General features: G+C 41.3%; 14 protein-coding genes across 27 annotated transcripts in view; 5 read left to right on the top strand and 9 right to left on the bottom strand.

The window, feature by feature from the left end:
- apex1 (APEX nuclease (multifunctional DNA repair enzyme) 1) overlaps positions 1–2,747 on the top strand; it is a 3,321-nt gene extending 574 nt beyond the window's left edge. The window contains exons 2-5 of the mRNA XM_037760178.1: positions 773–904; positions 1,006–1,169; positions 1,262–1,454; positions 1,734–2,747. Of these exons, the coding sequence (XP_037616106.1) occupies positions 844–904; positions 1,006–1,169; positions 1,262–1,454; positions 1,734–2,248 (933 nt within the window). The 5' untranslated portion in view covers positions 773–843 and the 3' untranslated portion in view covers positions 2,249–2,747. The remainder of the gene's footprint in view (positions 1–772; positions 905–1,005; positions 1,170–1,261; positions 1,455–1,733) is intronic.
- Positions 2,748–3,932: 1,185 nt separating this feature from the next.
- On the bottom strand, positions 3,933–10,926 carry LOC119483185 (zinc finger protein 599-like). Of its 2 annotated transcripts, none has more exons than XM_037761295.1 (9): positions 10,636–10,926; positions 8,605–8,813; positions 8,376–8,468; positions 8,182–8,277; positions 7,777–7,887; positions 7,322–7,445; positions 6,106–7,231; positions 5,664–5,716; positions 3,933–5,486 (listed from the first exon to the last, which is right to left on the bottom strand). In XM_037761295.1, exons 1-9 carry the CDS (start codon positions 10,655–10,657, stop codon positions 4,219–4,221), a joined length of 3,102 nt encoding a protein of 1,033 aa, XP_037617223.1. In that variant the 5' UTR covers positions 10,658–10,926; the 3' UTR covers positions 3,933–4,218. The 2 variants fall into 2 exon arrangements, with proteins under 2 accessions (XP_037617223.1, XP_037617222.1); XM_037761294.1 differs by having other exon boundaries at positions 8,370–8,468; positions 10,636–10,925.
- A 4,041-nt stretch (positions 10,927–14,967) lies between these two features.
- Positions 14,968–19,403, bottom strand: LOC119482421 (NXPE family member 3-like). 2 transcript variants are annotated; one of them, XM_037759893.1, is made up of 6 exons: positions 19,061–19,403; positions 18,177–18,608; positions 16,982–17,274; positions 16,242–16,312; positions 15,708–15,917; positions 14,968–15,624 (listed from the first exon to the last, which is right to left on the bottom strand). In XM_037759893.1, the coding sequence occupies exons 1-6, from the start codon at positions 19,160–19,162 to the stop codon at positions 15,071–15,073; spliced, it is 1,662 nt and encodes a 553-aa protein (XP_037615821.1). In that variant the 5' UTR covers positions 19,163–19,403; the 3' UTR covers positions 14,968–15,070. The 2 variants fall into 2 exon arrangements, with proteins under 2 accessions (XP_037615821.1, XP_037615822.1); XM_037759894.1 differs by lacking the exon at positions 15,708–15,917.
- A 15,204-nt stretch (positions 19,404–34,607) lies between these two features.
- On the bottom strand, positions 34,608–39,137 carry LOC119482569 (NXPE family member 3-like). Of its 2 annotated transcripts, XM_037760221.1 has the most exons (6): positions 38,792–39,135; positions 37,908–38,339; positions 36,723–37,015; positions 35,957–36,027; positions 35,424–35,633; positions 34,613–35,340 (listed from the first exon to the last, which is right to left on the bottom strand). In XM_037760221.1, exons 1-6 carry the CDS (start codon positions 38,891–38,893, stop codon positions 34,787–34,789), a joined length of 1,662 nt encoding a protein of 553 aa, XP_037616149.1. In that variant the 5' UTR covers positions 38,894–39,135; the 3' UTR covers positions 34,613–34,786. The 2 variants fall into 2 exon arrangements, with proteins under 2 accessions (XP_037616150.1, XP_037616149.1); XM_037760222.1 differs by lacking the exon at positions 35,424–35,633 and having other exon boundaries at positions 34,608–35,340; positions 38,792–39,137.
- A 15,351-nt stretch (positions 39,138–54,488) lies between these two features.
- LOC119482566 (NXPE family member 3-like) lies at positions 54,489–58,962 on the bottom strand. Of its 2 annotated transcripts, XM_037760213.1 has the most exons (6): positions 58,618–58,962; positions 57,734–58,165; positions 56,549–56,841; positions 55,782–55,852; positions 55,249–55,458; positions 54,489–55,165 (listed from the first exon to the last, which is right to left on the bottom strand). In XM_037760213.1, the coding sequence occupies exons 1-6, from the start codon at positions 58,717–58,719 to the stop codon at positions 54,612–54,614; spliced, it is 1,662 nt and encodes a 553-aa protein (XP_037616141.1). In that variant the 5' UTR covers positions 58,720–58,962; the 3' UTR covers positions 54,489–54,611. The 2 variants fall into 2 exon arrangements, with proteins under 2 accessions (XP_037616141.1, XP_037616142.1); XM_037760214.1 differs by lacking the exon at positions 55,249–55,458.
- Positions 58,963–65,531: 6,569 nt separating this feature from the next.
- LOC119482572 (NXPE family member 3-like) lies at positions 65,532–84,172 on the bottom strand. 2 transcript variants are annotated; one of them, XM_037760229.1, is made up of 8 exons: positions 84,038–84,172; positions 83,700–83,868; positions 82,976–83,407; positions 82,263–82,558; positions 81,855–81,925; positions 81,348–81,554; positions 80,960–81,264; positions 65,532–65,664 (listed from the first exon to the last, which is right to left on the bottom strand). In XM_037760229.1, exons 3-8 carry the CDS (start codon positions 83,348–83,350, stop codon positions 65,647–65,649), a joined length of 1,272 nt encoding a protein of 423 aa, XP_037616157.1. In that variant the 5' UTR covers positions 83,351–83,407; positions 83,700–83,868; positions 84,038–84,172; the 3' UTR covers positions 65,532–65,646. The 2 variants fall into 2 exon arrangements, with proteins under 2 accessions (XP_037616157.1, XP_037616156.1); XM_037760228.1 differs by having other exon boundaries at positions 82,958–83,407; positions 84,038–84,170.
- Positions 74,274–108,514, bottom strand: LOC119482567 (NXPE family member 3-like). Of its 6 annotated transcripts, none has more exons than XM_037760217.1 (7): positions 108,365–108,513; positions 78,402–78,552; positions 77,518–77,949; positions 76,333–76,625; positions 75,567–75,637; positions 75,034–75,243; positions 74,274–74,950 (listed from the first exon to the last, which is right to left on the bottom strand). In XM_037760217.1, exons 2-7 carry the CDS (start codon positions 78,501–78,503, stop codon positions 74,397–74,399), a joined length of 1,662 nt encoding a protein of 553 aa, XP_037616145.1. In that variant the 5' UTR covers positions 78,504–78,552; positions 108,365–108,513; the 3' UTR covers positions 74,274–74,396. The 6 variants fall into 6 exon arrangements, with proteins under 6 accessions (XP_037616145.1, XP_037616143.1, XP_037616144.1 ...); XM_037760215.1 differs by lacking the exon at positions 108,365–108,513 and adding an exon at positions 78,790–79,353; XM_037760216.1 differs by lacking the exon at positions 108,365–108,513 and adding an exon at positions 79,196–79,301.
- Positions 84,853–90,913, top strand: LOC119482574 (angiopoietin-related protein 5-like). The gene is made up of 7 exons (XM_037760231.1): positions 84,853–85,001; positions 85,193–85,267; positions 85,449–85,476; positions 85,583–85,674; positions 86,842–86,959; positions 87,514–87,699; positions 89,811–90,913. The coding sequence occupies exons 2-7, from the start codon at positions 85,199–85,201 to the stop codon at positions 90,107–90,109; spliced, it is 792 nt and encodes a 263-aa protein (XP_037616159.1). The 5' UTR covers positions 84,853–85,001; positions 85,193–85,198; the 3' UTR covers positions 90,110–90,913.
- LOC119482575 (NXPE family member 3-like) lies at positions 95,012–112,747 on the top strand. The gene is given in 6 exon segments (XM_037760232.1): positions 95,012–95,294; positions 95,296–95,430; positions 96,044–96,339; positions 111,500–111,570; positions 111,861–112,067; positions 112,151–112,747. Coding segments are annotated over 6 exon segments (1,509 nt in total). The 5' UTR covers positions 95,012–95,042; the 3' UTR covers positions 112,699–112,747.
- On the top strand, positions 97,236–98,689 carry LOC119482573 (NXPE family member 3-like). The gene is made up of 3 exons (XM_037760230.1): positions 97,236–97,347; positions 97,690–97,893; positions 97,978–98,689. Exons 1-3 carry the CDS (start codon positions 97,287–97,289, stop codon positions 98,529–98,531), a joined length of 819 nt encoding a protein of 272 aa, XP_037616158.1. The 5' UTR covers positions 97,236–97,286; the 3' UTR covers positions 98,532–98,689.
- Positions 101,003–105,567, bottom strand: LOC119482565 (NXPE family member 3-like). The gene is made up of 6 exons (XM_037760212.1): positions 105,454–105,567; positions 103,691–104,128; positions 102,791–103,083; positions 102,219–102,289; positions 101,692–101,895; positions 101,003–101,608 (listed from the first exon to the last, which is right to left on the bottom strand). The coding sequence occupies exons 1-6, from the start codon at positions 105,565–105,567 to the stop codon at positions 101,055–101,057; spliced, it is 1,674 nt and encodes a 557-aa protein (XP_037616140.1). The 3' UTR covers positions 101,003–101,054.
- A 7-nt stretch (positions 112,748–112,754) lies between the features above and the next one.
- Positions 112,755–119,998, bottom strand: selenoo2 (selenoprotein O2). Of its 2 annotated transcripts, XM_037760210.1 has the most exons (10): positions 119,303–119,998; positions 118,463–118,666; positions 118,205–118,376; positions 117,942–118,072; positions 116,406–116,683; positions 116,157–116,290; positions 115,039–115,070; positions 114,738–114,923; positions 114,415–114,571; positions 114,021–114,182 (listed from the first exon to the last, which is right to left on the bottom strand). In XM_037760210.1, the coding sequence occupies exons 1-10, from the start codon at positions 119,734–119,736 to the stop codon at positions 114,021–114,023; spliced, it is 1,890 nt and encodes a 629-aa protein (XP_037616138.1). In that variant the 5' UTR covers positions 119,737–119,998. The 2 variants fall into 2 exon arrangements, with proteins under 2 accessions (XP_037616137.1, XP_037616138.1); XM_037760209.1 differs by lacking the exon at positions 115,039–115,070 and having other exon boundaries at positions 112,755–114,182; positions 116,128–116,290; positions 119,303–119,996.
- A 4,151-nt stretch (positions 119,999–124,149) lies between these two features.
- On the top strand, positions 124,150–130,661 carry LOC119482570 (NXPE family member 3-like). 3 transcript variants are annotated; one of them, XM_037760223.1, is made up of 7 exons: positions 124,150–124,282; positions 126,527–126,677; positions 127,130–127,561; positions 128,171–128,463; positions 128,965–129,035; positions 129,359–129,562; positions 129,646–130,661. In XM_037760223.1, the coding sequence occupies exons 2-7, from the start codon at positions 126,576–126,578 to the stop codon at positions 130,197–130,199; spliced, it is 1,656 nt and encodes a 551-aa protein (XP_037616151.1). In that variant the 5' UTR covers positions 124,150–124,282; positions 126,527–126,575; the 3' UTR covers positions 130,200–130,661. The 3 variants fall into 3 exon arrangements, with proteins under 3 accessions (XP_037616151.1, XP_037616153.1, XP_037616154.1); XM_037760225.1 differs by lacking the exon at positions 124,150–124,282 and adding an exon at positions 125,206–125,260; XM_037760226.1 differs by lacking the exon at positions 124,150–124,282 and adding an exon at positions 126,048–126,207.
- Positions 130,662–132,670: 2,009 nt separating this feature from the next.
- LOC119482571 (NXPE family member 3-like) lies at positions 132,671–135,802 on the bottom strand. Its single transcript, XM_037760227.1, has 5 exons — positions 135,242–135,802; positions 134,404–134,699; positions 133,901–133,971; positions 133,363–133,566; positions 132,671–133,276 (listed from the first exon to the last, which is right to left on the bottom strand). The coding sequence occupies exons 1-5, from the start codon at positions 135,686–135,688 to the stop codon at positions 132,723–132,725; spliced, it is 1,572 nt and encodes a 523-aa protein (XP_037616155.1). The 5' UTR covers positions 135,689–135,802; the 3' UTR covers positions 132,671–132,722.
- Between the last annotated feature and the right edge of the window lie 3,654 nt (positions 135,803–139,456).

Here is a 139,456-nt window from a genome sequence, read left to right as displayed (position 1 = left end):
TATGTCATTTTGTAACATGAAAATATTCATAACATATTTCTTACATGAAGAGAGGCATCTAAACATCAGATAGACCGATACTGGTGCTGATATGCATCTACATGAGTGTTGATGGTACACATTGTACACATTATCAGATTTGCCTATTTGAAGATACTCAAGCTTGAATAAAGTAATTGGACACACAACTGCAGAGACTTTCCACCAGTTCCACAATCAGTCATGTTAGAATAAAAACTGACCGATATATCGGCCGATATTGGCTTATTGCTGAGAAGTATTATTGCATATATTGGCTGATAAATTAGGGATGCACCGATATCGGGTGATACTGACTCAAATAGCTGGATTTGACTTCCCGTTTAAGTTTTGACCAATTTGTTGCTGCATTAAAACTGTAATTCCTGTTAATTTTGAAGATTTTTACCAAGTTGCTGGTGTACGATTTATTATTTTAATAATAAATAATTAAATTAATTTAAATCTGTGTATTTATTTGTTGTTACATTTTGTTTTACAAAGTTAGTAAAGCAATGTTTAAGTCAAGTCTGATGTTGGGTTACGCATAAAAGAATGATCCCAGTCACTTCCAAAAAAAAAAATGCTCATCACAAATTCCCAGAACCAAATTGCTTGTTTTGTTTTGCAAAAAAACAATTAAGCTTTAATTGGCCATTGCTGGCCTTCATGGCACATTTGAGAAGCACTGTAAAACTCTTGCATATTGTTGTAGCATCTGACACTTAAATTGCTCTTCTGTTTTTTTCCCCAGCGGCGCGTGTGCTGTTGTGTGTGCGTGTTGTGTGTCTGCGAAGTGTGTTTGCAGTTAGAGCGAATTCCAGTATGAAGAGAGGCAAGGCGGCAGAGGATGCGGCTGGAGATGGGGAGAATGACACCGGCAACGGTACTGCAGCGGGCACGAATACATACATACATACCGTTCTCTCTACATACATTTTCCTAACGTGATCTATCATGACCCTGTATGTTTCTTTCACCTCACAGCTTCTGCAAAGAAAACAAAGAAGACTAAGGAACCAGAGGCCCCGATATTGTACGATGATCCTCCCGACAAAATGACCAGCAAAGATGGACGTGACGCCAACATGAAGATCACCTCCTGGAACGTGGACGGCCTGAGGGCCTGGGTGAAAAAGAAGGGCCTGGATGTGAGTTTGCAGTGAACAAAAGCAACACAAATGATTTGCCAATTAAGTTTTGAGACTGGTTTTAACGGTAAACGCTCGTGTTCTTCCCCCAGTGGGTGCGTGAGGAGGCTCCAGATGTTTTGTGCCTGCAGGAGACAAAGTGTGCAGAGAAATCCCTCCCCGCTGACATCACCTCAATGCCTGAGTACCCTCACAAGTACTGGGCCAATTCAAAGGAAAAGGAGGGTTACAGTGGTGTGGCCATGCTCTGCAAGACTGAACCCATCAAAGTTACCTATGGCATTGGTGAGTGGTGTCTTCTAATGAAACATTTAACACTGGACCTGTATAGCAGACCTCAATCATTGGTCTATATATATATTCCACAGAGGTGTACAAAACATTCACTTTGTACACACCAACATTTTTAAAATGATGAATTCACAATGATAATTTTTTCACGAAAACTTTTATTCTGCATTTTTCTAAAAGCTCTGTGGATGTTTTATTTTTTTTAAATATTCGTCCACATAAAAATGCTCTCAATACAGCCTTTAGCTGAACCTCCTCTTCCAATCCCCCCAGGTAAAGAAGAGCATGACAAGGAGGGCCGCGTCATCACTGCCGAGTTCGCCAACTTCTTCCTGGTGACCACCTACGTGCCAAACTCCGGCCGAGGCCTCGTGCGCCTCGATTACCGCAAAACCTGGGACGTGGACTTCCGGGCGTACCTCAGCGAGCTGGACATGCAGAAGCCCCTGGTGCTGTGCGGCGACCTCAACGTCGCGCACCAGGAGGTCGACCTGAAGAACCCCAAGGGGAACAAGAAAAACGCCGGCTTCACCGCGGAGGAGCGCGAGGGCTTCAGCCAGCTGCTGGAGTCCGGCTTCACCGACAGCTTCCGCGAGCTCTACCCGGAGCAGACCAACGCCTACACCTTCTGGACCTACATGATGAACGCCCGCGGGAAGAACGTGGGCTGGAGGCTCGACTACTTCGTGGTGTCATCCAGCCTGCTGCCGGGCCTGTGCGACAGCAAGATCCGCAACAAGGCTTTGGGAAGCGACCACTGCCCCATCACTCTGCACCTAGCTGTGTAGGTCACTGTCTGAGCAGGGCGTTACATAGCCCTCACTGTTTTCTTAGTACTTCCAACTATTTCAGTAGGATCAGCAGTGGCTTAGTTGTCTTTTAACTTTTTCAGTTTCTCAACTTTCATAAAATTACCCCACAGCACAATTCATAATGTCTTTTCATACAATTGAAGTTTGTCAGTAAATCCCAGTGATGTTCACCTCTTCCCTCTCAGCTATTCTTTAACACTAAAATACCCAAAAGATGTCTAAGCTCAACAATGCCCTGTGACTGGCTGTGGAACGGCGTCACAGTGTGGCTCCTGTCTGTACTACTGCTGACCTGAGACCAGCCTCAATGCCACAGAGCCTGCAGTATGTGTTACTGTCTGAAATTAAACTACTGCTGTTAAAAAAAAAAACTTGTTCTAGCACAAAATAATGTTTTAAGCCTCTTTTCCAAAGCAGTGTTACATTTTTTTTTCTGTCGTAAAACATGCCCAAAATAAAGACTGGATTTATGTACCTTCTGCTGTTCATTATTTGAAGTCACATCACAATGCATCTGATCTGACAAACACATTTCCTCTGCTGAGTGTGCTTTAATCGCAACACAACCTGGAAGTCAAATGCATTCAGTATAATGGAAAACATGTACTTATTCTTGCTGAAACAATGTTCTATACTAGATCCAGTTCACTGCAATTGCATAGGAGATAAATCACAATCCACCTACAGTTGTTTTTGTCCCATTCTAAACTAATCTATAATTTCATACCATTTCCAAAATCTCCAGATCAATAAGTTAAAGGGATAGTTTGGGTGTTTTGAAGTGTGGCCGCATGAGGTACTTATCCACAGTCGGTGTGTTACCAACAGTAGATGACGGTCGGCACGGCCCCAGTTTGGAGAATCAGACAGGAGTTACCGCATAGAAGCAATGTACTGCTGTGGACAGAGGCATCTGCAAGACGTATTTAACCACCAAAAAGAATCAATATCAGGTTAAGTGTACGCTGAATTTAGAATATTTTTCACCGGTTTACCTTGCCGTCAGACAACTATACAGTCTATGTTTCCAACAGGAAACTGAAGCCGTTATCTGTGCTCTCACCAAAGCCGCCAGACTCCGTTGAAAAAAAACTGTAATTTTATCTCGCAGGACACGAGAGTTGCTGGTCTACTGCTGCCTCGATTGGTTAGTTTGTTTGTGTTATTGTGTGACTTTGGTTAGTTCAAATTCACCCAAGTCACACAATAGCACAAACAAACTAACTGATCAAGGCAGCGTGTTTTGCGAGGTAAAATTACATGTTTTTTTTCAATTGAGTCTGGTGGCTTTGGCGAGGGCACATAGATGCAACAGGTTCAGTTCAGTTTTATTGCAATTAATCGCATAATTGTCCATAGATAATCCCACATTTTTTTATCTGTTCAAAACGTACCTTAAGGGAGATTTGTCAAGTATTTAATACTCTTATCAACATGGGAGTGGGCAAATATGCTGCTTTATGCAAATGTGTGTATATATTTAGTATTGTAAATCAATTAACAACACAAAACAATGACAAATATTGTCCAGAAACTCCTCACAGGTACTTCATTTAGCATAAAAAATATGCTCAAATCATAACATGGCAAACCCCCACATTCTGTGAGGTAAAATTACATGTTTTTTCAATGAAGTCTGGTGGCTTTGGCAAGAGCATAAATAGATAATACGGCTCCAGTTCCCCATCAGAAGGGGCTCTCTAATGGCGAGGTAAAGTGGTGAACATTTTCTAAATATAACGTACACTTAAACTGATATTGATTTTTTTTAGGTGAGCCTTTTTAGGTGGTTAAATACATGTTGCTGCTGCCCCGGTACTCCTGTCTGTTTCTCCAAACTGGGGGCGTGCCGACCGTTATCTACTGTAGGTAATAAACTGACTATGAATAAGTACCTCATACAACCCCGCTTCAAAACACCCAAACCATCCCTTTTAAAGTCTTGACTATTTCAACTTCATGATATGTGTCCGTTGATGCATTTTGAGATTATACGACTGCCTGAATCCCTTCCCACATTCTACACAGAGGTAGGGTTTTTCCCCTGAATGTGTTCGCTGGTGTCTCTTCAGGCGATTGGCACTAAGGAAGCTCTTGTCGCAGTCGGTGCAGGAGTACGGCCGGACTCCGGTGTGGTAGCGCAGGTGGATGGTCAGGTAGCAAGACTGGGTGAATTTCTTGCCGCAGTGCGGGCACTGGAAGGGCTTGTGGCCCGTGTGGAAACGCTCGTGCTTCAACAGCTCGGCGTGGGAAAAGAAGCCTTTCCCGCAGTCGGAGCAGAGGAACGGCCTCTCGCCCGAGTGAGTCAGCTCGTGTCTGATCAGAGTTGCCTTGTAGACGAAACTCTTGTCGCACTGCGAGCAGCTGAAAACGTTCTCCCTGGTGTGGCAGCGCTCGTGCTTCTTCATGTTACGCTCCCTCTTGAAGCTCTTGCCGCAGAAGGAACACATGAAGGGCATCTCCTCTGAGTGGATCTTCATGTGGCTCAGCAAACCCCCCTTGTAGAGGAACCCCTTGCCGCACTGCGTGCACGTGTGCGGCCGCTCCTTTTGATGGATGCGCTGATGTGCGGTGAGAGCGGCCCGGTAGGCGAAGCTCTTTCCGCAGTTGCAGGTGTGCGCTCGTTCTTCTTGGTGAGTCTGGAGGTGCCTGTTGAGGTAGCTGATGCAGCTGAAGACCAGGTCACAGCGAGGGCATTTGTAAGAATGCTCCAACTTGTCAGCGTCCTCGCCGTGGGTCTTCAGGTGTCTCACCAGCGCGGACTTCCAGGCGAACGCCCGGCCGCACTCCGAACACAGGTACTCGCCGTTCTCCATGTGAGTGCTCTTGTGCTCCCTCTGAGCCACCAGGGACTTGAAGAACTCGCCGCAGATCAGGCACTCGTACTTGCGCCCGGACTTGTGCGTCTGCTTGTGCCTCTCCAGCGACTGCTTGAAGGAGAACCGCCGTCCGCACTGAGAACACAGGAAGGGCTGCTCGCCCGTGTGGATGCGCTGGTGGGCTTTCAGTAAGGATTGGAACTTGAAGCACTTCTCACAGTCTGGACAACTAAAACGTCCCTCTTCATCTGCGAGGGGCTGAAAGGACAGCTCGTCGTCCTCGGTCTCAACAGAGTGGACCTTGTCAATGTGCTGCTGGACCTGTGCTTCTTCTGAGTGGTGGAAGGAGCACTTGGGACAGGAGAAAGCAGCGGATGAGCCATCTGGGACAGAAACTTATGGAAAACAAAAAAACACATTAGGGACTGGAGAAAGAAATTAACATTATGCTAAGAAATGGTAAAATGATGTGCTTGCATTTTGGACTTTTATGTTTGTAAGGATATTCAGTAACCCCTGCAAATTACAGGTTGGAAATTAACCCACAACTGTATATCTAAAAGTGAACTCACTCTCATCACCGTCCTTCGCTGAGACCACGGGCGACCCGTAAGAGTGCTCTGCACTGTTGAAGAGAAAGGAGAAATAAACATGAGGGGCTTGATCTGCCTGATGTCCCTCCACAGCCACCGTATATTCAAATAAACACAATATATTACATTATATATTTCTATCAAAGAATATGTATTGCTAAGAAGTGAAAGTCAATTGTGTGTTCCATTGCAACATCAGACATCTCTTTATACATCCATGGCTATGGACTCATTGGTGTTTTCAGTCCTAAATGAAAGCGCTGGCGCAGCGCCATGTAGCGGCTGTCGTCAAAAATAGCCCCAGAGTTTCGCCTCTTTGCTTCTATACTCTTTGTATCTTTGTGCTGAACCTGCCATAAAACCAAAAAGACAGAAACAGAAATCACTTGTGAGAAAAAGGATTGAGGAGAGATGCTTTTACCAATTGAAAGGCAGAGGCTTCAGCTCTGGAGGGTCGGCCTTGGGGATCTCCTTCCTTCTTTTCGTGGCCATGCGCTTCTGCAAATTTATCACCTGGATCTTCATGGTCGGTTTGCGTTTGCGCCCACTTGTGCGGACCTTCACCAGGGAAATTACTTCACCGTCGAGTTCAGGGGCCGTGCCTTCGGGCTCAGAGTTGGGAGGCTCACTGCTCTGAGCCTCTGCGTTCTCTGGATCATCATCATCATCATCATTATCATCTTCTGCCTGCACCTGGCAGTCGGGTTCAGGAGCCTCGCTGACATCACCTATAACAACCTCCTGCCCGTCCTTAGTGCTCTCTGTAGGCTTGTTTGGATTGTGATCATCATCAGTGTGAGTCTTTAGGTGCCTTGCGAGTGCCAGCTCCCAGTTAAATGTCTTGTCGCACTGACGACACGTGTAAACACCGTCCTCCATGTGTGTTTGCTTGTGCTCTGTGCGGGCTGACAGCGAGTGGAAGGTCTCCCGACAGATGACGCAGTTGTACTTGCGTCCAGTTTTGTGCGTGTGTCTGTGCCTGTCAAGGGACTGCCTGAAGGAAAAGCAGCGGCCGCAGTCGTTGCACCGGTGGGGGCGCTCGCCGGTGTGGATGACCCTGTGGGCGATTAGCGAAGAGGCAAACTTAAATTTCTTCTCGCAGTCGGGGCAGTCGTGAGGTCCCACGGAGATTTTTTGCTGGGAGGACGCCAAGTCGTCCTTGTTAACTTCTGTTTGACTGTTCGGCGAAACAGGTTTTTCTTGTGTTGCTTCTTCACCTGCTTCGCCCACTTCTTCTTCTTCTTCTATGGTTGTCTCCTCAGGAAGCACTACTAGCGAATCTTCAGCCACTGCGTCTGTTCCTTCAAAGCAGTTTTCTCCCATTACCATTTCGATGTCGGTGCTCGCATCTAATTCGACCTCTGCGTAATCCGTCACTGCGATTATTTCAACCGCTACGTCGTCCACGAATGATACCGCGTGCGTGTCATCGCCGAGGCCTTGCAGCGGATCCGATTGGCTGGGTTGTTCTGTAGGTTTTGCCGCTCCGCTGGGGGGAGCAGCAGAGAGGGAGGACAGGATGCTGTCGCCCATGCTCGACGGTGGAACTGCACAGAAAAGGACAAGAGTGATGCAAAAGTTATTGTCATTAGCTGCTAAGTCAAATACAATAGATGCGGTTATGGGAATTGACTTACCGTGCTGCTCTAAATGCCCGAGGTGTTTGTGATGCTGGAGCAAACTTTTCAGGTCTGTAGGCTCAGAGACTGAATGCACACAATCCTCCAACACGGAGCATTCACCTCCAAGCCAAGAAACAGTCTGTGAGAAAGGCATGAAAACACAAAGAACACCACATGCAATATAGTCAAATATTTCAACTTCATAAATAGGATACCAAGACATTAAATTTGTAGATTAAACACCTGTAAGACATGTCAAAGAGTATAGAAGCAAAGAGGTGACACTCTGGTGCTTTTTTGACAATGGCCGCTAGATGGCGACAGACATGAATGTATAAAGAGATGTGTGTAAACCAGAAGATCATTTTCTTTGAGGTAATCAGTATTAGTATAGCAGTAGCTATAGAATCAGTATGGTAGTTTAAGTTGTTCTTTGATTGTTAACTTTTTATCAAAATGACACCTCTCACCTGCTCGAGGTCAGGAACTGGCAACAGCTGAGCCAGCCGACAGAGGAACTCTGAAAACAGCATCTGCAAATCGCTGTCGTACTGAGGTCCATACTCAGCGGGGAAGACCTCCTTAGAAAGACAAAAAGAGACAATTTTACTGCATCGCCTCTACAAAACCAAAGTCAGGTATCTCTGCTATTTTTGCAGCTACTTAAAAATACCAATGTTGTCTTTTTTTTTATATTCTGCATGATTTTCTTTCCATTTCAAACGTGTTTCCAAGCAATTAATACCACCGGCCAGATTCCACAACCAACTGTGCAACTGACAGAACCCAGCTTCGTATAAATTATAATCTAATAACAGTAAGTAACATTTACAGCTGAATTTGGCTCCACAGAAGTGTAAGTGATACCGCCTCACCAAGAAAAAGTCTCGCCTCTCCTCGGGATCTTTGAGCAGAGTCTGGATCAACTCAAGAAAGTTGCTCACTACTTCCTCCTCTTGGGATTCTTTCATCTGCAATAAAGGCATAACAATGACACAAGTTCACTACTGGATAGCTTCCTAAGTGGTGTGTGAACCGATATCAACTAATCTCGACTCTAGACACTTACCAGGGTGGGGTGGCGCGGTTTAATCCGGTCCAAATGAGACAAGATGAAATCAGGTTCCACAGGCTGTTCACTTCGGCACAACTCCAGAATATACTGATGAGGAGAAAAACATAAACATTGCAACAAAATACTTCACAATACATTCACACATCATTAGCTGTATCTATAATTGCGTCCATCTTAAAAAAACATTAGACATTAGCATAGAAAGTCCTCCAGTGGTACCCACCCTGGCTCTTAATCCCAGGTTAAGTTGCGTCCTGTGCTTGTACATCAGCAGCTCTGGGACCGCATCCATCACCAAAGAGACAAACTCTGCCACTTTCCAGTAGTTCGCGACGTCTTGTTTCTTCACAACCTGCCACATGGAAGCTGCCATCAGCTGGAAAGGTGGGACCAGGAGGCGCAGCGACGCCAGAGGAACATGTGAGGGCTCACCTGAAGAATATAAAAAATAACTTAGACTGAAAGTGAATGCAGCTGAGCTATCTGTCCCATTTATCCTCATTCAACTAATCAAATTGGACTGTATGGTGGTGAGGAGTCAGACTGGGGCTGTTATTCAGAAGTAATTCTGGGATTAATTTGGTGAAATAATTGGTTTTAATTACACAATCAAGCGATGTATAATGACTCACAACAGTGAGACCTGACAGTAACCGACATTACTGTATTTCAGAGGCTGTAGCAGTTTCAGTTTTAGCGCTAGAGTGAAGTTACAGATATCATATGAAACTAGAAAACCTGAGGAATCCACTGGTACCATGTCATGCTAGCTTGTCGGGAAGGAGGCTTAATAATGCTACGAAATTTGGGAGGAAAAACTGTCAAGGCCATTTTCAAAGGGGTCCCTTGACCTCTGACCTCAAGATATGTGAATGTAAATGGGTTCTATGGGTACCCACGAGTCTCCCCTTTACAGACATGCCAACTTTATGATAATCACATGCAGTTTTTTGAATGCAATATAAATGTGTTATTTTCGCCGATACTAAAATGGTGTATTTGAATATTTCTGCATACTGGGGTCCACAAACAGTCTTGGAATTACATAAATTGACTGTAAAGCTGAGACTCTTATGGATCCAATGAGCTCAACTGTATTCATGTGTGATGATGTTAGTCCCGAGAGTAGCCATTTCATTGTAGTGAGACCATTTTTTAAACATTTGACCTCACTGTATAAAATGACCTGTGGTGACCTCTAGGATAATCACAGCCTCATGAAACTTTGCAGCCACAAACTAGAGACCCAGAGCATTCAGAGGATGGATGGCTTTCCTAGATAGATTGACAATAAGGGGGTTTCTGAGCAGTTTCCAGAACAGGAGTGCTCGTCATCCAATCATCATATTGCAGAAATCTCCAAATGTCAAAGTTTTTGATACCAAAAACAGCATGTCTTTTTCTATGGTGTTCCTCAAGGTCTTGGTGTCTTAATGTGGTATTTTGGAGGGATCATTGGTCTTTTTTTTTTTTTTTATGAATTCTCGAGTACAAAAAAAGTGTTAAATTTTGCACCAAATCTGTGTAACTTATAAGACATAATAGATAAGGGGAATGGACATCATATACTTCTATCATAATGTTCTAATCTCTGTACAGGACAGAGGGTGTCGTATCTTGTACAGATTGTAAAGCCCCCTGAGGCAAATTTGTGATTTGTGATTTTGGGCTATACAAATAAAATTGACTTGACTCTTACACACTTTTACAAGTTATTTTAATTAAATCATGTTTATTTCTGATTTATGACTAGAACAACTTGACACAGCTGCATCTCAAATGAATCTTCAGGTTCTCAGCTTTCAGATGATGTACACCACTTCTATGTGACATCTACTGCTGACCTGCTATCTCCCTCTAAAGACCCCCTGTAACCCCCTAAAAAAGACTAAAACAGGTTTTTCGCTAACTGTTGCAGGAACAACGATGTGTCTTGAATGCAACGTTGAACACTGAGTGCACGTTCAAAAACAACAACGTTGCACAAACACAGCTAGCTAGCTCTACTTTTGCACAGTTTTTACACACTGAACACTAATTCTTACAAGATATTATGAATGCAAAATGATTATTGATGCATAATAAAACACATTACTATCAGAAAGATGAGTCAACATGCTAGTTTACTAAGCTAACCTGGCTAAGAGGAGCTAAAAGCACTGCTAAAAGTCAACGTTAGCTGAACTATCAACAACTACAACTTTACACAAGAGTTTATACTTTTAATATCTCTCTGATTACAAACAAAACAAACCTTTGGAGACACTTGAGTCCATCTTTTCGCACTGGTGTTGCAAACCTGAGTAGCTGTTGTTGTTAGCTGTTGTTATCCAGCCACAGTTTACTAGTATTAGTAGTAACTGTAAGATAAAGATGGGACTGAAGGTAGATATAACACTGAACCTACTAACTTCTCTACTAAATAAGAGAGGCACTCTTATTAAAAGTATAATGCTAAATGTTGAAAACAAGCAGTTTCATGTTGGTGGAGTTGATTTGTTGTCAGAGAGCTCTTCTTCTTCTTCTCCATGTTTTTATTTTGCAGTAGGTCACGTGTCTTTGTTGTTGTTACTGCCACCTGCTGGAGAGTCTCCTCAAATGTGTGAAACAAAAATATGACAACATACATTTTAATTCATTTTCTATTTCTAAAAACAAAAAAATAAAATCACTAGAAGACAGAAACGAAATAACGCCCCGTTTTTTTTTTTTTTCATATTCTGCGACCTGAGGCACAGCGCCGTCCTCGTATGCGCTCTTATTTTGTAAATGGCAACTTCCGGTCGCAGAATATGAAAAACGGGGCGTTTTTTCATAATCTGTCTTCTAGTGATTTTATTTTTTGTTTTTAGAAATAGAAAATGAAAATAAACCCGTTTTTTAAATTTAGTTCATCACTTTTTGACCCAGATAAAGAAAAAACGTCTTTATTTCAATAATACTTTTTGTATTTTAAAGGGACTATTTGTAACTTTCAGAAATGCTTCTTACAGTTTTTCTCGATTGTTTACACACATTTTCTGAAAGCATGCCTCATACTCTCAGAACTCTACACACAAATCAAAAAACACACACACAATGGGCAAAACCCCTCAATTCTCCTGCAAAATGAAACTTTACATTCAAAACAATGTTATTTCTTCTCAAAATGGTATTTTGTTTTCAAATGACACACACAAACCATCATATGAATAGACATTTATAAGAACCAGTTGAACACTGATGTGCTCAATGTAAAACACTATGATGAATGGAAAACACTTCTTCTCCATTCATCATAATGACTTAGGCCTTTTTTTTGTTCAGTGTTACACTTACTACAGACAGTACATACATAAGTGTGTTGTAAAATATTTTAGAATATTGTTTTTATACTCAGAACACACAAATACACGGTAATAAATATATTTTATTTTCCCCACAAAAACAATGTACACAGTGTACATCCCAACCAACACAAAGTTGCACATACAGTGGTCTACATACAAAACAACAGAGGAATTTACTGTATACAGTTACAGTAAAAAAAAACGAAAAAAAAACTATGCTGCATCCTCTCTTCTGTTTCGGTCTGGCCACAGCACCTCATCCACATCACAAGCAATGTTTGCCCTTTTATGCTAAAGCTCTGATTGCTAATTGTAACACTGTGTGACAGGTGTTTGCCCATGTGATGAGTCAGTGTGCATAGTAGGGCAATTGACTTTAGAATTTTGAATGACAGTGTGTTCCTTGTGAAAACGAGATTTTCTTCATGAAAATTGTGCCAAATGCAGAGAATTGTGTGTAGTGTTTTGAAAAAAGTGTGTTTTAGAACTGCAATTTGAGTGTAAAGCAGGAATTGTGCTTGTAGTTTAGCAGAATTGGTTCAGGGGGTTGGTGCATGAGTTACATGTTGTGGTCATTGTGTGTCAAGTACCAGTATTTGTGTGTAAACAATTGAGAAAAACTGTAACAGCGACACCTGTGGCCGTGAAATCAACGAAAGTCAGCGTCGGGCTCGCACTTGCTCGCTCTAAATATACCTGAACGAGCATCGCTCAAAACAGTGAGGCGACACAAGTCAGCTAAAACCACAATATCACTCTATATTTCAGCTGCTTGGCAGTAATGTTAGCTGACCAGACGAAGGTCTCTCCATGAACATGATTTAGATCTGATCCTAGTGTTGGCTTTTCCTGCCTAAGTGCAGGCTGAGGCAGCGAGGCTCTGCAGCATGTCTCCAGGAGACACCGGCACCCGGTCGGTAACGAGAAGACAACGTAACTCTCTGCAGAGTCCCGTCACTTCACAAGACACAGAAAACCTCTGTTGGTCTGGAGGAGCTGCAGCATTTATTTCTGCACAAACGTCCCCTGTGCATTCACTAGATATTCTCAGAGCTAAACTAACTCTTCTGCAGTGTGTAGTGAACGCGCGTTCACGTCTAGAGGTGGAGCGAGCTGAGCTGTCTGAGTGAAGGCGAGCAGGCAGAGGAGGAGGGTACAGCGGCTACACGCGAACGCGCATATGTCAGCGCGCATGTGTGACGACCCGCTACATTTATGCGCATACAAAGTTACAAATAGTCCCTTTAAAGGTCCCATATTATGCTCATTTTCAGATTCATACTTGTATTTTGTGTTTCTACTAGAACATGTTTACATGTTGTAATGTTCAAAAAAAACTTTATTTTCCTCATACTGTCTTCCTGAATATGCCTGTATTTACCCTCTGTCTTGAAACGCTCCGTTTTAGCGCATTTTGACGGAATTGCAACAAAATTGCGTTGCTAGGCGACAGCTTGGGTCCATGTTTACTTCCTGTCAGCTGATGACATTCACATACACTGCAACAAGGAAATAAACTGGGACACATTTAGAATGTTTACATGTAGAATTATGTCAAGGGTCTAAATATTGTATATTTGTGACATCACAAATGTGCAGAAATCCTGACGTCTTGTTTCAAATGCAGAGTTTCTGAATACAGGCTCTGTGTATTTCCCTGTTGATTCAGTGTTTTGATACTTTTACAGTATTTATATAGGACTTAAGCCTGCTTTATAATAAAAAAAACATGTAAATCTCACGTTTTTATAATATGGGACCTTTAAAACGAAAATCAAATAACCACAAACTTTTTGTTTTTTAATATCAATTTGTAAAAGGAAAATCGAATGACCAAAAGATACACTGACCCCGTCACCTTCATTAATCCTCTGGGACCCACAATAGACCCTTTTTTTTAGGGGGTTACAGGGGGTCTTTAGGGGGAGATAGCAGGTCAGCAGTAGATGTCACATAGAAGTGGTGTACATCATCTAAAAGCTGGGAACATGAAGATTAATTTGAGATGCAGCGCAGCACAAGTTGTTCTAGTCATATATCAGAAATAAACATGAATTAATTAAAATAACTTGTAAAAGAGTCAAGTCAATTTTATTTGTATAGCCCAAAATTACAAATCACAAATTTGCCTCAGGGGGCTTTACAATCTGTACAAGATACGACACCCTCTGTCCTTTACAGAGCTTAGAACATTATGATAGAAGTATATGATTTCCATTCACCTTATCTATTATGTCTTATAAGTTACACAGATTTGGTGCTAAATTTAACCATTTTTTAGCACTCAAAAAAAAAAAAAAGATCAATAACCCCTCCAAAATACCACATTAAGACACCAAGACCTTGAGGAACACCATAGAAAAAGCCATGCTGTGATTTGGGATCAAAAACTTTTGACATTTGGAGATTTCTGCACCCTTATTGTCAATCTACCTAGAAAAGCCATCCATCCTCTGAATGCTCTAGGTCTCTAGTTTGTGACTGTAAAGTTTCATGAGGCTGTGATTATCCTAGAAGTCACCACAGATCATTTTATACAGTGAGGTCAAGTTTCAAAAAATGATCTCACTACAATGAAATGGCTACTATGGTAGGGTGACCATATTTTCAAACCCCCAAACTGGGACACTTAAGTGTACTGCACGTTCAGGCATGCGCTAATATGCACGCACCATCGGTGTTTTCATCAGGATGGCTTACTTGGCACACCTGTGGCGTATTTCAGCACGGAGTGGAATCAGAAAGAAGGTATTATTATAAGGGGGTGCATTAGAGGCTGTGAGAATCATGACTTATCACATTCACTACTTCACCCCCTTTAATCACAGAGCTATCCACCTCATGACGCAATGACAGTTTGGGAGTCCTGTAGAGAGTTTCCCTCAGAGGAAACGTATTGTTGTCTGGCCTTACGTACATTATTTTTCAACTTGTTACGTCTCAGGCTATTATAATTATAATTGTGGAGCTCAGACAACATTTTGGCCAGGATGGAGACACCGTCCGGGTGAAAGACGGATCACCGTATACTATGGGGACTAACATCATCACACATGAATACAATTGGACTCATTGGATCCACTAGAAACCCCATAATATGTTTCATAGACTGTCTTATTATGGACAGGGCTTCTGTATGGAAGTTTCATGGCAATGATACCTTTTTCGGAATCTGCTTACTGGGATTGTTGTGCTCACTCAACAATCCCTGATTAAAAATCGATTAGAAAAAATGTAGTCAGTCTAGTCAGTGCATGGGTTGCCTGAATGAAAAAAACAGGACTTGATAGAAACACAGAGGTAACAAGTAAACTCAGCATGTGCTTTAATCCCCACTCCCCCTCCCAAACAAACACACATCTAGCCACCCTTTTGAGGGCACATGTAGGACAAGAGAACATTAACCATATTCTTAATAATAGGAGGTGCTGGGTGGAGGTCGTGCGGCAGGTGGTGGGCCAGGGTCATCTCCCAGGCATCGATCAGATGAACATTCAGTCCTTTGAACACGGCTCTGAGCACCTTGTTACACTGCCACGAGTGCCAGTCGCTGTTGGTTAGAGAGATAGTAAGCGACAGAGCTTTGGGGTTCCCGGTTCGGATGACGACCAGCGTGCCTGGAGCCCTGTCCAGCAGCCGCACCACCGCCCTGCGGATGCTCTGCAGCCTCCGGATGTAGATCTCCATCGGGAAAGTGCCGAAGTGAGCCCAGATGCCAAAAACGACGACAGTGTTGGTGCCTCCAATTAAGCCATCTATTTCATTGGCAATGTACCGAAGCTGGCTGGCTGAGACGACGACAATACGGATAGGAGGGCCGTGGAAGCGGGACGTCAACAAGATGTTGTTTGCATAGTCCAAGGACATGTAAGGTCCAGCTTTCTCTGGGCTGTGCAGGTCAAACTCCTTCAGATCTAAAAGTATTACAGAGGGAACAGAATGAGCTTCAGTGGGAACAAAATCAAACTCTTCCCAGAAATCCCCGTGGATCAGTTACCTGGTAGAGCTGCGTTGAGGAATTCAAACAGCTGCCTGACGGTGGAGTCTCCATACATGTGGACCACCTTTCCTTTCAGACACTGAATCATGGCAGCAGTGTTGAATTGGAACTGTTGAACTGTGGTGCCACCTAGTGCTCGCCACACATCCTGGTAGTAAAAACCAGAAGGACCAGATGTCACACTGCTGCTCTGCACCTTTGGTTGAGCTGAGAGGAAGTTGAAGGATAAGGGTGGGTTATCCCATAAAAAGACCAAAACTAAGATATAAAGTGACTGTATGAACATCTTATGGACTATTCTTAGTCCTGAAAGACCAGATACACGGCTAACAGCTGGTGCCACGTTCATGAACTTTTAGCCTAGTGCTCCATGCTACCAGCGCTCTTCTCAAACTGGGCTGAATACATGTCTCTGCAGGAGAATGCCAGAAGAAATTAGTATGTTTTTTTTCAGCCTGTTTCACTTTCGTTGTCTGTAGCACATTCAGTTTTGAATTATTATCGTAGGCAGTAAGAAGAATCATGCTTTACCTTCCTTTTGTGGCAACACAGTGACACTGGCAGGTCCTGAAGACCGCATGTAGACTTTCAAGTTAACACCGCTGAAGAAAAGCACACACAATAAAATATCTCTTACAACATAAAGATAAGCAAGGAGGACAAACATTTGGAATCATTCAATGAAGTTAAAAACTAGAAAGATCGAACACTAAAATGGAAAACAATTGCTTGAAAGTTCATTCAACATTACACAAATCTTGACCTCTAAAAATCCATTTTTGTGAGTTAAAGCTGCACTAATTCATATTTTCACACATCAGACCGGTAATACGTCATCCAGACCACGCCCCCTTTTGGGGGAAAACAATCCCGTGTCCCTCATAGACAGTAAAACAAACCGGTAATAGTAATGTGTAATGTCCTAAAAAAGATATAATAGAGGAGCTTTATGGCTCCAAAAGTTAGCTACTGTTATGTTCCGTTTGTTGTGTCTATTTATGTCTATGTTAAGCGTCCTTGGGTTTCTTGAAAGGCGCTATATAAATTATTATTAATTAATTTACAATAAAAAATAAACAAATCACAGCAAATACTATCCAATGTCCTTAATGAAAGTCAACTGGTATGATTCAGACTGATTAGTTTGATCTGTATTATCTTTAAACATCTTTTTTTCAATCTTAATTGCCTGCAGTTACAAACTTCTGAAACTTCCCTCCCAATTATTTGAGGTCACACAAAATGCCAGTCCTGTCTCTCTGCTCCCTCACCTTTGAAAGAGCTTCTTCTCCTCGGCCTTGATGTTTTCTTTGTATGATCCCATGGCGTGGTTGACCCTGGCATCACAGCTCAGGCTCTTTGGCTTGTAGCAGAACCAAGGCTCGCCTGTACGGACGTCAGTGTAGTTGCACAGAGGCTGGGTTGGATGTAGGCAGACGTTACAGATGGAAGTTTCAGAGACTGAGCCTGAGCGGAAGAGGCTGTTGAAGTAAATCCTGTCGGGCTGTTCGCTGTTCAGCCTGTTCAGCACTGGGATAACCTCAACGGGGTGAACCAGCGTCACCTGATTGGATAGAGAACCAGAGTTTTCACAAAGCCTTTCCAAAACCAAAAACAAAAGAGGTAAAGTGCAACAAATGAATGTATTAAAGTGGTAGTAGGCAGAATATTTTTGGCATCATTGGGCAAAGATTCCATAACAACCTTTCAGCAAATTGTAATTCAATTGTATTCCGAGAGAAAACTAGACTTCTGCACCTCCTCATGGCTCTGTTTTCAGGCTTTAGAAATTCTAGCCCGTGACGGGAGACATTGGCCAATCACGGGTCATTTCACATTTCACAAACTCTGATCAAACGGTCAAACTAGGCAGCACTGATCAAATATGAATCAATATTCTGTTACTGTAATGCCTATTTCTCATGTAAAATGTTTTCAGAAACATCTTGTAGTGTACTGTTTAGCTGTAAAATGAGAAATTTTACTCCGGCTGGTGGGTGGTATTTTCCTCAATTGATCTCAACATGGTGGCCGGGTCACAAACTTTCATTAATAGTGGCTAGCAAACTGGGGAAACTCTCGCGAGTTTGTTAAGGTTAGGCATTGACCTCGAATGGCTAAAGTTAGGCATTGACCTCGAATGGGTAAAGTTAGACATTGATTTTTATTAGTTAAGGTTAGACATTGATGTTGAATAGTTAAGGTTAGGATAGGTCATCGGCAACAAGTCTCGCAAGAGTTTTTGCAAGTTTTTGCAAGTTTTTGCAGTTCTCAGATCAGATTTCTCAGTTTGCGGGTTCCTTTCTAGACATGACTGTTATCATTACAAACGGCATGTGCCGTGCGAGAAGTGAAAGTTAACAGGTATAGCAACAGTTTCTAAGGGGGGCGGGGCTTCGCGAACAATCAGAAGATTACAAACACCTACAGTACAATCACATTTAACATGATAGTTTTTAGCATTACCTCAACCTGCGCGCCTCCATCCCAGAGTAAAGAGAATACAGCAGAGTAACTCCCATTGAGATGATCCACCACTTGCCCAACCACACCTGCACCAATCTTCCGGTTGTGCAGCCTGGCGAGTAAGAAGTCCCCCCCAGACTTCCTGGGACGGCCCTTGAAGTCAGACATCTGTATCATAACCTCCAGCTGATCCCCTACGTGCCACTGTCCTCCTCCCCTCGCTGGGAGAATGGTGAAGTTGCTGTGAGCTGGATCGCTGGTCTGCTCCAAAGAAACAAGTGGAGTTTCAGGCCAAGCAATAGAGTCTAGTAGGAAGCGCTCCTCCAGAGCCTCCTCACGGGACAAAGGCTGGAAGGTGCAGAAGCTGCGATGCTTGTCAGGGTCAGTGAAAACTCTTGGGACGATGCTGATGGAGTTCACTTTATGTGGAAACTGGAGAAAGAGATGGTGACAAACATGCATCAGACAAACGCACTGAAAGCAAATTAACCAAATAAAGCAAAAGGGGCCAAGAAGGAAGATTTTTCCCATCCCAAAGCTCAAATTAACTTTGGGGGGGTTGATAAGAACTGTTGATCTGTTAGCTGCAGGAATTTCTACCTTTCTCAACTTCCCCTGTGGCCCTTACTCAATTGCACAAAATCAAATGGTCAAGGTTTTCAAAGTGTTGTTCACTGCTCTCTAGCTAGAGGAGCTGCTGCTGTCACCAGGTCAAGGTGCAGCATTGAGAGGGTAAATACCATTGAACTGCATTTATTTGCAATGAAAGAACATTACTGTTGCTGAGCCACATTGCATTTGAAAATATCCTGAAACCTGACTAATATTAAACATTTCCAACAGGGTCCACCCTTCAAGCAGACCCTCTAATACCAAGTTCTCACCTCCAGAACATCCATGTTACGTAGCACATAGATCAAGACAAAGACAGCCAGAAAGAGGAAGATGACTCCGTACTCCTTTCTTATACAAGCTCTGGCCTTCATGATAGTCTTTATCTATGGCTGCAGCAGGCTGTGACCACTTCCTCTTGTACTGGATTAAAGAAGAGAATTATTAAAAAATAAAAACAAAAAACATAGGGGTTACTTCTAAAAACTTGAAATTCCCTCTGTCACGCACCCTTTGCCATGTCATGTAAAGAAGTAAATTCAAATACATTTGGATTGTGCTGTCTTTGACAACCTGACACCACACGCTGCAAAGTCACCCTAACAACAAGTTGCACAAATATCTGTTTTCATTTTCATTACAGAAGCAGAGAAGGGATTTCCAGCACAATGTCACCTACTTCCAAGGTGCATGGAGATGGGAGTCTAAAGAAGTAAAACTCCAGCAACTCCAGTAGTATGCAGATCACCTGTATTGTTAGACCAACATGTTTCAGCTTGTGGCCTTCATCAGGGTCATCATACAATACACAAACCAATTTGAAAATATAAAAGACTACCAATCATATACATCCATTCATATATCAGCTAATGGGGCACACATAGATGGACTGGATAGATGGTCATGTGGCTTTCGGCCAATTACATTCCCAAACTGGCAGAGAGGTAAGGGGAGTGCCCAATAAAAGACATGGGTGATATCATATTTGGTCCTCATGCACTAGAGAGGTGCATTAAGAGACAGCACTCAGACTTGTGCAGAAGAGGTCTTAACCCAGTGGGCCTATTTAGTGTGGTATCCTTTGAAAACAAACAAAAAAACTATAAAAGCTAAGATTATGATTAAAAAATAAATGTTTAGATAATATTTAGGTTAGGGCTGTCAATCAATAAAAATATTTAATTGCGATTAATCGCATGAATGTCCATAGTTAATCACGATTAATCACATTTCTTCATCTGTTCAAAATGTACCTTAAAGGGAGATTTTTAGTCAAGTATTTAATACTCTTATCAACATGGGAGTTTGCAAATATGCTGCTTTATGCAAATGTATGTATATATTTATTATTGGAAATCAATTAACAACACAAAACAATGACAGATATTGTCCAGAAACCCTCACAGGTACTGCATTTAGCATAAAAAACACACACCAGTTGATTCCTTAGGTTTTCTAGTTTGATACCTGTATCGTCACTCTAGCTTTAAAACTGAGCCCACTCATACTCATAAAACACTGCTATATAACAAAAATAAAACAAGTCACTACTACAATCTGTCAACACCATTACCACCCAGCTTATCTATGTCACCGCCAAAATGAAAAGTATGAAGGAAACAATTCTGGACTTACAAAGACGCAGTATGAAGTAGTTTTCTAGTTTCACTTTCCATAAATGGACAGTTGTACCCGTGATAAGGATATAACCGCCTTGCTCTTCTAGATACCCCCCTCATATCTCTCTCTCTCTCTCTCTCTCTCTCTCTCTCTCTCGTACACCGCTACACACACACAAACACTCCTATGTAAACATTAAGGTTTAGACCATAACAACCCTTTCAATATGTCATCAGAACCTGGAATATCCGTGGAATTGGTACACAGCCAAAACAAATAAAAGTTCTGAATCATCTGGCCAAACTACAAGCAGATATATATATTTAATACAAGAAACACATCTCTCAGATTCAGACTACAATCAATTTAAATCATCACAATTCATTCACTTATTCTCAGCTCACTACAACACAAAACAACGAGGGGTATGTATCTTAATAAACAAAAAAAGTCTCATTTGTCCATAACACCACCATCACAGATCCTGAAGGACGTTTGATCGTCATAAACATATCAATCAACAATAGCCCAGTCAAAATCTGTAATGTTTATGGCCCAAATACAGATGACTCATCCTTTTTTCACAATTTCTTTTCAACCAATTCAATTATATCTAATCTATCTAATATTTCAGAATCAAAGATCCACTCCGTCGTTATTAGCGACCATACCCCCGTAACATTTACATGGAACAGAGTCCGTCTACATAAACCAGCCATCAGATGGCGCTTTAATACATCTCTCCTCAAAGACCCTCAGTTTGACAGTCTCATTAAAAAAAAGAGTGGGGATCCCTCCTAGAAATAAATGATTCCCCAAAGTCATCACCAACACTTCTATGGGAAACAGGAAAGGCAGTTTTAAGAGGCATAATCATTTCATTCAAAAAAAGAAAGAAATTTAATGCAAGCAACCCTACAGACAGCGTCAGCGTTAGGGGCGGGCCATGGGGGTCCAGGCACGTCCAAAAAGGTCACTGTGCCCCCTTAGCTGAATTCTCTCCTGACAAAAAACTAAACTGAAATAACAGCTAAGCTATTAGTAAAATTAAGTCATTCAGTTTGGTAATGGAAGAACTTAACACTGCAATGCAAAATAAAGCGCAAAACAGTGATAGTTTTGCATTTAGGAAACAACTAGGACATGTACTTGGGCTTGATTACATTGCTTTCTATTGGAGTGTCCTAACTGGCTGCGAGCAACACGGTGCTGCACAGCAACACGGCGCTGCACAGCAACACGGCGCTGCACAGCAACACGGCGCTGCACAGCAACACGGCGCTGCACAGCAACACGGCGCTGCACAGCAACACGGCGCTGCACAGCGCGACGTGACGTTTTGTCTGAACTTCTATCGGATACACGGTTCCTATTTTTTCCTGTCACTCATATTGAGAGGAACGGCTGATTAGTTTAGATAAAATGAGCCGAGAAAACCAGGTCAGTTGTCCTAGATGTAAATGAAAATATTAACTTGATTACTGACACTTTCAGCACAGGCATTGACGCTCACAGTTATATGTAATAAAGTTTACTAGTGAAACTTTATTATGAGCTACCTGTCAAAAAATATAACGGCCACCTCACTAATGGTTCAAATAAAACACGAACACACAGCGCAAAGAGACAACTATGGAAACTCTGGGAAATATGAACCGTCACTACAATATTTCAGTAAGAAGCCTCGTTTTGATCCGCTCCGTTTGCGTGTTTGTTTGTTTTTTTGTTTTTTTCAATCTAGCTCAATAGAAAAAAAATGAGAGAAAGTAGACCTACAAACCTGGTGCATTAAAGCACAATTAGGACCAAGAGAGTAAAAAGCATCCTGTGCTCCTCTCACATCTTACTTTTTCTACCTGTTTGGATTATTCTGTTCAGTATTGTGGAATAAAACAATGGACTAATGTTACACTACAGCGGGCTGAGCAGGGACAACAACTGGTGAGTGAAACATCCACATTTAGTCTTTATTAACTTAAATTATAGTTATTAAGAAATCATTCAGACTGTTAGATTAATGTGTTGGGTAACCCCCTGTTTACTTTATCTCAGCACCTACGTGTGTGCACATTTTGACCTTGGCACTAGCAAGACGCAGGGCGTGCCTGAGGAGTTATCTGTAGCCTCCAGTACCTCCTCATTTCAAAACAGAAATCAAAATAAGGTGGCAGCTGGCTGGAGAAGATCACTAGATAATGTGGTGGCAGTTTCTGTTAAAACAAGACACAAACCAACGTAACAACTTGTCTTTCAGTGAATTTAATAAAAAGGCATACATTAATAACTAAAGCATCTGCAGATGAACTCACGAGCACAGACACCTGTTGTGGACTGGATTTAACATATTCAGTGGACAGAGAGCGTCAGATGCTACGCGATGCAGCGCGATAGTCGGACGCTCGTATCCAGTTAGGATACGGTGTTAGTTTATAACTTGTTTTTGTGGACATAACAGCATGTGTATGCGTGCGTGCATGCGCGCCTGATCGCATAAGTGGCAGTATGTATACACCTCTCTGTCAGTTTATTTCTTTCATAAAACATCATAATACACTTAATAAAGGCTATATGAGGTGAAAAAAAATGCCCCCCCTGTCAAAGCTGATTGCCCGTCCGCCCCTAACACTCTGGCGCCGACCCTGCCTACAGAGGAAACCCAGAATGAATTAAGAAAGTATAAATTTCAAATAAATTAAATTACAAATAAGAAAACACAATTCCTGATCGACAGACTTCGACAAGAAAATTTCCACCGTAGCAATACATGTGGTAAATACTTGGCAAATCAAATTAAACGAAATAAAAAAAACAAAAACAACCATCTCCATCATTAAGGACTCAGCAGGGGAGCCCACAAATTCACCCGAAGAAATAAATAACATTTTCGTAATTTTTATCGCTTATCTTTATTCATTGGAAAAGGATCCAATTCAATAAGATATGAACTAATTTCTCAACAGCATTGACCTACCACAACTTAGTAAAGAACAAACCAACACACTGGACTCACCAATAACACCGGACGAACTTGCTTCCCTGTGTGAGTGAAAAATACCATGTCCCTTGGAATGTGTACGCAGCAACAAGTTATCATTTGTGTACTCAGATAAATCTGAATGTTCCGGGAGAGCACAGACTGTCCTAATGTGTAGTTACATTTCTTATCCCCCTCGCACCTGCACTCTGCTAAAACTATCACAAGTAACTCCCTTGTATGAATAGAAAATGCTTTCCCACACACAAGCACGGTGGTTAGGGCCACCAGGGGGGGAGGCTAAATCAAGGTTATAAAGAATGCTGTAGTGAGGGAGGTCTTTGTCTTTTACACTGACTTTGTCTGCTGTATGGACCCAAATGCATTTGCTGAATAAATTGAGTAATGCTTCTTAACTGAATGACCAGAGACTTTTTATTAAATCATTTCTCCATCATTCTGGGGGCTCGTCCGGGATCCTTAAATACCCGTTTCTCTTCACCAACAGAGACTCCTGACTGAAAGACCTAAATGAAAGAAGTAAATTCGACAGTTTGGATTATTTAGAGGCCAGTGAGAGTTGGTGGAGACACACAGGGTGACAGGATCTCGACTGAATACGGGCATAGGAGAAGACTCCTAGACAACTGAATCAGGTTGGTCAATTTTAGTTCTGAAACAATAGTGTAAAAGTCCCGGGGGATTTGTGATAATTGTTCTGGGGACAGTTTAATTTAACCAAAGGGTTAAAGTGTGACAGATCTTTGTGAAGTCCTGGGGGCTTGTAATAACTGTTCTGGGAATAATTTAATTTTAACCAGGGGTTAAAATGGGAAAGGGTGGAAGCAAGATGCCCGCTAAGGGACCCGCTTCTCAGATGGAAAATGTTTACAGGCCTTGGGTCCTTAAACATTTAAAACAATGGAATCAATGGGGATTCCCTGTTAATGGAAGTCTACGGAAACAAGACTTAAGTGATTTTAAAGAAAAAAATTGAAGAGAAGGCGAGTGGTAGAGAAAGTAAATTAAAAAAATATGGGATTAAGGAATGGAAAGTGTGGAACAGAGAGATGTTAAAAAGAGAGGATGCAATGAAGTATGGAGAAAGCAGATTTAAAAAGAAAAAGGAGGAAGATACTGGACCAATTCACTCCCCTGAGTCTATTTTTTTTTCAGATAAACACTGCAATGATGAATTAGTATCCTCCCAAGGACGAAGGCCACCCCCTCATGCACCTCTTGCTGGCTCTGGTGACAACTACCGACCGATGGTACCTCCACCGTCCTAACTATTATTTTACATTTGACCTAATCACACAGGCGCCCACCCCTATCACTAAAGATCTCTCAGCATTATGTGAAGCTAACATCCCCCCCCTCCCACGTCTGACAAACAGAAGGAAGGAAATATGCACTGCTCTAAGTACTACAGGCTGTAGTGTATTAAGACCAGAGGAACAAATTCTGTTTAAACAAAGTGTTTGTCCACATGTTTCTCTAGCCAAACCTAAAGATGCAAAACAATGGCATATTGAGAATGCGTATCGACTGTCTGTATATACAGTTAAATTCTTATTTTTTGTGTACATGCTTCAGTTAGAGCAATCAGCTCTGCAGCTTGAGCAGAGAGATGATCAGGCAGTCTTTTCATGAGGATGATTTTATGTGTCAATTCAATTCAAACTTTATTGCAGACTCAAGGTCCAGATAAGAAAAACGAAAAAAAAACAACAACAATACATTACATATAATACATTACAATACAGGAAGCACTATAAATAGTCATGATTAAAATATATTAAAAATATAAATATAAATAATATAAAAACCTTTAAGCACGGCTGTAGCTGTAACTGAGGGAAGGAGACTATAACTTTGTACTCCAGGCACTCTATCACACTATCACTAAAGAAACATCCCCCCCCTCCCACTCTGACAAACAGAAGGAAGGAAATATGACTGTACTACAGGCACACCCAAGGTTCAGCTACATCCTACACAGAAAGATTTTTTAAGACTTCACATACTCAGGTCAGGATTTCAAACATTTTTTGGGGAAAAGGGTTTTTTGCACTAGATTAGTTGTATTAAGACAAGAGGAACAAATTCTGTTTAAACAAAGTGTTTGTCCACATGTTTCTCCAGCCAAACCTAAAGACCCCTCTTGGTAACTATGTGGTCCATTTACAACCATCTGTGCAGAACTCTATGATTGGGAAGCAGTACCCGATACGCCAGGTGTCAGTTATTCAAAGAAAGGGCAAGTTTGCATATGTGTACATATGACAGGGAGATTGCCTTTGCCTTTGACAAAACTGTTGGTTTAATGAAATGTGCAGCACCTTCAATAATAACACCTAATTCAACATACAGGCCTTATCAGAGACAACATCCTTTAAAGCCAGAAGGTATAACACAGGTGTTTAAAGCTCTAAAAGAGAAAGGAATAATAATAGCATGTCCTAACTCACCATGTAACACTCCTATTTACCCAGTAAAAAACGCACCGCCTTCCAGCAGCTGGTGGATGGTCCAGGACTTACACGGTGTGAATGCTGCAATCCAGCCACGCACACCTGTAGTAGTGGACCGTCTACAATTTTGTTTCACCAACAGACTGCCTAGAAGTGACGCACGCTGTAACCAGCATCCGTCCAGATCTAAAAGACACACCCCTTGACATGAGCCATTTCATTTACTTTGTAGATGGCTGCAGTTAAAAATATCCCAAACTCAAGTGAATAATGTGGCCTGGGCACTGACTGTAATAAAGAATTTGTTCTTCTGGTCTCAACTAATCCAGCGCAAAAACCTTTTCCCAGCATAAATATTTTTCAAACTGTATTAAGAAATCTCATGTACAAATTTACTGTATATGCCGGCTAAATCACTCTGAGAATGACATAATCTTGCGGTTGTCCAACATGAGATTTAGCACTACGCGGTACCAATCACAGCTGTGGAGGCACTGGTATAGTTCTTTATATGTAAGGCATTGATGTATGTATATATTTATATTTATATTTTTAATATATTTTAATCATGACTTTTTATAGTGCTTCCTTTATTGTAATGTATTATACGTAATGTATTGTTGTTGTTTTTTCTTTTTTCTTATCTGGACCTTGAGTCTGCAATAAAGTTTGAATTGAATTGAATTGAATTGACGAACATAAAATCATCCTCATGAAAAGACTGCCTGATCATCTCTCTGCTCAAGCTGCAGAGCTTATTGCTCTAACCGAAGCATGTACACTAGCAAAAAATAAGAATTTAACTCTATATACAGACAGTCGATACGCGTTCTCAACATGCCGTTGTTTTGCGAGAAACTGGGTCAACAGAGAGATGATAACATCAACAGGAAAACCCTTCCACCACAAAGACCTAATTCTGAGTCCCTCGGCAGCTATCCAACTTCCATCTAAACTTACTCACACTGAAGGGACTGACACTGTCTCAAAAGGAAATGCCTTCGCAGGGTTCACAACCTTCTGTATCCTGAGGCCCACTTCTGATTGTTAAAAACCATTCCGAGGACCACCTTCACAATTAAATTACAAACTGGGCTCCAACAAATTTTTTTTCGTTTTTTCCAAACCACTCAACTTTGTGTCACTGCATCCGAGACATATGTGTCTGTAAAGGGGAGACTCGTTGGTACCCATTGAACCCGTTTTCATTCAGATATCTTGAGGTCAGAGGTCAAGAGACCCATCTGAAAATGGCCATGCCAGTTTTTCCTCGACAAAATTTTGTGTATATTTAGAGCGTTATTTAGCCTCCTTCCCGACAAGATGGCAAGACATGGTTGGGACCAATGGATTCTTTAGGTTTTTTAAGTTTCCTAAGATACCGGTAGCTTTAAAACTGAGCCTGCTACAACCTCTGAAAGACAGAATAGCGGCCGTCGGATTTTGAAGAGGTAAATCTAGCCATTTGGCAGGTCCTCCACGGCCCACTAGGTAGTCCTCTGAGGCTCACCTGGCCCCTCAGCTGTGGCGCTCCCACACACACACACCTACACCTACTGGTCTTAATGTCATAATGGAATCTGTCTCCTTTGATGATCTAACTCACATGCAAAATTCTGTTTCAGATGCAGAGAAACGACAGTGGAAAAAGAAAGGGGCCTACTGCAAAGACAAAGTGTGGTACGGCTCCTCGGGTAAACCATGTTTGCCAAAAGCTTTGTTCCCATACGTAGCAAAGTTGACGCATGGTCTTGACAAGCACACACACATACACACCCCTGCGCTCACAGAAAAGAGCCGAACTGAACGTGCCACACACATTTTACTGGTAGTAACGTTACTACCAGGCAGCACCTGCGACGGTTAATACAAGAGAAATATATGTTTTTTTAAGATGGGACGAATAGTCGCATTAAATATTCGACTTTTTATAACTTAACGACTATTCGAAAAATCTAAAATCATGACCCATCCCTAGTGGATACACGCCACACACTGCAAAAAGGCTCCATCCAACTGGCCTGGGGAGAAGAACATCACACAGTAAGCTGAGCAGACACCATTCACTAAGGTGATTCATGAGCGCCAGTTGGCGTATGCAGTTACACTGCTCTCAATACTACACTACAATAGCAGGAAGACACCAAGTGTCGTGCAGACAAGTATCTGTGTCCCCCAAAAGGGAGATACATGCGCATCACACTTGCACCCTCCAACACATACACATAACATGGAGAGGGGACAACCATGGCACCTTTTCAGACACACACTCTCCTTATAGTCCTCCCACTCTTGTGGTTCTTGATACCTCTACACTCAGACAAAAACATGACTCGACTAACTCTGTTAGGAGACTGTCCTCCACAAAAACAATGCATTACTGATCCTCAACCCATTCTGGCTCTGCTTTTCAACAAAATGATAACTGAAATAGAACAAAATTCCAAGATTTCCAGCAAGCATGAACACAGCCACAATTTCCCTCCCCCTCAAACCCAACAAAGACCCAACCTTGCCGTCAAGTTACCGTCCCATTTCTCTCCTCAACGTAGATATAAAAATCATAACAAAGGTACTAACTCACAGAATAGAAAAAAGTCACTCCATCCATAATTCACCCAGATCAAACCGGCTTTATCAAAGGTAGACATTCATCCAACAACACACGTAATTTAGTTTAATTCATTATTCATCTTTACAGTAAGCAGGAACCATCATAGCCACCTTGGATGCAGAAAAAGCCTTTGACAGAGTAAACTGGAAATTTCTTTTACTTTTATTTTCCTCATGGGCAGAATAGGTACCGTTAAAATGATAATACTCCCTAAAATAAATGAGGTATTCACAATGATCCCATCCCAACCCACCCCCACCTGGTTTAAATCTCTGGACTCAATCATCTCTCAATTTTACTGGAAAAACAAGACACCAAGAATTAAACTATCCACTCTGCAAAAAAACAAAAACACAAGGAGGACTCGAAGCTACCCATTTTTACCATTACTCTCTGGCAAATCAACTGAATCCACCCCAACCAATCAGATAACATATGGTTAGATATAGAGGCAAACAGTTTGTAAAGACATTCAAATCTTAGATTTACCTCGCTAACTCCAAATCCTTCTTCGTAGTACAGGCCTCTGAGCAGGGATTTATTGTTTCTCTGTTTGTTGTTACTGAAGCAGAGGGCTTAGATGCTTAATGTGACACACCCACCCAGGTAACCACACCTGTGAACCTGGTTGTGAGTTCAGGTCACTTCTAAAGGATATAGTTTATGCTAGATATCCACATGCAAAGTTTATGCCAGAGGGGCGAATTATTCAGTTTTCTTTGCTGAGATTTAAAGGTAAAATTAGAAGTTTAACATAAAAATGCTGTTGCAGTGTACTTATTTTGTTATCGTCATTGTTTTAAAGTCACCAGAATTAGCGCATAGGACACAGGCTTTACTTCTAATAAATTAGATAATAGATTTAAGGTATGGGCAGCTAAAGGCATAACTGTTCTATGCAACATCATGAAAGAAGGGACACTGTTCAGTTTTGAAATGCTTAAAGAGAAATTCTTATTAGAAAAACAGGACTTCTATCGATATCTTCAGATAAGGTGAAAAATATAACACAGCCAAGGTCGAGTTTGACAGAAATATTTAAAAAAGCACATCATTCAAATAATGTTAGAATCATTTCATGTATGTATAAAGGGCTATTAAATCTTAAAACACACTCAACGTTGTATATTAAAACATGTAGTGGCTATCTTTAGTCTTCATACTTCTATCTTCGTCTTAACTTACTTTCTGTCAATAACCACATTTCAAGGAAGACATCACAATGTTTTACGCGTTGAGTCGGCCGTGTTGCTCTGCCGGTAACTCATTCATTTACAACTGAACCTTTTCACAATAAAATTCACTTCCCGTCCCTTTGTCACGAAACTTGGCACTAGTAAATGGCTCTTACAAAACAAAATGGGAGAAGGAAGCAGAGATGATCATATCTGAGGAAGAATGGACAACAATATGGATATGTTAATGGAAATGTACCAGCTCACAAAATTGGAGGGAATTTAGTTGGAAAAGCCTGATAAGGTATTTTATTACACCCTCTCAGGAATCCCACTATGATGGGAACTCCCCAGCTTGCTGGAAAAATTGTGGAAATCTAAATGCACATCATTACCATGTTTTCTGGGATTGTCCTGTCATTCAAGATTATTGGAGAGAGATGCATGATGCCTTACAAGATATTTTCAGATGTAATGTTCCTCATGGAGAGTAAGACTTTACTTTTTGGACTTATGCCTCAAGAATGGTTGAAAAGAGACAAATATTTATTAAATATATTGCTGGTAGCTGGTAAAAAGGCTCTTACGAGGAAGTGGTTATCACAGGAGGGCCCAACTCTAAATACATGGATGGACATTACAGTGGACATTTACAAAATGGAGAGGATAACAGCATATGTCAACCATAAAATGGAATTATTTGTGTCACGCTGGGACAACTGGGTCAACTATGTAACACCCCACAGGCCAGATTTTATTTTTTACAAATCTATGATTGTATTGTATTGATTACAGAGACATACCTGAGCAGGGATATATTGTTTCTGTTTGTTGTTACTGAAGCAGAGGGCTGCAAAATGTGACACACCCACCCAGATAACCACACCAGGCCTCAATTAGCCGATTAATCAAATGACAATTAATCTGTAATCAATTCATCATTTAAGTTATTTTTCAAGCAAACAATTTGATGAAATGTGAGAGTTAAAAGTTTTTCTAACATTAAATAAAAATTACATTTGTGGGTTATTTATTATGCCTCTGTTTCATATCTCACTAAACTGAACATCTTTTGAGTTAGTTTTGGGTGAATTTCACAACTATGTCAAAATGTAGCTTAAAGGGAGATTTGTCAAGCATTTAATACTCTTATCAACATGGCAGTGGGCAAATATGCTGCTTTATGCAAATGTATGTATATATTTATTATTGGAAATCAATAAAAAACACAAAACAACGACACATAATGTCCAGAAACTCGCACAGGTACCACATTTCACATATCTGGGCATGTCTGTAAAGGGGAGACTCGTGGGTACCCATAGAACTCATGTTCATTCACATGTCTTGAGGTCAGAGGTTAAGGAACCCTTTTGAAAATGACAATGCTTGTATTGGAGCGTTATTTAGCCACCTTCATTATCATCATTAAATGTCCGCTACACTGAATTTATTCGGCGAATGTGTTTCCATATCCCATTTAGCGAATCAACTCTTTATTCATGAAGGCAAAAACGACCTCAAGCGAGCGTAAAACCTTTTTCTTTGCAATTGAGGTCGATTACCAAATTTTGCTGTTTCCATACAGCTTTTCTGATGCAATTCTTCAAAAAGCGAATAAAAATATGTGAATGGAAACACAGCTAATGATGGAGTTTTTACCTTAATGTTATTACCGTGAAAACTACTTCTCCTGGGGTCCACATCAAAAGCAGATTTTTATAGGTTAAGGTTAAGACATTTTCAACATGTTGTGTTAGGTTTAAGTTTTGTTTTGGATGGCCGTTTTCTCGTTTTTGGTTTCTGAATCAAAAAATGAAAAACTGATCCAACCCGGGCCGTTTTTGGTTTTTAATAATTCCTTTTATCATTATTAATTTTTGACTGAAGAACCGGAGTCACGTGTTTCTTTCGTTTTAAACGAAAAACGAGAATCACGTTGTGGTCTGTTGAAAAAAGAATATTAAAAAACGATCCAATTTTGGTTTCTTCAAGTTTCTTTCTGTCATTTTTTCTTTTCAATCAAAGAGCGGAGAACGGCAGTCACGTAAAAGCAAACATGTCAAAATAAAAGCCAAGAAGATAGTTTGGTCATTCTATAAAAGTGTAACATTATTTAAGCACAGGATCGGGGTAACGGTAGAAGATAAGTAGGCTAAATAAACACACAAATAAATACACAAATAAATACATAAATAGATATTTTTTCTTTTGTTCTTTTCATTAACACATGAATGTCTTTTATAAAAAAAGTGTGTGATAAATTACAGGGAGCGTCTCTACAGATGTTATACAGAACTCTCCCGTAATTGACACTTTTCTCTCTCACACTCTAACTATGGGCTGTTTCTTTATGTCGGCAGGTTAGAAGCACTATGTGGCTACTCCTTTCAACACACCTGACACTTCCACCTGATCCCTTGCACTCATCTAGGAAGGCTGTAGTCTAGTAGCTGTAGTTCTGTTTTCACCCAGTAGAGTGAACCATAGGACCAATAGCCTATTTCATGCTCCCATGCTCCAGACGGGAGTCCAGTTACAGCCAGATACATAGAAAGGATGATAGAAGGCTACTGTATCTTATTTGAATACGATTATTTAACAGTTAATAAGCAGTGAATATGTTCACAATGCTCCATGATCTAGCTCTCAAAAGACACAAAGGTACACAATCCTTTTGTTATTTCTCCAGGCATGGGCAATGCAGAGCCTGGCAAATTCCCATTAAGATAATGTATTGTATTTTTTCAAATTATATTTTGTGATGTACTATTTAGTTGTGCAGCATGAATTAAAAGCCTAATTAGTTATATGTGGAAATTGCCTTTGTAGTCCTTTCCAGCAGAGGGGGACCTCTGCTGGAAAGGACTACGAAGGCAATGTGTCTCACACCTCACAGTCTCAGAGTAATGCCTCTGTGCATGTCTCCTACTATCACCTGTGCTTGATCATGAGCTGTGCATGTGCCATCAGTGTGCCTGCACTGAGTAGGCCCCCAAATACAGCACTGAGGGAGAAATACAGATGAGGAGAAGACGGCTGGACTTCACCTGCTACGATTGATGCCTAATGGACTTTCTGTTCATGTGTTCGTCCATGGAAAATATACAGAAACTGTGATGGACCTTGCATTTAACACTTTAATTTCTCATTAGGCTCATTTCACACACCATTATTTTGTATGCTTTGATCTGCATCAAGATAAACAGCCTTAACTCTACACTTGGACTCTGCATCTCTCTGTTTCTACACTCTCACCTGAGTCCATCACCTTCAGTTACACAGCAGCACCGTGCTTCTTTTTCTCTCATACACAGCACCGTCATCATACGCGCTCTTACTTTGTAAATGGCAACTTCCGGTCGCAGAATATGAAAAAAGGGCGTTTTTTCATAATCTGTCTTCTAGTGATTTTTATTTTTTTGTTTTTAGAAGTAGAAAATCAAAATCAAACAGTTTTTTAAATTTAGTTCATCCCTTTTTTAACCCCGATAAAGAAAAAAACATCTTTATTTCAATATTAATCTTTGTATTTCAAAACGAAAATCAAATAACCACAATTGTTTTGTTTTTTAATATCCGTTTGTAAAAGGAAAATCGAATGACCAAAAGATACACTGACCCCGTCACCTTAATATTAATCTTCTGGGACCCACAATAGACAATAGTTTACAGGGGGTCTTTAGAGGGAGATAGCAAGTCAACAGTAGATGTCACATAAAAGTGGTGTACATCATCTGAAAGCTGGGAACATAAATATTAATTTGAGATGCAGCTGTGTCAAGTTGTTCTAGTCATAAATCAGAAATAAACATGAATTAATTAAAATAACTTGTAAAAGTGTGTAAGAGTCAAGTCAATTTTATTTGTATAGCCCAAAATTATAAATCACAAATTTGCCTCAGGGGGCTTTACAATCTGTACAAGATACGACACCCTCTGTCCTTTACAGAGCTTAGAACATTATGATAGAAGTATATGATGTCCATTCACCTTATCTATTATGTCTTATAAGTTACACAGATTTGGTGCTAAATTTAACCATTTTTTAGCACTCGAGATTTGATAAAAAAAAAAAAAGATCAATAACCCCTCCAAAATACCACATTAAGACACCAAGACCTTGAGGAACACCATAGAAAAAGCCATGCTGTGGTTTGGGATCAAAAACTTTTTACATTTGGAGATTTCTGCACCCTTATTGTCAATCTACCTAGAAAAGCCATCCATCCTCTGAATGCTCTAGGTCTCTAGTTTGTGGCTGTAAAGTTTCATGAGGCTGTGATTATCCTAGAAGTCACCACAGATCATTTTATACAGTGAGGTCAAGTTTCAAAAAATGGTCTCACTACAATGAAATGGCTACTATGGTAGGGTGACCATATTTTCAAACCCCCAAACTGGGACACTTAAGTGTACTGCACGTTCAGGCATGCGCTAATATGCACGCACCATCGGTGTTTTCATCAGGATGGCTTACTTGGCACACCTGTGGCGTATTTGAGCACGGAGTGGAATCAGAAAGAAGGTATTATTATAAGGGGGTGCATTAGAGGCTGTGAGAATCATGACTTATCACATTCACTACTTTCACCCCCTTTAATCACAGAGCTACCCACCTCATGACGCAATGACAGTTTGGGAGTCCTGTAGAGAGTTTCCCTCAGAGGAAACGTATTGTTGTCTGGCCTTACGTACATTATTTTTCAACTTGTTACGTCTCAGGCTATTATAATTATAATTGTGGAGCTCAGACAACATGTTGGCCAGGATGGAGACACCGTCCGGGTGAAAGACGGATAGCCGTATACTATGGGGACTAACATCATCACACATGAATACAATTTGACTCATTGGATCCACTAGAAACCCCATAATATGTTTCATAGACTGTCTTATTATGGACAGGGCTTCTGTATGGAAGTTTCATGGCAATGATACCTTTTTCAGAATCTGCTTACTGGGATTGTTGTGCTCACTCAACAATCCCTGATTAAAAATCGATTAGAAAAAATGTAGTCAGTCTAGTCGGTGCATGGGTTGCCTGAATGAAAAAAACAGGACTTGATAGAAACACAGAGGTAACAAGTAAACTCAGCATGTGCTTTAATCCCCACTCCCCCTCCCAAACAAACACACATCTAGCCACCCTTTTGAGGGCACATGTAGGACAAGAGAACGTTAACCATATTCTTAATAATAGGAGGTGCTGGGTGAAGGTCGTGCGGCAGGTGGTGGGCCAGGGTCATCTCCCAGGCATCGATCAGATGAACATTCAGTCCTTTGAACACGGCTCTGAGCACCTTGTTACACTGCCACGAGTGCCAGTCGCTGTTGGTTAGAGAGATAGTAAGCGACAGAGCTTTGGGGTTCCCGGTTCGGATGACGACCAGCGTGCCTGGAGCCCTGTCCAGCAGCCGCACCACCGCCCTGCGGATGCTCTGCAGCCTCCGGATGTAGATCTCCATCGGGAAAGTGCCGAAGTGAGCCCAGATGCCAAAAACGACGACAGTGTTGGTGCCTCCAATTAAGCCATCTATTTCATTGGCAATGTACCGAAGCTGGCTGGCTGAGACGACGACAATACGGATAGGAGGGCCGTGGAAGCGGGACGTCAACAAGATGTTGTTTGCATAGTCCAAGGACATGTAAGGTCCAGCTTTCTCTGGGCTGTGCAGGTCAAACTCCTTCAGATCTAAAAGTATTACAGAGGGAACAGAATGAGCTTCAGTGGGAACAAAATCAAACTCTTCCCAGAAATCCCCGTGGATCAGTTACCTGGTAGAGCTGCGTTGAGGAATTCAAACAGCTGCCTGACGGTGGAGTCTCCATACATGTGGACCACCTTTCCTTTCAGACACTGAATCATGGCAGCAGTGTTGAATTGGAACTGTTGAACTGTGGTGCCACCTAGTGCTCGCCACACATCCTGGTAGTAAAAACCAGAAGGACCAGATGTCACACTGCTGCTCTGCACCTTTGGTTGAGCTGAGAGGAAGTTGAAGGATAAGGGTGGGTTATCCCATAAAAAGACCAAAACTAAGATATAAAGTGACTGTATGAACATCTTATGGACTATTCTTAGTCCTGAAAGACCAGATACACGGCTAACAGCTGGTGCCACGTTCATGAACTTTTAGCCTAGTGCTCCATGCTACCAGCGCTCTTCTCAAACTGGGCTGAATACATGTCTCTGCAGGAGAATGCCAGAAGAAATTAGTATGTTTTTTTCAGCCTGTTTCACTTTCAGTGTCTGTAGCACATTCAGTTTTGAATTATTATCGTAGGCAGTAAGAAGAATCATGCTTTACCTTCCTTTTGTGGCAACACAGTGACACTGGCAGGTCCTGAAGACCGCATGTAGACTTTCAAGTTAACACCGCTGAAGAAAAGCACACACAATAAAATATCTCTTACAACATAAAGATAAGCAAGGAGGACAAACATTTGGAATCATTCAATGAAGTTAAAAACTAGAAAGATCGAACACTAAAATGGAAAACAATTGCTTGAAAGTTCATTCAACATTACACAAATCTTGACCTCTAAAAATCCATTTTTGTGAGTTAAAGCTGCACTAATTCATATTTTCACACATCAGACCGGTAATACGTCATCCAGACCACGCCCCCTTTTGGGGGAAAACAATCCCGTGTCCCTCATAGACAGTAAAACAAACCGGTAATAGTAATGTGTAATGTCCTAAAAAAGATATAATAGAGGAGCTTTATGGCTCCAAAAGTTAGCTACTGTTATGTTCCGTTTGTTGTGTCTATTTATGTCTATGTTAAGCGTCCTTGGGTTTCTTGAAAGGCGCTATATAAATTATTATTAATTAATTTACAATAAAAAATAAACAAATCACAGCAAATACTATCCAATGTCCTTAATGAAAGTCAACTGGTATGATTCAGACTGATTAGTTTGATCTGTATTATCTTTAAACATCTTTTTTTCAATCTTAATTGCCTGCAGTTACAAACTTCTGAAACTTCCCACCCAGGAGATACATAGACCGGATGGAAGTATTTATTTGAGGTCACACAAAATGCCAGTCCTGTCTCTCTGCTCCCTCACCTTTGAAAGAGCTTCTTCTCCTCGGCCTTGATGTTTTCTTTGTATGATCCCATGGCGTGGTTGACCCTGGCATCACAGCTCAGGCTCTTTGGCTTGTAGCAGAACCAAGGCTCGCCTGTACGGACGTCAGTGAAGTTGCACAGAGGCTGGGTTGGATGTAGGCAGACGTTACAGATGGAAGTTTCAGAGACTGAGCCTGAGCGGAAGAGGCTGTTGAAGTAAATCCTGTCGGGCTGTTCGCTGTTCAGCCTGTTCAGCACTGGGATAACCTCAACGGGGTGAACCAGCGTCACCTGATTGGATAGAGAACCAGAGTTTTCACAAAGCCTTTCCAAAACCAAAAACAAAAGAGGTAAAGTGCAACAAATGAATGTATTAAAGTGGCAGTAGGCAGAATATTTTTGGCATCATTGGGCAAAGATTCCATAACAACCTTTCAGCAAATTGTAATTCAATTGTATTCCGAGAGAAAACTAGACTTCTGCACCTCCTCATGGCTCTGTTTTCAGGCTTTAGAAATTCTAGCCCGTGACGGGAGACATTGGCCAATCACGGGTCATTTCACATTTCACAAACTCTGATCAAACGGTCAAACTAGGCAGCACTGATCAAATATGAATCAATATTCTGTTACTGTAATGCCTATTTCTCATGTAAAATGTTTTCAGAAACATCTTGTAGTGTACTGTTTAGCTGTAAAATGAGAAATTTTACTCCGGCTGGTGGGTGGTATTTTCCTCAATTGATCTCAACATGGTGGCCAGGTCACAAACTTTCATTAATAATGGCTAGCAAACTGGGGAAACTCTCGCAAGTTTGTTAAGGTTAGGCATTGACCTCGAATGGCTAAAGTTAGGCATTGACCTCGAATGGGTAAAGTTAGACATTGATTTTTATTAGTTAAGGTTAGACATTGATGTTGAATAGTTAAGGTTAGGATAGGTCATCGGCAGCAAGTCTCGCAAGAGTTTTTGCAAGTTTTTGCAGTTCTCAGATCAGATTTCTCAGTTTGCGGGCTCCTTTCTAGACATGACTGTTATCATTACAAACGGCATGTGATGTGCGAGAAGTGAAAGTCAACAGGCATAGCAACAGTTTCTAAGGGGGGCGGGGCTTCGCGAACAATCAGAAGATTACAAACACCTACAGTACAATCACATTTAACATGATAGTTTTTAGCATTACCTCAACCTGCGCGCCTCCATCCCAGAGTAAAGAGAATACAGCAGAGTAACTCCCATTGAGATGATCCACTACTTGCCCAACCACACCTGCACCAATCTTCCGGTTGTGCAGCCTGGCGAGTAAGAAGTCCCCAACAGACTTCCTGGGCCGGCCCTTGAAGTCAGACATCTGTATCATAACCTCCAGCTGATCCCCTACGTGCCACTGTCCTCCTCCCCTCGCTGGGAGAATGGTGAAGTTGCTGTGAGCTGGATCGCTGGTCTGCTCCAAAGAAACAAGTGGAGTTTCAGGCCAAGCAATAGAGTCTAGTAGGAAGCGCTCCTCCAGAGCCTCCTCACGGGACAAAGGCTGGAAGGTGCAGAAGCTGCGATGCTTGTCAGGGTCAGTGAAAACTCTTGGGACGATGCTGATGGAGTTCACTTTATGTGGAAACTGGAGAAAGAGATGGTGACAAACATGCATCAGACAAACGCACTGAAAGCAAATTAACCAAATAAAGCAAAAGGGGCCAAGAAGGAAGATTTTTCCCATCCCAAAGCTCAAATTAACTTTGGGGGGGTTGATAAGAACTGTTGATCTGTTAGCTGCAGGAATTTCTACCTTTCTCAACTTCCCCTGTGGCCCTTACTCAATTGCACAAAATCAAATGGTCAAGGTTTTCAAAGTGTTGTTCACTGCTCTCTAGCTAGAGGAGCTGCTGCTGTCACCAGGTCAAGGTGCAGCATTGAGAGGGTAAATACCATTGAACTGCATTTATTTGCAATGAAAGAACATTACTGTTGCTGAGCCACATTGCATTTGAAAATATCCTGAAACCTGACTAATATTAAACATTTCCAACAGGGTCCACCCTTCAAGCAGACCCTCTAATACCAAGTTCTCACCTCCAGAACATCCATGTTACGTAGCACATAGATCAAGACAAAGACAGCCAGAAAGAGGAAGATGACTCCGTACTCCTTTCTTATACAAGCTCTGGCCTTCATGATAGTCTTTATCTATGGCTGCAGCAGGCTGTGACCACTTCCTCTTGTACTGGATTAAAGAAGAGAATTATTAAAAAATAAAAACAAAAAACATAGGGGTTACTGCTAAAAACTTGAAATTCCCTCTGTCACGCACCCTTTGCCACGTCATGTAAAGAAGTAAATTCAAATACATTTGTATTGTGCTGTCTTTGACAACCTGACACCGCACGCTGCAAAGTCACCCTAACAACAAGTTGCACAAATATCTGTTTTCATGTTCATTACAGAAGCAGAGAAGGGATTTCCAGCACAACTTCACCTACTTCCAAGGTGCATGGAGATGGAAGTCTGAAGAAGTAAAACTCAAGCAACACTTGTAGTATGCAGATCACCTGTAATGTTAGACCAACATGTTTCAGCTTGTGGCCTTCATCACCAGGGTCATCATACAACACACAAACAAATTTGAAAATATAAAAGACTACCAATCATATACATCCATTCATATATCAGCTAATGGGGCACACATAGATGGACTGGATAGATGGTCATGTGGCTTTCGGCCAATTACATTCCCAAACTGACAGAGAGGTAAGGGGAGTGCCCAATAAAAGACATGGGTGATATCATATTTGGTCCTCATGCACTAGAGAAGTGCATTAAGAGACAGCACTCAGACTTGTGCAGAAGAGGTCTTAACCCAGTGGGCCTATTTAGTGTGGCATACTTTGTAAACACACAAAAAAACTATAAAAGCTAAGATTATGATTAAAAAATAAATGTTTAGATAATATTTAGGTTAGGGCTGTCAATCAATAAAAATATTTAATTGCGATTAATCGCATGAATGTCCATAGTTAATCACGATTAATCACATTTCTTCATCTGTTCAAAATGTACCTTAAAGGGAGATTTTTAGTCAAGTATTTAATACTCTTATCAACATGGGAGTTTGCAAATATGCTGCTTTATGCAAATGTATGTATATATTTATTATTGGAAATCAATTAACAACACAAAACAATGACAGATATTGTCCAGAAACCCTCACAGGTACTGCATTTAGCATAAAAAACACACACCAGTTGATTCCTTAGGTTTTCTAGTTTGATACCTGTATCGTCACTCTAGCTTTAAAACTGAGCCCACTCATACTCATAAAACACTGCTATATAACAAAAATAAAACAAGTCACTACTACAATCTGTCAACACCATTACCACCCAGCTTATCTATGTCACCGCCAAAATGAAAAGTATGAAGGAAACAATTCTGGACTTACAAAGACGCAGTATGAAGTAGTTTTCTAGTTTCACTTTCCATAAATGGACAGTTGTACCCGTGATAAGGATATAACCGCCTTGCTCTTCTAGATACCCCCCTCATATCTCTCTCTCTCTCTCTCTCTCTCTCTCTCTCTCTCGTACACCGCTACACACACACAAACACTCCTATGTAAACATTAAGGTTTAGACCATAACAACCCTTTCAATATGTCATCAGAACCTGGAATATCCGTGGAATTGGTACACAGCCAAAACAAATAAAAGTTCTGAATCATCTGGCCAAACTACAAGCAGATATATATATTTAATACAAGAAACACATCTCTCAGATTCAGACTACAATCAATTTAAATCATCACAATTCATTCACTTATTCTCAGCTCACTACAACACAAAACAACGAGGGGTATGTATCTTAATAAACAAAAAAAGTCTCATTTGTCCATAACACCACCATCACAGATCCTGAAGGACGTTTGATCGTCATAAACATATCAATCAACAATAGCCCAGTCAAAATCTGTAATGTTTATGGCCCAAATACAGATGACTCATCCTTTTTTCACAATTTCTTTTCAACCAATTCAATTATATCTAATCTATCTAATATTTCAGAATCAAAGATCCACTCCGTCGTTATTAGCGACCATACCCCCGTAACATTTACATGGAACAGAGTCCGTCTACATAAACCAGCCATCAGATGGCGCTTTAATACATCTCTCCTCAAAGACCCTCAGTTTGACAGTCTCATTAAAAAAAAGAGTGGGGATCCCTCCTAGAAATAAATGATTCCCCAAAGTCATCACCAACACTTCTATGGGAAACAGGAAAGGCAGTTTTAAGAGGCATAATCATTTCATTCAAAAAAAGAAAGAAATTTAATGCAAGCAACCCTACAGACAGCGTCAGCGTTAGGGGCGGGCCATGGGGGTCCAGGCCCGTCCAAAAAGGTCACTGTGCCCCCTTAGCTGAATTCTCTCCTGACAAAAAACTAAACTGAAATAACAGCTAAGCTATTAGTAAAATTAAGTCATTCAGTTTGGTAATGGAAGAACTTAACACTGCAATGCAAAATAAAGCGCAAAACAGTGATAGTTTTGCATTTAGGAAACAACTAGGACATGTACTTGGGCTTGATTACATTGCTTTCTATTGGAGTGTCCTAACTGGCTGCGAGCAACACGGTGCTGCACAGCAACACGGTGCTGCACAGCAACACGGTGCTGCACAGCAACACGGCGCTGCACAGCAACACGGCGCTGCACAGCGCGACGTGACGTTTTGTCTGAACTTCTATCGGATACACGGTTCCTATTTTTTCCTGTCACTCATATTGAGAGGAACGGCTGATTAGTTTAGATAAAATGAGCCGAGAAAACCAGGTCAGTTGTCCTAGATGTAAATGAAAATATTAACTTGATTACTGACACTTTCAGCACAGGCATTGACGCTCACAGTTATATGTAATAAAGTTTACTAGTGAAACTTTATTATGAGCTACCTGTCAAAAAATATAACGGCCACCTCACTAATGGTTCAAATAAAACACGAACACACAGCGCAAAGAGACAACTATGGAAACTCTGGGAAATATGAACCGTCACTACAATATTTCAGTAAGAAGCCTCGTTTTGATCCGCTCCGTTTGCGTGTTTGTTTGTTTTTTTGTTTTTTTCAATCTAGCTCAATAGAAAAAAAAATGAGAGAAAGTAGACCTACAAACCTGGTGCATTAAAGCACAATTAGGACCAAGAGAGTAAAAAGCATCCTGTGCTCCTCTCACATCTTACTTTTTCTACCTGTTTGGATTATTCTGTTCAGTATTGTGGAATAAAACAATGGACTAATGTTACACTACAGCGGGCTGAGCAGGGACAACAACTGGTGAGTGAAACATCCACATTTAGTCTTTATTAACTTAAATTATAGTTATGAAGAAATCAGTCAGGCTGTTAGATTAATGTGTTGGGTAACCCCCTGTTTACTTTATCTCAGCACCTACGTGTGTGCACATTTTGACCTTGGCACTAGCAAGACGCAGGGCGTGCCTGAGGAGTTATCTGTAGCCTCCAGTACCTCCTCATTTCAAAACAGAAATCAAAATAAGGTGGCAGCTGGCTGGAGAAGATCACTAGATAATGTGGTGGCAGTTTCTGTTAAAACAAGACACAAACCAACGTAACAACTTGTCTTTCAGTGAATTTAATAAAAAGGCATACATTAATAACTAAAGCATCTGCAGATGAACTCACGAGCACAGACACCTGTTGTGGACTGGATTTAACATATTCAGTGGACAGAGAGCGTCAGATGCTACGCGATGCAGCGTGATAGTCGGACGCTCGTATCCAGTTAGGATACGGTGTTAGTTTATAACTTGTTTTTGTGGACATAACAGCATGTGTATGCGTGCGTGCATGCGCGCCTGATCGCATAAGTGGCAGTATGTATACACCTCTCTGTCAGTTTATTTCTTTCATAAAACATCATAATACACTTAATAAAGGCTATATGAGGTGAAAAAAAATGCCCCCCCTGTCAAAGCTGATTGCCCGTCCGCCCCTAACACTCTGGCGCCGACCCTGCCTACAGAGGAAACCCAGAATGAATTAAGAAAGTATAAATTTCAAATAAATTAAATTACAAATAAGAAAACACAATTCCTGATCGACAGACTTCGACAAGAAAATTTCCACCGTAGCAATACATGTGGTAAATACTTGGCAAATCAAATTAAACGAAATAAAAAAAACAAAAACAACCATCTCCATCGTTAAGGACTCAGCAGGGGAGCCCACAAATTCACCCGAAGAAATAAATAACATTTTCGTAATTTTTATCGCTTATCTTTATTCATTGGAAAAGGATCCAATTCAATAAGATATGAACTAATTTCTCAACAGCATTGACCTACCACAACTTAGTAAAGAACAAACCAACACACTGGACTCACCAATAACACCGGACGAACTTGCTTCCCTGTGTGAGTGAAAAATACCATGTCCCTTGGAATGTGTACGTAGCAACAAGTTATCATTTGTGTACTCAGATAAATCTGAATGTTCCGGGAGAGCACAGACTGTCCTAATGTGTAGTTACATTTCTTATCCCCCTCGCACCTGCACTCTGCTAAAACTATCACAAGTAACTCCCTTGTATGAATAGAAAATGCTTTCCCACACACAAGCACGGTGGTTAGGGCCACCAGGGGGGGAGGCTAAATCAAGGTTATAAAGAATGCTGTAGTGAGGGAGGTCTTTGTCTTTTACACTGACTTTGTCTGCTGTATGGACCCAAATGCATTTGCTGAATAAATTGAGTAATGCTTCTTAACTGAATGACCAGAGACTTTTTATTAAATCATTTCTCCATCATTCTGGGGGCTCGTCCGGGATCCTTAAATACCCGTTTCTCTTCACCAACAGAGACTCCTGACTGAAAGACCTAAATGAAAGAAGTAAATTCGACAGTTTGGATTATTTAGAGGCCAGTGAGAGTTGGTGGAGACACACAGGGTGACAGGATCTCGACTGAATACGGGCATAGGAGAAGACTCCTAGACAACTGAATCAGGTTGGTCAATTTTAGTTCTGAAACAATAGTGTAAAAGTCCCGGAGGATTTGTGATAATTGTTCTGGGGACAGTTTAATTTAACCAAAGGGTTAAAGTGTGACAGATCTTTGTGAAGTCCTGGGGGCTTGTAATAACTGTTCTGGGAATAATTTAATTTTAACCAGGGGTTAAAATGGGAAAGGGTGGAAGCAAGATGCCCGCTAAGGGACCCGCTTCTCAGATGGAAAATGTTTACAGGCCTTGGGTCCTCAAACATTTAAAACAATGTAATCAATGGGGATTCCCTGTTAATGGAAGTCTACGGAAACAAGACTGAAGAGAAAAAATTGAAGAGAAGGCGAGTGGTAGAGAAAGTAAATTAAAAAAATATGGGATTAAGGAATGGAAAGTGTGGAACAGAGAGATGTTAAAAAGAGAGGATGCAATGAAGTATGGAGAAAGCAGATTTAAAAAGAAAAAGGAGGAAGATACTGGACCAATTCACTCCCCTGAGTCTATTTGTTTTTCAGATAAACACTGCGATGATGAATTAGTATCGAAGGCCACCCCCTCATGCACCTCTTGCTGGCTCTGGTGACAACTACCAACCGATGGTACCTCCACCGTCCTAACTATTATTTTACATTTGACCTAATCACACAGGCGCCCACCCCTATCACTAAAGATCTCTCAGCATTATGTGAAGCTAACATCCCCCCCCTCCCACGTCTGACAAACAGAAGGAAGGAAATATGCACTGCTCTAAGTACTACAGGCTGTAGTGTATTAAGACCAGAGGAACAAATTTTGTTTAAACAAAGTGTTTGTCCACATGTTTCTCTAGCCAAACCTAAAGACGCAAAACAATGGCATATTGAGAATGCGTATCGACTGTCTGTATATACAGTTAAATTCTTATTTTTTGTGTACATGCTTCAGTTAGAGCAATCAGCTCTGCAGCTTGAGCAGAGAGATGATCAGGCAGTCTTTTCATGAGGATGATTTTATGTGTGTCAATTCAATTCAAACTTTATTGCAGACTCAAGGTCCAGATAAGAAAAATGAAAAAAAAAACAACAACAATACATTACATATAATACATTACAATACAGGAAGCACTATAAATAGTCATGATTAAAATATATTAAGAATATAAATATAAATAATATAAAAACCTTTAAGCAAGGCTGTAGCTGTAACTGAGGGAAGGAGACTGTAACTTTGTACTCCAGGCACTCTATCACACTATCACTAAAGAAACATCCCCCCCCTCCCACTCTGACAAACAGAAGGAAGGAAATATGACTGTACTACAGGCACACCCAAGGTTCAGCTACATCCTACACAGAAAGATTTTTTAAGACTTCACATGCTCAGGTCAGGATTTCAAACATTTTTTGGGGAAAAGGGTTTTTGCACTGGATTAGTTGTATTAAGACCAGAGGAACAAATTCTGTTTAAACAAAGTGTTTGTCCACATGTTTCTCTAGCCAAACCTAAAGACCCCTCTTGGTAACTATGTGGTCCATTTACAACCATCTGTGCAGAACTCTATGATTGGGAAGCAGTACCCGGTACGCCAGGTGTCAGTTATTCAAAGAAAGGGCAAGTTTGCATATGTGTACATATGACAGGGAGATTGCCTTTGCCTTTGACAAAACTGTTGGTTTAATGAAATGTGCAGCACCTTCAATAATAACACCTAATTCAACATACAGGCCTTATCAGAGACAACATCCTTTAAAGCCAGAAGGTATAACACAGGTGTTTAAAGCTCTAAAAGAGAAAGGAATAATAATAGCATGTCCTAACTCACCATGTAACACTCCTATTTACCCAGTGAAAAACGCACCGCCTTCCAGCAGCTGGTGGATGGTCCAGGACTTACACGGTGTGAATGCTGCAATCCAGCCACGCACACCTGTAGTAGTGGACCGTCTACAATTTTGTTTCACCAACAGACTGCCTAGAAGTGACGCACGCTGTAACCAGCATCCGTCCAGATCTAAAAGACACACCCCTTGACATGAGCCATTTCATTTACTTTGTAGATGGCTGCAGTTAAAAATATCCCAAACTCAAGTGAATAATGTGGCCTGGGCACTGACTGTAATAAAGAATTTGTTCTTCTGGTCTCAACTAATCCAGCGCAAAAACCTTTTCCCAGCATAAATATTTTTCAAACTGTATTAAGAAATCTCATGTACAAATTTACTGTATATGCCGGCTAAATCACTCTGAGAATGACATAATCTTGCGGTTGTCCAACATGAGATTTAGCACTACGCGGTACCAATCACAGCTGTGGAGGCACTGGTATAGTTCTTTATATGTAAGGCATTGATGTATGTATATATTTATATTTATATTTTTAATATATTTTAATCATGACTTTTTATAGTGCTTCCTTTATTGTAATGTATTATACGTAATGTATTGTTGTTGTTTTTTCTTTTTTCTTATCTGGACCTTGAGTCTGCAATAAAGTTTGAATTGAATTGAATTGAATTGACGAACATAAAATCATCCTCATGAAAAGACAGCCTGATCATCTCTCTGCTCAAGCTGCAGAGCTTATTGCTCTAACCGAAGCATGTACACTAGCAAAAAATAAGAATTTAACTCTATATACAGACAGTCGATACGCGTTCTCAACATGCCGTTGTTTTGCGAGAAACTGGGTCAACAGAGAGATGATAACATCAACAGGAAAACCCTTCCACCACAAAGACCTAATTCTGAGTCCCTCGGCAGCTATCCAACTTCCATCTAAACTTACTCACACTGAAGGGACTGACACTGTCTCAAAAGGAAATGCCTTCGCAGGGTTCACAACCTTCTGTATCCTGAGGCCCACTTCTGATTGTTAAAAACCATTCCGAGGACCACCTTCACAATTAAATTACAAACTGGGCTCCAACAAATTTTTTTTCGTTTTTTCCAAACCACTCAACTTTGTGTCACTGCATCCGAGACATATGTGTCTGTAAAGGGGAGACTCGTTGGTACCCATTGAACCCGTTTTCATTCAGATATCTTGAGGTCAGAGGTCAAGAGACCCATCTGAAAATGGCCATGCCAGTTTTTCCTCGACAAAATTTAGTGTATATTTAGAGCGTTATTTAGCCTCCTTCACGACAAGATGGCAAGACATGGTTGGGACCAATGGATTCTTTAGGTTTTTTAAGTTTCCTAAGATACCGGTAGCTTTAAAACTGAGCCTGCTACGACCTCTGAAAGACAGAATAGCGGCCGTCGGATTTTGAAGAGGTAAATCTAGCCATTTGGCAGGTCCTCCACGGCCCACTAGGTAGTCCTCTGAGGCCCACCTGGCCCCTCAGCTGTGGCGCTCCGACACACACACACCTACACCTACTGGTCTTAATGTCATAATGGAATCTGTCTCCTTTGATGATCTAACTCACATGCAAAATTCTGTTTCAGATGCAGAGAAACGACAGTGGAAAAAGAAAGGGGCCTACTGCAAAGACAAAGTGTGGTACGGCTCCTCGGGTAAACCATGTTTGCCAAAAGCTTTGTTCCCATACGTAGCAAAGTTGACGCATGGTCTTGACAAGCACACACACATACACACCCCTGCGCTCACAGAAAAGAGCCGAACTGAACGTGCCACACACATTTTACTGGTAGTAACGTTACTACCAGGCAGCACCTGCAACGGTTAATACAAGAGAAATATATGTTTTTTTAAGATGGGACGAATAGTCGCATTAAATATTCGACTTTTTATAACTTAACGACTATTCGAAAAATCTAAAATCATGACCCATCCCTAGTGGATACACGCCACACACTGCAAAAAGGCTCCATCCAACTGGCCTGGGGAGAAGAACATCACACAGTAAGCTGAGCAGACACCATTCACTAAGGTGATTCATGAGCGCCAGTTGGCGTATGCAGTTACACTGCTCTCAATACTACACTACAATAGCAGGAAGACACCGAGTGTCGTGCAGACAAGTATCTGTGTCCCCCAAAAGGGAGATACATGCGCATCACACTTGCACCCTCCAACACATACACATAACATGGAGAGGGGACAACCATGGCACCTTTTCAGACACACACTCTCCTTATAGTCCTCCCACTCTTGTGGTTCTTGATACCTCTACACTCAGACAAAAACATGACTCGACTAACTCTGTTAGGAGACTGTCCTCCACAAAAACAATGCATTACTGATCCTTAACCCATTCTGGCTCCGCTTTTCAACAAAATGATAACTGAAATAGAACAAAATTCAAGATTTCCAGCAAGCATGAACACAGCCACAATTTCCCTCCCCCTCAAACCCAACAAAGACCCAACCTTGCCGTCAAGTTACCGTCCCATTTCTCTCCTCAACGTAGATATAAAAATAATAACAAAGGTACTAACTCACAGAATAGAAAAAAGTCACTCCATCCATAATTCACTCAGATTAAACCGGCTTTATCAAAGGTAGACATTCATCCAACAACACACGTAATTTAGTTTAATTCATTATTCATCTTTACAGTAAGCAGGAACCATCATAGCCACCTTGGATGCAGAAAAAGCCTTTGACAGAGTAAACTGGAAATTTCTTTTACTTTTATTTTCCTCATGGGCAGAATAGGTACCGTTAAAATGACAATACTCCCTAAAATAAATGACCTATTCACAATGATCCCATCCCAACCCATCCCCACCTGGTTTAAATCTCTGGACTCAATCATCTCTCAATTTTACTGGAAAAACAAGACACCAAAAATTAAACTATCCACTCTGCAAAAAACAAAAACACAAGGAGGACTCGAAGCTACCCATTTTTACCATTACTCTCTGGCAAATCAACTGGATCCACCCCAACCAATCAGATAACATATGGTTAGATATAGAGGCAAACAGTTTGTAAAGACATTCAAATCTTAGATTTACCTCGCTAACTCCAAATCCTTCTTCGTAGTACAGGCCTCTGAGCAGGGATTTATTGTTTCTCTGTTTGTTGTTACTGAAGCAGAGGGCTGAGATGCTTAATGTGACACACCCACCCAGGTAACCACACTTGTGAACCTGGTTGTGAGTTCAGGTCACTTCTAAAGGATATAGTTTATGCTAGATATCCACATGCAAAGTTTATGCCAGAGGGGAAAATTATTCAGTTTTCTTTGCTGAGATTTAAAGGTAAAATTAGAAGTTTAACATAAAAATGCTGTTGCAGTATACTTATTTTGTTATCGTCATTGTTTTAAAGTCACCAGAATTAGCGCATAGGACACAGGCTTTACTTCTAATAAATTAGATAATAGATTTAAGGTATGGGCAGCTAAAGGCATAACTGTTCTATGCAACATCATGAAAGAAGGGACACTGTTCAGTTTTGAAATGCTTAAAGAGAAATTCTTATTAGAAAAACAGGACTTCTATCGATGTCTTCAGATAAGGTGAAAAATATAACACAGCCAAGGTCGAGTTTGACAGAAATATTTAAAAAAGCACATCATTCAAATAATGTTAGAATCATTTCATGTATGTATAAAGGGCTATTAAATCTTAAAACACACTCAACGTTGTATATTAAAACATGTAGTGGCTATCTTTAGTCTTCATACTTCTATCTTCGTCTTAACTTACTTTCTGTCAATAACCACATTTCAAGGAAGACATCACAATGTTTTACGCGTTGAGTCGGCCGTGTTGCTCTGCCGGTAACTCGTTTATTTACAACTGAACCTTTTCACAATAAAATTCACTTCCCGTCCCTTTGTCACGAAACTTGGCACTAGTAAATGGCTCTTACAAAACAAAATGGGAGAAGGAAGCAGAGATGATCATATCTGAGGAAGAATGGACAACAATATGGATATGTTAATGGAAATGTACCAGCTCACAAAATTGGAGGGAATTTAGTTGGAAAAGCCTGATAAGGTATTTTATTACACCCTCTCAGGAATCCCACTATGATGGGAACTCCCCAGCTTGCTGGAAAAATTGTGGAAATCTAAATGCACATCATTACCATGTTTTCTGGGATTGTCCTGTCATTCAAGATTATTGGAGAGAGATGCATGATGCCTTACAAGATATTTTCAGATGTAATGTTCCTCATGGAGAGTAAGACTTTACTTTTTGGACTTATGCCTCAAGAATGGTTGAAAAGAGACAAATATTTATTAAATATATTGCTGGTAGCTGGTAAAAAGGCTCTTACGAGGAAGTGGTTATCACAGGAGGGCCCAACTCTAAATACATGGATGGACATTACAGTGGACATTTACAAAATGGAGAGGATAACAGCATATGTCAACCATAAAATGGAATTATTTGTGTCACGCTGGGACAACTGGGTCAACTATGTAACACCCCACAGGCCAGATTTTATTTTTTACAAATCTATGATTGTATTGTATTGATTACAGAGACATACCTGAGCAGGGATATATTGTTTCTGTTTGTTGTTACTGAAGCAGAGGGCTGAGATGCAAAATGTGACACACCCACCCAGATAACCACACCAGGCCTCAATTAGCCGATTAATCAAATGACAATTAATCTGTAATCAATTCATCATTTAAGTTATTTTTCAAGCAAACAATTTGATGAAATGTGAGAGTTAAAAGTTTTTCTAACATTAAATAAAAATTACATTTGTGGGTTATTTATTATGCCTCTGTTTCATATCTCACTAAACTGAACATCTTTTGAGTTAGTTTTGGGTGAATTTCACAACTATGTCAAAATGTAGCTTAAAGGGAGATTTGTCAAGCATTTAATACTCTTATCAACATGGCAGTGGGCAAATATGCTGCTTTATGCAAATGTATGTATATATTTATTATTGGAAATCAATAAAAAACACAAAACAACGACACATAATGTCCAGAAACTCGCACAGGTACCACATTTCACATATCTGGGCATGTCTGTAAAGGGGAGACTCGTGGGTACCCATAGAACTCATGTTCATTCACATGTCTTGAGGTCAGAGGTTAAGGAACCCTTTTGAAAATGACAATGCTTGTATTGGAGCGTTATTTAGCCACCTTCATTATCATCATTAAATGTCCGCTACACTGAATTTATTCGGCGAATGTGTTTCCATATCCCATTTAGCGAATCAACTCTTTATTCATGAAGGCAAAAACGACCTCAAGCGAGCGTAAAACCTTTTTCTTTGCAATTGAGGTCGATTACCAAATTTTGCTGTTTCCATACAGCTTTTCTGATGCAATTCTTCAAAAAGCGAATAAAAATATGTGAATGGAAACACAGCTAATGATGGAGTTTTTACCTTAATGTTATTACCGTGAAAACTACTTCTCCTGGGGTCCACATCAAAAGCAGATTTTTATAGGTTAAGGTTAAGACATTTTCAACATGTTGTGTTAGGTTTAAGTTTTGTTTTGGATGGCCGTTTTCTCGTTTTTGGTTTCTGAATCAAAAAATGAAAAACTGATCCAACCCGGGCCGTTTTTGGTTTTTAATAATTCCTTTTATCATTATTAATTTTTGACTGAAGAACCGGAGTCACGTGTTTCTTTTGTTTTAAACGAAAAATGAGAATCACGTTGTGGTCTGTTGAAAAAAGAATATTAAAAAACGATCCAATTTTGGTTTCTTCAAGTTTCTTTCTGTCATTTTTTCTTTTCAATCAAAGAGCGGAGAACGGCAGTCACGTAAAAGCAAACATGTCAAAATAAAAGCCAAGAAGATAGTTTGGTCATTCTATAAAAGTGTAACATTATTTAAGCACAGGATCGGGGTAACGGTAGAAGATAAGTAGGCTAAATAAACACACAAATAAATACACAAATAAATACATAAATAGATATTTTTTCTTTTGTTCTTTTCATTAACACATGAATGTCTTTTATAAAAAAAGTGTGTGATAAATTACAGGGAGCGTCTCTACAGATGTTATACAGAACTCTCCCGTAATTGACACTTTTCTCTCTCACACTCTAACTATGGGCTGTTTCTTTATGTCGGCAGGTTAGAAGCACTATGTGGCTACTCCTTTCAACACACCTGACACTTCCACCTGATCCCTTGCACTCATCTAGGAAGGCTGTAGTCTAGTAGCTGTAGTTCTGTTTTCACCCAGTAGAGTGAACCATAGGACCAATAGCCTATTTCATGCTCCCATGCTCCAGACGGGAGTCCAGTTACAGCCAGATACATAGAAAGGATGATAGAAGGCTACTGTATCTTATTTGAATACGATTATTTAACAGTTAATAAGCAGTGAATATGTTCACAATGCTCCATGATCTAGCTCTCAAAAGACACAAAGGTACACAATCCTTTTGTTATTTCTCCAGGCATGGGCAATGCAGAGCCTGGCAAATTCCCATTAAGATAATGTATTGTATTTTTTCAAATTATATTTTGTGATGTACTATTTAGTTGTGCAGCATGAATTAAAAGCCTAATTAGTTATATGTGGAAATTGCCTTTGTAGTCCTTTCCAGCAGAGGGGGGACCTCTGCTGGAAAGGACTACGAAGGCAATGTGTCTCACACCTCACAGTCTCAGAGTAATGCCTCTGTGCATGTCTCCTACTATCACCTGTGCTTGATCATGAGCTGTGCATGTGCCATCAGTGTGCCTGCACTGAGTAGGCCCCCACATACAGCACTGAGGGAGAAATACAGATGAGGAGAAGACGGCTGGACTTCACCTGCTACGATTGATGCCTAATGGACTTTCTGTTCATGTGTTCGTCCATGGAAAATATACAGAAACTGTGATGGACCTTGCATTTAACACTTTAATTTCTCATTAGGCTCATTTCACACACCATTATTTTGTATGCTTTGATCTGCATCAAGATAAACAGCCTTAACTCTACACTTGGACTCTGCATCTCTCTGTTTCTACACTCTCACCTGAGTCCATCACCTTCAGTTACACAGCAGCACCGTGCTTCTTTTTCTCTCATACACAGCACCGTCATCATACGCGCTCTTACTTTGTAAATGGCAACTTCCGGTCGCAGAATATGAAAAAAGGGCGTTTTTTCATAATCTGTCTTCTAGTGATTTTTATTTTTTTGTTTTTAGAAGTAGAAAATCAAAATCAAACAGTTTTTTAAATTTAGTTCATCCCTTTTTTAACCCCGATAAAGAAAAAAACATCTTTATTTCAATATTAATCTTTGTATTTCAAAACGAAAATCAAATAACCACAATTGTTTTGTTTTTTAATATCCGTTTGTAAAAGGAAAATCGAATGACCAAAAGATACACTGACCCCGTCACCTTAATATTAATCTTCTGGGACCCACAATAGACAATAGTTTACAGGGGGTCTTTAGAGGGAGATAGCAGGTCAGCAGTAGATGTCACATAAAAGTGGTGTACATCATCTGAAAGCTGGGAACATAAATATTAATTTGAGATGCAGCTGTGTCAAGTTGTTCTAGTCATAAATCAGAAATAAACATGAATTAATTAAAATAACTTGTAAAAGTGTGTAAGAGTCAAGTCAATTTTATTTGTATAGCCCAAAATTATAAATCACAAATTTGCCTCAGGGGGCTTTACAATCTGTACAAGATACGACACCCTCTGTCCTTTACAAAGCTTAGAACATTATGATAGAAGTATATGATGTCCATTCACCTTATCTATTATGTCTTATAAGTTACACAGATTTGGTGCTAAATTTAACCATTTTTTAGCACTCGAGATTTGATAAAAAAAAAAAAAGATCAATAACCCCTCCAAAATACCACATTAAGACACCAAGACCTTGAGGAACACCATAGAAAAAGCCATGCTGTGATTTGGGATCAAAAACTTTTGACATTTGGAGATTTCTGCACCCTTATTGTCAATCTACCTAGAAAAGCCATCCATCCTCTGAATGCTCTAGGTCTCTAGTTTGTGGCTGTAAAGTTTCATGAGGCTGTGATTATCCTAGAAGTCACCACAGATCATTTTATACAGTGAGGTCAAGTTTCAAAAAATGGTCTCACTACAATGAAATGGCTACTATGGTAGGGTGACCATATTTTCAAACCCCCAAACTGGGACACTTAAGTGTACTGCACGTTCAGGCATGCGCTAATATGCACGCACCATCGGTGTTTTCATCAGGATGGCTTACTTGGCACACCTGTGGCGTATTTGAGCACGGAGTGGAATCAGAAAGAAGGTATTATTATAAGGGGGTGCATTAGAGGCTGTGAGAATCATGACTTATCACATTCACTACTTTCACCCCCTTTAATCACAGAGCTACCCACCTCATGACGCAATGACAGTTTGGGAGTCCTGTAGAGAGTTTCCCTCAGAGGAAACGTATTGTTGTCTGGGCTTACGTACATTATTTTTCAACTTGTTACGTCTCAGGCTATTATAATTATAATTGTGGAGCTCAGACAACATGTTGGCCAGGATGGAGACACCGTCCGGGTGAAAGACGGATAGCCGTATACTATGGGGACTAACATCATCACACATGAATACAATTGGACTCATTGGATCCACAAGATTCTTCGCCTATTGTAACTAGAAACCCCATAGTATGTTTCGTAGACTGTCTTATTATGGACAGGGCTTCTGTATGGAAGTTTCATGACAATGATACCTTTTTCGGAATCTGCTTAATCTGATCCTACTTCGGTTAGTGATTTCCCGAATTTCCTGGGGACTATCGACACGGGCCATGACGTCATGCGTTGAGTGTGATCATTTATCAGTTTAGAATGTCCAACTCCATCCAGTTCTGTTTCTTTTGTGCTCACTCAACAATCCCTGATTAAAAATCGATTAGAAAAAATGTAGTCAGTCTAGTCGGTGCATGGGTTGCCTGAATGAAAAAAACAGGACTTGATAGAAACACAGAGATAACAAGTAAACTCAGCATGTGCTTTAATCCCCACTCCCCCTCCCAAACAAACACACATCTAGCCACCCTTTTGAGGGCACATGTAGGACAAGAGAACGTTAACCATATTCTTAATAATAGGAGGTGCTGGGTGAAGGTCGTGCGGCAGGTGGTGGGCCAGGGTCATCTCCCAGGCATCGATCAGATGAACATTCAGTCCTTTGAACACGGCTCTGAGCACCTTGTTACACTGCCACGAGTGCCAGTCGCTGTTGGTTAGAGAGATAGTAAGCGACAGAGCTTTGGGGTTCCCGGTTCGGATGACGACCAGCGTGCCTGGAGCCCTGTCCAGCAGCCGCACCACCGCCCTGCGGATGCTCTGCAGCCTCCGGATGTAGATCTCCATCGGGAAAGTGCCGAAGTGAGCCCAGATGCCAAAAACGACGACAGTGTTGGTGCCTCCAATTAAGCCATCTATTTCATTGGCAATGTACCGAAGCTGGCTGGCTGAGACGACGACAATACGGATAGGAGGGCCGTGGAAGCGGGACGTCAACAAGATGTTGTTTGCATAGTCCAAGGACATGTAAGGTCCAGCTTTCTCTGGGCTGTGCAGGTCAAACTCCTTCAGATCTAAAAGTATTACAGAGGGAACAGAATGAGCTTCAGTGGGAACAAAATCAAACTCTTCCCAGAAATCCCCGTGGATCAGTTACCTGGTAGAGCTGCGTTGAGGAATTCAAACAGCTGCCTGACGGTGGAGTCTCCATACATGTGGACCACCTTTCCTTTCAGACACTGAATCATGGCAGCAGTGTTGAATTGGAACTGTTGAACTGTGGTGCCACCTAGTGCTCGCCACACATCCTGGTAGTAAAAACCAGAAGGACCAGATGTCACACTGCTGCTTTGCACCTTTGGTTGAGCTGAGAGGAAGTTGAAGGATAAGGGTGGGTTATCCCATAAAAAGACCAAAACTAAGATATAAAGTGACTGTATGAACATCTTATGGACTATTCTTAGTCCTGAGGGACTAGATACACGGCTAACAGCTGGTGCCACGTTCATGAACTTTTAGCCTAGTGCTCCATGCTACCAGCGCTCTTCTCAAACTGGGCTGAATACATGTCTCTGCAGGAGAATGCCAGAAGAAATTAGTATGTTTTTTTCAGCCTGTTTCACTTTCGTTGTCTGTAGCACATTCAGTTTTGAATTATTATCGTAGGCAGTAAGAAGAATCATGCTTTACCTTCCTTTTGTGGCAACACAGTGACACTGGCAGGTCCTGAAGACCGCATGTAGACTTTCAAGTTAACACCGCTGAAGAAAAGCACACACAATAAAATATCTTTTACAATATAAATATAAGAAAGGAGGACAAACATTTGGAATCATTTAATGAAGTTAAAACTAGAAAGATCGAACACTAAAATGGAAAACAATTGCTTGAAAGTTCATTCAACATTACACAAATCTTGACCTCTAAAAATCCATTTTTGTGAGTTAAAGCTGCACTAATTCATATTTTCACACATCAGACCGGTAATACGTCATCCAGACCACGCCCCCTTTTGGGGGAAAACAATCCCGTGTCCCTCAAAGACAGTAAAACAAACCGGTAATAGTAATGTGTAATGTCCTAAAAAAGATATATAGTAGAGGAGCTTTATGGCTCCAAAAGTTAGCTACTGTTATGTTCCGTTTGTTGTGTCTATTTATGTCTATGTTAAGCGTCCTTGGGTTTCTTGAAAGGCGCTATATAAATTATTATTAATTAATTTACAATAAAAAATAAACAAATCACAGCAAATACTATCCAATGTCCTTAATGAAAGTCAACTGGTATGATTCAGACTGATTAGTTTGATCTGTATTATCTTTAAACATCTTTTTTTCAATCTTAATTGCCTGCAGTTACAAACTTCTGAAACTTCCCACCCAGGAGATACATAGACCGGATGGAAGTATTTATTTGAGGTCACACAAAATGCCAGTCCTGTCTCTCTGCTCCCTCACCTTTGAAAGAGCTTCTTCTCCTCGGCCTTGATGTTTTCTTTGTATGATCCCATGGCGTGGTTGACCCTGGCATCACAGCTCAGGCTCTTTGGCTTGTAGCAGAACCAAGGCTCGCCTGTACGGACGTCAGTGAAGTTGCACAGAGGCTGGGTTGGATGTAGGCAGACGTTACAGATGGAAGTTTCAGAGACTGAGCCTGAGCGGAAGAGGCTGTTGAAGTAAATCCTGTCGGGCTGTTCGCTGTTCAGCCTGTTCAGCACTGGGATAACCTCAACGGGGTGAACCAGCGTCACCTGATTGGATAGAGAACCAGAGTTTTCACAAAGCCTTTCCAAAACCAAAAACAAAAGAGGTAAAGTGCAACAAATGAATGTATTAAAGTGGCAGTAGGCAGAATATTTTTGGCATCATTGGGCAAAGATTCCATAACAACCTTTCAGCAAATTGTAATTCAATTGTATTCCGAGAGAAAACTAGACTTCTGCACCTCCTCATGGCTCTGTTTTCAGGCTTTAGAAATTCTAGCCCGTGACGGGAGACTTTGGCCAATCACAGGTCATTTCACATTTCACAAACTCTGATCAAACGGTCAAACTAGGCAGCACTGATCAAATATGAATCAATATTCTGTTACTGTAATGCCTATTTCTCATGTAAAATGTTTTCAGAAACATCTTGTAGTGTACTGTTTAGCTGTAAAATGAGAAATTTTACTCCGGCTGGTGGGTGGTATTTTCCTCAATTGATCTCAACATGGTGGCCGGGTCACAAACTTTCATTAATAATGGCTAGCAAACTGGGGAAACTCTCGCGAGTTTGTTAAGGTTAGGCATTGACCTCGAATGGCTAAAGTTAGGCATTGACCTCGAATGGGTAAAGTTAGACATTGATTTTTATTAGTTAAGGTTAGACATTGATGTTGAATAGTTAAGGTTAGGATAGGTCATCGGCAACAAGTCTCGCAAGAGTTTTTGCAAGTTTTTGCAGTTCTCAGATCAGATTTCTCAGTTTGCGGGCTCCTTTCTAGACATGACTGTTATCATTACAAACGGCATGTGCCGTGCGAGAAGTGAAAGTCAACAGGCATAGCAACAGTTTCTAAGGGGGGCGGGGCTTCGCAAACAATCAGAAGATTACAAACACCTACAGTACAATCACATTTAACATGATAGTTTTTAGCATTACCTCAACCTGCGCGCCTCCATCCCAGAGTAAAGAGAATACAGCAGAGTAACTCCCATTGAGATGATCCACTACTTGCCCAACCACACCTGCACCAATCTTCCGGTTGTGCAGCCTGGCGAGTAAGAAGTCCCCCCCAGACTTCCTGGGACGGCCCTTGAAGTCAGACATCTGTATCATAACCTCCAGCTGATCCCCTACGTGCCACTGTCCTCCTCCCCTCGCTGGGAGAATGGTGAAGTTGCTGTGAGCTGGATCGCTGGTCTGCTCCAAAGAAACAAGTGGAGTTTCAGGCCAAGCAATAGAGTCTAGTAGGAAGCGCTCCTCCAGAGCCTCCTCACGGGACAAAGGCTGGAAGGTGCAGAAGCTGCGATGCTTGTCAGGGTCAGTGAAAACTCTTGGGACGATGCTGATGGAGTTCACTTTATGTGGAAACTGGAGAAAGAGATGGTGACAAACATGCATCAGACAAACGCACTGAAAGCAAATTAACCAAATAAAGCAAAAGGGGCCAAGAAGGAAGATTTTTCCCATCCCAAAGCTCAAATTAACTTTGGGGGGGTTGATAAGAACTGTTGATCTGTTAGCTGCAGGAATTTCTACCTTTCTCAACTTCCCCTGTGGCCCTTACTCAATTGCACAAAATCAAATGGTCAAGGTTTTCAAAGTGTTGTTCACTGCTCTCTAGCTAGAGGAGCTGCTGCTGTCACCAGGTCAAGGTGCAGCATTGAGAGGGTAAATACCATTGAACTGCATTTATTTGCAATGAAAGAACATTACTGTTGCTGAGCCACATTGCATTTGAAAATATCCTGAAACCTGACTAATATTAAACATTTCCAACAGGGTCCACCCTTCAAGCAGACCCTCTAATACCAAGTTCTCACCTCCAGAACATCCATGTTACGTAGCACATAGATCAAGACAAAGACAGCCAGAAAGAGGAAGATGACTCCGTACTCCTTTCTTATACAAGCTCTGGCCTTCATGATAGTCTTTATCTATGGCTGCAGCAGGCTGTGACCACTTCCTCTTGTACTGGATTAAAGAAGAGAATTATTAAAAAATAAAAACAAAAAACATAGGGGTTACTTCTAAAAACTTGAAATTCCCTCTGTCACGCACCCTTTGCCATGTCATGTAAAGAAGTAAATTCAAATACATTTGGATTGTGCTGTCTTTGACAACCTGACACCACACGCTGCAAAGTCACCCTAACAACAAGTTGCACAAATATCTGTTTTCATTTTCATTACAGAAGCAGAGAAGGGATTTCCAGCACAATGTCACCTACTTCCAAGGTGCATGGAGATGGGAGTCTAAAGAAGTAAAACTCCAGCAACTCCAGTAGTATGCAGATCACCTGTATTGTTAGACCAACATGTTTCAGCTTGTGGCCTTCATCAGGGTCATCATACAATACACAAACCAATTTGAAAATATAAAAGACTACCAATCATATACATCCATTCATATATCAGCTAATGGGGCACACATAGATGGACTGGATAGATGGTCATGTGGCTTTCGGCCAATTACATTCCCAAACTGGCAGAGAGGTAAGGGGAGTGCCCAATAAAAGACATGGGTGATATCATATTTGGTCCTCATGCACTAGAGAGGTGCATTAAGAGACAGCACTCAGACTTGTGCAGAAGAGGTCTTAACCCAGTGGGCCTATTTAGTGTGGCATACTTTGTAAACACACAAAAAAACTATAAAAGCTAAGATTATGATTAAAAAATAAATGTTTAGATAATATTTAGGTTAGGGCTGTCAATCAATAAAAATATTTAATTGCGATTAATCGCATGAATGTCCATAGTTAATCACGATTAATCACATTTCTTCATCTGTTCAAAATGTACCTTAAAGGGAGATTTTTAGTCAAGTATTTAATACTCTTATCAACATGGGAGTTTGCAAATATGCTGCTTTATGCAAATGTATGTATATATTTATTATTGGAAATCAATTAACAACACAAAACAATGACAGATATTGTCCAGAAAACCTCACAGGTACTGCATTTAGCATAAAAAACACACACCAGTTGATTCCTTAGGTTTTCTAGTTTGATACCTGTATCGTCACTCTAGCTTTAAAACTGAGCCCACTCATACTCATAAAACACTGCTATATAACAAAAATAAAACAAGTCACTACTACAATCTGTCAACACCATTACCACCCAGCTTATCTATGTCACCGCCAAAATGAAAAGTATGAAGGAAACAATTCTGGACTTACAAAGACGCAGTATGAAGTAGTTTTCTAGTTTCACTTTCCATAAATGGACAGTTGTACCCGTGATAAGGATATAACCGCCTTGCTCTTCTAGATACCCCCCTCATATCTCTCTCTCTCTCTCTCTCTCTCTCTCTCTCTCTCTCGTACACCGCTACACACACACAAACACTCCTATGTAAACATTAAGGTTTAGACCATAACAACCCTTTCAATATGTCATCAGAACCTGGAATATCCGTGGAATTGGTACACAGCCAAAACAAATAAAAGTTCTGAATCATCTGGCCAAACTACAAGCAGATATATATATTTAATACAAGAAACACATCTCTCAGATTCAGACTACAATCAATTTAAATCATCACAATTCATTCACTTATTCTCAGCTCACTACAACACAAAACAACGAGGGGTATGTATCTTAATAAACAAAAAAAGTCTCATTTGTCCATAACACCACCATCACAGATCCTGAAGGACGTTTGATCGTCATAAACATATCAATCAACAATAGCCCAGTCAAAATCTGTAATGTTTATGGCCCAAATACAGATGACTCATCCTTTTTTCACAATTTCTTTTCAACCAATTCAATTATATCTAATCTATCTAATATTTCAGAATCAAAGATCCACTCCGTCGTTATTAGCGACAATACCCCCGTAACATTTACATGGAACAGAGTCCGTCTACATAAACCAGCCATCAGATGGCGCTTTAATACATCTCTCCTCAAAGACCCTCAGTTTGACAGTCTCATTAAAAAAAAGAGTGGGGATCCCTCCTAGAAATAAATGATTCCCCAAAGTCATCACCAACACTTCTATGGGAAACAGGAAAGGCAGTTTTAAGAGGCATAATCATTTCATTCAAAAAAAGAAAGAAATTTAATGCAAGCAACCCTACAGACAGCGTCAGCGTTAGGGGCGGGCCATGGGGGTCCAGGCCCGTCCAAAAAGGTCACTGTGCCCCCTTAGCTGAATTCTCTCCTGACAAAAAACTAAACTGAAATAACAGCTAAGCTATTAGTAAAATTAAGTCATTCAGTTTGGTAATGGAAGAACTTAACACTGCAATGCAAAATAAAGCGCAAAACAGTGATAGTTTTGCATTTAGGAAACAACTAGGACATGTACTTGGGCTTGATTACATTGCTTTCTATTGGAGTGTCCCAACTGGCTGCGAGCAACACGGTGCTGCACAGCAACACGGTGCTGCACAGCAACACGGTGCTGCACAGCGCGACGTGACGTTTTGTCTGAACTTCTATCGGATACACGGTTCCTATTTTTTCCTGTCACTCATATTGAGAGGAACGGCTGATTAGTTTAGATAAAATGAGCCGAGAAAACCGGGTCAGTTGTCCTAGATGTAAATGAAAATATTAACTTGATTACTGACAATTTCAGCACAGGCATTGACGCTCACAGTTATATGTAATAAAGTTTACTAGTGAAACTTTATTATGAGCTACCTGTCAAAAAATATAACGGCCACCTCACTAATGGTTCAAATAAAACACGAACACACAGCGCAAAGAGACAACTATGGAAACTCTGGGAAATATGAACCGTCACTACAATATTTCAGTAAGAAGCCTCGTTTTGATCCGCTCCGTTTGCGTGTTTGTTTGTTTTTTTGTTTTTTTCAATCTAGCTCAATAGAAAAAAAATGAGAGAAAGTAGACCTACAAACCTGGTGCATTAAAGCACAATTAGGACCAAGAGAGTAAAAAGCATCCTGTGCTCCTCTCACATCTTACTTTTTCTACCTGTTTGGATTATTCTGTTCAGTATTGTGGAATAAAACAATGGACTAATGTTACACTACAGCGGGCTGAGCAGGGACAACAACTGGTGAGTGAAACATCCACATTTAGTCTTTATTAACTTAAATTATAGTTATGAAGAAATCAGTCAGGCTGTTAGATTAATGTGTTGGGTAACCCCCTGTTTACTTTATCTCAGCACCTACGTGTGTGCACATTTTGACCTTGGCACTAGCAAGACGCAGGGCGTGCCTGAGGAGTTATCTGTAGCCTCCAGTACCTCCTCATTTCAAAACAGAAATCAAAATAAGGTGGCAGCTGGCTGGAGAAGATCACTAGATAATGTGGTGGCAGTTTCTGTTAAAACAAGACACAAACCAACGTAACAACTTGTCTTTCAGTGAATTTAATAAAAAGGCATACATTAATAACTAAAGCATCTGCAGATGAACTCACGAGCACAGACACCTGTTGTGGACTGGATTTAACATATTCAGTGGACAGAGAGCGTCAGATGCTACGCGATGCAGCGCGATAGTCGGACGCTCGTATCCAGTTAGGATACGGTGTTAGTTTATAACCTGTTTTTGTGGACATAACAGCATGTGTATGCGTGCGTGCATGCGCGCCTGATCGCATAATTGGCAGTATGTATACACCTCTCTGTCAGTTTATTTCTTTCATAAAACATGATAATACACTTAATAAAGGCTATATGAGGTGAAAAAAAATGCCCCCCCTGTCAAAGCTGATTGCCCGTCCGCCCCTAACACTCTGGCGCCGACCCTGCCTACAGAGGAAACCCAGAATGAATTAAGAAAGTATAAATTTCAAATAAATTAAATTACAAATAAGAAAACACAATTCCTGATCGACAGACTTCGACAAGAAAATTTCCACCGTAGCAATACATGTGGTAAATACTTGGCAAATCAAATTAAACGAAATAAAAAAAACAAAAACAACCATCTCCATCATTAAGGACTCAGCAGGGGAGCCCACAAATTCACCCGAAGAAATAAATAACATTTTCGTAATTTTTATCGCTTATCTTTATTCATTGGAAAAGGATCCAATTCAATAAGATATGAACTAATTTCTCAACAGCATTGACCTACCACAACTTAGTAAAGAACAAACCAACACACTGGACTCACCAATAACACCGGACGAACTTGCTTCCCTGTGTGAGTGAAAAATACCATGTCCCTTGGAATGTGTACGCAGCAACAAGTTATCATTTGTGTACTCAGATAAATCTGAATGTTCCGGGAGAGCACAGACTGTCCTAATGTGTAGTTACATTTCTTATCCCCCTCGCACCTGCACTCTGCTAAAACTATCACAAGTAACTCCCTTGTATGAATAGAAAATGCTTTCCCACACACAAGCACGGTGGTAAGGGCCACCAGGGGGGGAGGCTAAATCAAGGTTATAAAGAATGCTGTAGTGAGGGAGGTCTTTGTCTTTTACACTGACTTTGTCTGCTGTATGGACCCAAATGCATTTGCTGAATAAATTGAGTAATGCTTCTTAACTGAATGACCAGAGACTTTTTATTAAATCATTTCTCCATCATTCTGGGGGCTCGTCCGGGATCCTTAAATACCCGTTTCTCTTCACCAACAGAGACTCCTGACTGAAAGACCTCCTCCCCGGCGAAGTAAATTCGACGGTTTGGATTATTTAGAGGCCAGTGAGAGTTGGTGGAGACACACAGGGTGACAGGATCTCGACTGAATATGGGCATAGGAGAAGACTCCTAGACAACTGAATCAGGTTGGTCAATTTTAGTTCTGAAACAATAGTGTAAAAGTCCCGGGGGATTTGTGATAATTGTTCTGGGGACAGTTTAATTTAACCAAAGGGTTAAAGTGTGACAGATCTGTGTGAAGTCCTGGGGGCTTGTAATAACTGTTCTGGGAATAATTTAATTTTAACCAGGGGTTAAAATGGGAAAGGGTGGAAGCAAGATGCCCGCTAAGGGACCCGCTTCTCAGATGGAAAATGTTTACAGGCCTTGGGTCCTCAAACATTTAAAACAATGGAATCAATGGGGATTCCCTGTTAATGGAAGTCTACGGAAACAAGACTGAAGAGAAAAAATTGAAGAGAAGGCGAGTGGTAGAGAAAGTAAATTAAAAAAATATGGGATTAAGGAATGGAAAGTGTGGAACAGAGAGATGTTAAAAAGAGAGGATGCAATGAAGTATAGAGAAAGCAGATTTAAAAAGAAAAAGGAGGAAGATACTGGACCAATTCACTCCCCTGAGTCTATTTGTTTTTCAGATAAACACTGCGATGATGAATTAGTATCGAAGGCCACCCCCTCATGCACCTCTTGCTGGCTCTGGTGACAACTACCGACCGATGGTACCTCCACTGTCCTAACTATTATTTTACATTTGACCTAATCACACAGGCGCCCACCCCTATCACTAAAGATCTCTCAGCATTATGTGAAGCTAACATCCCCCCCCTCCCACATCTGACAAACAGAAGGAAGGAAATATGCACTGCTCTAAGTACTACAGGCTGTAGTGTATTAAGACCAGAGGAACAAATTCTGTTTAAACAAAGTGTTTTCTCCACATGTTTCTCTAGCCAAACCTAAAGACGCAAAACAATGGCATGTTGAGAATGCGTATCGACTGTCTGTATATACAGTTAAATTCTTATTTTTTGTGTACATGCTTCAGTTAGAGCAATCAGCTCTGCAGCTTGAGCAGAGAGATGATCAGGCAGTCTTTTCATGAGGATGATTTTATGTGTGTCAATTCAATTCAAACTTTATTGCAGACTCAAGGTCCAGATAAGAAAAACGAAAAAAAAACAACAACAATACATTACATATAATACATTACAATACAGGAAGCACTATAAATAGTCCTGATTAAAATATATTAAAAATATAAATATAAATAATATAAAAACCTTTAAGCAAGGCTGTAGCTGTAACTGAGGGAAGGAGACTGTAACTTTGTACTCCAGGCACTCTATCACACTATCACTAAAGAAACATCCCCCTCCTCCCACTCTGTCAAACAGAAGGAAGGAAATATGACTGTACTACAGGCACACCCAAGGTTCAGCTACATCCTACACAGAAAGATTTTTTAAGACTTCACATGCTCAGGTCAGGATTTCAAACATTTTTTGGGGAAAAGGGTTTTTGCACTAGATTAGTTGTATTAAGACAAGAGGAACAAATTCTGTTTAAACAAAGTGTTTGTCCACATGTTTCTCCAGCCAAACCTAAAGACCCCTCTTGGTAACTATGTGGTCCATTTACAACCATCTGTGCAGAACTCTATGATTGGGAAGCAGTACCCGGTACGCCAGGTGTCAGTTATTCAAAGAAAGGGCAAGTTTGCATATGTGTACATATGACAGGGAGATTGCCTTTGCCTTTGACAAAACTGTTGGTTTAATGAAATGTGTAGCACCTTCAATAATAACACCTAATTCAACATACAGGCCTTATCAGAGACAACATCCTTTAAAGCCAGAAGGTATAACACAGGTGTTTAAAGCTCTAAAAGAGAAAGGAATAATAATAGCATGTCCTAACTCACCATGTAACACTCCTATTTACCCAGTAAAAAACGCACCGCCTTCCAGCAGCTGGTGGATGGTCCAGGACTTACACGGTGTGAATGCTGCAATCCAGCCACGCACACCTGTAGTAGTGGACCGTCTACAATTTTGTTTCACCAACAGACTGCCTAGAAGTGACGCACGCTGTAACCAGCATCCGTCCAGATCTAAAAGACACACCCCTTGACATGAGCCATTTCATTTACTTTGTAGATGGCTGCAGTTAAAAATATCCCAAACTCAAGTGAATAATGTGGCCTGGGCACTGACTGTAATAAAGAATTTGTTCTTCTGGTCTCAACTAATCCAGCGCAAAAACCTTTTCCCAGCATAAATATTTTTCAAACTGTATTAAGAAATCTCATGTACAAATTTACTGTATATGCCGGCTAAATCACTCTGAGAATGACATAATCTTGCGGTTGTCCAACATGAGATTTAGCACTACGCGGTACCAATCACAGCTGTGGAGGCACTGGTATAGTTCTTTATATGTAAGGCATTGATGTATGTATATATTTATATTTATATTTTTAATATATTTTAATCATGACTTTTTATAGTGCTTCCTTTATTGTAATGTATTATACGTAATGTATTGTTGTTGTTTTTTCTTTTTTCTTATCTGGACCTTGAGTCTGCAATAAAGTTTGAATTGAATTGAATTGAATTGACGAACATAAAATCATCCTCATGAAAAGACTGCCTGATCATCTCTCTGCTCAAGCTGCAGAGCTTATTGCTCTAACCGAAGCATGTACACTAGCAAAAAATAAGAATTTAACTCTATATACAGACAGTCGATACGCGTTCTCAACATGCCGTTGTTTTGCGAGAAACTGGGTCAACAGAGAGATGATAACATCAACAGGAAAACCCTTCCACCACAAAGACCTAATTCTGAGTCCCTCGGCAGCTATCCAACTTCCATCTAAACTTACTCACACTGAAGGGACTGACACTGTCTCAAAAGGAAATGCCTTCGCAGGGTTCACAACCTTCTGTATCCTGAGGCCCACTTCTGATTGTTAAAAACCATTCCGAGGACCACCTTCACAATTAAATTACAAACTGGGCTCCAACAAATTTTTTTTCGTTTTTTCCAAACCACTCAACTTTGTGTCACTGCATCCGAGACATATGTGTCTGTAAAGGGGAGACTCGTTGGTACCCATTGAACCCGTTTTCATTCAGATATCTTGAGGTCAGAGGTCAAGAGACCCATCTGAAAATGGCCATGCCAGTTTTTCCTCGACAAAATTTGTGTATATTTAGAGCGTTATTTAGCCTCCTTCCCGACAAGATGGCAAGACATGGTTGGGACCAATGGATTCTTTAGGTTTTTTAAGTTTCCTAAGATACCGGTAGCTTTAAAACTGAGCCTGCTACAACCTCTGAAAGACAGAATAGCGGCCGTCGGATTTTGAAGAGGTAAATCTAGCCATTTGGCAGGTCCTCCACGGCCCACTAGGTAGTCCTCTGAGGCTCACCTGGCCCCTCAGCTGTGGCGCTCCCACACACACACACCTACACCTACTGGTCTTAATGTCATAATGGAATCTGTCTCCTTTGATGATCTAACTCACATGCAAAATTCTGTTTCAGATGCAGAGAAACGACAGTGGAAAAAGAAAGGGGCCTACTGCAAAGACAAAGTGTGGTACGGCTCCTCGGGTAAACCATGTTTGCCAAAAGCTTTGTTCCCATACGTAGCAAAGTTGACGCATGGTCTTGACAAGCACACACACATACACACCCCTGCGCTCACAGAAAAGAGCCGAACTGAACGTGCCACACACATTTTACTGGTAGTAACGTTACTACCAGGCAGCACCTGCGACGGTTAATACAAGAGAAATATATGTTTTTTTAAGATGGGACGAATAGTCGCATTAAATATTCGACTTTTTATAACTTAACGACTATTCGAAAAATCTAAAATCATGACCCATCCCTAGTGGATACACGCCACACACTGCAAAAAGGCTCCATCCAACTGGCCTGGGGAGAAGAACATCACACAGTAAGCTGAGCAGACACCATTCACTAAGGTGATTCATGAGCGCCAGTTGGCGTATGCAGTTACACTGCTCTCAATACTACACTACAATAGCAGGAAGACACCAAGTGTCGTGCAGACAAGTATCTGTGTCCCCCAAAAGGGAGATACATGCGCATCACACTTGCACCCTCCAACACATACACATAACATGGAGAGGGGACAACCATGGCACCTTTTCAGACACACACTCTCCTTATAGTCCTCCCACTCTTGTGGTTCTTGATACCTCTACACTCAGACAAAAACATGACTCGACTAACTCTGTTAGGAGACTGTCCTCCACAAAAACAATGCATTACTGATCCTCAACCCATTCTGGCTCTGCTTTTCAACAAAATGATAACTGAAATAGAACAAAATTCCAAGATTTCCAGCAAGCATGAACACAGCCACAATTTCCCTCCCCCTCAAACCCAACAAAGACCCAACCTTGCCGTCAAGTTACCGTCCCATTTCTCTCCTCAACGTAGATATAAAAATCATAACAAAGGTACTAACTCACAGAATAGAAAAAAGTCACTCCATCCATAATTCACCCAGATCAAACCGGCTTTATCAAAGGTAGACATTCATCCAACAACACACGTAATTTAGTTTAATTCATTATTCATCTTTACAGTAAGCAGGAACCATCATAGCCACCTTGGATGCAGAAAAAGCCTTTGACAGAGTAAACTGGAAATTTCTTTTACTTTTATTTCCTCATGGGCAGAATAGGTACCGTTAAAATGATAATACTCCCTAAAATAAATGAGGTATTCACAATGATCCCATCCCAACCCACCCCCACCTGGTTTAAATCTCTGGACTCAATCATCTCTCAATTTTACTGGAAAAACAAGACACCAAGAATTAAACTATCCACTCTGCAAAAAACAAAAACACAAGGAGGACTCGAAGCTACCCATTTTTACCATTACTCTCTGGCAAATCAACTGAATCCACCCCAACCAATCAGATAACATATGGTTAGATATAGAGGCAAACAGTTTGTAAAGACATTCAAATCTTAGATTTACCTCGCTAACTCCAAATCCTTCTTCGTAGTACAGGCCTCTGAGCAGGGATTTATTGTTTCTCTGTTTGTTGTTACTGAAGCAGAGGGCTTAGATGCTTAATGTGACACACCCACCCAGGTAACCACACCTGTGAACCTGGTTGTGAGTTCAGGTCACTTCTAAAGGATATAGTTTATGCTAGATATCCACATGCAAAGTTTATGCCAGAGGGGCGAATTATTCAGTTTTCTTTGCTGAGATTTAAAGGTAAAATTAGAAGTTTAACATCAAAATGCTGTTGCAGTGTACTTATTTTGTTATCGTCATTGTTTTAAAGTCACCAGAATTAGCGCATAGGACACAGGCTTTACTTCTAATAAATTAGATAATAGATTTAAGGTATGGGCAGCTAAAGGCATAACTGTTCTATGCAACATCATGAAAGAAGGGACACTGTTCAGTTTTGAAATGCTTAAAGAGAAATTCTTATTAGAAAAACAGGACTTCTATCGATATCTTCAGATAAGGTGAAAAATATAACACAGCCAAGGTCGAGTTTGACAGAAATATTTAAAAAAGCACATCATTCAAATAATGTTAGAATCATTTCATGTATGTATAAAGGGCTATTAAATCTTAAAACACACTCAACGTTGTATATTAAAACATGTAGTGGCTATCTTTAGTCTTCATACTTCTATCTTCGTCTTAACTTACTTTCTGTCAATAACCACATTTCAAGGAAGACATCACAATGTTTTACGCGTTGAGTCGGCCGTGTTGCTCTGCCGGTAACTCAGTTCATTTACAACTGAACCTTTTCACAATAAAATTCACTTCCCGTCCCTTTGTCACGAAACTTGGCACTAGTAAATGGCTCTTACAAAACAAAATGGGAGAAGGAAGCAGAGATGATCATATCTGAGGAAGAATGGACAACAATATGGATATGTTAATGGAAATGTACCAGCTCACAAAATTGGAGGGAATTTAGTTGTAAAAGCCTGATAAGGTATTTTATTACATCCTCTCAGGAATCCCACTATGATGGGAACTCCCCAGCTTGCTGGAAAAATTGTGGAAATCTAAATGCACATCATTACCATGTTTTCTGGGATTGTCCTGTCATTCAAGATTATTGGAGAGAGATGCATGATGCCTTACAAGATATTTTCAGATGTAATGTTCCTCATGGAGAGTAAGACTTTACTTTTTGGACTTATGCCTCAAGAATGGTTGAAAAGAGACAAATATTTATTAAATATATTGCTGGTAGCTGGTAAAAAGGCTCTTACGAGGAAGTGGTTATCACAGGAGGGCCCAACTCTAAATACATGGATGGACATTACAGTGGACATTTACAAAATGGAGAGGATAACAGCATATGTCAACCATAAAATGGAATTATTTGTGTCACGCTGGGACAACTGGGTCAACTATGTAACACCCCACAGGCCAGATTTTATTTTTTACAAATCTATGATTGTATTGTATTGATTACAGAGACATACCTGAGCAGGGATATATTGTTTCTGTTTGTTGTTACTGAAGCAGAGGGCTGCAAAATGTGACACACCCACCCAGATAACCACACCAGGCCTCAATTAGCCGATTAATCAAATGACAATTAATCTGTAATCAATTCATCATTTAAGTTATTTTTCAAGCAAACAATTTGATGAAATGTGAGAGTTAAAAGTTTTTCTAACATTAAATAAAAATTACATTTGTGGGTTATTTATTATGCCTCTGTTTCATATCTCACTAAACTGAACATCTTTTGAGTTAGTTTTGGGTGAATTTCACAACTATGTCAAAATGTAGCTTAAAGGGAGATTTGTCAAGCATTTAATACTCTTATCAACATGGCAGTGGGCAAATATGCTGCTTTATGCAAATGTATGTATATATTTATTATTGGAAATCAATAAAAAACACAAAACAACGACACATAATGTCCAGAAACTCGCACAGGTACCACATTTCACATATCTGGGCATGTCTGTAAAGGGGAGACTCGTGGGTACCCATAGAACTCATGTTCATTCACATGTCTTGAGGTCAGAGGTTAAGGAACCCTTTTGAAAATGACAATGCTTGTATTGGAGCGTTATTTAGCCACCTTCATTATCATCATTAAATGTCCGCTACACTGAATTTATTCGGCGAATGTGTTTCCATATCCCATTTAGCGAATCAACTCTTTATTCATGAAGGCAAAAACGACCTCAAGCGAGCGTAAAACCTTTTTCTTTGCAATTGAGGTCGATTACCAAATTTTGCTGTTTCCATACAGCTTTTCTGATGCAATTCTTCAAAAAGCGAATAAAAATATGTGAATGGAAACACAGCTAATGATGGAGTTTTTACCTTAATGTTATTACCGTGAAAACTACTTCTCCTGGGGTCCACATCAAAAGCAGATTTTTATAGGTTAAGGTTAAGACATTTTCAACATGTTGTGTTAGGTTTAAGTTTTGTTTTGGATGGCCGTTTTCTCGTTTTTGGTTTCTGAATCAAAAAATGAAAAACTGATCCAACCCGGGCCGTTTTTGGTTTTTAATAATTCCTTTTATCATTATTAATTTTTGACTGAAGAACCGGAGTCACGTGTTTCTTTTGTTTTAAACGAAAAATGAGAATCACGTTGTGGTCTGTTGAAAAAAGAATATTAAAAAACGATCCAATTTTGGTTTCTTCAAGTTTCTTTCTGTCATTTTTTCTTTTCAATCAAAGAGCGGAGAACGGCAGTCACGTAAAAGCAAACATGTCAAAATAAAAGCCAAGAAGATAGTTTGGTCATTCTATAAAAGTGTAACATTATTTAAGCACAGGATCGGGGTAACGGTAGAAGATAAGTAGGCTAAATAAACACACAAATAAATACACAAATAAATACATAAATAGATATTTTTTCTTTTGTTCTTTTCATTAACACATGAATGTCTTTTATAAAAAAAGTGTGTGATAAATTACAGGGAGCGTCTCTACAGATGTTATACAGAACTCTCCCGTAATTGACACTTTTCTCTCTCACACTCTTACTATGGGCTGTTTCTTTATGTCGGCAGGTTAGAAGCACTATGTGGCTACTCCTTTCAACACACCTGACACTTCCACCTGATCCCTTGCACTCATCTAGGAAGGCTGTAGTCTAGTAGCTGTAGTTCTGTTTTCACCCAGTAGAGTGAACCATAGGACCAATAGCCTATTTCATGCTCCCATGCTCCAGACGGGAGTCCAGTTACAGCCAGATACATAGAAAGGATGATAGAAGGCTACTGTATCTTATTTGAATACGATTATTTAACAGTTAATAAGCAGTGAATATGTTCACAATGCTCCATGATCTAGCTCTCAAAAGACACAAAGGTACACAATCCTTTTGTTATTTCTCCAGGCATGGGCAATGCAGAGCCTGGCAAATTCCCATTAAGATAATGTATTGTATTTTTTCAAATTATATTTTGTGATGTACTATTTAGTTGTGCAGCATGAATTAAAAGCCTAATTAGTTATATGTGGAAATTGCCTTTGTAGTCCTTTCCAGCAGAGGGGGGACCTCTGCTGGAAAGGACTACGAAGGCAATGTGTCTCACACCTCACAGTCTCAGAGTAATGCCTCTGTGCATGTCTCCTACTATCACCTGTGCTTGATCATGAGCTGTGCATGTGCCATCAGTGTGCCTGCACTGAGTAGGCCCCCAAATACAGCACTGAGGGAGAAATACAGATGAGGAGAAGACGGCTGGACTTCACCTGCTACGATTGATGCCTAATGGACTTTCTGTTCATGTGTTCGTCCATGGAAAATATACAGAAACTGTGATGGACCTTGCATTTAACACTTTAATTTCTCATTAGGCTCATTTCACACACCATTATTTTGTATGCTTTGATCTGCATCAAGATAAACAGCCTTAACTCTACACTTGGACTCTGCATCTCTCTGTTTCTACACTCTCACCTGAGTCCATCACCTTCAGTTACACAGCAGCACCGTGCTTCTTTTTCTCTCATACACAGCACCGTCATCATACGCGCTCTTACTTTGTAAATGGCAACTTCCGGTCGCAGAATATGAAAAAAGGGCGTTTTTTCATAATCTGTCTTCTAGTGATTTTTATTTTTTTGTTTTTAGAAGTAGAAAATCAAAATCAAACAGTTTTTTAAATTTAGTTCATCCCTTTTTTAACCCCGATAAAGAAAAAAACATCTTTATTTCAATATTAATCTTTGTATTTCAAAACGAAAATCAAATAACCACAATTGTTTTGTTTTTTAATATCCGTTTGTAAAAGGAAAATCGAATGACCAAAAGATACACTGACCCCGTCACCTTAATATTAATCTTCTGGGACCCACAATAGACAATAGTTTACAGGGGGTCTTTAGAGGGAGATAGCAAGTCAACAGTAGATGTCACATAAAAGTGGTGTACATCATCTGAAAGCTGGGAACATAAATATTAATTTGAGATGCAGCTGTGTCAAGTTGTTCTAGTCATAAATCAGAAATAAACATGAATTAATTAAAATAACTTGTAAAAGTGTGTAAGAGTCAAGTCAATTTTATTTGTATAGCCCAAAATTATAAATCACAAATTTGCCTCAGGGGGCTTTACAATCTGTACAAGATACGACACCCTCTGTCCTTTACAAAGCTCAGAACATTATGATAGAAGTATATGATGTCCATTCACCTTATCTATTATGTCTTATAAGTTACACAGATTTGGTGCTAAATTTAACCATTTTTTAGCACTCGAGATTTGATAAAAAAAAAAAAAGATCAATAACCCCTCCAAAATACCACATTAAGACACCAAGACCTTGAGGAACACCATAGAAAAAGCCATGCTGTGGTTTGGGATCAAAAACTTTTGACATTTGGAGATTTCTGCACCCTTATTGTCAATCTACCTAGAAAAGCCATCCATCCTCTGAATGCTCTAGGTCTCTAGATTTGTGGCTGTAAAGTTTCATGAGGCTGTGATTATCCTAGAAGTCACCACAGATCATTTTATACAGTGAGGTCAAGTTTCAAAAAATGGTCTCACTACAATGAAATGGCTACTATGGTAGGGTGACCATATTTTCAAACCCCCAAACTGGGACACTTAAGTGTACTGCACGTTCAGGCATGCGCTAATATGCACGCACCATCGGTGTTTTCATCAGGATGGCTTACTTGGCACACCTGTGGCGTATTTGAGCACGGAGTGGAATCAGAAAGAAGGTATTATTATAAGGGGGTGCATTAGAGGCTGTGAGAATCATGACTTATCACATTCACTACTTCACCCCCTTTAATCACAGAGCTACCCACCTCATGACGCAATGACAGTTTGGGAGTCCTGTAGAGAGTTTCCCTCAGAGGAAACGTATTGTTGTCTGGGCTTACGTACATTATTTTTCAACTTGTTACGTCTCAGGCTATTATAATTATAATTGTGGAGCTCAGACAACATGTTGGCCAGGATGGAGACACCGTCCGGGTGAAAGACGGATAGCCGTATACTATGGGGACTAACATCATCACACATGAATACAATTGGACTCATTGGATCCACAAGATTCTTCGCCTATTGTAACTAGAAACCCCATAGTATGTTTCGTAGACTGTCTTATTATGGACAGGGCTTCTGTATGGAAGTTTCATGACAATGATACCTTTTTCGGAATCTGCTTAATCTGATCCTACTTCGGTTAGTGATTTCCCGAATTTCCTGGGGACTATCGACACGGGCCATGACGTCATGCGTTGAGTGTGATCATTTATCAGTTTAGAATGTCCAACTCCATCCAGTTCTGTTTCTTTTGTGCTCACTCAACAATCCCTGATTAAAAATCGATTAGAAAAAATGTAGTCAGTCTAGTCGGTGCATGGGTTGCCTGAATGAAAAAAACAGGACTTGATAGAAACACAGAGATAACAAGTAAACTCAGCATGTGCTTTAATCCCCACTCCCCCTCCCAAACAAACACACATCTATACACCCTTTTGAGGGCACATGTAGGACAAGAGAACGTTAACCATATTCTTAATAATAGGAGGTGCTGGGTGAAGGTCGTGCGGCAGGTGGTGGGCCAGGGTCATCTCCCAGGCATCGATCAGATGAACATTCAGTCCTTTGAACACGGCTCTGAGCACCTTGTTACACTGCCACGAGTGCCAGTCGCTGTTGGTTAGAGAGATAGTAAGCGACAGAGCTTTGGGGTTCCCGGTTCGGATGACGACCAGCGTGCCTGGAGCCCTGTCCAGCAGCCGCACCACCGCCCTGCGGATGCTCTGCAGCCTCCGGATGTAGATCTCCATCGGGAAAGTGCCGAAGTGAGCCCAGATGCCAAAAACGACGACAGTGTTGGTGCCTCCAATTAAGCCATCTATTTCATTGGCAATGTACCGAAGCTGGCTGGCTGAGACGACGACAATACGGATAGGAGGGCCGTGGAAGCGGGACGTCAACAAGATGTTGTTTGCATAGTCCAAGGACATGTAAGGTCCAGCTTTCTCTGGGCTGTGCAGGTCAAACTCCTTCAGATCTAAAAGTATTACAGAGGGAACAGAATGAGCTTCAGTGGGAACAAAATCAAACTCTTCCCAGAAATCCCCGTGGATCAGTTACCTGGTAGAGCTGCGTTGAGGAATTCAAACAGCTGCCTGACGGTGGAGTCTCCATACATGTGGACCACCTTTCCTTTCAGACACTGAATCATGGCAGCAGTGTTGAATTGGAACTGTTGAACTGTGGTGCCACCTAGTGCTCGCCACACATCCTGGTAGTAAAAACCAGAAGGACCAGATGTCACACTGCTGCTCTGCACCTTTGGTTGAGCTGAGAGGAAGTTGAAGGATAAGGGTGGGTTATCCCATAAAAAGACCAAAACTAAGATATAAAGTGACTGTATGAACATCTTATGGACTATTCTTAGTCCTGAAGGACCAGATACACGGCTAACAGCTGGTGCCACGTTCATGAACTTTTAGCCTAGTGCTCCATGCTACCAGCGCTCTTCTCAAACTGGGCTGAATACATGTCTCTACAGGAGAATGCCAGAAGAAATTAGTATGTTTTTTTCAGCCTGTTTCACTTTCAGTGTCTGTAGCACATTCAGTTTTGAATTATTATCGTAGGCAGTAAGAAGAATCATGCTTTACCTTCCTTTTGTGGCAACACAGTGACACTGGCAGGTCCTGAAGACCGCATGTAGACTTTCAAGTTAACACCGCTGAAGAAAAGCACACACAATAAAATATCTCTTACAACATAAAGATAAGCAAGGAGGACAAACATTTGGAATCATTCAATGAAGTTAAAAACTAGAAAGATCGAACACTAAAATGGAAAACAATTGCTTGAAAGTTCATTCAACATTACACAAATCTTGACCTCTAAAAATCCATTTTTGTGAGTTAAAGCTGCACTAATTCATATTTTCACACATCAGACCGGTAATACGTCATCCAGACCACGCCCCCTTTTGGGGGAAAACAATCCCGTGTCCCTCATAGACAGTAAAACAAACCGGTAATAGTAATGTGTAATGTCCTAAAAAAGATATAATAGAGGAGCTTTATGGCTCCAAAAGTTAGCTACTGTTATGTTCTGTTTGTTGTGTCTATTTATGTCTATGTTAAGCGTCCTTGGGTTTCTTGAAAGGCGCTATATAAATTATTATTAATTAATTTACAATAAAAAATAAACAAATCACAGCAAATACTATCCAATGTCCTTAATGAAAGTCAACTGGTATGATTCAGACTGATTAGTTTGATCTGTATTATCTTTAAACATCTTTTTTTCAATCTTAATTGCCTGCAGTTACAAACTTCTGAAACTTCCCACCCAGGAGATACATAGACCAGATGGAAGTATTTATTTGAGGTCACACAAAATGCCAGTCCTGTCTCTCTGCTCCCTCACCTTTGAAAGAGCTTCTTCTCCTCGGCCTTGATGTTTTCTTTGTATGATCCCATGGCGTGGTTGACCCTGGCATCACAGCTCAGGCTCTTTGGCTTGTAGCAGAACCAAGGCTCGCCTGTACGGACGTCAGTGAAGTTGCACAGAGGCTGGGTTGGATGTAGGCAGACGTTACAGATGGAAGTTTCAGAGACTGAGCCTGAGCGGAAGAGGCTGTTGAAGTAAATCCTGTCGGGCTGTTCGCTGTTCAGCCTGTTCAGCACTGGGATAACCTCAACGGGGTGAACCAGCGTCACCTGATTGGATAGAGAACCAGAGTTTTCACAAAGCCTTTCCAAAACCAAAAACAAAAGAGGTAAAGTGCAACAAATGAATGTATTAAAGTGGTAGTAGGCAGAATATTTTTGGCATCATTGGGCAAAGATTCCATAACAACCTTTCAGCAAATTGTAATTCAATTGTATTCCGAGAGAAAACTAGACTTCTGCACCTCCTCATGGCTCTGTTTTCAGGCTTTAGAAATTCTAGCCCGTGACGGGAGACATTGGCCAATCACAGGTCATTTCACATTTCACAAACTCTGATCAAACGGTCAAACTAGGCAGCACTGATCAAATATGAATCAATATTCTGTTACTGTAATGCCTATTTCTCATGTAAAATGTTTTCAGAAACATCTTGTAGTGTACTGTTTAGCTGTAAAATGAGAAATTTTACTCCGGCTGGTGGGTGGTATTTTCCTCAATTGATCTCAACATGGTGGCCGGGTCACAAACTTTCATTAATAGTGGCTAGCAAACTGGGGAAACTCTCGCGAGTTTGTTAAGGTTAGGCATTGACCTCGAATGGCTAAAGTTAGGCATTGACCTCGAATGGGTAAAGTTAGACATTGATTTTTATTAGTTAAGGTTAGACATTGATGTTGAATAGTTAAGGTTAGGATAGGTCATCGGCAGCAAGTCTCGCAAGAGTTTTTGCAAGTTTTTGCAGTTCTCAGATCAGATTTCTCAGTTTGCGGGTTCCTTTCTAGACATGACTGTTATCATTACAAACGGCATGTGCCGTGCGAGAAGTGAAAGTTAACAGGTATAGCAACAGTTTCTAAGGGGGGCGGGGCTTCGCGAACAATCAGAAGATTACAAACACCTACAGTACAATCACATTTAACATGATAGTTTTTAGCATTACCTCAACCTGCGCGCCTCCATCCCAGAGTAAAGAGAATACAGCAGAGTAACTCCCATTGAGATGATCCACCACTTGCCCAACCACACCTGCACCAATCTTCCGGTTGTGCAGCCTGGCGAGTAAGAAGTCCCCCCCAGACTTCCTGGGACGGCCCTTGAAGTCAGACATCTGTATCATAACCTCCAGCTGATCCCCTACGTGCCACTGTCCTCCTCCCCTCGCTGGGAGAATGGTGAAGTTGCTGTGAGCTGGATCGCTGGTCTGCTCCAAAGAAACAAGTGGAGTTTCAGGCCAAGCAATGGAGTCTAGTAGGAAGCGTTCCTCCAGAGCCTCCTCACGGGACAGTGGCTGGAAATTGCAGAAGCTGCGATTCATGTCAGGGTCAGTGAAAACTCTTGGGACGATGATGATGGAGTTCACTTTATGTGGAAACTGGAGAGAGAGAAGATGACAAACATGCATCAGACAAACGCACTGAAAGCAAATTAACCAAATAAAGCAAAAGGGGCCAAGAAGGAAGATTTTTCCCATCCCAAAGCTCAAATTAACTTTGGGGGGGTTGATAAGAACTGTTGATCTGTTAGCTGCAGGAATTTCTACCTTTCTCAACTTCCCCTGTGGCCCTTACTCAATTGCACAAAATCAAATGGTCAAGGTTTTCAAAGTGTTGTTCACTGCTCTCTAGCTAGAGGAGCTGCTGCTGTCACCAGGTCAAGGTGCAGCATTGAGAGGGTAAATACCATTGAACTGCATTTATTTGCAATGAAAGAACATTACTGTTGCTGAGCCACATTGCATTTGAAAATATCCTGAAACCTGACTAATGTTAAACATTTCCAACAGGGTCCACCCTTCAAGCAGACCCTCTAATACCAAGTTCTCACCTCCAGAACATCCATGTTACGTAGCACATAGATCAAGACAAAGAGAGCCAGAGAGAGGAAGATGACTCCGTACTCCTTTCTTATACAAGCTCTGGCCTTCATGATAGTCTTGATCTATGGCTGCAGCAGGCTGTGACCACTTCCTCTTGTACTGGATTAAAGAAGAGAATTATTAAAAAATAAAAACAAAAAACATAGTTGTTACTTCTAAAAACTTGAAATTCCCTCTGTCACGCACCCTTTGCCACGTCATGTAAAGAAGTAAATTCAAATACATTTGGATTGTGCTGTCTTTGACAACCTGACACCACACGCTGCAAAGTCACCCTAACAACAAGTTGCACAAATATCTGTTTTCATGTTCAATTTCCAGCACAACTTCACCTACTTCCAAGGTGCATGGAGATGGAAGTCTGAAGAAGTAACACTCAAGCAACACTTGTAGTATGCAGATCACATGTATTGTTAGACCAACATGTTTCAGCTTGTGGCCTTCATCACCAGGGTCATCATACAACACACAAACAAATTTCCTCACAGGTACTACATTTAGCATAAAAAAAACACACCAGTTGATTCCTTAGGTTTTCTAGTTTGATACCAGTATCGTCACTCTAGCTTTAAATCTGAGCCCACTACAACCTCCAAATGATCGATTGCGTCAAAGAAATTAGTGGCGTTAAAACAAATTTGCTTTAACAAGTCACTACAACAATCTGTCAGCACCATTACCACCCAGCTTAACCCTATCATCGCCGAAATTAAAACTATGAAGGAAACAATTCTGTACTTACAAAGACACAGTATGAGGCACACCTTAGTTTTCTACTTTCACTTTCCATAGACAGTTGGACCTGTGATCTCTCTCTCTCTCTCTTACACCATATTTAGAAACGGCAGTGTGAAGCTCAACCCTCCTGTGGTTTAGTAGAAGAGGCCACATCCTGCTTATTTGTTATACTACATTTCATTTGTGTCTCTCTCTCTCTCTCTCTCTCTCGCTCTCTCTCTCAAAATTTGAACATTACAAACAAAAACATCAGGTTAAACAACAAGGTGGTCAGCTCAAAGGAACGAATTATGGACCCAATGATCAATATCCACGTGAAATCATGCTGCGTCGCAAAGAACTATTTCCAATCTGTAAACTAATGATGAAAGAAGGCAAAAAAAACAATAATCTCAGTGGACCAATTATACATAGATTGAGAGTTGTACCGTGATAAGGATATGACCCCCTGGATATTGGACTCTTGATGGACTCCCACTCTGACAAACAGAAGGAAGGAAATATGACTGTACTACAGGCACACCCAAGGTTCAGCTACATCCTATGCAGAAAGATTTTTTAAGACTTCACATGCTCAGGTCAGGATTTCAAACATTTTTTTGGGGAAAAGGGTTTTTGCACTGGATTAGTTGTATTAAGACCAGAGGAACACATTCTGTTTAAACAAAGTGTTTGTCCACATGTTTCTCCAGCCAAACCTAAAGACCCCTCTTGGTAACTATGTGGTCCATTTACAACCATCTGTGCAGAACTCTATGATTGGGAAGCAGTACCCGGTACGCCAGGTGTCAGTTATTCTAAGAAAGGGCAAGTTTGCATATGTGTACATATGACAGGGAGATTGCCTTTGCCTTTGACAAAACTGTTGGTTTAATGAAATGTGCAGCACCTTTAATAATAACACCTAATTCAACATACAGGCCTTATCAGAGACAACATCCTTTAAAGCCAGAAGGTATAATACCGGTGTTTAAAGCTCTAAAAGAGAAAGGAATAATAATAGCATGTCCTAACTCACCATGTAATACTCCTATTTACCCAGTGAAAAATGCACCGCCTTCCAGCAGCTGGTGGATAGTCTAGGACGTACAGGGTGTGAATGCTGCAATCCAGCCACGCACACCTGTAGTAGTGGACTGTCTTCAATTTTGTTCCACCAACAGACTGCCTAGAAGTGACGCACGCTGTAACCAGTATCCGTCCAGATCTGAAAGACACACCCCTTGACATGAGCCATTTCATTTACATGGTAGATGGCTCAAGTTAATATTCAAATATGGCTATACATCCAAACTCAAGTGAATAATGTGGCCTGGGCACTGACTGTCATAAACATTAATGTTTAACTTCCCCTTAACTGACAACTGGAAACAGATGGTTGTAAATGGACCATATAGTTGCAAAGAGGCGTCTTTAGGTTTGGCTAGAGAAACATGTGGACAAACACTTTGTTTAAACAGAATTTGTCATTCTGGTCTCAATACAGCTAATCCAGCGCAAAAACATTTTCCCAGCATAAATATTTTTCAAACTGTATTAAGAAATCTCATATACAATTTTATATGCCGGCTAAATCACTCTGAGAATGACATAATCTTGCGGTTGTCTAACATAAGATTTAGCACTACACGGTACCAATCACAGCTGTGGAGGCACTGGTATAGTTCTTTATATGTAAAGCATTGATGTATGTACCGTATGCATCACACTTGCACCCTCCAACACATACACATAATATGGAGAGGCGACGACCATGGCACCAGGAAACCAGCGTTCCTGGAGCCCTGTCCAGCAGCCGCACCACCGCCCCGCGGATGCTCTGCAGCCTCCGGATATAGATCTCCATCGGAAAAGTGCTGAAGTGAGCCCAGATGCCAAAAACTACGACAGTGTTGGTGCCTCCAATTAAGCCATCTAGTTCATTGGCAATGTAACGAAGCTCGCTGGTTGAGACCCTGGCAAAAAACAGAGGAGGACCATGGCAGCGGAATGTTAACAAGATGTTGTTTGCATAGTCCAAGGCCATGAAAGGTCCAACATTCTTCAGGCTGTGCAGGTCAAACTCCTTCAGATCTAGAAGTGTTACAGAGGTAGCAGAATGAGCTGCAGTGGGCACAAAATCAAACGGTTTCCAGAAATCCCCGTGGATCAGCTACCTGGTAGAGCTGCGATGAGGAAATAAAACCACTGCCTGATGGTGGAGTCTCCATACAGGTGGACCACCTTGCCTTGCAGACACTGACTGATGGCATAGGGGGTGTTGAATTGGTGAACTGTGGTGCCACCTAGTGCTCGCCACACATCCTGGTAGTAATAACCAGAAGGACCAGATGTCACACTGGTGCTCTTCACCTTTGGTTGACCTGAGAGGAAGTTAAAGGATGAAAGTGGAGATATTTTAGGTTTGTTATTGTTGACAAATTCCACTAAAGGACCAAATCCAAGGGCCTTCCCTAACCTGACCTTAATCTGTGACACTCAGCCTCAAGTCAATTCGTTACTAGGCTCCTAGCGCTCTTCTCAAATTGGGCTGTATACATTTCTCTACAGGTGAATGCTACGTTGTTAACAAATTTGTTTTTCTGTCTGTTTTACCTTAATTTTCTGTAGCACATTCAGAAGGTGATTATTTTTTATAGGCAGTAGTAAAAATCATGCTTTACCTTCCTTTTTTGGCAACACGGTGACACTGGCAGGTCCTGAAGCCCGAATGGAGACTTTCATGTTGACACCACTGAAGAAAAAGCACAGATAATAAAATATCTCTTATACACATTACAACACTAACAACTTAAATACAAGAAAATCTGAAAAAATCTGAAAAAATCTGAAATCAGGTTAAAACTAGAAGAGTCTAGCCAGCCCGTTCTCATTTCCAAGGTTTTGTGACGGCCGTTGGTGTTCGGTACCGCCACACCCGGCACCCTTTAGCACCGGTATGAAACGCACTGGACGTTCCATTAACTATGATGTAAACTAATCCACGGCAACAGTAAACGTCCCACAAAGGAGATACATAGGTAACACTCGCTGCATGTATTAATTAAAAGTCAAACAAAATGCCCCCTCACCCTCGAAAGAGCTTCTCCTCCTGGGCCTTAAGGTTGAGTCTGTATCCTCCCCTGACGTGGTCGACCCTGGCATCACAGCTCAGCTTCTTTGGCTTGTAGCATGACCAAGGCTCGCCTGTACGGACGTCAGTGTAGTTGCACAGCGGCTGCTGGGTTGGACGTAGGCATATGTTACAGACGGTAGTTTCAGAGAGTGAGCCTGAGCGGAAGAGGCTGTTGAAGTACATCCTGTCAGGCTGTTCGCTGTTCAGCCTGTTCAGCACTGTGACGGCCTCACTAGGATGAACCAGCGTCACCTGATTGGATAGAGAACCACAGTTTTCACAGTCCAGTCATGTTCAGTCATGTCAATACAGAAATAAAATGAGTACTACTTGAAGATCCACACTTTGACACATTTATAAAGATTCACTTCTTCGTAGACCAGATTGATCTCAGATGACAATCGCTGGAGAGTTAGTTAGAGTTGCTAGGGACAGTTTGCAGCCAACAAAACTTACAATCGGTGGCAAGAAATGAGAACCTGCTTTTTGTTTGAAATGTCAAAGACTCATTGTTTCTCAAATGACTGACAGTTTTGAGTGGTAAATCTGCCATCGTTATCATTACAAACTGCAACAGTGCCGCGCGAGAAGTGAAAGTTAATAGGCGTGGCAACAGTAACTAAGGGGGGTGGGGCTTAGTAAAAAAGTCACCTGAGTTAACATGATCACCTCAACCTGCGCGCCTCCTTCCCAGAGTAAAGAGAATACAGCAGAGTAACTCCCATTGAGATGATCCACCACTTGCCCAGCCACACCTGCACCAAGCTTCCAGTTGTGCAGCTTGGCGAGTAAAAAGTCCCCCCCACACTTCTTGGGCCGGCCCTTAAAGTCAGACATCTGTATCATAACCTCCAGCTGATCCCCTATGTGCCACTGTCCTCCTCCCCTCCCTGGGAGAATGGTGAAGGTGCTGTGAGCTGGATCGCTGGTCTGCGCCAAGGAAACAGGTGGAGTTTCAGGCCAAGCGATGGAGTGTAGGATGAATCGTTCCTCCAGAGCATCCTTTGGGGACAGTGGCTGGAAGGTGCAGAAGCTGCGATGCATGTCAGGGTCAGTGGAGACTCTTGGGACACTGATGGTGGCGTTCACTCTGTGTTGAAACTGGCAGAGAGAGATGGTGACAACGATATATCAAACACATGAAGGAAGATTTTTCCAAACCTAAAGCTCAAAATGACTTTGGGGGGTTGATTTAAAAATATTTTTGTGGAGAGAGTACTTTATATAAAAATCACAAAATACATTTGTAAATCCTTCTGTGTGCATTCATTAATATTGAGACTGATCTGACTCCATAACTTTGTATCCTGAGCCACATTGAAACACACACTTCAAAACAAATGTCCTTATAATAAACATTTCAAACAGGGTCCACCCTTCAAAACAGTCTCACAAGTTCTTACCTCCAGAACGTTCTTGTTACGTAGCACAAAGATCAAGACAGAGGCAGCCAGAAAGAGGAAGATGGAGCCGTACTCCCTTGTTATACAAGCTGTGGCCTTCATGATCAGTGATTAGTCTTCATCTCTGGCTGCAGCATACTGTGACCACTTCCTCTGGTCCTGGATTAAAAAATAAAAACAAAAGGGGTAACTGACACCTTGTTGTGCTAAAAAAAATATTACTTGTTAAAACTTGATCATGAAATCCTCTCTATAAAAATAGTGTGACATGTCCAACTTTCAATCATTACAGAAGCAGAGTAGGAAGTATCAGCACAACTTCACCTACTTCTACTAAGAGGTAAAACTCCAGCAGCACTTCTTCTTCTTTGGGGTTTTACAGCAGCTGGCATCCTTTGTGTTGGATTGCTGCCTCCTTCTGGTTTTATCCATCCACTTCCCCTACTCTACTACAGTCTCTTAATTAACCCAGTGTTGATCAGAAACCTAAAAATCAACTTTTCTCCCCTCCACCGTGTCCGCGCATCCAAGCAAATCCTCTATCCTATTCTCTACTGGTGCCAACCTCTGCAAACCTGCTAACATACTCAGTCTATTTAACTCGTATTTTGTGCATGAAGGTAGTACATGTTCAACTGTCTCCATGACCTGACACTCCCTACAGTGACTAGTAGGGTGTTTTCCAATAATATGCAGTGAGCTGTTGGGATCCTCTGGGGTTCACGAATGCCAAAAGTTCATTGCAATGAGTTTTTGACATTCATCCTCTGAGGATCGTGAATGTCAAAAGTTTATTGCAATGCATTTTTGACATCATCCTCTGGGGATTGTGAATGCCAAAGTTTATTGCAATGACTTTTTGACATTCATCCTCAGGGAGTACATGCCCCGGCATGCACAATGTTCTCAGTCCTAAACAACACAGCAAGTATTATTATGAGTCTGCCTCGTAATGTTGTTTGCCTTGAGAGGTGTACCCAGATGGGAAAAGTCCGAGAAAGGAGCCTGTAAACACTGCTGGGCATATTTTAGTGCAGCAATGTTTAAATGTCACAGTTGTGAAAGCTGTGTGTCATACTTTTGTAAAAAAAGAAAACGTTTCTTCAGAGGAAAAAGGGGGAAGTTAGCTGACTGGGTCTGTTGTTCAGACTTTGCTCCTGCTCAGTCTGCACGACAGGAAGTGATGGCATTTACTGTAAACATGAAGGAGGTGTGGTAGTTCGGCTGGTGGGAAAAGGTACAACTGCTGTTGAGGAATTTGAGCTGGCATACAAGGTTCATCCAACACACGGGTAAGTGTTAGAGAGAGTGATTATATTGTTATTGGCTGTTAACGGTAGTGTTTTACCCTTTAGTCTTGTGAAAGTGAGTCAACTATTCATTGAAGTATCACAGTTTAGTGTTGATTAAAAGATTACATTTCTGTGTGAAATGTTTTAAAAGATATTATCTATTAAGGCTGATGTGTGACTTTTAAACTCAGGTCAAAATGAAGAGTCTGCTTGGGTATTGCGTGCTCATCTTGGCATTTATTTTGAGCTGCACGGAACAGGCTGAGGTAATAAAAACTACACAAACTCTCCTCCTTTCTCCAATGTTTTCCAACCCCTCTATTCTCTTTAATATGTTTCGGACAACTCCTCTCCAGCTCTGGCTGCAATGTCTGTATTTTTAAGTCTCGCTTTAAAACTGTATTTTAATGTCTCACTATAAAACTGTTGTGTCTGTGATATTACTAGAATCACCAGGAACAACTTTCTTCTCAAGGTACGGTGAATTCCTTAAAATTTTATGTAATATGGAAGGTACAAGGTGCCATATATTCAGTTTTGATGTTGGTCGTGTTGGTTTTCTCCTGTCATGCTAACCTCAGGAACAGACTGCACACAGATTAAGGCTCTCTTGCCACAAGCATCCAGCGGGGTTTATGTAATCCAGCCTCCCAGTGTCAGAAAACCATTTAAGGTATAATAAAATACCCTAAATCTGATTATTAATGTACAAAGTAAGTCTTGCTTGTAATTGACTGTTAGCTAAGCTACTAATACTGAATCTTAAAGGGGACATATCATGCTCATTTTCAGGTTCATACTTGTATTTTGGGTTTCTACTAGAACATGTTTACATGCTTTAATGTTCAAAAAACACATTATTTTTCTCATACTGTCTGTCTGAATATACCTGTATTCACCCTCTGTCTTTTCAAAATAAAACTACTTATTTAGGTTTAGGAAAAGATTGTGGTTTGGGTTAAAATAACTCCGGAAGTGGCGTTACTTAAGTATGGAAGTTACGTGACAAATAAATCAACTTTGACTTCTGGTTTCAAACGGGGCATGAATACCAGTCTCCTGATCAAAAGTCTTGTTCTTTATACTTCCCGGTTCACGATTACGTGGATTACGTACGTATTGATTTCCATCACGTGGAAAATGTGAAATCAGGAAATATAAATAGCAGCAAACACCGCATAGGGAGGAGGTCAGGGTGGATGGGTGGGTCAAAAAACAGTAGTAGTTGTGTTGCCTAATCCTAACCATGTCGATCTTTTCCCAAACCTAAGTAGCTTTCTTGCTTAAACCTAAGGAAGCTGTTTGTCGTGAAGATGGAAGTTTATTTTGAAAAGACTGTATGCATGTAACAAGTGGACATTGGCAGGAAGTTGTTTCCTGTGCAGATAGAAGTTTATTTTGAAAAGACTGTTGCATGTAACGAGCAGAGATTGACACGTGTTGCTGGACATTCGTAAGAAAAGGAGGAATAACTTTTTCATAAGATATCATACAAATTGTTGTATGAGGATACTTCTTTTTTTACTCAGATACCCAAATGTATGTGCACATGCACTGAAAAAGTGAGTTTCTAATGATATGTCCCATTTTAAATGTAGAACTGTTCTGTTGCGTCCTTTTTTTTTTTTAACTTAAATCATATGCATGACTGAAATCAATAAACAGTGACATGTCAGATTTTGGAAAGCACAAAAAATAGAGCATACATGTCACTTGTTTATCTAATTCATAATGTCATGTTGTCCAAAGCTCGGTAGAAAACGTCTCAGTCTTTAGTTAGTGTGTGAAAAGCCTGGCACCTGGTTTTCTTAACATATGTTTTACTGCACTACCTCCTCAGGTTTACTGTGAGATGCGGCAAGATGGTGGCTGGACGGTGTTCCAGAAGCGCAGTGGAGGAGCGGTTTCCTTCAACAGGAAATGGAAAGCATATAAAAAGGGTTTTGGAAACTTGAACCGTAAGTAAAGAATTTAAAACTGGTTTTGTTTATTGATGGGTGTGAAGCTATATTGAACTTGCGATGACCGTGAAACGCCTTACTTAACACACAGTGAATGTCAATATCCCAGAGAGGTCTTTCTTAAATACAAAAGAACCTACAGGATATAGAAGATTAGGGATTCAGTTAAATAAAATAAAGAGATTATTCCTTATTGACATTGGCAGGAAACAGCCCCTCTTGTCACATGCTTTGTGACAAGAGAGTGATGAGTCGTAGGCCGACACAATCCAGCTCTAAAACCACATTAGCTGAGACATTTTGAGGGCAATGTGCACATTTTCTACCACACAGAAACATGCAAATCAGGCTTTGTTGCTAGCTACTCCTGGAGGAAAGCACTGTCTGAACTTCAGAAATTGCAAGCTTGCACTTTCAGCTGTCCCGGAATTCTTGCCTGACTTACCTGCAGGTGACCTAAAATCCCTGCATCCTGCAGCAACGACAACCCAAAGCAAAGACATCTCAGAAAAACCTAAATCCTTACCTTGTGCTCTGCTGATTCCCCTTAGAGGACCACTGGCTCGGCCTGAAGAACGTCTTCTCTCTGACAAAGAACAAGACCAGGAAGTGGACCATGAGGGTCGACCTGTGGGACCACAAAGATGTCAATGCTTTCGCCGAGTACAGGAACTTCAGATTGGGCAATGCAAAATCAGCTTTCAAACTGCATGTCGGGAAATACAGCGGAAATGCAGGTACCGCACGCTTTTCTAACGGCTGCTTTATAGTTTTTCTCATTGTCCCTCTTTTCCCTTTGCTTTTTAGAGACACACATTTATCTCATTTATTTCACTTTTCAGTTATGCTGGTTGGAAAACAATTGTGAAGTCACAAGAAAACAGTTGTGTTTCTATTCAATTGTCAAGCGAATTTTAAGCAACCTTTTGAAATGTCGCCAAAAAAGAAATGCAAATTACTGGTTTGGAGCGAATAAACTTGGTCAGAAGTTGGCGCTATAGGTTACGCATGGCTGTATTCCAACAGTAAACAGAGTAGAAGAAGAAGTAGAGGTTGCGAACCGGAAACGAAACACGTCAGCTTGGTCATCTAACCATCTAGAAGAGAAAAATGGAGAGGTCTTCAGGAATTTGTTTCAATTGGGTAAATTTTAATTGTTCTTTCAGGTCAGCTAGCATTGGCCATGTTTCATGTTGTTCGGAGACGAAGACAAACATTCGCACGTTATGGGAATATCTGAGAAGACGCTGACAGCATAAACAGCTGTTAAATGTCCGCTACCTCCGAATTTATTCTGCGAATGTGTTTCCATATCCCATTTAGTGCATCAACTCTTTATTCTTAAAGGCAAAAACCACCTCAAGCGAGTGTAAGAACTTTTTCGTTGCAATTGAGGTCGATTACCAAATTTTGCTGTTTCCATACAGCTTTTCTAATGCGAATAAAAATATATGAATGGAAACACGGCTAATGATGGAGGTTTTACGTTTAATGTTATTACTGGAAACTACTTCTGATGGTATCCACATTAAAAGCTGATTTTATAGGTTATGGTTATGACATTTTCAACGTGTTGCTTCCCTTTAAAGATCTTTGTTCCTTCAGTCCCCCCAAAAGTGATTTAAACTTTGACTTTCACTTCCTCCACCATCTGCTTTCAGCACAAACTCTGTCTAAGCTCTGTTTTCTGTGAAACAACAGCACCCTCTTCCTGTTTTGTTGTGTAAAGCACCCAGGGATGGTCTCATTTGTAATGTGTCTAGATTAATGATGTGTTGATCTACACATTAAATGCTACACATGCCAGATTTAAAGCGAGAAAACATTGAAAGATGAAATAACACGTTTTCCTCTTTCAAATGAAAAGAAAAAAATGCAACTCAATGTATTGCAATCAGAGGTTTTACTACAGCCTTACTTGGTCTGGTATGACCAGTAGCTTATGGTGGCTAACCTTTGCTAATGATAGCAAACTTAAGCCAGATAGAGCTGTATAACTGACATTACTGAATAGCCTCACTGACTTTATGACTCCTCTGTACTTGTGCTACAGTGACACTACATTTTCGCATGTCACAGATAAACACTTTAATTGAGGCAAATTCAAGGCGCCATCATCTTGCAATCCGATATCACGCCAAAGCATGTAATAGACCGCCTGTCCACCAGAGGACAGCATGTCATTGTCACATTTTGCCACGTGTATAAATGTGCAGTACCAGCAGGGGGCAACAAAACCACTTAGGTTTAGGAAAAATGTCATGGTTGGCCTTAAAATAAGTATGTAAAGTAAGTACAATACGTATGGAAACAACGTAACACTAGTACGAAAAATACGTAGGGAAAAGACACACACCGGGCGGGCGGAAGGGGTGGTGGATGGGTCCAACAAACACAAGGCTTTCATCCAGGAGATGTTGCTGTTTGTGTCCTGTGCGTTAAGTTTTGCTTTAACGTTGCAATCAGCTGTTCGTTTGTGTCCCGTGTTCACAATGTTCAGTGTCATTTTCACTGTACAAACGTAGTAGTTTTAAGCCCAACAATATAGTTTATTCCTAAACTAAACTACAGGGTTTAGTTGCCTAAACCTAAAGTGATACCGAGGGTAACTATAGTGGTTTTGATGCCAAACATAAGGGGTGCGATGGCAACGCCAAGGGGCGTGATGCCAATGCCAAGGGGCGTGACGCCAATGCCAAGGGGCGTGACACCAATGCCAAGGGACGTGATGCCAATGCCAAGGGGTGTGACGCCAATGCCAAGGGGCGTGACACCAATGCCAAGGGGCGTTACAAAGCATTTTAAAGCATTCTAAACTTCCTTAAATGGTTTCCAACTTTGTCCAAAGGTGATGCCATCCGCGGTGCCTATCCAGGCATTGACCAGAATGGCTTCGGCTTCAGCACCGTCGACCGCGACAGTGATGGCTGCTCGCCATGCATCTTTGGAGACATTGCTCAAATGGATTGCACCTCTTCAGACGGTGGCGGCTGGTGGTACAGCAGCTGCGGATCTGCCAGTCTGCACGGCGACTGGCATCCAGCTGGTAATCACATCGGTTGGGGGTCAGGCCTCCACTGGCATACTTGGAAATCTCCAGCACCTTACTCCGTGAAGGCCACCAGAATGATGATCAAGTCTGAGTGAGAGGACCCAACCCCCATTTAACTTCATACTGTTTTTTCTCGTAGCACAGTGAGTGGTCTTACATTTTAGCACTTATTCTAAAAGGACGTATTATTTTTTTTAAATGCAAATCAGTTTGGGTTTTTAGATACTGGTCGTACTACTCATTTCACACTTCTGGGGTGTTTCTGCCTATGGAGATTAATTATCCTTAATGCTTTCCTAATTTCTTGACATCAACACCTCAGTAAAAGGAATTGTTGAGAGGAAGAAGGTGGTCTGTGAGGTCTTCATTGAGGTATTCCTTTAAAAATATTTCAAAAACATTCAAAATAAGAATAATGGATGCCCATAATTGAATTTACAGGCATCCCTAAAATTCTTGCATTCTTACAATTGGTTATTACGTACATCAACTAAACTTCTGAAGTTTGAACAAACATATAAACACCATGGAAGCCAGTTAAAGCTATCGTTGGTAACTTTAATTAAAATAACTTTTTTTTTTATCATATTTGCTCAAACTGTCACTATCTCTCTGCTACCTTTTAGTGCTCCTAATGGCATTTGCAAGATTCCACCGTGCCCAAAGAAAAATATGACAAAAAGTTATTTTTATTAAAGTTACCTACTGTAGCTTTAATGATGGATGCAAGAGCTAAATCATATTTTTTACTTTGTTATTTTTGATGTTTGCTTAGGATTTTGACTGATTTTATGAATGAAAGTCTATATAGAGCACAGTTTGCAAAGTCTAAGTCCAATTATTTCATTATGAAACAACTGAATATAAATAAATTTCATTAAATGGTTTTGTTTGCAGAACCCCTTGTTTTGTCTAAATTTGTTTTATTCCTGTTAGAAAATCACAACATGGAATTAACAGTGAACACACTTCCCAGAGGGTTCATATTCATACTTATAATATATGAGAATTTTTAGGAAAATAATCTCCATTCATATGATTATTCCCGGTTGATTTTACATATAGGTTTTGTATACAGTATATTAAGAAATGCTAAAAAGTACAACTTCCCACCAACCCACAACCAAAAGCAGAATTATGTTAACATTTCATACAGTATTGATGATTCTATAACAGCAGCACCTTTCAATTACATGTAATTTAACAGTGTATCATCAATACTCTGAACATCATACCAAAGTTGACATCATGTAAATATATTATTGTTACATCATGAATGAAATAGTCTGTTTATGTTCTTTGGAGCTAAGTGGTGAGTGAGAGTGGTGTTAAAATGGTAGGCAGACGCCGTTTTGTTTCATGTACGTATCATAACAACGGCTTGTATATCCACCGTCCTTGGTCTTCTGGTTTCCCTTTTTGAATGACAAATACAGACTACAGCGACCTGCTGGTGTGGAGAGTATTTCATGTCACACAGGCGCAGAATGTACATGGTAGTTGGCCATTGGCTGTAGTCGTTGCGGTGTGTTTGAGTGCAACTTTTTGGCCAACACAAAGGCGACGTGAGGCGACTCAACAGGCGGCCTTCGTTACCGCTAATTCTTTGAAGTCGGGTTGGTGTGTCTGGGCAGAGATGCTGGTAGGTGGATTTTGTTACTTTTCAAGTAGGAATAATGCAGAACTTGGTAGAAACACAGAGATAACATGTAAACTCAACGTGTGCTTTAATCCTCACTCCTTCCCCCCAACAAAGAAGAGAAGTGCAAAGAAGAGAAGGATAGAATGTGTATCAATGCGTCAGCACACAGCAGATAACAGAGCATCACAAGACAACAAGTATTTCAGCAATCTGTTGTTTACAGTTACAGAAAGCAAAACCATCTGGTCACTTTTTTATGGTGACAAAGTTCAACATGTGAGGACCTGAGATTATTTAAAGGTACAGTGTTAGCTGCAGATATGAAAATTGCCATTACATTCCCCCCTTTGAGCATTCAATGCTCACTTTAATAATTAACATATCTGATTACTACTAGCACCATTGTAAAACACAAAATCAAAGTGTGAAGATACTATGTGATTTTGATTTAAGTATATGAGAAAGAAGGAATAAAAATATCTCAGGCAATATCATCATAAAATGGTGGCGTCCACACTGGAGGTGGAAAAAGGTCAGGAATGTCTTTCTCCAGCTGTGGTGTATATACATATTGTCCAACAGTAGATTTGATCAAAGAGGCAATCATAGCTTTAGCACAAGGAATAATGCATAATCAATTTAACAAGTCTGATGTACTCTGCAACACATATAAGATAATGAAAAAATAACAAAGGCATAGGAATGAAAATAAAAAAGGTAAAAAAGATAAAAAAAGATTGCAATGTGTTTTCTCCAGGTTTTCCTTTAATGCTGCATTAAAGATGGTTGGGGATTCGTTGGGGATTCAGAAAATCCTCGACGAAGACGCGTAAATTTGTAAATTTTTTTCTCAAAGAAAATGTGAACCAAAACTGGCTGTCTGGGTCGACTGGTCAACGACTTGTCAACGACAGAAAACCACTTTTATTGTGTGAGGGCAAAATTTGTCAGTTTCCATTCTGTGTCTGAGAGGAGTTCAGCCGATCTGACTGCGTCTACCACAGCAGAGAATCAGAGACCTTGTGAAAATCAACTTTGGGGTCCGCTGTTTTCTCCCAACCTGTAGCATCATTACACCTTTTAGTCTAAGGTCCCAAATCTTGCCACCTTTCATCCTTCGATTTGATCAATGAGACATTGGGATCAGAGTGTGGTATCTGAAATAGAGACTGAAAAAGTGTGTCAGGCAGAGTCACTCAAACAGCCAGTCAAGCTTGAGTTTGTCCCTATCAAGGCCCTCTAGGTACCATTTATTTTCAAACTCACTGTGTACTCCAAAAGAGATAAATCCGTCGGGTCACTGTTTTATGGTGACAAAGTTGAACATGTGAGGCCCTGAGATTATTTAAAGGTACAGTGTTAACTGCAGATATGAAAATTGCCATTACAGGAATCAATTGTTTTGGGGTTTTTTTGCTAAATGCAGTACCTGTGAGGGTTAGGGTTTTATATTTTCAAATTGGTTTGTGTGTTGTATGATGACCCTGATGAAGGCAATAAGCTGAAACATGTTGGTCTAACAATACAGGTGATCTGCATACTACTGGAGTTGCTGGAGTTTTACCTCTTCAGACTCCCATCTCCATGCACCTTGGAAGTAGGTGAAGTTATGCTGGAAATCCCTTCTCTGCTTCTGTAATGAACATGAAAACAGATATTTGTGCAACTTGTTGTTAGGGTAACTTTGCAGCATGTGGTGTCAGGATGTCAAAAACAGCACAATCCAAATGTATTTGAATTTACTTCTTTACATGACGTGGCAAAGGGTGCGGGATAGATTGAATCATGTTAAACTGCAAGAGAGGAAGCTGCTTTCTTTGATTGATGGTTGATTAATCAAAGGAATTTCAAGTTTTTAGCAGTAACCCCTATGTTTTTTGTTTTTATTTTTTTAATAAATCTCTTCTTTAATCCACAAGCCTGCGCAGCCATAGATGAAGACTATCATGAAGGCCACAGCTTGTATAAGAAGGGAGTACGGAGTCATCTTCCTCTTTCTGGCTCTCTTTGTCTCGATCTATGTGCTACGTAACATGGATGTTCTGGAGGTGAGAATTTGGTTTTAGAGGGTCTGCTTGAAGGGTGGACCCTGTTTGAAATGTTTATATTAGTCAGGTTTCAGGATATTTTCAAATGCAACGTGGCTCAGCAACAGTAATGTTCTTTCATTGCAAATAAATGCAGTTAAATTGTATTTACCCTCTCAATGCTGCACCTTGACCTGGTGACAGCAGCAGCTCCTCAAGCTAGGCTCGCATTATTCTATGCCTTAGACCAAAACCATTAATGTGGTTCTCATTTGTTCTCGCTGAAGACCTAAACAAATGAGTTACAAATGTACAGTTTTTAAAAAGATGCCCCCAAAATGTCCACAGGGGCGTTTTTATCGCAAGGGATCGCCTCGCTTCCCAGCATTGGACGCTTGATGGGCTGCCACTAGACACTAGACACCTGATTGGACGAATGGTTTCCCTCGAGGGCTGTTGCTCCGAGCTTTCAAACCGGAACCAACATGGCAGCTCATTTGGAAACTTTCTTCTCTTATATCATGAAAATAGTTTTCCGAAATGTGTTTCTGAAAACATTTTATGCGAGAAATAAGCCATGCAGTTGCTAAATCTGTCTTTATTTTGGATCGATAACACTTAGTTTTAAAGTCTCTTGGGAGTTTCCAGAGGCGGCGAATTGCACCGGATGCCCCTGATTTGCATCAAGTAGCCTGGACCTCAACTATAAACAAATGAGGAGCGGCCAAAGTGACGCCTCATCTCTCGAATCGTGCCGCCACACTCCTAGAATGCATTGCACGGCTGCTTACATAGACAATGAATGGGAAGCATTGAAAGGACGGAGGCTGTGGACACGTACCATAAGAGGTTCAATGGCTTTTACTTGGATTCTCTTATCAACGCAATTTGTGAAAAGACAAAGACACCCTTTTGTACCTTTTAGTGTGGTTCAATCCAATTGGTATGCATCAAAATTCAATGCATTTCTCAGCCATTAAAATCTTCCTCTGTCATGTCAAACAATCAGGTGTGAAACAACCTCCATAGTGCTTCTGCGCCAATGACATAAAATATCCCACAATATGAATTTCAGTGAGCACTTTGAAAACCTTGACCATTTGAATTTGATTTTGTGCAAATGTGTTTTTTCCATGGGTCAAAGTTAACAACAGACTAAGGGCCACAGGGGAAGTTGAGAAACGCTAGAAATTCCTGCAGCTAACAGATCAACAGTTCTTATCAACCCCCCCAAAGTCAATTTGAGCTTTGGGATGGGAAAAATCTTCCTTCTCGGTCCCTTTTGCTTTATTTGGTTAATTTGCTTTCAGTGCGTTTGTCTCCACCATCATCGTCCCAAGAGTTTCAACTGACCCTGACATGCATCGCCGCTTCTGCACCTTCCAGCCACTGTCCCGTGAGGAGGCTCTAGAGGAACGCTTCCTACTAGACTCCATTGCTTGGCCTGAAACTCCACCTTTAACAGCTCCTGTTTCCCTGGAGCAGACCAGTGATCCAGCTCACAGCACCTTCACCCTTCTCCCAGGGAGGGGTGGAGGACAGTGGCACGTAGGGGATCAGCTGGAGGTTATCATACAAATTTCTGACTTCCAGGGCCGTCCCAAGAAGTCCTGGGGGGGACTTCTTACTCGCCCGGCTGCACAACAGGAAGCTTGGTGCAGGTGTGGCTGGGCAAGTGGTGGATCATCTTAATGGGAGCTACTCTGCTGTATTCTCTTTACTCTGGGAAGGAGACGCGCAGGTTGAGGTAATGCTAAAAACTATCATGTTAAATGTCCAGTGTGTAGGATTTAGTGGCATCTAGCGGTGAGGTTGCAGATTGCAACCAACTGGATAAACCTCCGCTCACCCCTCCCTTTACAAGCGTGTCGGAGACTAAACACTAAAGGCCCTCTCTAGAGCCAGTGTTTAGTTTGTCCGTTCTGGGCAATATGGCGGACTCTGTGGAATAAGACCCACTCACAATGTAGATATGAACGGCTCATTCTAAGCTAACAAAAACGCAACAATTCTTAGTTTCGGGTGATTATACTCTCAAGAAAATATATCTGCCAATAGATCCCCCTAAATCCAACGCGCTGTTTCTTTAAATGTGATGGTACTGTAGGTGGTTTTAATTTTCTAATTGATTGTTCACTAAGTCCCGTCCCCCCTTACTTACTGTTGCCACGCCTGTTAACTTTCACTTCTCGCACGGCACATACACAGTTTGAAATGATAACGGTGGCAGATTTACCACTACATTTTTTTTGTCTTTTTAGAAACAATTTTACTTTTTCATTTCGGACAAAAGCAAGGTCTCATTTCTGGTCACGGATTGTAGATTTTTTAATAAAAACTCTGGTTCTGTATCCTATCAGGTGACGCTGGTTCATCCTAGTGAGGCCGTCACAGTGCTGCGCAGGCTGACCAGCGAACTGCCTGACAGGATTTACTTCAAGAGCCTCTTCCGCTCAGGTTCAGTCTCTGAATCTTCCATCTGTAACGTCTGCCTACGACCAACCCAGCAGCCGCTGTGCAACTACACTGACGTCCATACAGGCGAGCCTTGGTTCTGCTACAAGCCAAAGAAGTTGAGCTGTGATGCCAGGGTCAACCACGTCAGGGGAGGATACAAACAAAACATCAAGGCCGAGGAGGATAAGCTCTTTCAAAGGTGAAGTTTGTAACTACAGGCCATTAAGATTGAATCTAAAGTTCATTAAGTTTTACAGATAATACAGATCTAATGAATCGGTCTGGATCCTACTACTTGACTTTCATTGAGAACATTAGTTAGTATTTTCTGTTATTCATTTATGTTTCATTGTAAATGTATAAACTTTATTGTGGATGTGATCTTTTGAGAAACTTAAAGATGCACACCTATTTTTTTTGCCACTTGGGAGCAGCACAACAAACTATTGAGATATGATCACCTTATAAAGTTGATATGGCTGAAGTGTTAGCAAAAAGTGGACTATTTAAATCTAGTAGACATGGAGCAACATTAGCATTCATTTGGAGTTGTGTTAACGCTACCTGGAAAGTCCAATATTCATTCACCTTTTAGCTTTAGTTTGGTCTCCACCAACTCTTTAGGGGACGTATCTGGCTCTTTAGCTGCTAAATGCTCTGCTATGTTGACCAGATAGTTGCTTTGAATAATCAGAGCTTTCTTGAATGTAAACATCTGCATGATGCGTCTCATAAAATATGTTGATGAGAGCGGTGAGACTCAACCAAAACAGAAAAGTTGCGGGCCGTAAAACCAAAACAATTAGCTGAAAGATACTAAAATGTTATGTAGAGCTGTCGGGAACTGCAGAGTCGGGTGATGATTATTTGTGGGTTCATCACTGCAAGCGACACTTTGCACATTACACAGTCATTGGACCGTTTGTTTATATGAAAATATCAACTAGCAGCTTTAACTAACAAATGGATTTTCAAAGGTTAGGTTTTGTGCAATTATGAACATTCAATCAGTTGTTTCCCATTTTAGAGCTAGATTTTTCTAGTTTTGACTGATTTCAAATGTTTGTTCTCTTTTCTTGTATTTATGTTGTTAATGTGTGTTGAAGAGATATTTTATTATGTGTGCTTTTCTTCAGAGGTGTCAACATGAAAGTCTCCATTCGGGCTTCAGGACCTGCCAGTGTCAATGTGTTGCAAAAAAAGGAAGGTAAAGCATAATTTTTACTACTGCCACCACTGCCTATGATAATAATATTCAATAATAATTCAAAACTGAATGTGCGACAGACGATGAAAGTAAAACTGATGGAAAAAATAATGTGCAAAAATTGTGATACTTTCTTCTGGGTAGCGTTCCCCTTTAGAGGTATGTCTTCAGCCCAATTTGAGAAGAGCACTGGGCATATGGAGCACTAGTTTATGAACGTTAGCCGTGTATCTAGTCCCTCAGGACTAAGGATAGTCCATACGATGTTCATACAATCACTTTATATCTTGGTTTTGGTCGTTTTAAGGGATAACCCACCCTTATCCTTTAACTTCCTCTCAGCTCAACCAAAGGTGCAGAGCACCAATGTGACATCTGGACCTTCTGGTTTTTACTACCAGGATATGTGGCGAGCACTAGGTGGCACCACAGTTCGCCAATTCAACACCACTGCCATGATTCAGTGTCTGAAAGGCAAGGTGGTCCACCTGCATGGAGACTCCACCATAAGGCAGTGGTTTGAATTCATCAACACAGCTCTACCAGGTAGTTGATCCACGGGGGATTTCTGGCAACAGTTTGATTTTGTTCCCACTGAAGCTCATTCTCTTCCCTCTGTAATACTTTTAGATCTGAAGGAGTTTGACCTGCACAGCCAGAGGAAAATTGGACCTTTCATGTCCTTGGACTATGCAAACAACATCTTGGTGACGTTCTGCTGCCATGCCCCTCCTATCCGCTTTTCCAGCATCCCAACCAGCCAGTTTCGTTACATTGCCAATGAAATAGATGGCTTAATCGGAGGCACCAACACTGTTGTAGTTTTGGGCATCTGGGCTCACTTCAGCACCTACCCCATGGAGATCTACATCCGGAGGCTGCAGAGCATCCGCAGGGCGGTGGTGCGGCTGCTGGACAGGGCTCCAGGATCGCTGGTCGTCATCCGCACCGCCAACCCAAATGCTTTGATACTTTTTCAGATAATAAACAACAGCGACTGGTTTTCGCTGCAGCGTGAAAAGGTACTCAGAGCCGTGTTCAAAGGACTGAATGTTCATCTGATCGACGCCTGGGAGATGGTTCTGGCACACCACCTGCCGCACAACCTCCACCCAGAACCTCCCATTATTAAGAATATGATTGACGTTCTCTTGTCCTACATATGTCCTCAAAAGGGTGGCTAGAATATGTTTTGTTGGGGGGGAAGGAGTGAGGATTAAAGCACACGTTGAGTTTACATGTTATCTCTGTGTTTCTACCAAGTTCTGCATTATTCCTTCAGCAGTACATGCACAGACTAGACGCCGATTCAACATGCTGCATCGGCCGAAAAACCTCCGACACAGGCAGACTAGAGCCGACGGTGTGGGGCACAACGGAAAAACTACCACAAGCTGGTCAACGGCCGATCGTCGGCTTGGTGCGTCAGGTCCTTAAAGCTCACTTACACGTTAGAGGGTTAGGTTTGTTTGTTTTATTACAAAAACAAAAGTCTAAAATGACAGTTTGTGGTAATGCGCTGGACTTTTTCTTTGCTGAGCATAGTGACTTTCTGGAGTCTCCGCTGGTTGTCTGGCAACCTAAAATCATCAGTTACCCGGTAGTCGTTTTCAGTCCAAAATGGCGGAAGCCTAGCTTTGCTGCTGGGCGCTGATGTTGCAATGGAACGAACAATTGACTTCTCACTTCTTGGCAATAGATACATATTTTGGTTTTACAAAAACATGCAAATCTGTCTCAAATCGACCCTTGGGGTGGTTTATACACCAGATACTGTTTTTTTCCAGCAGGGAGGGAGTTTCAGTGAAGCATAAAACTGCAACTGGATTCACTTTTAGAAATGCCTTAATATTAAATAATATCTACCTTTACCTCAACGACCACATATTAATGAAAATCTCCATCAAGAGATATGTCTGTGTTTTGAGGCTCCAAAGAACAGAAACAGACTATTTTCATGATGTAACAATAATATATTTGCATGACGTCAACTTTGGTATGACGTTCAGAGTATTGATGATACACTGTTAAATTACATGTAATTTAAAGATGTTGCTGTTACAGAATCATTAATACTGCAGGAAATGTTAACAGAGTTCTGCTTTTGGCTGTGGGTTGGTGGGAAGTTGTACTTTTTAGCATTTCTTTATATACTGTATAAAAAACCTATATGTAAAATGAAACGGGAATAATCATATGAATGGAGATTATTTTTCTTAAAATTCTCAAATATTATTAGTATGAATATGATCCCTCTGTGAAGTGTTTTCACTGTTAATCCCATGGTGTGATGTTCTAACAGGAATAAAAAATGATTAGACAAAACAAGGGGTTCTGCAAACAAAAGCATTTAATGAAATTTATTTATATTCAGTTGTTTCATAATGATATAAATGGACTTAGACTTTGCGAGCTGTGCTCTATATAGACTTTCATTCATAAAATCAGTCAAAATCCTAAGCAAACATCAAAAATAACAAAGTAAAAAATATGATTTAGCTCTTGCATCCATCATTAAAGATACAGTAGGTAACTTTAAAAAAAACAACTTTTTGTCATATTTTTCTTTGGGCACGGTGGAATCTTGCAAATGCCATTAGGAGCATTAATGTGTTGGGTCCTCTCACTCAGACTTGATCATCATTCTGGTGGCCTTCACGGAGTAAGGTGCAGGAGATTTCCAGGTATGCCAGTGGAGGCCTGACCCCCAACCGATGTGATTACCAGCTGGATGCCAGTCGCCGTGCAGACTGGCAGATCCGCAGCTGCTGTACCACCAGCCACCACCGTCTGAGGAGGCGCAATCCGTTTATGCAATGTCTCCAAAGATGCATGAGGAGCAGTCGTCACTGTCGCGGTCGACGGTGCTGAAGCGGAAGTCATTCTGGTCAATGCCTGGATAGGCACTGCGGATGGCATCAGCTTTGGACAAAGTTGCAAACCATTTAAGGAAGTTTAGAATGCTTTAAAATGCTTTGTAACGCCCCTTGGCATTGGCGTCACACCCCTTCGCATTGGCGTCACGCCCTTTGGCATTGGCATCACGCCCCTTGGCGTTGCTGTCACACCCCTTATGTTTGGCATCAAAACCACTATAGTTACCCTCGGTATCACTTTAGGTTTAGGCAACTAAACCCTTTAGTTTAGTTTAGGAATAAACTATATTGTTGGGCTTAAAACTACTACGTTTGTACAGTGAAAATGACACTGAACATTGTGAACACGGGACATAAACGAACAGGGGACAAACATCATCACACATGAATACAATTGGACTCATTGGATCCACAAGATTCTTCACCTATTGTAACTAGAAACCCCATAGTATGTGTCTTAGACTGTCTTATTATGGACAGGGCTTCTGTATGGAAGTTTCATGAAATGATACCTTTTTCGGAATCTGCTTAATCTGATCCTACTTCGGTTAGTGATTTCCTGAATTTCCTGGGGACTATCGACACGGGCCATGACGTCATGCGTTGAGTGTGATCATTTATAAGTTTAGAATGTCCAACTCCAACCGGTTCTGTTTCTTTTGTGCTCACTCAACAATCCCTGATTAAAAATTGATTAGAAAAAATGTAGTCAGTCTAGTCGGTGCATGGGTTGCCTGAATGAAAAAAACAGGACTTGATAGAAACACAGAGGTAACAAGTAAACTCAGCATGTGCTTTAATCCCCACTCCCCCTCCCAAACAAACACACATCTATACACCCTTTTGAGGGCACATGTAGGACAAGAGAACGTTAACCATATTCTTAATAATAGGAGGTGCTGGGTGAAGGTCGTGCGGCAGGTGGTGGGCCAGGGTCATCTCCCAGGCATCGATCAGATGAACATTCAGTCCTTTGAACACGGCTCTGAGCACTTTGTTACACTGCCACGAGTGCCAGTCGCTGTTGGTTAGCGAGATAAAAAGCGACAGAGCTTTTGGGTTCCCGGTTCGGATGACGACCAGTGTGCCTGGAGCCCTGTCCAGCAGCCGCACCACCGCCCTGCGGATGCTCTGCAGCCTCCGGATGTAGATCTCCATCGGGAAAGTGCCGAAGTGAGCCCAGATGCCAAAAAATACGACAGTGTTGGTGCCTCCAATTAAGCCATCTATTTCATTGGCAATGTACCGAAGCTCGCTGGTTGAGACGACGACAATACGGATAGGAGGGCCGTGGAAGCGGGACGTCAACAAGATGTTGTTTGCATAGTCCAAGGAGATGTAAGGTCCGGCTCTCTTCGGGCTGTGCAGGTCAAACTCCTTCAGATCTAAAAGTATTACAGAGGGAACAGAATGAGCTTCAGTGGGAACAAAATCAAACTCTTCCCAGAAATCCCCGTGGATCAGTTACCTGGTAGAGCTGCGTTGAGGAATTCAAACAGCTGCCTGACGGTGGAGTCTCCATACATGTGGACCACCTTTCCTTTCAGACATTGAATCATGGCAGTAGTGTTGAATTGATGAACTATCGTGCCATCTAGTGCTCGCCACACATCCCGGTAGTAATAACCAGAAGGAGCAGATGTCACACTGTTGCTTTGCACCTTTGGTTGAGCTGGGAGGAAGTTGAAGGATAAGGGTGGGTTATCCCATAAAAAGACCAAAACCAAGATATAAAGTGACTGTATGAACATTTTATGGCCTATCCTTAGTCCTGAAAGACCAGATACACGGCTAACAGCTGGTGCCACGTTCATGAACTTTTAGCCTAGTGCTCCATGCTACCAGCGCTCTTCTCAAACTGGGCTGAATACATGTCTCTACAGGAGAATGCCAGAAGAAATTAGTATGTTTTTTTCAGCCTGTTTTACTTTCATTGTCTGTAGCACATTCAGTTTTTAATTATTATCGTAGGCAGTAAGAAGAATCATGCTTTACCTTCCTTTTGTGGCAACACAGTGACACTGGCAGGTCCTGAAGACCGCATGTAGACTTTCAAGTTAACACCGCTGAAGAAAAGCACACACAATAAAATATCTCTTACAACATAAAGATAAGCAAGGAGGACAAACATTTGGAATCATTCAATGAAGTTAAAAACTAGAAAGATCGAACACTAAAATGGAAAACAATTGCTTGAAAGTTCATTCAACATTACACAAATCTTGACCTCTAAAAATCAATTTTTGTGAGTTAAAGCTGCACTAATTCATATTTTCACACATCAGACCGGTAATACGTCATCCAGACCACGCCCCCTTTTGGGGGAAAACAATCCTGTGTCCCTCATAGACGGTAAAACAAACCGGTAATAGTAATGTGTAATGTCCTAAAAAAGATATAATAGAGGAGCTTTATGGCTCCAAAAGTTAGCTACTGTTATGTTCCGTTTGTTGTTTCTATTTATGTCTATGTTAAGCGTCCTTGGGTTTCTTGAAAGGCGCTATATAAATTATTATTAATTAATTTACAATAAACAAAATGCCAGTCCTGTCTCTCTGCTCCCTCACCTTCGAAAGAGCTTCTCCTCCTCGGCCTTGATGCTTTGTTTGTATGATCCCATGGCGTGGTTGACCCTGGCATCACAGCTCAGGTTCTTTGGCTTGTAGCAGAACCAAGGCTCGCCTGTACGGACGTCAGTGTAGTTGCACAGAGGCTGGGTTGGACGTAGGCAGACGTTACAGATGGAAGTTTCAGAGACTGAGCCTGAGCGGAAGAGGCTATTGAAGTAAATCCTGTCGGGCTGTTCGCTGTTCAGCCTGTTCAGCACTGGGATAACCTCAACGGGGTGAACCAGCATCACCTGATTGGATAGAGAACCAGAGTTTTCACACAACCTTTCCAAAACCAAAAACAAAAGAGGTAAAGTGCAACAAATTAATGTATTAAAGTGGCAGTAGGCAGAATATTTTTGGCATCATTGGGCAAAAATTCCGTAATAACCTTTCAGCAAATTGTAATTCAATTGTATTCCGAGAGAAAACTAGACTTCTGCACCTCCTCATGGCTGTTTTCAGGCTTTAGAAATTCTAGCCCGTGATGGGAGACTTTGGCCAATCACAGGTCATTTCACATTTCACAAACTGGTAAAGTTAGGGATTGATCTCGAATTGATTTTTATTAGTTAAGGTTAGACATTGATGTTGAATAGTTAAGGTTAGGATAGGTCATCGGCAGCGAGTCTCGCAAGAGTTTTTGCAAGTTTTTGCAGCTCTCAGATCAGATTTCTCAGTTTGCGGGCTCCTATCTAGACATGACCGTTATCATTACAAACGGCATGTGATGTGCGAGAAGTCAAGTTAACAGCCGTAGCAACAGTTTCTAAGGGGAGCGGGGCTTCGCGAACAATCAGAAGATTACAAATACCTACAGTATAATCACATTTAACATGATATGGTTTTTAGCATTACCTCAACCTGCGCGCCTCCTTCCCAGAGTAAAGAGAATACAGCAGAGTAACTCCCATTGAGATGATCCACCACTTGCCCAACCACACCTGCACCAAGCTTCCGGTTGTGCAGCTTGGCGAGTAAGAAGTCCCCCCCAAACTTCCTGGGCCGGCCCTTGAAGTCAGACATCTGTATCATAACCTCCAGCTGATCCCCTACGTGCCACTGTCCTCCTCCCCTCGCTGGGAGAATGGTGAAGTTGCTGTGAGCTGGATCGCTGGTCTGCTCCAGGGAAGCAGGAGCTGTTAAAGGTGGAGTTTCAGGCCAAGCAATGGAGTCTAGTAGGAAGCGTTCCTCTAGAGCCTCCTCACGGGACAGTGGTTGGAAATTGCAGAAGCTGCGATTCATGTCAGGGTCAGTGGAAACTCTTGGGACGATGATGGGGGATTTCACTTTATGCTGACACTGGCAGAGAGATGGTGACAAACATGCATCAGACAAATGCACTGAAAGCAAATTAACCAAATAAAGCAAAAGGGACCGAGAAGGAAGATTTTTCCCATCCCAAAGCTCAAATTGACTTTGGGGGGGTTGATAAGAACTGTTGATCTGTTAGCTGCAGGAATTTCTACCTTTCTCAACTTCCCCTGTGGCCCTTACTCTGTTGTTAACTTTGATCCATGGAAAAAACACATTTGCACAAAATCAAAGTCAAATGGTCAAGGTTTTCAAAGTGTCCACTGAAATTCATATTTTGGGATATTTTACATCATTGGCGCAGAAGCACTATGGAGGCTGTTTCACACCTGATGATTTGACATGACAGAGGAAGATTTTAATGGCTGAAAAATGCATTTGATGCATACCAATTGGATTGAACCACACTTCAGGTACAAAAGGGACACTTTGTTTTCAAAAATTGCATTGATAAGAGAATCCAAATAAAAGCCATTGAACCTCTTATGGTTCTTGTCCACAGCCTCCGTCCTTTCCATGCTTTCCATTCATTGTCTATGTAAGCAGCCGTGCAATGCATTCTAGGAGTGTGGCGGCACGATTCAAGAGACGAGGCATCACGTTGGCCGGTCCTCATTTGTTTATAGTTGAGATCTAGGCTACCTGATGCAAACCTGGGGCATCCGGTGCAATTCGCCGCCTCTGGAAACTCCCAAGAGACTTTAAAACTAAGTGTTGTCGATCCAAAATAAAGACAGATTTAGCAACTGCATGGCTTATTTCTCGCATAAAATGTTTTCCGAAACACATTTCGGAAAACTATTTTCATGATATAAGAGAAGAAAGTTTCCAAATGAGCTGCCATGTTGGTTCCGGTTTGAAAGCTCGGAGCAACAGCCCTCGAGGGAAACCATTCGTCCAATCAGGTGTCTAGTGTCTAGTGGCAGCCCATCAAGCGTCCAATGCTGGGAAGCGAGGCGATCCCTTGCGATAAAAACGCCCCTGTGGACATTTTGGGGAATCTTTTTAAAAACTGTACATTTGTAACTCATTTGTTTAGGTCTTCAGCGAGAACAAATGAGAACCACATTAATGGTTTTGGTCTAAGGCATAGAATAATGCGAGCCTAGCTTGAGGAGCTGCTGCTGTCACCAGGTCAAGGTGCAGCATTGAGAGGGTAAATACAATTTAACTGCATTTATTTGCAATGAAAGAACATTACTGTTGCTGAGCCACGTTGCATTTGAAAATATCCTGAAACCTGACTAATATAAACATTTCAAACAGGGTCCACCCTTCAAGCAGACCCTCTAAAACCAAATTCTCACCTCCAGAACATCCATGTTACGTAGCACATAGATCGAGACAAAGAGAGCCAGAAAGAGGAAGATGACTCCGTACTCCCTTCTTATACAAGCTGTGGCCTTCATGATAGTCTTCATCTATGGCTGCGCAGGCTTGTGGATTAAAGAAGAGATTTATTAAAAAAATAAAAACAAAAAACATAGGGGTTACTGCTAAAAACTTGAAATTCCTTTGATTAATCAACCATCAACCAAAGAAAGCAGCTTCCTCTCTTGCAGTTGACCATGATTCAATCTATCCCGCACCCTTTGCCACGTCATGTAAAGAAGTAAATTCAAATACATTTGGATTGTGCTGTTTTTGACATCCTGACACCACATGCTGCAAAGTTACCCTAACAACAAGTTGCACAAATATCTGTTTTCATGTTCATTACAGAAGCAGAGAAGGGATTTCCAGCATAACTTCACCTACTTCCAAGGTGCATGGAGATGGGAGTCTGAAGAGGTAAAACTCCAGCAACTCCAGTAGTATGCAGATCACCTGTAATGTTAGACCAACATGTTTCAGCTTATTGCCTTCATCAGGGTCATCATACAACACACAAACCAATTTGAAAATATAAAACCCTAACCCTCACAGGTACTGCATTTAGCAAAAAAACCCCAAAACAATTGATTCCTGTAATGGCAATTTTCATATCTGCAGTTAACACTGTACCTTTAAATAATCTCAGGGCCTCACATGTTCAACTTTGTCACCATAAAACAGTGACCCGACGGATTTATCTCTTTTGGAGTACACAGTGAGTTTGAAAATAAATGGTACCTAGAGGGCCTTGATAGGGACAAACTCAAGCTTGACTGGCTGTTTGAGTGACTCTGCCTGACACACTTTTTCAGTCTCTATTTCAGATACCACACTCTGATCCCAATGTCTCATTGATCAAATCGAAGGATGAAAGGTGGCAAGATTTGGGACCTTAGACTAAAAGGTGTAATGATGCTACAGGTTGGGAGAAAACAGCGGACCCCAAAGTTGATTTTCACAAGGTCTCTGATTCTCTGCTGTGGTAGACGCAGTCAGATCGGCTGAACTCCTCTCAGACACAGAATGGAAACTGACAAATTTTGCCCTCACACAATAAAAGTGGTTTTCTGTCGTTGACAAGTCGTTGACCAGTCGACCCAGACAGCCAGTTTTGGTTCACATTTTCTTTTGAGAAAAAAATGTACAAATTTACGCGTCTTCGTCGAGGATTTTCTGAATCCCCAACGAATCCCCAACCATCTTTAATGCAGCATTAAAGGAAAACCTGGAGAAAACACATTGCAATCTTTTTTTATCTTTTTTACCTTTTTTATTTTCATTCCTATGCCTTTGTTATTTTTTCATTATCTTATATGTGTTACAGAGTACATCAGACTTGTTAAATTGATTATGCATTATTCCTTGTGCTGAAGCTATGATTGCCTCTTTGATCAAATCTACTGTTGGACAATATGTACATACACCACAGCTGGAGAAAGACATTCCTGACCTTTTTCCACCTCCAGTGTGGACGCCACCATTTTATGATGATATTGCCTGAGATATTTTTATTCCTTCTTTCTCATAAACTTAAATCAAAATCACATAGTATCTTCACACTTTGATTTTGTGTTTTACAATGGTGCTAGTAGTAATCAGATATGTTAATTATTAAAGTGAGCATTGAATGCTCAAAGGGGGGAATGTAATGGCAATTTTCATATCTGCAGCTAACACTGTACCTTTAAATAATCTCAGGTCCTCACATGTTGAACTTTGTCACCATAAAAACGTGACCAGATGGTTCTGCTTTCTGTAACTGTAAACAACAGATTTCTGAAATACTTTTTATGTCTTGTGATGCTCTGTTATCTGCTGTGTGCTGACGCATTGATACACATTCTATCCTTCTCTTCTTTGCACTTCTCTATGTGTTATGCTTTAGTATGTATAAATACTGACTACTCTTGTGTTCGGGTCTCACTTGCCACAGTCCACTCAGGTGGCCGTGCTCGTGAGTCCATCTGCAGATGCTTTTCTTATTAATATATGCTTTTTTATTAAATTTACTTGAAAGACAAGTTGTTACCTTGGTTTGTCTTGTTTTAACAGAAACTGCCACCACATTCCTTAGGTTTTCTAGTTTGATACCAGTATCTTCACTCTAGCTTTAAAACTGAGCCCACTCATACTCATACTCATAAAACACTGCTATATAACAAAAATAAAACAAGTCACTACAACAATCTGTCAACACCATTACCACCCAGCTTACCTCTGTCACCGCCAAAATGAAAACTATGAGGGAAACAATTCTGGACTTACAAAAACGCAGTATGAGGGACACTAGTTTTCTACTTTTACTTTTCTTGATGGACAATTGTACCCGTGATCTCTCTCTCTCTCACTGCAGTTTGAAGCTCAACCCTCCTATGGTTTAGTAAAAGAGGTCACAACCTGTTGATTTGTTTTACTACATTTGATTACATTTGATTACATTTGTCTTTCTCTCTCTCTCTCTCTCTCTCTCTCTCAAAAGTCTCAATGATCAATATCCACGTGAAATCAAGAAGCGTCGCAAAGAACTATTTCCAATCCGTAAACAAATGATGAAAGAAGGCAAAAAAGCAATAATCTCAGTGGACAAATTCTACATAGATGGAGAGTTGTACCGGGATAAAGACATGACCCCCTGGCTCTTCTAGACACCCCCCCATCTCCCTCTCTCTCTCGTACACCGCTCCATTAGCTACACAAACATGCACACATCCAAAAACCAAAGAATTCCTGCATCCTATCCTGTGTTCTTTCCCCCCGAAACCAGACTTCATTAACTTTTCTGTCATTTTAAGCATCTTCCAGGTTTTCCTGTTGAATAAAAGGATGCAGTCAAGTGACTCTCACCTGTTACCTGTCGGCAGGTAACACTTCAGTTCAGTGTGCAGTGGTGATCCAGCGAGCGGCTTGTTGTTCCAAATAAAATCTGAATCAAATGGGACTGAACGAACCCTACTGACTATTCTGGTTCTAACTGATCACAGAGACACGCCTGAGCAGGAATGTACTGTGTCTCGGTTTGTTCTTAATGAAGCAGAGGGCTGAGAGGCAAAATGTGACACACCCACCCAGGAAACCACACCTGTGTACCTGAATAGAATATAAAGCTTTATTGATAGATGTAATAAATAAATACATGAAAACAACTTGGTTTTAGAGGGTCTGCTTGAAGGGTGCACCCTGTTGGAAATGTTTAATATTAGTCAAGTTTCAGGATATTTTCAAATGCAATGTGGCTCAGCAACAGTAATGTTCTTTCATTTCAAATAAATGCAGTTAAATTGTATTTACCCTCTCAATGCTGCACCTTGACCTGGTGACAGCAGCAGCTCCTCAAGCTAGGCTCGCATTATTCTATACCTTAAACCAAAACCATTAATGTTGTTCTCATTTGTTCTCGCTGAAGACCTAAACAAATGAGTTACAAATGTACAGTTTTTAAAAAGATTCCCCAAAATGTCCACAGGGGCGTTTTTATCGCAAGGGATCGCCTCGCTTCCCAGCATTGGACGCTTGATGGGCTGCCACTAGACACTAGGCACCTGATTGGACGAATGGTTTCCCTCGAGGGCTGTTGCTCCGAGCTTTCAAACCGGAACCAACATGGCAGCTCATTTGGAAACTTTCTTCTCTTATATCATGAAAATAGTTTTCCGAAATGTGTTTCTGAAAACATTTTATGCGAGAAATAAGCCATGCAGTTGCTAAATCTGTCTTTATTTTGGATCAACAACACTTAGTTTTAAAGTCTCTTGGGAGTTTCCAGAGGCGGCGAATTGCACCGGATGCCCCTGATTTGCATCAAGTAGCCTAGACCTCAACTATAAACAAATGAGGACCGGCCAACGTGATGCCTTGTCTCTTGAATCGTGCCGCCACGCTACTAGAATGCATTGCACGGCTGCTTGTGGCGGTACTGAGTTCCCCAGACTTTAGTTGTTCAGTCAGAAGACTGAAAAACAGTTCCCATCCACATAATAATATAAAATAAAATGCCTTCTTAATAATAATAATGAACAAATGCCTCTTCAATAATGAACAAATGCCTCTATAATAACAAACAATTAAGGAAACTGAAATATTGGTTTGTGTTTTTCCTTTTACCCTCCTTTAAAGTTTTCCCAAATAAAATACACTAAAAGAAATGGGTATAAAGGGTTTCATTGAAAATCAACAAATGAATAGAATACAAAAATACAGCCTGCAGGCGTTAGGCTATTGTAAGGCAAGCCAGCTGTTGCACAAATAGCACCTAATCGTCCCAGTGCAGGTAACCTAATTGGTTGGCACTTAACTTGTTTCCCCAACTAGGAGTCAACACTCTCAACAAACAAAACACAAAGATCACAGAATCCCAAAAGGGCCCAAAACAGACCAGAGTTTCTGGTAAAGCTGATAACACATGTTGCATTGAGTGAAGGAGAGATCAGAATGACACTGGGTGTGCAGTTTCCCTCCTCTTTTAAGCCCTACAGAAAGGGCGTCGTTACACCCTGATTGGCCAAGAGGGGAATGCACCAAGCTGCTCTCAACTATCATTTAAGAGCCAGTCCCCACACCCTGCGCAACAGGTGAACTGAATAACCCTCTAATCACTCAGCAACTCAACCAAAAAAACACCAGGGAAAAGGGAAACAACAGCAAGCACCAGAGAATTGGCAGCTGCCACACTCCCTCCCCCATATAATAAACACCGCCTCCAAGGTGTTTTACACACATCCTTTAGACAGTTATTTACCTTTAATACAATGTCACAAAAAAACCCATAAATTCATCCTCATCACTAGTGTCACTGTCCAGAAAAATGCGCATGACCGCCTCTCTCTCCTGAGCCTCCACTTCAACAGAGGTTGGGCGACACTCCTTCAAATCACACACATTAACCACCCTTAGATCCTTTCCGGTGTCCTCACGCACAATCCTGTAATTCACAGGGCTTACCTGCTCAACAATGCGGTATGGACCAATCCATCGTGGGGCCAGTTTAGCTGTGTAATTTTTGGAAGCCTTGGAGACGGGATGGGCTTTCATCCAGACCCTATCCTTCATTTCATATGTGACATGTCGCCTGTTTTTGTTTATAGGTATGAGCCTGTTTCCTTTTTGCCTGTGCCAGATTGGACTCTACCAGAGCTTGGTGCAGACCCGCGGGTTGTTTAGCAAGAGTTGGTACAATTTCTCAGCCTCCCTCCCTGTTAAACCACTGTCTGCAACAGCAGTATGGAGCAGACTGGGTAAGTCATCACCTTTAGGAATACAAGCTAGGTTACACCAGTCATCACTAACGGCAGGCAAGAGCGGTAATATAGGTGGTAAGGTAGTATACAAAGCAACACTGCTCACACTCAGAACACCCCAACCATCGCTAGGGCACAGGACAGGCTGGAAAGGGAAAACCCTGGTGGTGTCATCACCAGCAAAAGAGTATACCTTGTCCCGGACGTTGACCTGGAGCCCACTCATGCTCATAAAATCTAAACCAAGAACTAATGGATACACCAACACATCTGCATCCAGTACTGCGGTAGGTACGAACCAACTGTTACCATGCATGCTGAACTCCAGCACTTTTCATCCAATAGGATTTGCTTGCTGGCCATTCGCAAGATACATTGGTCCACCCTGCCATGATACAAGGGACTCATTGGGGCCTTTGATCTTATTCCACAGACTCACATGCAATAAAGTGTAAGTAAGCGAGTGTTACCTATGTATCTCCTTTGTGGGACGTTTACTGTTGCCGTGGATTAGTTTACATTATAGTTAATGGAACGTCCAGTGCGTTTCATACCGGTGCTAAAGGGTGCCGGGTGTGGCGGTACCGAACACCAACGGCCGTCACAAAACCTTGGAAATGAGAATAGGCTGGCTGGACTCTTCTAGTTTTAACCTGATTTCAGATTTTTCAGATTTTCTTGTATTTAAGTTGTTAGTGTTGTAATGTGTATAAGAGATATTTTATTATCTGTGCTTTTTCTTCAGTGGTGTCAACATGAAAGTCTCCATTCGGGCTACAGGACCTGCCAGTGTCACCGTGTTGCAAAAAAAGGAAGGTAAAGCATAATTTTTACTACTGCCTATAAAAATAATCGCCTTCTGAATGTGCTTCAGAAAATTAAGGTAAAACATTCAGGAAAAACTCATTTGTAAACAACGTAGCATTGACCTGTCTAGAAATGTATTCAGCCCAATTTGAGAAGAGCGCTAGGACCCTAGTAACGAATTGACTTGAGGCTGAGTGCCACAGATTAAGGTCAGGTTAGGGAAGGCCCTTGGATTTGGTCCTTTAGTGGAATTTGTCGACAATAACAAACCTTAAATAACTCCACCTTCATCCTTTCAGGTCAACCAAGGGTGCAGAGCAGCATTGTGACATCTGGACCTTCTGGTTATTACTACCAGGGTGTGTGGCGAGCACTAAATGGCACCACAGTTCACCAATTCAACACCCCCTATGCCATCAGTCAGTGTCTGAAAGGAAAGGAGGTCCACCTGTATGGAGACTCGACTATCAGGCAGTGGTATGAATTCCTCATCCCAGCTCTACCAGGTAGCTGATCCACAGGGATTTCAAGCAACCGTTTGATTTTGTGCCCACTGCAGCTCATTCTGTTACCTCTGTAATACTTCTAGATCTGAAGAAGTTTGACCTTCACAACCTGTGGAATGTTGGACCTTTCATGGCCTTGGACTATGCAAACAACATCTTGTTGACATACCGCTGCCATGGTCCTCCTCTCTTTTTTGCCAGGGTCTCAACCAGCGAGTTTCGTTACATTGCCAATGAACTAGATGGCTTAATCGGAGGCACCAACACTGTTGTAGTTTTTGGCATCTGGGCTCACTTCAGCACTTACCCCATGGAGATCTACATCCGGAGGCTGCAGAGCATCCGCAGGGCGGTGGTGCGGCTGCTGGACAGGGCTCCAGGAACGCTGGTCGTCATCCGGATCGGGAACCCCAAAGGTTCATCGCTTTTTCAGACCAACAGCGACTGGTTTTCGCTGCAGTGTAACAAGGTGCTCAGAGCCGTGTTCAAAGGACTGAATGTTCATCTGATCGATGCCTGGGAGATGGTTCTGGCCCACCACCTGCCGCACAACCTCCACCCACAACGTCCCATTATTAAGAATATGATTGACGTTCTCTTGTCCAACATATGTCCTCAAAAGGGCGGTTAGAAGTTTGTTTGGGGAGGGGAGTGAGGGATTAAAGCACACGCTGAGTTTACATGTCTCTATACTGGCAGTTTATGCAATTGAAATGAATAAATATTAAATTAATGACTTAACAACCCCACTGCTATACATTTGATTTAAACGTTGCACGGGAATTTGTGACATCACCTTTTTCTAATTAGGCCCTGGCCACTTCAAACCAGTGAGGAAAGCAAAAATAAAACACGTATTCAGATATCCTCATGTTTAAAAAACACAAAACACTGTTCCAAGTTTGGCAAGAAACTGATGTTTCCAGGTCCTTTAAGATACTGAGCTAATGCCTCGTATGTATAACATTTAATTAACACACTTTATGACAAACAATGCGTAATCTTTTATTTCAAAATTTGAGAAACAAAATACCAACAATCATTCTATTTATTCTATATAAAGTAGCTTTAAGAAACTAATCATTTTGCTCATATTTGATTATTAATATGTTGACCTTTTAAGTCCACTATCTGTAAATAACTGATGTCAGTGTGTTCCTGTGTTTCAGACCCAGACAGGTCATTGTGTGACTGGACATCTGAGCCGTCATACTTCATCAGCAAATTCATCGACTACTTTAGCAAAACCTTCTCACTCCCAACTCGTCAAATACGAGGCTTGGTCAGTGGCCCTACGCTTCAAACTTATTACAATTACAAATTGTATGACTCCGTTCAACCTTGAACCTTGAACAGCGCAGACCAGATCCACTCCTTCCGTTCTTACCTTTCACAATAAAAGCCGTAGACGTATAACATTCGCAGGCGAGTATTTCACCTTTTTGTGTTGTTTATTCCTCATGCCCCTGATGTGTTAAGGCCTACATCAGTTGCTCTGACTGTCTGATAATGATGTGGGTGGGTTTACATTGAAGTTAGTTGACAGCATCTGTATCAGACGGCGAGGGCCGCTGTGATCAAGCTGCGGTATTTGACAAATTGGGAGTGAGAACGGGTTGCAACGTAGGGGTGACCAATCTGTCAAATTTGGACAAATTGAGCTTTAGCAAAACTGTCTATATATTATGCATCAACAGCTCTAAACGCTGCAATAAAAGCATCATGATCACACAAACATTGATCTATGATCATACTGATGAACACTGGAACACTCTGAGTTACATGACATCCTCCTTTCAGGAAGAAGGAAAGAAAGTCTGAGGTGGAAGTGGAGAACAGCAAGAGTAGCAACAGTACTGACACATTTTGTTCGCTCTGAAAACTGAAGCCTATAGTGGTCCACCGGTGGAAACAGACCTCTCTCCTTCACCTGTCTGTGAGCCTCTACGATGATCAGGTGATACAAATCCTCTGTGCCCAGGTGGGAGGTTTCCTGTTATAGGAGAGTTCCCTCCCGTTCTGCTCCTTTTCACCACATGCATTAGGTCCATCCAAAGGCTCCAACCCAAATGCATCAGAATATGGTTTCTCCAGAACTTTGAGGATTGTGTTGACCTGCAGGACAAGGTACAGGTAGGATGACTTCTATTGATCCACAGGATTTAAATTGCATTAAATCATCATAAAAACTAACAACATTGCTCTTCACAAACTCCACTGAGACAACTCAGTCCGTTAAAGGTGCAGTTAACTTTTATAAAAAATAACTTTTTATCATATTTGCTCAAACTGTCACTATATCCTGACAGTATTACATGAGACAGATAATCTCTGAAAGAGTCCTGACCTCGGAGAAGTCTCCCTTTTCTGCAGCCTGAATTGCATTCTGGGCGATGTAGTTGCGTAGGACGACATGGGGGTTGGTGCTGTTCATCACAATGAGCCTCTCCTTTTTGATGAGAGACAAGTCACTTGTGCCGTCAGACTCCCTGGCTAAACGCCTCCTGGTATTTCAGCACAAGAGAAAATGGGGAAATGTATTTATCCATTATGGAAATCTAATATATGATTTATAAAAACAATAAACAGGGTTGAAAAGAAAACAAATTACCAGCAGAGACAATGTTTAAGCAGCAATTATTATTTTTGTTTTCGCCTTTTTCTTCTTACCTGTATCGGCTAACCCAGCGAATCCAGTCATCGCGCTGCTTTTTCTTAAGCTCGTTCTGATCCGTCTCCAGCAGCTCCTTTAGCCGTCCCATCTGTTCCAGCTGCTGGGACACAGCTGGTTGGTCTGCCACCATCCCAAACATGACCGGGTTGGTTTGTGCCATGGACAGAATCATCGCCAATTCACTAGAACGGGAGAAGAGGTAATTGACCACAAATCTACCCCTAGTCCTACATGATGTTCCACGTACACCTGCTACTGTCTCAACATAAATCCTACCAAAACACACATTTAACTTACATATTGTCTTGGTAAGCTTTTTCCCCAAAATGCTTGCATGTAAAAGGAAAAACAAATTAGAGGACGAGAGAGATTCAGTCATTTGAAAGCAGTGCTCTGCTCAGCTATAGGATTAAATACACATTCATTAGGAGTATATGGTGGGGCAGCTAGAGACTATGGCCCAATTTAAATTTGGTCCTTACACCCTCCCACTCCATGACGGAGTGAACTCCATTTGTAGTAACGCTCGCAGCTCAATGAAGGACCCTTCTTTAAGGTGTAGGGTAATAAATACAGCAGTCACTTAAGGACAAACTTCCAACCCCCCGGCAAGGAAATAAATATCAGAATCAGAAATACTTTATTGATCCCCGGGGAGGAAATAGTTACATTTTACTACGAATCTAAAATAGAAATATATATATATATATATATATATATATATACACTCCATTATTTCGCTGCTGTTACAATGCTAATTGGCATTGTATTTTACATGGTTGGAAAGCCTGTTTATTTACCTTCACAATGATGTCCAGATTGTAAGGATCATGCATTTGTGGGATGAGCAACACAGCTGATTATGTGGGTAGCGCCCAAGTAAAATTTGTCAAAATTCTCTGCCAATGTGTGATTAATTTTTGATTGATCACGATTAACTCTGGACAATCATGCGATTAATTGTGATTGAATATTTTAATCGAATGACAGCCCTGATAAATAAGAAATATGTATAAAAACAGTGCAAATAATAATGCTGATCTATCATTAATTATGAAAAAATGCAAGAATAGTATAAATAAATATGAATATTAGTTTAAATGTACTGTATAAATAAATGCAGTGTTAATGCCGGAGTAAATCAGATTATTGCAAATCTGAATTAATGCACTAAATTATTGCACTGTTAAATCAGTATTGCACAGTTGAATATATAATAAATTATGGGGTTATAGCTGCTGATAGGGGTAAAAAATAAGAAACATATATAAGTGGGTAGGGAGAGGGTGTAGGGGATGGTTTGGAATTGGGCCTATATGTTCCCTCTTGTTATACAGTAGCTGCTTTGTGAAGGAACACACTTGTATCCACCATACACTCCCTCACCGGTCCTCCATAGTTGGCTTATTAGCCACCTTTAGCTCCTCAATAGAGGCACACTGCTCTAGGATGAGGTCCACTACTGGCCCCACTGTGGCCCTCTCAATGTCGCCCTCCTCTGGCCAGGGGACGCGGCTCAGCAGGCGAAAGGTGTTGGTGAAATCTGCACCTGGAAGCACATGATGTTATGACAAGACTGCAAGCATATCACATTTTCATAGATTATAGTCAAACAACATTACCAAAATGTCAACATTAATCTTTCTAATTTTCTGTCTTTGTACCAGTGTTGTGCATGACACGCAGTAGGTCTGATATGATCTCGCTGTCCTCTGCCTCTTCTTTTCTCACAAGGCCCAGCTTTTTCCTCATGATGCTCAGGTAGAAGGCTTCGTATGTGGGTGCGAATTCATCCAGGACAGCCCCCGCCTGGGGTGCATCCAGCTCAGAGCCCAGCGCCTCCGCCAGGCGAGCCAGATTCCAGCGGCACACAGATGGTTGGGCTCGGTATGAGTAGCGCCCTCTTCTGTCCGAGGTGTTGCAGACGAAATCTGGATCGAATCTGACACACAGGTGGGGGGAGTTTTCATATACAATATGATATGAGTTATTATATAAATTCTTATATTGTATAATTATTATATTGTAGTTACTGTATGTCAAAACAGATTGTAATCAGACTTTTAGAACCATTTTACTGAGGCAAAGCTGAAAATGTTTTTTGAGTCAGCATGAGAAGTGGTGTACATCATCTGAAAGCTGGAAACCTGAAGATCAATTTGAGATGCAGCTCAGCACTGTGTCAAGTTATTCTAGTCAATAATAAGAAATAAAAATGAATTAATAAACTGTGAAAGTGTATAAGAACTAAGAACATTATAATAGAAGTATATGATGGTCGTCCCCATGCTCTATTATGTCTCATAAATTGTTGCAGCAATTTTTAGGTTGATACCATTTGTTACACAGATTTGGTGCTAAATTTAACCATTTTTTACCATTCAAATTGATAAAATAAAATGATCAATAATCCCTCCAAAATACCACATTAAGACACCAAGACCTCAAGGAACACCATAGAAAAAGCCATGCTGTGATTTGGTATCAAAAACTTTTGACATTTGGAGATTTCTACTAGAATTGCAGTTTTTGGCGATTGGATGGCGAGAACTTCTGTTCTGGAAACTGTTCAGAAACACCCTTATTGTCAATCTAATGAGAAAAGCCATCCATCCTCTGAATGCTCTAGGTCTATAGTTTGTGGTTGTAAAGTTTCATGAGGCTGTGATTATCCTAGAGGTCACCACAGGTCATTTTATACAGTGAAGTCAAGTTTCAAACAATGGTCTCACTACAATGAAATGGCTACTATGGGCACTAACATCATCACACATGAATACAGTTGGTTTCATTGGATCCACAAGAGCCTCAGCTTTACAGTGATACCCAATTTATGTAATTCAAGACAGTTTAGGGACCCCAGAATGCAGAAATATTAAAATACGCCATTTTTAGAATAGGTGAAAATAACACAGTTGTAATGCATTAAAAAAACTGCATGTGATTATCATAAAGTGGGCATGTCTATATAGGGGAGACTCATGGGTACCATAGAACCCATTTTCATTCACATATCTTGAGGTCAGAGGTCAAGGGACTCCTTTGATTATGATCGTGCCAGTTTTTCCTCACCAAAATTTAACGTAACTTCGTAGCGTTATTTTTGCGTTCTTCCCGACAAGCTAACATGACATGGTTGGTACCAATGGATTCCTTGATTCCTCCATTTCTAGTTTCATATGATGCCAGTAGAAGCCTACCTGTCCATGAAACCAAAGGGGCCATAATCCAGAGTAAGACCCAAGATGCTCATGTTGTCTGTGTTAAGGACGCCATGGCAAAAACCAACACACTGCCACTGGGCCACTAGCTTAGCAGTTCGCGTCATCACCTGGGGATACACAAGTCAAATCTGACGACCAAAATGTAAAAAACACAAACATGAAATTAACTAAAGTCTTAAACTGCCTTTATTAGCTGAGCTTGTGTTTGACATTCTGTCAACAAACCCCTCAGTCCTCACCTCTCTGAAGAATGCCATGTTCCTGTCTTTCCGATTGGTCTGCTGGATGCAAGGATAAAAAGTCTCAATGACATAATCCAGCAGCTGAGCGCGAATGTCATGCCGCCCTGCACTGGGACCCTGCAGGCCCGAGAAATCATCTCGGCCCAGAAAGATCTCAAAAGATCCAAATCTAAAACGAAGAGAGAAAGTGTCCATATGTATCCACAGACAGCACAAAGTGTTTTTGTGTCTGAAAACAATTGGAATGTTTCCTACCTGATGAAGGAGGGGGCGACACGCAGGACGACTGAGCAGCGCTCAGGGATGCGCCTCCCACTGTTGAGTGGATCTCTGCTGACGTAGAGATCAGAGGTCACGAGGGAGGCTGCACGGGTGCTGGGTATCCCCAGGGCGGCCATGGCCTCGCTGCACAGGAACTCTCTGATGCTGGAGCGAAGCACCTTCCTGCCATCGCCATCTCTGAGAAAATGGGTTTGTCACACAGATTTGTGTCCCAGTTTATTTCCTGTTGCAGTGTATGTGAATGTCATTCGCTGACAGGAAGTACACATGGACCCAAGCTGTTGCCTAGCAACGCAATTCCGTTGCAATTCCGTCAAAATGCGCTAAAACGGAGCGTTTCAGACAGAGGGTAAATACAGATATATTCAGGCTGACAGTATGAGGAAAATAAAGTTTTTTTTTAACATTACAGAATGTAAACATGTTCTAGTAGAAACACTAAATACAAGTATGAACCTAAAAATGAGCACGATATGGGACCTTTAAGAATAAAAGACAGTCTCACATATTCTTCATATTATGTGTTTAACAGACCCAATGATCTGGGGAAACTAGAGGTGTACTGATTCTGCTGAGCACACAGTCGTTAAGCAATGCTGGACACATTTAATGTGTGCCAAGCAGTTATAAGCTCTTAAGCAGCTCTCCTTGGGTTAACGCACTCACATGCCTCTGGAGGAGGCTTATGAAAGACTGGGCTGTGTCACCTGCTGCTGAAAATGTCCTATTCTCTCTGAGGAAACTTCATCCATCTCTTTGTCCCTGACCTACAACCTGTTCCTGAGGTGGATCATAAACTCTTAAATGAATTACCTGGAGTACGGTGTGACTCCTGCACCCTTCACCTGAATCTCCCATCGCCCGTGGGTGGCCGACTCTACCTCTCCCAGGTACATCACCGCTCCATCCCCCAGCTGGGACGCATACAGGCCGAACTGGTGGCCGCTGTAGCAGTGCGCAGCCGGCTGGGAGCCCGGCAGCAGCCTGGAGCCGCTCAGATAATCCGGGCTCAGGGGATCACCCAACACATCCTGCACACTGAGGTCCAGCAGAGCCAGCGCTGAGCAGGACAGGGCCACGAAGGTCGGACGCACCAGGGGCTGAAGAGTACCAAGTCTGGAGAAACAGGCCGCTGGGACTGTCCGGGACCCGGGCTCCTCGGAGTCGTCCACCGGCAGCTTTTTCAGCACGGTGTTGTTAAACGGTAGGCGCTCCAGAGCCGTGGACGTGCACTGAGAGGGCTCCATGAGGACTGAGGTTTAACACCACCCACTCAGTCAGGATCAGGGCTGTGTGGGGGCGTTAGTGTGTAGACTATGGCACTTTGTAATACGGCAGACAGTGTTCAGGAGCATGAACAAGAATAAAAAAGTTGGCAAAAATGTAATAGAAGAAGATATTTAGTCCATAAATAAAAGCCTCAAGCCATCAGAATAGTTTGAAAAACTACACCTAAAGGATTTAAAGGGACTGTTTGTAACTTTCAGAAATGCTTGTTAACAGCGACACCTGTGGCCGTTAAGTCAATGAAAATCGACATGAACGAACATCGCTCAGTTATTTCTGCACAAACGTCCACCGTACATTCACTAGATATTCTCAGAGCTACGAAGTCTTCTGCAGTGTGTAGTGAGCGCGCATGCACGTGTAGAGGTGGAGCGTGACAGCGAGAATGCGCGGTGTGTGAGTGAAGGCGAGCAGGCAGAGGAGCAGAGACTCCGGCCACACGCGAGCGCGCACTATATTATAATATAGTATAATACAATATAATATAAATAATACAATATAGTATAATACCATATAGTAATGTAATATACCATATTAAAATATAATAATATAAAAGTATAATACAATACAATATAATAATGTAATGTAATAAGAGATGACTTTGTGTCTCTTTAAAGGAAACTCTCTGGCGTCCAGAAAGAAGCTCCTCTCCATCGTTAAGGAGTTCCTGAGGGAGCGGAATGGAGATGGTTGCCTGGGAGACGGTCGCCTGGGAGACATGGAGGAGGAGGAGGATTCCCGGGTCCCTCTGACCCCGATGAACAGTCTGGTGGAGGGCTGTCCTCTGTATGACGGCCTGCCGCACATCAGCGCTCAGGACCGAGGAGGGAACTAACCTCTGACCTCTGACCTGTCACCTGCCAATCATCAGGACGTGTGTCTGTCTGTCAGATGATGAAGGTACCACAGACACGATGACAAAAACACCTGACCACGGCAACGGTTTGCTTTTACTGATGAAGACTCAAACACGTCGTTTTATTCTGAAAAATCATTTGGAATGACTTCCTCAGAGGCATAGATGTCAGTCCTTTAAAATAAAATTTGAAATACATTAACGATGTCTTGTGTTTACACACAGAACTTGTTTGGATCAGAAATATTTGATTTGAAATGTGTTTTCAGTGTAAAAGTGACGTCTCTCATGATGTGATGGTGCTATCACGTCCACAGGGGGCGCCAACGTTAAGCTAATTATTATTAATAATATTATTATTTTCAATTATCTGTTATTTGGTCAGAAACAGTGAAAAATGCCCAAAACTCAAAGATATTCAGTTTACTGAGATATGAAACAGAGGCATAATAAATAACCCACAAATGTAATTTTTATTTAATGTTAGAAAAAATTCTCACATTTCATCAAATTGTTTGCTTGAAAAATAACTTAAATTGATTACAGATTAATTGTCATTTGATTAATCGGCTAATTGAGGCCTGGTGTGGTTACCTGGGTGGGTATGTCACATTTTGCATTTCAGCCCTCTGCTTCAGTAACAAACAAACAGAGAAACAATATATCCCTGCTCAGAGGCCTGAACTACAAAGCGAGTTCAACATACCCAGGGTATCTTCTCCTTATCTGGCTTCACTAACCCGAACAAACGAGATCACGCTAAGCGGTCCTACGAAGGTGGTTATCAACTCCGTAAATCATCCCAGGGTTTCTCAGTCTGGTCTTCTCCCTTGTGTCCAGCCATCTTCTATAGTACGTCTTTCCGGTGGTTGGCGCAGGCGAGCGCAGGCGAGCGCAGGCGAGCGCAGCGGCATTTGGTTCGGCAAGGTCATCTTTGGTTACGAGCGCGTTCACAGGAACAGGGAGGTGTTTGCAGCATCTGACCAATCACAGACATGGACAAGTCCACAGATTTGCAGACAGACAGGCAGAGCGGCACATTTTACAAAGGAAGAGTAAACTATATTAGACAAATACGAAGAAATTAAACACATAATCCAGGCTAAAAGTAACACAGTTGAAGCTGCCAAATGCAGGAAGGACAGCTGGCAAAAGAAAAACTCCCGATGTGTGAATGCATAAATTATCAGAGTTATTAATTTAACGAAACACTTAAAAATAAGATATACTCGTCTAGATATAAATAGCTTTTAAATATATAACGGATGACTGGATTACACGTAATCATGCCCAGTACTAACTTGGTGGCGTGTATGATTATTTGAACTGTCTTTCAGCTGCATCCTTCCTCTCAGGAGATGTGAAACGGACTCAAGAGGAAGTTAAAAAATAAGTATGAAAGCATAATTCAAAGTGGTAAACACCCACACATACAGCTAGCTGTCCTTCCTGCATTTGTCAGTTTAACTGTGTTGTTTATAGCCTGGATTGTGACTTAAACTTCTTCATATGTGTGTAATATTATCATACGATCACCGCACCGAGCTCTGATTTGTCAGTAGGAGGTGCTTTCATAAGAGTCAATCTCTAATCTGGAACATAACCTGCTCCGGAGCAGGTAAAGTGTTCAGCATAAATTACCATGGCGATGTACCACCCGGTAAGAAGTGATCCACCTTCATAGGACGGAAAACCCAGGGTTAACACTGAAGTTACCTCGCTAACGCCAAATCCTGCTTCATAGTGCAGGCCTCAGGTATGTCTCTGTGATCAGTTAGAATCAGTTGCCGCTGACTTTTCAAAGCACAGCCAAAGAGAACAGTCGCAACTGTTGTTGTTGCCTAGAAACAGTGAAAGGGGGAGATATTTTACCTGCTGCCTCTGCAGGTCTCTGCGCCCGACCTCAAAGGGAGTGAAGCTAATCTCTCAATCAGTCACTCTTTAAAGAACCCTGGAACCTCCTCTGGGACCTGCTAAAGGACCATCACCTGAAATGTTTTTTGCCCGTCGTCAGGGCTGGACTGGGACAAAAAATCTTCCCTGGCATTTTGGCCCAGACCGGCCCCATCACCGGCTATTCGTGCTGTGTGTACCCTGTTTTGTTGAAGGCTCTGTTTGAGGAAATACCTTCAAATGTGGTTATTTTGCATACTTGCCAACCTTGAGACCTCCAAATAGTTTCAGAGACTTTGTTTCCTGAATTCTGGTGACTTTAAAACAATGAAATAACAAAATAATAAGTACACTGCAACAGCATTTTGATGTTAAACTTCTAATTTTACCTTTAAATCTCAGGAAAGAAAACTGAATAATTTTCCCCTCTGGCATAAACTTTGCATGTGGATATCTAGCATAAACTATATCCTTTAAAAGTGACCTGAACTCACAACCAGGTTCACAGGTGTGGTTACCTGGGTGGGTGTGTCACAATTTGCATCTCAGCCCTCTGCTTCAGTAACAGCAAACAGAGAAACAACAAAACCCTGCTCAGAGGCCTGTACTACGAAGAAGGATTTGGAGTTAGCAAGGTAAATCTAAGATTTTAATATCTTTACAAACTGTTTGCCTCTATATCTAACCATATGTTATCTGATTGGTTGGGGTGGATTCAGTTGATTTGCCAGAGAGTAATGGTAAAAATGGGTAGCTTCGAGTCCTCCTTGTGTTTTTGTTTTTTGCAGAGTGGATAGTTTAATTCTTGGTGTCTTGTTTTTCCAGTAAAATTGAGAGATGATTGAGTCCAGAGATTTAAACCAGGTGGGGGTGGGTTGGGATGGGATCATTGTGAATAGGTCATTTATTTTAGGGAGTATTATCATTTTAACGGTACCTATTCTGCCCATGAGTGAAATAAAAGTAAAAGAAATTTCCAGTTTACTCTGTCAAAGGCTTTTTCTGCATCCAAGGTGGCTATGATGGTTCCTGCTTACTGTAAAGATGAATAATGAATTAAACTAAATTACGTGTGTTGTTGGATGAATGTCTACCTTTGATAAAGCTGGTTTGATCTGGGTGAATTATGGATGGAGTGACTTTTTTCTATTCTGTGAGTTAGTACCTTTGTTATGATTTTTGTATCTACGTTGAGGAGAGAAATGGGACGGTAACTTGACGGCAAGGTTGGGTCTTTGTTGGGTTTGAGGGGGAGGGAAATTGTGGCTGTGTTCATGTTTGCTGGAAATCTTGAATTTTGTTCTATTTTAGTTATCATTTTGTTGAAAAGCAGAGCCAGAATGGGTTGAGGATCAGTAATGCATTGTTTTTGTCTGGGTGTAGAGGTCTCAAGAAACCACAAGAGAAGTTTATGTAAATATGTTAACTGGTGCATATGACGGGGAGAAGGGGAAGTGAAACATTAATGTTTTCGACAGTCACTTTCCAGGCCACATTACTCACTTGAGCTTTGGACATTTGTAACTGGAGTCATCTACAAAGTAAATGAAATGGCTCATGTCAAGGGGTGTGTCTTTTAGATCTGGACGGATGCCGGTTACTTCTAGGCAGTCTGTTGATGGAACAAAATTGTAGACGGTCCACTACTACAGGTGTGCGTGGCTGGATTGCAGCATTCACACCCGGTACGTCCTAGACCATCCACCAGCTGCTGGAGGGCGATGCCTTTTTCACTGGGTAAATAGGAGTGTTACATGGTGAGTTGGGACATGCTATTATTATTCCTTTCTCTTTTAGAGCTTTAAACACCTGTGTTATACCTTCTGGCTTTAAAGGATGTTGTCTCTGATAAGGCCTGTACATTGATTTAGGTGTTATTCATTAAACCAACATCAGGTTTGTCAAAGGCAAAGGCAATCTCCCTGTCATATGTACACATATGCAACTTGCCCTTTCTTTGAATAACTGACACCTGGCGTATCGGGTACTGCTTCCCAATCATAGAGTTCTGCACAGATGGTTGTAAATGGACCACATAGTTACAAAGAGGCGTCTTTAGGTTTGGCTAGAGAAACATGTGGACAAACACTTTGTTTAAACAGAATTTGTTCCTCTGGTCTTAATACAACTAATCCAGTGCAAAAACCTTTTCCCCAAAAAATTTCTGAAATCCTGACCTGAGCATGTGAAGTCTTAAAAAATCTTTCTGCATAGGATTTAGCTGAACCTTGGGTGTGCCTGTAGTACAGTGCAGTGCATATTTCCTTCCTTCTTTTTGTCAGACGTGGAGGGTGGGGGATGTTAGCTTCACACAATGCTGAGAGATCTTTAGTGACCTGTGTGACTCGGTCAAATCAAAAATAATAGTTAGGAGTGCCTGGAGTACAAAGTTACAGTCTCCTTCCCTAACTATCTCAGTGCCATCAGGGGAGGCTTTTACAGAAATGCCCAGTGCACACATCAAATCTCGGCACATTAAATGCACTGAACAACATGTGGAGAGCAAAAAAATGCTGTTTTACTTCTCTCCCAGTCATTTCATCAGTTACAGCTACAGCAAGGAATGTTCTTTTACTACAGCAAACCTGCAGTTGTCCCATGTGATGCAGACGGTTGTCAGCAGCCTTTGTACATCTGTTCTCAGTCCTTTGACGTACAGGTGCTTGTATTGTTGTTCAAAAGGTGCATCACTGGTTCCTCCAAATACCTGTCCGGCAGACAAAAACTGCGTCTTTGTAAGTCCAGAATTGTTTCCTTCATAGTTTTCATTTTGGCGGTGACAGACGTAAGCTGGGTGGTAATGGTGTTGACAAATTGTTGTAGTGACTTGTTTTATTTTTTGTTAAATAGCAATGTTTTATGAGTATGAGTGGGCTCAGTTTTAAAGCTAGAGTGACGATACAGGTATCAAACTAGAAAACCTAAGGAATCAACTGGTGTGTTTTTTTTATGCTAAATGCAGTACCTGTGAGGGATCTGGACAATATCTGTCATTGTTTTGTGTTGTTAATTGATTTCCAATATATATACATACATTTGCATTAATATATTTGCAAACTCCCATGTTGATAAGAGTATTAAATACTTGACTAAAAATCTCCCTTTAAGGTACATTTTGAACAGATGAAATAATGTGATTAATCGTGATTAACTATGGACATTCATGCGATTAATCGCAATTAAATATTTTTATTGATTGACAGCCCTAATCTAAATAATATATAAACATTTATTTTTTAATCATAATCTTAGCTTTTATAGTTTTTTTGTTTGTTTTCAAAGGATGCCACACTAAATAGGCCCACTGGGTTAAGACCTCTTCTGCACAAGTCTGAGTGCTGTCTCTTAATGCACCTCTCTAGTGCATGAGGACCAAATATGATATCACCCATGTCTTTTATTGGGCACTCCCCTTACCTCTCTGCCAGTTTGGGAATGTGATTGGCCGAAAGCCACATGACCATCTATCCAGTCTATCTATGTGTGCCTCATTGGCTGACATGGGAGTGGATGTATATGATTGGTAGTCTTTTATATTTTCAAATTTGTTTGTGTATTGTATGATGACCCTGATGAAGGCCACAAGCTGAAACATGTTGGTCTAACAATACAGGTGATCTGCATACTACTGGAGTTGCTGGAGTTTTACTTCTTTAGACTCCCATCTCCATGCACCTTGGAAGTAGGTGAAGTTGTGCTGGAAATCCCTTCTCTGCTTCTGTAATGAACATGAAAACAGATATTTGTGCAACTTGTTGTTAGGGTAACTTTGCAGCGTGTGGTGTCAGGTTGTCAAAGACAGCACAATACAAATGTATTTGAATTTACTTCTTTACATGACGTGGCAAAGGGTGCGGGATAGATTGAATCATGTTAAACTGCAAGAGAGGAAGCTGCTTTCTTTGGTTGATGGTTGATTAATCAAAGGAATTTCAAGTTTTTAGCAGTAACCCCTATGTTTTTTGTTTTAATTTTTTTAATAAATCTCTTCTTTAATCCAGTACCAGAGGAAGTGGTCACAACCTGCTGCAGTCATAGATCAAGACTATCATGAAGGCCAGAGCTTGTATAAGAAAGGAGTACGGAGTCATCTTCCTCTTTCTGGCTCTCTTTGTCTCGATCTATGTGCTACGTAACATGGATGTTCTGGAGGTGAGAACTTGGTTTTAGAGGGTCTGCTTGAAGGGTGGACCCTGTTGGAAATGTTTAATATTAGTCAGGTTTCAGGATATTTTCAAATGCAATGTGGCTCAGCAACAGTAATGTTCTTTCATTGCAAATAAATGCAGTTCAATGGTATTTACCCTCTCAATGCTGCACCTTGACCTGGTGACAGCAGCAGCTCCTCTAGCTAGAGAGCAGTGAACAACACTTTGAAAACCTTGACCATTTGATTTTGTGCAATTGAGTAAGGGCCAAAGGGGAAGTTGAGAAAGGTAGAAATTCCTGCAGCTAACAGATCAACAGTTCTTATCAACCCCCCCAAAGTTAATTTGAGCTTTGGGATGGGAAAAATCTTCCTTCTTGGCCCCTTTTGCTTTATTTGGTTAATTTGCTTTCAGTGCGTTTGTCTGATGCATGTTTGTCATCTTCTCTCTCTCCAGTTTCCGCATAAAGTGAACTCCACCATCATCGTCCCAAGAGTTTCCACTGACCCTGACAAGCATCGCCACTTCTGCACCTTCCAGCCTTTGTCCCGTGAGGAGGCTCTGGAGGAGCGCTTCCTACTAGACTCCATTGCTTGGCCTGAAACTCCACTTGTTTCTTTGGAGCAGACCAGCGATCCAGCTCACAGCAACTTCACCATTCTCCCAGCGAGGGGAGGAGGACAGTGGCACGTAGGGGATCAGCTGGAGGTTATGATACAGATGTCTGACTTCAAGGGCCGTCCCAGGAAGTCTGGGGGGGACTTCTTACTCGCCAAGCTGCACAACCGGAAGCTTGGTGCAGGTGTGGTTGGGCAAGTGGTGGATCATCTCAATGGGAGTTACTCTGCTGTATTCTCTTTACTCTGGGAAGGAGGCGCACAGGTTGAGGTAATGCTAAAAATCATATCATGTTAAATGTGATTATACTGTAGGTATTTGTAATCTTCTGATTGTTCGCGAAGCCCCGCTCCCCTTAGAAACTGTTGCTACGGCTGTTAACTTGACTTCTCGCACATCACATGCCGTTTGTAATGATAACGGTCATGTCTAGATAGGAGCCCGCAAACTGAGAAATCTGATCTGAGAGCTGCAAAAACTTGCAAAAACTCTTGCGAGACTCGCTGCCGATGACCTATCCTAACCTTAACTATTCAACATCAATGTCTAACCTTAACTAATAAAAATCAATTCGAGATCAATCCCTAACTTTACCAGTTTGTGAAATGTGAAATGACCCGTGATTGGCCAAAGTCTCCCATCACGGGCTAGAATTTCTAAAGCCTGAAAACAGAGCCATGAGGAGGTGCAGAAGTCTAGTTTTCTCTCGGAATACAATTGAATTACAATTTGCTGAAAGGTTATTATGGAATTTTTGCCCAATGATGCCAAAAATATTCTGCCTACTACCACTTTAATACATTCATTTGTTGCACTTTACCTCTTTTGTTTTTGGTTTTGGAAAGGCTTTGTGAAAACTCTGGTTCTCTATCCAATCAGGTGACGCTGGTTCACCCCGTTGAGGTTATCCCAGTGCTGAACAGGCTGAACAGCGAACAGCCCGACAGGATTTACTTCAACAGCCTCTTCCGCTCAGGCTCAGTCTCTGAAACTTCCATCTGTAACGTCTGCCTACATCCAACCCAGCCTCTGTGCAACTTCACTGACGTCCGTACAGGCGAGCCTTGGTTCTGCTACAAGCCAAAGAGCCTGAGCTGTGATGCCAGGGTCAACCACGCCATGGGATCATACAAAGAAAACATCAAGGCCGAGGAGAAGAAGCTCTTTCAAAGGTGAGGGAGCAGAGAGACAGGACTGGCATTTTGTTTATTGTAAATTAATTAATAATAATTTATATAGCGCCTTTCAAGAAACCCAAGGACGCTTAACATAGACATAAATAGACACAACAAACGGAACATAACAGTAGCTAACTTTTGGAGCCATAAAGCTCCTCTATTATATCTTTTTTAGGACATTACACATTACTATTACCGGTTTGTTTTACCGTCTATAAGGGACACAGGATTGTTTTCCCCCAAAAGGGGGCGTGGTCTGGATGACGTATTACCGGTCTGATGTGTGAAAATATGAATTAGTGCAGCTTTAACTCACAAAAATTGATTTTTAGAGGTCAAGATTTGTGTAATGTTGAATGAACTTTCAAGCAATTGTTTTCCATTTTAGTGTTCGATCTTTCTAGTTTTTAACTTCATTGAATGATTCCAAATGTTTGTCCTCCTTGCTTATCTTTATGTTGTAAGAGATATTTTATTGTGTGTGCTTTTCTTCAGCGGTGTTAACTTGAAAGTCTACATGCGGTCTTCAGGACCTGCCAGTGTCACTGTATTGCCACAAAAGGAAGGTAAAGCATGATTCTTCTTACTGCCTACGATAATAATTCAAAACTGAATGTGCTACAGACAATGCAAGTAAAACAGGCTGAAAAAAACATACTAATTTCTTCTGGCATTCTCCTGCAGAGACATGTATTCAGCCCAGTTTGAGAAGAGCGCTGGTAGCATGGAGCACTAGGCTAAAAGTTCATGAACGTGGCACCAGCTGTTAGCTGTGTATCTGGTCTTTCAGGACTAAGGATAGTCCATAAAATGTTCATACAGTCACTTTATATCTTGGTTTTGGTCTTTTTATGGGATAACCCACCCTTATCCTTCAACTTCCTCCCAGCTCAACCAAAGGTGCAAAGCAGCAGTGTGACATCTGCTCCTTCTGGTTATTACTACCGGGATGTGTGGCGAGCACTAGATGGCACGATAGTTCATCAATTCAACACTGCTGCCATGATTCAGTGTCTGAAAGGAAAGGTGGTCCACATGAATGGAGACTCCACCGTCAGGCAGCTGTTTGAATTCCTCAACGCAGCTCTACCAGGTAACTGATCCACGGGGATTTCTGGGAAGAGTTTGATTTTGTTCCCACTGAAGCTCATTCTGTTCCCTCTGTAATACTTTTAGATCTGAAGGAGTTTGACCTGCACAGCCCGAAGAGAGCCGGACCTTACATCTCCTTGGACTATGCAAACAACATCTTGTTGACGTCCCGCTTCCACGGCCCTCCTATCCGTATTGTCGTCGTCTCAACCAGCGAGCTTCGGTACATTGCCAATGAAATAGATGGCTTAATTGGAGGCACCAACACTGTCGTATTTTTTGGCATCTGGGCTCACTTCGGCACTTTCCCGATGGAGATCTACATCCGGAGGCTGCAGAGCATCCGCAGGGCGGTGGTGCGGCTGCTGGACAGGGCTCCAGGCACACTGGTCGTCATCCGAACCGGGAACCCAAAAGCTCTGTCGCTTTTTATCTCGCTAACCAACAGCGACTGGCACTCGTGGCAGTGTAACAAGGTGCTCAGAGCCGTGTTCAAAGGACTGAATGTTCATCTGATCGATGCCTGGGAGATGACCCTGGCCCACCACCTGCCGCACGACCTTCACCCAGCACCTCCTATTATTAAGAATATGGTTAACGTTCTCTTGTCCTACATGTGCCCTCAAAAGGGTGGCTAGATGTGTGTTTGTTTGGGAGGGGGAGTGGGGATTAAAGCACATGCTGAGTTTACTTGTTATCTCTGTGTTTCTATCAAGTCCTGTTTTTTTCATTCAGGCAACCCATGCACTGACTAGACTGACAAAAAATGTTCTAATCAATTTTTAATCAGAGATTGTTGAGTGAGCACAAAAGAAACAGAACTGGATGGAGTTGGACATTCTAAACTGATAAATGATCACACTCAACGCATGACGTCATGGCCCGTGTCGATAGTCCCCAGGAAATTCAGGAAATCACTAACCGAAGTAGGATCAGATTAAGCAGATTCCGAAAAAGGTATCATTTTCATGAAACTTCCATACAGAAGCCCTGTCCATAATAAGACAGTCTAAGACACATACTATGGGGTTTCTAGTTACAATAGGTGAAGAATCTTGTGGATCCAATGAGTCCAATTGTATTCATGTGTGATGATGTTTGTCCCCTGTTCGTTTGTGTCCCGTGTTCACAATGTTCAGTGTCATTTTCACTGTGCAAACGTAGTAGTTTTAAGCCCAACAATATAGTTTATTCCTAAACTAAACTAAAGGGTTTAGTTGCCTAAACCTAAAGTGATACCGAGGGTAACTGTAGTGGTTTTGATGCCAAACATAAGGGGTGTGACAGCAACGCCAAGGGGCGTGATGCCAATGCCAAAGGGCGTGACGCCAATGCGAAGGGGTGTGACGCCAATGCCAAGGGGCGTTACAAAGCATTTTAAAGCATTCTAAACTTCCTTAAATGGTTTGCAACTTTGTCCAAAGCTGATGCCATCCGCAGTGCCTATCCAGGCATTGACCAGAATGGCTTCCGCTTCAGCACCGTCGACCGCGACAGTGACGACTGCTCCCCATGCATCTTTGGAGACATTGCTCAAATGGATTGCGCCTCTTCAGACGGTGGTGGCTGGTGGTACAGCAGCTGCGGATCTGCCAGTCTGCACGGCGACTGGCATCCAGCTGGTAATCACATCGGTTGGGGGTCAGGCCTCCACTGGCATACCTGGAAATCTCCTGCACCTTACTCCGTGAAGGCCACCAGAATGATGATCAAGTCTGAGTGAGAGGACCCAACACATTAATGCTCCTAATGGCATTTGCAAGATTCCACCGTGCCCAAAGAAAAATATGACAAAAAGTTTTTTTTTTTAAAGTTACCTACTGTATCTTTAATGATGGATGCAAGAGCTAAATCATATTTTTTACTTTGTTATTTTTGATGTTTGCTTAGGATTTTGACTGATTTTATGAATGAAAGTCTATATAGAGCACAGCTCGCAAAGTCGAAGTCCATTTATATCATTTTGAAACAACTGAATATAAATAAATTTCATTAAATGCTTTTGTTTGCAGAACCCCTTGTTTTGTCTAAACATTTTTTATTCCTGTTAGAACATCACACCATGGGATTAACAGTGAAAACACTTCACAGAGGGATCATATTCATACTAATAATATTTGAGAATTTTAAGAAAAATAATCTCCATTCATATGATTATTCCCGTTTCATTTTACATATAGGTTTTTTATACAGTATATAAAGAAATGCTAAAAAGTACAACTTCCCACCAACCCACAGCCAAAAGCAGAACTCTGTTAACATTTCCTGCAGTATTAATGATTCTGTAACAGCAACATCTTTAAATTACATGTAATTTAACAGTGTATCATCAATACTCTGAACGTCATACCAAAGTTGACGTCATGCAAATATATCATTGTTACATCATGAAAATAGTCTGTTTCTGTTCTTTGGAGCCTCAAAACACAGACATATCTCTTGATGGAGATTTTCATTAATATGTGGTCGTTGAGGTAAAGGTAGATATTATTTAATATTAAGGCATTTCTAAAAGTGAATCCAGTTGCAGTTTTATGCTTCACTGAAACTCCCTCCCTGCTGGAAAAAAACAGTATCTGGTGTATAAACCACCCCAAGGGTCGATTTGAGACAGATTTGCATGTTTTTGTAAAACCAAAATATGTATCTATTGCCAAGAAGTGAGAAGTCAATTGTTCGTTCCATTGCAACATCAGCGCCCAGCAGCAAAGCTAGGCTTCCGCCATTTTGGACTGAAAACGACTGCCGGATAACTGATGATTTTAGGTTGCCAGACAACCAGCGGAGACTCCAGAAAGTCACTGTGCTCAGCAAAGAAAAAGTCCAGCGCATTACCACAAACTGTCATTTTAGACTTTTGTTTTTGTAATAAAACAAACAAACCTAACCCTCTAACGTGTAAGTGAGCTTTAAGGACCTGACGCACCAAGCCGACGATCGGCCGTTGACCAGCTTGTGGTAGTTTTTCCGTTGTGCCCCACACCGTCGGCTCTAGTCTGCCTGTGTCGGAGGTTTTTCGGCCGATGCAGCATGTTGAATCGGCGTCTAGTCTGTGCATGTACTGCTGAAGGAATAATGCAGAACTTGGTAGAAACACAGAGATAACATGTAAACTCAACGTGTGCTTTAATCCTCACTTCTTCCCCCCAACAAAACATATTCTAGCCACCCTTTTGAGGACATATGTAGGACAAGAGAACGTCAATCATATTCTTAATAATGGGAGGTTCTGGGTGGAGGTTGTGCGGCAGGTGGTGGGCCAGAACCATCTCCCAGGCGTCGATCAGATGAACATTCAGTCCTTTGAACACGGCTCTGAGCACCTTTTCACGCTGCAGCGAAAACCAGTCGCTGTTGGTTATTGTCTCGTAAAGTGTCAAAGCTTTTGGGTTTGCGGTGCGGATGACGACCAGCGTTCCTGGAGCCCTGTCCAGCAGCCGCACCACCGCCCTGCGGATGCTCTGCAGCCTCCGGATATAGATCTCCACGGGGAAAGTGCTGAAGTGAGACCAGATGCCAAAAACTACAACAGTGTTGGTACCTCCGGTTAAGCCATTTAGTTCATTGGCAATGTAACGAAGCTCGCTGGTTGGGACCTTGGAAAAGCAGATAGGAGGGCCATGGCAGCAGAACGTCACCAAGATGTTGTTTACATAGTCCAAGGCCATGAAAGGTCCAATTTGCCTCTGGCTGTGCAGGTCAAACTCCTTCAGATCTAAAAGTATTACAGAGGTAACAGAATGAGCTTCAGTGGGAACAAAATTAAACTGTTCCCCGTGGAATCCCCCGTGGATCAACTACCTGGTAGAGCTGCGTTGAGGGATTCAAACCACTGCCTGATAGTGGAGTCTCCATGCAGGTGGACCACCTTGCCTTTCAGACACTGAATCATGGCAGCGGTGTTGAATTGGCGAACTGTGGTTCCACTTAATGCTTGCCACACATCCTGGTAGTAATAACCAGAAGGACCAGATGTCACACTGGTGCTCTGCACCTTTGGTTGAGCTGAGAGGAAGTTAAAGGATAAGGGTGGGTTATCACATGAAAAGACCAAAACCAAGATATAAAGTGATTGTATGAACATCTTATGGACTATCCTTAGTCCTGAGGGACTAGGTACACGGCTAACGTTCATGAACAAGTACTCCATGCGCCCAGTGCTCTTCTCAAATTGGGCTGAATATGTTCCTCTAAAGGGGAACGCTACCCAGAAGAAAATTTTTGCACTTTATTTTTTCTGTCAGTTTTACTTTCATCATCTGTCGCACATTCAGTTTTTAATTATTATTGAATATTATTATCGTAGGCAGTGATGGCAGTAGTAAAAATCATGCTTTACCTTCCTTTTTTTGCAACACGGTGACACTGGCAGGTCCTGAAACCCGAATGGAGACTTTCATGTTGACACCACTGAAGAAATGCACACATAATAAAATGTGTCTTCAACACACGACATTAACAACATGAATGCAAGAAAAGAGAACAAACATTTGAAATCAGTCAAAACTAGAAAAATCTAACTCTAAAATGGGAAACAACTGCTTGAAAGAAAAAAGAGTTGGTGGAGACCAAACTAGAGCTAAAAGGTGAATGCGTATTGGACTTTCCAGGTAGCGTTAACTCAACTGCAAATGAATGCTAATGTTCCTCCATGTCTACTAGATTTAAATAGTCCACCCTTTGCTAACACTTAAGCCATCTCAACTTCATAAGATGATCATATCTCAATAGCTTGTTGTGCTGCTCCCAAGTGGCAAAAGAAATAGATGTATTATCTGTAAAACTTAATGAACTTAAAAACTTTTGATTCAATCTTAATGGCCTGTAGTTACAAAAAATCACCTTTGAAAGAGCTTCTCCTCCTTGGCCTTGATGGTTTGTTTGTATCCTCCCCTGACGTGGTTGACCCTGGCATCACAGCTCAACTTCTTTGGCTTGTAACAGAACCAAGGCTCGCCTGTACGGACGTCAGTGAAGTTGCACAGCGGCTGCTGGGTTGGACGTAGGCAGACGTTACAGATGGTAGTTACAGAGCGTGAGCCTGAGCGGAAGAGGCTCTTGAAGTAAATCCTGTCAGGCTGTTCGTTGGTGAGCCTGCGCAACACTGTGACGGCCTCACTAGGATGAACCAGCGTCACCTGATAGGATAGAGAACAAGAGTTTTCATTAAAAATCTGCAATCTGTGGCCAGTAATGAGACCTTGCTTTTGTCCGAAATGAAAAAGTTAAATTGTTTCTAAAAAGACAACATTTTTAGTGGTAAATCTGCCACCGTTATCATTTCAAACTGCGTATGTGCCATGCGAGAAGTGAAAGTTAACAGGCGTGGCAACAGTAACTAAGGGGATTGGACTTCAACAATCAATTAGAAAATTAAAACCACCTAAAGTACCATCACATTTAGAGAAACAGTGCATTGGATTTAGGGGGATCTATTGGCAGAAATGTTTTCATTAGAGCATAATCACCCGAAACTAAGAATTGTTGTGTTTTTTTAGCTTAGAATGAGCCGTTCATATCTACATTGTGAGTGGGTCTTATTCCAAAGAGTCCGCCATGTTGCCCAGAACAGACAAACCAAAAACTGGCTCTACAGTTGGTTGCAAATCTGCAACCTGTCCGCTAGATGCCACTAAATCCTACACACTGGAAAGTTTAACATGATAGTTTTTAGCATTACCTCAACCTGCGCGTCTCCTTCCCAGAGTAAAGAGAATACAGCAGAGTAGCTCCCATTAAGATGATCCACTACTTGCCCAGCCACACCTGCACCAAGCTTCCTGTTGTGCAGCCGGGCGAGTAAGAAGTCCCCCCCAGACTTCTTGGGACGGCCCTGGAAGTCAGAAATTTGTATGATAACCTCCAGCTGATCCCCTACGTGCCACTGTCCTCTTCCCCTCGTTGGGAGAATGGTGAAGGTGCTGTGAGCTGGATCACTGGTCTGCTCCAGGGAAACAGGAGCTGTTAAAGGTGGAGTTTCAGGCCAAGCAATGGAGTCTAGTAGGAAGCGCTCCTCTAGAGCCTCCTCACGGGACAGTGGCTGGAAGGTGCAGAAGCGGCAATGCATGTCAGGGTCAGTTGAAACTCTTGGGACGATGATGGGGGATTTCACTTCACTTGCTGACATTGGCAGAGAGATGGTGACAAAGATAGATCAAACAAATGCACTGTGGTAAATTAACTAAATAAAGCAAAAGGGGCCAAGAAGGAAGATGTTTTCAATATATTTGTTGTTGTACTGGATTAAAAGATATTTAAAAAACAAACAAACTGTTTTGTCAAAAAAACATTACTTATTAACTCAATTGTGAAAACCTCTTTCTCTATACAGTCCGGCTTTCAATCATTAGCACTAAACTAAATCCAGTCAACCAAGAAATTCCAGTGATTGATCAACCGTCAACTAAGGCCACAACCAAGGACAGGAGCCTCTCTCTCGCAGCTTAACATGACTCACTCCCATGTGACCCTGTATTCTTTGCGTCATCATGTCAATATTTGAATACATTTGGACACTGCAATCTTTTGCAATCTACACCACGCTCTGCAAAGTTACCCTTACGACATATATCTGTTTTCACTCGCATTACACAGATAAGAGATGCTCCTGTCCAAATGCCAGTGATTCTCAAAGCGGGGACCGGGGACCCCCAGGGGTCCGTGGCACTCTGTCAGGGGGTCCGTGAAATAATTTGCTATGAATTATAAAATTGTGCTGTATCATTAAAAAGTACATATCTACAGATGGGGTCCATTTGCGCCAATAAAACAAGCATATTGTGTCCATTACTACCACCCACGTTAGCTGTGTGCCAATAGAGAGTCTGATATGATTGTGACACATCACGTCATGAATCAGTCACTTCACTTAGTGCGCAACAAACAAGCCCCCACGAAGCGCGCCGGTCGTCGATCCCAACTTTTGTAGTAGCCAAACGGCGGTACTACAACTTCCGTGATGCCATTGGGCCCAAAAAGACTTTATCCCATAGACTTACATTGGGAAAGAGACGTCTGTAACTCAGCGGATAATTTTTTTTTAGGTGAATCAACTTCCCAGTACGAACACTTGAATAGCCCTTATTTATAAGATTAAGTTGTTAAAGTTGTAAAACGCACTAATAGCTGAATCAATTGTTATTTCCCATCCTCCATTCATGTGAATGAGACCCAGACCGAGGCTGGAGTGCAAGCCGTGACGACGGCGTGATGTTGGGACCCCGTGACCGAGTCATGTAACCGAGCGGGTTTTTGCCTGTTGGGCTGCAGTTTGCCATGTTATGATTTGGGCATATTTTTTATGCTAAACGCAGTACCTGTGAGGGTTTCCTTTAAGGTACATTTGGAACTGATACAAATTGTGTGATAAATTTGCGATTAATCGCGATTAACTCTGGACAATCATGCGATTAATTTGCGATTAAATATTTTAATCGATTGACAACCCTAATAAAAATATACTGCTTGTGTTTGTTCTTGGCACACTGCTGTAGTAACAGTGATTTCACAAGATGTGCATTGGAGTTACCAAGGAATTTTCCTGGAATCCATCCGTCATACACCATGAGCGTACTCCTTCAGATGACCTGTAAACCGAAACCCGGTGACCTGAGAGTGACTGGACTGGACAGATCAGTCTGACATTTTATTTGTTTGCACCTGGCAAACGTTCAGCATTTGCAATTCAAAAGGAACATTTTTTAAACGTATCATGTGTCTTACCTCGGCAGAGATTCATTTGGAGAGAACACAGCGATGAAATCTTTATCTTGCTGGTTCACAGTAAAGTTTGTTCTCTTTGTTTGACCTCCAGGTAATGGATTTGAGGGTAGTGACCACAGAAAGCTACTGCAGCAGGAATCACCGTCACGGCTAAAATGGGCAACACTATCCTGTTGATGCCTTATCTTCTTAAACACTCCCATGTGAAACAAAAAAAGCTGCCCCAAGCTTATTTTACAGGCAGGAGTAAAGGCTTCACCATGGAAGCTTTAAAATACCTATATTGAAAAAAATAAATAAAGTGAATATAGTGTCCTCAGGGTTTTCCTAACCTTTCTTACTCTGACTGCCACTCTCATGTGATTTGTTAAAACAGAATATTCTTGTGAAGTATGGAAGGTTTAAAATGTCTAAATTAAAACAAATCAAACTCAAAATAAATCGAAATAAATACATATTGTTATATAATATGTTTTAATGTACGGTATGCATTAACTGTCGTAATTGAAAGAAAAATGCATGTTAAATGACAATTATTTAAAGACGAAAAATAAACAGTTGTTTTTCATTTAAAGGGACTATTTGTAACTTTTTAAGCGTATAAATGTAGCAGGTCGTCACAAATGCGCGCTTGCATATGCGCGTTCGCGTGTAGCCGCTGTACCATCCTCCTCTGCCTGCTCGCCTTCACTCAGACAGCTCAGCTCGCTCCACCTCTAGACGTGAACGCGCGTTCACTACACACTGCAGAAGAGTTAGTTTAGCTCTGAGAATATCTAGTGAATGCACAGGGGACGTTTGTGCAGAAATAAATGCTGCAGCTCCTCCAGACCAACAGAGGTTTTCCGTGTCTTGTGAAGTGACAGAGCTCTACAGAGATTTACGTAGTCTTCTCGTTACCTACCGGGTGCCGGTGTCTCCTCTGCTCTCTCCGGCTGCGGGCGGAGAGAGCAGAGGAGACACGCTGGAGAGCCCCGCTGCCTCAGCCTGCACTTAGGCAGGAAAAGCCAACACTAGGATCAGACCTAAATCATGTTCATGGAGAGACCTTCGTCTGGTCAGCTAACATTACTGCCAAGCAGCTGAAATATAGAGTGATATTGTGGTTTTAGCTGACTTTTGTCGCCTCACTGTTTTGAGCGATGCTCGTTCAGGTATATTGAGAGCGAGCAAGCGCGAGCCCGACGCTGACTTTCATTGATTTCACGGCCACAGGTGTCGCTGTTAAGAAGCATTTCTGAAAGTTACAAATAGTCCCTTTAACTATGACAGTAAATGCAAACGTAAAAAAGGAAACACATACATAACAAAGTGTATTTATTTCTTTGTTTGTTGATAATTTAGACATTTTAAGTCTTCCATACTTCACAAGAATATTCTGTTGTAGCAAATCACATGAGCGTGGCAGGCAAGAAAAGCCTGAAGGGAGTTCCCTTCACAATTGACTTATGTTCTCTCCACTCTTTATTATTCTGCTAGTTTTCTCTTCTTATTTGTGGGACTTTCGCGATGATTTAACTTTAGCAACAGCAGACTTTGTTCAAAACTTTAAATTGCTTTCCACATTTCTGGACTGGATTTCAGATTTGAGTGAATATAGGCCTGTAGGCTTTGACACTTTGCTGCCTTTACCGCAAATTAAGTTATTAGCATCATAAAATCCAGTGGGAACCAACTCTCTCTCACACAGACACACACAGTCCTTTAACACACTGACTTACTGTACATATCCACATATACTGTCCTCACAAATACACTGTCCTAATACACGGTCCTCATGCAGATCATACTCCTGAGAAAATCATACCCGTGAGAAAACAAATAAAAGTGAAACTGACTCACTTAAGTCTGGTGTATTTATTGACTTCTGGTCATGTTGCTACAGGTACATGTGACAAAATGGATAAAAGTGTCTTGCTTACTTCTGGATTATTTACATAGGTTTTAACAGAAAGTCTTTTTCTCCTCTCACAAACTACAAACACAAAAAAAATAGTTTTGCTGTGTATGTGTGAAGGCAAAGTCTATAACAAATGAAATGCATCATTACTAAGGCTGTCAATCGATTAAAATATTATTGCACGATTGTCCATAGTTACTCACAATTAATCACAAATTAATCACATCACATTTCCGCTCCAGTCTTTCAAAATAAAACTACTTAGTTAGGCTT

The sequence above is a fragment of the Sebastes umbrosus genome, chromosome 23 (assembly GCF_015220745.1).
Source record: "Sebastes umbrosus isolate fSebUmb1 chromosome 23, fSebUmb1.pri, whole genome shotgun sequence".
In the NCBI taxonomy this organism is placed as follows: Eukaryota; Metazoa; Chordata; class Actinopteri; order Perciformes; family Sebastidae; genus Sebastes; species Sebastes umbrosus.
The sequence above is the reverse complement of the archived record's forward strand: the minus strand, read 5'-3'. Positions and strand labels throughout refer to the sequence as shown.

Bases quoted from the DNA above. Each gene is read 5' to 3' on its own strand.
- LOC119483185 (XM_037761294.1), bottom strand. From the start codon at position 10,657: ATGGACTCAAGTGTCTCCAAAG. The intron at 8,814-10,635 runs GTTTGTTTTGTT...TATATTCTTCAG, and splicing joins GGACTCAAGTGTCTCCAAAG to GTGAGCCCTCACATGTTCCT. The intron at 7,888-8,181 runs GTGAGGCGGTAT...TGTCTTTCTAAG, and splicing joins AGAGGCGAGACTTTTTCTTG to GAGGTCTTCCCCGCTGAGTA.
- LOC119482421 (XM_037759893.1), bottom strand. From the start codon at position 19,162: ATGAAGGCCAGAGCTTGTATAAGAAAGGAGTACGGAGTCATCTTCCTC. The intron at 17,275-18,176 runs GTAATGCTAAAA...CTATCCAATCAG, and splicing joins ATGGAGGCGCGCAGGTTGAG to GTGACGCTGGTTCACCCCGT. The intron at 15,625-15,707 runs GTAACTGATCCA...TAATACTTTTAG, and splicing joins CCTCAACGCAGCTCTACCAG to ATCTGAAGGAGTTTGACCTG.
- LOC119482569 (XM_037760221.1), bottom strand. From the start codon at position 38,893: ATGAAGGCCAGAGCTTGTATAAGAAAGGAGTACGGAGTCATCTTCCTC. The intron at 38,340-38,791 runs GTGAGAACTTGG...CTCTTTCTCCAG, and splicing joins GTAACATGGATGTTCTGGAG to TTTCCACATAAAGTGAACTC. The intron at 35,634-35,956 runs GTAAAGCATGAT...ACTTCCTCTCAG, and splicing joins TGTGTTGCCACAAAAGGAAG to CTCAACCAAAGGTGCAGAGC.
- LOC119482566 (XM_037760213.1), bottom strand. From the start codon at position 58,719: ATGAAGGCCAGAGCTTGTATAAGAAAGGAGTACGGAGTCATCTTCCTC. The intron at 58,166-58,617 runs GTGAGAACTTGG...CTCTTTCTCCAG, and splicing joins GTAACATGGATGTTCTGGAG to TTTCCACATAAAGTGAACTC. The intron at 55,166-55,248 runs GTAACTGATCCA...TAATACTTTTAG, and splicing joins CCTCAACGCAGCTCTACCAG to ATCTGAAGGAGTTTGACCTG.
- LOC119482567 (XM_037760217.1), bottom strand. From the start codon at position 78,503: ATGAAGGCCAGAGCTTGTATAAGAAAGGAGTACGGAGTCATCTTCCTC. The intron at 76,626-77,517 runs GTAATGCTAAAA...CTATCCAATCAG, and splicing joins ATGGAGGCGCGCAGGTTGAG to GTGACGCTGGTTCACCCCGT. The intron at 74,951-75,033 runs GTAACTGATCCA...TAATACTTTTAG, and splicing joins CCTCAACGCAGCTCTACCAG to ATCTGAAGGAGTTTGACCTG.
- LOC119482572 (XM_037760228.1), bottom strand. From the start codon at position 83,350: ATGCATCGCAGCTTCTGCACCTTCCAGCCACTGTCCCCAAAGGATGCT. The intron at 82,559-82,957 runs GTGACTTTTTTA...CTATCCAATCAG, and splicing joins AGGTGATCATGTTAACTCAG to GTGACGCTGGTTCATCCTAG. The intron at 81,265-81,347 runs GTAGCTGATCCA...TAACACTTCTAG, and splicing joins CCTCATCGCAGCTCTACCAG to ATCTGAAGGAGTTTGACCTG.
- LOC119482574 (XM_037760231.1), top strand. From the start codon at position 85,199: ATGAAGAGTCTGCTTGGGTATTGCGTGCTCATCTTGGCATTTATTTTG. The intron at 85,268-85,448 runs GTAATAAAAACT...TGATATTACTAG, and splicing joins GCTGCACGGAACAGGCTGAG to AATCACCAGGAACAACTTTC. The intron at 85,675-86,841 runs GTATAATAAAAT...CTACCTCCTCAG, and splicing joins GTGTCAGAAAACCATTTAAG to GTTTACTGTGAGATGCGGCA.
- LOC119482573 (XM_037760230.1), top strand. From the start codon at position 97,287: ATGAAAGTCTCCATTCGGGCTTCAGGACCTGCCAGTGTCAATGTGTTG. The intron at 97,348-97,689 runs GTAAAGCATAAT...ACTTCCTCTCAG, and splicing joins TGTGTTGCAAAAAAAGGAAG to CTCAACCAAAGGTGCAGAGC. The intron at 97,894-97,977 runs GTAGTTGATCCA...TAATACTTTTAG, and splicing joins CATCAACACAGCTCTACCAG to ATCTGAAGGAGTTTGACCTG.
- LOC119482565 (XM_037760212.1), bottom strand. From the start codon at position 105,567: ATGAAGACTATCATGAAGGCCACAGCTTGTATAAGAAGGGAGTACGGA. The intron at 102,290-102,790 runs GTGAGGGAGCAG...GCTTTTCTTCAG, and splicing joins GAGGAGAAGCTCTTTCGAAG to CGGTGTTAACTTGAAAGTCT. The intron at 101,896-102,218 runs GTAAAGCATGAT...ACTTCCTCCCAG, and splicing joins TGTGTTGCCACAAAAGGAAG to CTCAACCAAAGGTGCAAAGC.
- selenoo2 (XM_037760210.1), bottom strand. From the start codon at position 119,736: ATGGAGCCCTCTCAGTGCACGTCCACGGCTCTGGAGCGCCTACCGTTT. The intron at 118,377-118,462 runs GTAGGAAACATT...TCTTCGTTTTAG, and splicing joins GTCGCCCCCTCCTTCATCAG to ATTTGGATCTTTTGAGATCT. The intron at 116,684-117,941 runs GTAGGCTTCTAC...CCTGTGTGTCAG, and splicing joins CCCTTTGGTTTCATGGACAG to ATTCGATCCAGATTTCGTCT.
- LOC119482570 (XM_037760223.1), top strand. From the start codon at position 126,576: ATGAAGGCCAGAGCTTGTATAAGAAAGGAGTACGGAGTCATCTTCCTC. The intron at 127,562-128,170 runs GTAATGCTAAAA...CTATCCAATCAG, and splicing joins AAGGAGGCGCACAGGTTGAG to GTGACGCTGGTTCACCCCGT. The intron at 128,464-128,964 runs GTGAGGGAGCAG...GCTTTTCTTCAG, and splicing joins GAGAAGAAGCTCTTTCAAAG to CGGTGTTAACTTGAAAGTCT.
- LOC119482571 (XM_037760227.1), bottom strand. From the start codon at position 135,688: ATGTCAGCAAGTGAAGTGAAATCCCCCATCATCGTCCCAAGAGTTTCA. The intron at 133,567-133,900 runs GTAAAGCATGAT...ACTTCCTCTCAG, and splicing joins CGTGTTGCAAAAAAAGGAAG to CTCAACCAAAGGTGCAGAGC. The intron at 133,277-133,362 runs GTAGTTGATCCA...TAATACTTTTAG, and splicing joins CCTCAACGCAGCTCTACCAG to ATCTGAAGGAGTTTGACCTG.